General features: G+C 37.2%; 2 protein-coding genes and 1 pseudogene across 2 annotated transcripts; 2 read left to right on the top strand and 1 right to left on the bottom strand.

The window, feature by feature from the left end:
- Positions 1-6,768: 6,768 nt before the first annotated feature.
- On the bottom strand, positions 6,769-100,078 carry SETDB2 (SET domain bifurcated histone lysine methyltransferase 2). Its single transcript, XM_044668944.1, has 21 exons — positions 99,971-100,078; positions 99,682-99,851; positions 83,655-83,715; positions 83,182-83,365; positions 78,292-78,904; positions 74,611-74,733; positions 72,572-72,741; positions 70,532-70,778; positions 69,916-70,015; positions 65,303-65,399; positions 62,387-62,721; positions 60,122-60,210; positions 59,289-59,386; positions 56,267-56,539; positions 31,237-31,352; positions 20,044-20,157; positions 16,208-16,341; positions 12,772-12,809; positions 11,157-11,273; positions 8,816-8,887; positions 6,769-7,185 (listed from the first exon to the last, which is right to left on the bottom strand). The coding sequence occupies exons 1-21, from the start codon at positions 100,076-100,078 to the stop codon at positions 7,061-7,063; spliced, it is 3,384 nt and encodes a 1,127-aa protein (XP_044524879.1). The 3' UTR covers positions 6,769-7,060.
- Positions 25,582-29,605, top strand: LOC123240559 (C2 calcium-dependent domain-containing protein 6-like). Its single transcript, XM_044668238.1, has one exon. It carries the CDS (start codon positions 25,938-25,940, stop codon positions 27,897-27,899), a length of 1,962 nt encoding a protein of 653 aa, XP_044524173.1. The 5' UTR covers positions 25,582-25,937; the 3' UTR covers positions 27,900-29,605.
- On the top strand, positions 49,798-50,410 carry LOC123240560 (annotated as a pseudogene).
- Positions 100,079-128,269: the final 28,191 nt, after the last annotated feature.

The raw sequence follows: 128,269 nt of genomic DNA, 5'->3' as shown, positions 1-128,269 counted from the left end.
TTTCTGATTGTATTTTAATAGTTGGTTTTCATTGTAATCTATGTGTATTATATATATATATATATATATATATATATAATTTTTTTTAAACCCTTGTACTTCGGTGTATTGTCTCATAGGTGGAAGATTGGTAAGGGTAGGCAATGAGGGTCAAGTGACTTGCCCAGGGTAACACAGCTGTGAAGTGTCTGAGACCAGATTTGAACCTAGGACCTCCTGTCTCTAAGCCTGGCTCTCAATCCACTGAGCTACCCAGCTGCCCTTATATATTTTTAATTATTCTGAGAATGGGTCTAGAGGCTTCTCAAGATGCACAAAAGGGTCCAAGACACAAAAAAAGTTAAGAGCCCTTGCTTTAAAGCATCTCTTTATGATCTTATTAACTCCCTTGGATTCAGCTATCATCTCTAGACAAATGACTCCCAGATCCAGATATCTAGTCTTCTCCTGAGCACCACCAGTCACACCTGCATCACTAGCTGCCTCCTGGGTATCTCTACTTGAATACCTCATAGGCACCTCAAACTCAATATTCCTAAAGTAGAATCCATCATCTTTCCTACTAAACCCAGCCTTCCTAACTTCCTTATTTCTGTCATTCTTTAGTTTCTCGGGTTCACAATCTAGGAATCCTCTTTGATGCTTCACTCTCACTTTCCATAGCCAGTCATGTGAGGTCTTGATTTTACATCTTCAGCATCTCTTACCTCTATCTTCACATCACAACTCCCCATCATTCAGCCCTTCCACTTCTCTGACTTTTTGCAGTCATCTCCTAATTGGCCTGCCTACCTCTGGGCTTTTCCCCTCTTTAGGCCATCCTGCATACAGCTGCCAGTTGTTAGTCCTAAAGCATTCCCTCTTGCCTCTAGGATAAAATACAGACTTCTCTTTGGGGGCATTTAAAAACTATCATCTGTTACCTGTCTTACTACATAATTTCCTCCTCACACTTTATTCTAGCCACTCTCCATACATGACATTCCATCTCCTACCACAGCATGGTTGGACAAATTGTTCCTCGTGCTTAGAATGCATGCCTTTCAGACTTCTGCCTCTCAGGAACCCCCAACTCACTTCAAAGCTCCTCAAATACAACCTCCTACAAGAAATCTTGCTTGGTTTTCCCATTATTTGGTGTGATTTTATATATTCTTGCAGATATTGCATATTTACTTACTGTGTGTATCTACCATATTCTTACATGAGACCGAGCCTCTGAGAATATAAGTGCTCTTCCATTTTAATCTTTGTCTCCCCAGTACACATAGCACAGGACCTGGTCTTTAGTGTAGATACTTTTAATAAGTGAAAACTAAGGGGGCAACAAGGTGGCTCAATAGCTAGGGTGCCAGACCTGGAGATGGTAAGTCCTGGATTCAGATTCAGCTTCAGATACTTCCTAGCTTTGTGACCCTGGGCAAGTCACTTAACCCCCATTTGCCTAGCCCTTGCCTTTCTGACTTACTAAGATATAAAGTAAGGGTTTTAAAAACAAGTGAAGGCTAAATTGAGTGGAAGCCTAGTGGGGAGGAAGGTGTTTCAAAAAAGGTTCTGCTACATCAGAGACTTGGTTTCACATCTATTCTTAGACTTAATATTGTGTGACCCTAGACAAGTTACTTAACTTTTGCCTGCCTCGGTTTCCCTTTCTATAAGATAGGACCAACAAAAAATGTGGTATTTTTACAGTGCTTTTCAACCCTTGAAGAGCTATACACAGTAGCCATTATTATTAGGAGTAGCAGAAAGACCATTGGGCCGCTAGAAGTTGGAAAATCTGGATTCTTGTCTTGGTTCTGCTAATTGAAGTACCTCATACAAGTCACTATTCTTTCTGGACCTCTATTTCTTCATAAAATAGTGGGCTGGACTATATGGGATCCACTGACAGATTTGAGGGGGCTTATGAACTTGGATAATGAAAAAAGTTACATCTTGATTTCAGTATACTTTTAATACTGTATGTTTTACTTGATGCATTTAAAACCATTTAGCTGTTCTACCATAGAAGCAATTTTCAGAATCTAAAACAATGCATTAATAAACTTTACACACTCCTCTCCTATTCTATTCTGATATATATAGGTTTATCACTCAGCCCAGTCTGTCTTTAAAAAACAAGCTTCTTATGAACTTGACAATCATAAAGAAATATAAACACTTCTCTATAGAAAAGGCCAAAAATGGGATTATAGGTGAAACTTTCTGCTAACATTGTTTTTTGTATATGTTAATGACAGTAATAATAAAACCATAACACCTTCTAAGCTTATTGATCCCTTTTTCAGCATCCTTATCTACTACCTGTAAACTAAATAGTCAAGCAAGATAAAGAACACATTGCGCGCGGGGGGGGGGGGGGGGGGGGAATTTGCTGGGTGACTCAGTGGATAGAGAGCCAAGTCTGGAGAAAGGAGTTCCTGGACTCAAATATGGCTTCAGATACTTCCTAGCTGTGACCCTGGCCAAGTCGCTTAACCTCCATTGCCTAGTCCTTACCACTCTTATGCCTTGGGAACCCATACTTAACATTAATTCTAAAACAGAAGGTAAGGGTTTTTAAAAAATAAAAACATCAGTCATGTCTGAAAATAAATATCTTACTCCCCAAATACCATGATGAAGGAAATTAATAGCCTGGACATTATTTTTCAAGAAATCAAATAATGAGATAAGCCTGCTTTACCTGTAGTGGACAAAGGAACACATACAATTTTTTTGTAGAAATAAATCAAGCTCAACAAGGAAATAAGTAGGGATAAAGAAGGGCAGGCAGGGACTGGGGAAAGAATAGTTAGAAGCAAACCGAATTTCTTGATCCTGAATTGGGAGGTGTTGGAGAAGGTTAAGAAGGAATAATAAAAGCATTGAGGAATGGCTGAACAAATGATGATATGTAAATATAATAGAATAGTGTTATACCATAATTCAGACATTTTCAGGGAATCCTAGGTAGTAAGAATTGATGCAAAGTGAACGACCCAATCAGAATAATTTAAATAAGGACACTTTATAAAGAAAAACAGCTTGGGAAAACTTAACTGATCAATCTCATAACCAGTCATATCTCTAAGAGGCTTATGGATGAAGCTTGCTCTCCACATCCTAAGAGAGAGAAGAGAGAAGGTACAGAAAAGAACTACATTTTTGGACACGATCACTGCGTGAATTTTCCTTGGCTGCTTGTTACGACTTTCGTTTCATTTTCATTAATGGGATGGGGGGACAGATGAATAATACTACAAAAGAGGAAGAGAGCTATTGAAACTTTTTTTCATGCACAGAGGATAACCAAAGGATGCACAGGGCCAGGCAAAACAATTTTGAGAGTAACTTGTGAAATTTAATTTACTTGTTTTTAAAAAGCATGCTGTATGAAGTATAAGTTTGCTATTTCATCTAGTCTTTGTGTATCCTGCTGTGTATATGGAAATGTGTTTTTTTTGTTTAATTTCCAAATTAAAAAACGAATTTGTGGCTTTTATTGTATCTCCTTTGTCAAGTGGAAGGTAACATGTTCCATCATGAGTCTTCTGAAGAGTCACAATTAGTCACAATGTTGAACGAGATCTATAACTTTTTTAAGTACCTCTATTTCCTATTTTGGTCATCAGGTAAGTCGTTTTCATGATTTTATTGACTAATTCTATTAATCTCACTCTGTTAACTTCAAACAGATCTTGAGTTTCTCTGAATCAATCAAATCCTAAAGCATATAAATATTCCTTTACTTTCATATACCATGATTTGTTCAACAGTTGCTCAATCAATGGACACTCATTTTGTTTCCAGGTTTTTGCCACTACAAAAAATGTTCTATAAACAGTTTCATACATGAATCTCTATTTGTTGAGGTTCAAATGAGTTAACATGTAAAGTACTTTGTGAATCTTATAGTGCTATATAAATGCAAGCATATATCAGCCATATACCCCATGATACCAGTACCAGACAAATATCCCAAAGAGGGCAATCCCATCTTTCAACCTTTCTGGTTGACCTCAAGCAGCTGTCTAGTCCAACTTACAACATGGGGCAGGGGGAGAGATATATTATTATTCATGGGGATGGGGATAGGGAGATTAATTCACCCACCCTTTACTGTTCACCTTGTGTTCGTTCCTTTGCCTTCTTGAGCCTTATATATCTATAGACTATAACCAAGACTTCCAATGTCTTTCTTTCAAAGTTTCCTGTTAGTTTCAATCTGTAACTATACTACACCATTCCCTAGAAACTCAGAACCCTATTATTTCTTAATGGCATAGAATTTTAAAGTTTCAAAATATCTTGGAAAACAAGTTTTTCTGTCCACCTACTTCTATTCCCTCCAAACAAAAAATTTAACAAAATCTATCACGTGCAGATTAAAAATGAGAATGATATTGAGATATATATATATATATATATATATATATATATATATGCTACCCAACTGAAAGGGAAAGCGCAAACAAATCTATGCACATTTGATTGTTATGGAACAACTTCAAGTAAAATGTTTTGCTAAAATATGTGCAAACATTAAACAAAACATTTGATACTTCTAGCACCTATCATGTGCTAGGAACTAAACCTGGGGATCAGGCATGTAGAGATCTAAAACATCACTGAAGGAGAGTCCAAGGACTTGGGGTGGGGTGAGGGGAGTGGGTATGGAATTATAAGCGGAAAATCATAAATATCAAATTGGGCTTTGAAATTGCTAGCAATCTACCAACAAAAATGGGTAGGAAATAGTTTAAGCTACCAAAGAAATTTGGTTTACTAGCGATGTACAAATTTATCAATAAATAGGACCTCTGCTTCCCCAGCAAAGCTAAGACCTCAAATGAGGAGGATAGGTTTCTTTTACAGTTTGGGGTGAGTATATAAAATAAGGTGGCTGGCATCATAGATGGAAGAAATATGATTGGATGGAAGTTAGGGAATGGAAGCTAGCAACAACCCTCTCCATCCTGTGACAAGGAAGTTTGAGTCCAGCTGCATCTGCAAGGCCAGAGCAAATTAAGTATCTTTGAAGGGTAACTGATGGTGTAAAGATGCTAGAATAGACTCTTAGGGGTTCTGTTTCCTTCAAGGGTAACAGATTTCCTTGACTTTATAAAGAACACTGATTAACAAAAGAACCGGATTTCTAAATATTACTCATTACAGTCCAACTGAATTTGGAGACAACCACAACAAAATTAAGTGGGATTAATTAAAGGCAGCTAGGTGGTATAGTATATAGAGTGCTGGTCTAAAGTGTGGTCAATAAAGTTGTGGTGCTCTCTTAATCCTTGCTAATAAGGAGGGGTAGGTGGTGAATGAGGTGAGTAGGAGAGGAATGAAGGGGATGGCTGAGTTTAGGGAAGGAATGGACGAGGTGGTAAATTGGATGGTTAGGGAATAGGTGGGGTATTCAGGAGAGGCAGCTTGAACAGGCTCCACACCCAGGCTGGAGACAGAGGATACTGAGGGAATAGGCTGAACCCTTCCAGGCAGGAAAGATATCTCTATAGACACAAGGAGTTGGGTCAGTCAGAAATGATTTAAATCTGCCTTGAGGGCTTTTCTTGTCAGTTTCTCTGGACTTCCTAGGGAGGAGTGGAAGGGCTCCTCCCAGTCAGTGAAACTGATGAGTTCAGGAAGAAGTCTCAGATAAGGGCTTCCTCCCAAGGTGAATGCCTCCAGTTCCCTGGGAGTAAAAAGAAAATTCCTTCCCTCTTCAACCCTTGCCTAATCTTTGACACAATGATTCACCAGAGGGTTTGAATAGGTACAAGGGGATTTATTATTTTTCAGGGTCAGTCAGAAGGAGAGAAGGGTCTGGGGTTTTCTGACAGCCTCTAGAGAGAAACTCAAGATTAGGGAGGGTCACAGAAGTGGGTTGGACAGAGAACCTGCTCTCCCAGCCAAGAAAGATTTGGTTACTTTTAAAGTAAAGTGTAAATAAAATAAGGGATAGTTTGATTCAAGGATGTCCTACTTGCCTACAGGGAAACTAAACCCACAAAGTCTAATCACTAAAATACAAAAGCCACCCTTCCTCCCAGAGCCCACAAGGAAAACATAGGAAAGGTAATGGGAATAATATGGAGAAGGCCAGGGAGAGGTCCAGAGAAATTAGCTAAGTTCAAATTGTCCAGAGACAAAAGCACAGGCCAAAAGCAAAGCCGAAACCCCAATTCAGAGCTTCAGTTGGACCTTCTGCTCTCTTCAAGCCTCAGGTTCCAACTGCACTTCTGTTGGGATTCTAAGGCTTCTAACTGCCAGAAGTTTTCAGTTAACTTTTGCAAGGGCAAAGCTTCTGTTGCATCTTTGCATTACAAAAGTCAGGAAGATACATCTTTGTGAGTTCAAATCTGTCCTCAGACACTTAATAGCTATCACCCGTTTGCCTCAGTTTCTCATCTGTAAAATGAGCTGGAGAAGGAAATGGCAAACTAGTATCTGCCAAGAAAACTCCAAAAGGGGTCACAAAAAGTTGGATGCAACTGAAACCACTGTGCAACAACAAAGGATCATTTTGTTTTTTTTAATCTGATTATTTCACAATGAATGTTAAGACTCACACGAGCTCATGTAAAATGTATTGGCTTGACTTTTTATTGATTTGTTATCAATAAACATTAAGTGGGGGTAGCTGGGTAGCTCAGTGGATTGAGAGCCAGGCCTAGAGGAGGGAGGTCCTAGGTTCAAATCTGACCTCAGACACTTCCCAGCTGTGTGACCCTGAGCAAGTCACTTGACTCCCATTGCTTACCCTTACCACTCTTCTGCCTTGGCGCCAATACTCAGTATTGACTGCAAGACAGAAAGTAAGAGTTAAAAAAAAAATAAACATGAAGTGCCTACAATATGCTAGGCATTGAGCTAAATGTAGAGAATATGAAAGGCAGAAGATCCTTGCCTTTGACAAGTTCATGATCTAATGGGGAAAGAATTACAAGGGAGGGTTGTACTTGAGATAGAGGGAAAAATCATTTGGAAGTCATTGCATTGATAAAACATTTTTTAAAAATAATATGTCCTCAATTTAAGAAACAGTAGTACTGTAATTTAAAAAGAAAGATCAAGGGCCTGCTGAATGTTTAATGCTTTCTTCCTGAGGAGGCATGATTTCTCTGATGCTTTGGAGCACTTCTATCTTCTTCTGTAGCTGTACCTGTTCCCTCTGAAGTTTCTTTATCATAGTCTCTGGTAAGAACAAATAAAGTAAAAAAAAAAAAGAACAAATAAAGTGATTTCAGGTTATTTTTCCAGTATGAAGTGTTGTATCCTTGTTCACAAGTCACCTACAGATAACCTTAAATCATCCTAAAGTTGTTATATTTCATTCAAAATATCCAAATTCTTTGTTAATTCCAAGATTTCTCAGTAAAACAAGGTACTCTGCTTGGGGAATGGAGAATAATTATTTGTACCTTAAGTGAAGTAAGGTATTTTAGGTTATATAAAAAATGGATTCATCTGTTATCCCTCTCTTGAAAACATGCTTTTTATCCAGAGCATCATTCTAGATTTGGTTTTAACCTGACCTTAAAACTAGGAAGTAAATCTTGCAAAGACTCCATTTATGACAATCAGATTACTTTATGACAGAACATCAAATTCCAGTATAAGGAGATACAGATCACTACCACCTGTGATATAATTTAATAAGAATATTTGCCCTGTGTGATCATCATGAAAATGCTTCAGACATCTTTGGTGGTCAACTGGATGCACCTTCAGTTTTATCTTTCTTGAGAGTCTGATCACCATCAATAGCCCGTGAGAATTACCCCAAAGAAGGAAACAGTTTTAGTTCAGAAATATGAGGTTGTTTTTTGCAAAGTATTGTTTTTTAGCCATCCATTCATTCATAGGTTTAGAGGCTTGTGAAAAGAAAGGCTTTTTCTGCATTAAAAAAATGAAGGATCAGCCAGCCATACCACTGCTGGGTTTGTACCCCAAAGAGATCATAGATAAAAAGACTTATACAAAAATATTTATAATCATGCTCTTTGTGGTGGCAAAAAACTGGAGAACAAGAGGATGCCCTTCAACTGGGGAATGGCTGAACAAATTATGATATTTGTTGGTGATGGAATACTATTGTGCTCAAAGGAATAATCAACTGGAGGAATTCCATGTGAACTGGAATGACCTCCAGGGATTGAGGCAGAGTGAAAAGAGCAGAACCAGAAGAACACTGTACACAGAGACAGATACTCTGTGGCACAATCGAATGTAATGGACTTCTGTACTAGCAGCAATGCAATGACCCAGGACAATTCTGAGGGATTTATGGAAAAGAAAACTACCCACATTCAGAGGAAGAACTGCAGGAGTGGAAACACAGAAGAAAAACAACTGCCTGATCACATGGGTGGTTGGGGATATAATTAGGGATACTGACTCAAAATGAGCACCCTAGTGCAAATATCAATAATAATGGAAATGGGTCTTGATCAATGACCCATGTAAAACCCAGTGGAACTGTGCGTCAGCTATGGGAGGGGAGGAATAGAACATGAATCCTATAACCATGGAAAAAATGTTTTAAATAAAAATTTTAAAATTAAAAAAAGAAAATGAAGGATCAGGACCTATGATTTCATTGATATAAGGAAATCCCAGAAAGAACTCCTGTGAGTCAGCAAATGTTCTGCAACTTAAAGGTGTCCTGGACATTGAGAAGTGAAGGGTCATATGGGCAGGATATCGTCAGAAGAATCTGAAACCAGGTTTCCTTTGGCCAGCGGCCAGTTCTCTGTTCACTCAATACTGTAAATGTTTCAGCTAAACTACTATAATGGTTATTTTATGATTCAAAATTACATACCTGTAGACAATTTCTTGAGTGTTTTTTTTAATATGGCACAGTCAAAGAGTGAGGTTGCAATTTCTTGTAATTCTAGGAAGGGAAAAAGGAGAAAGATACGTTTCTGTCTGCTTTCTACATGGGGATTTAGCTCTTTCATAGTCCATCAATGGGTACTTTCATTAAGCACTTACTATGTACTAGGAAAGCAAAATGCCCTTCCTCAACTCATTCAGGCAAGGAAGACAACATTACACATCAAAATATATGCAAAGAATACAAAATTATACACCTTTAGGAGATAGTCTATTACAAGAAATGTGAAATAATAGTGTGTTCCTTAATGATTCAGACAAAAAAATGAGTAAAATTAATTTGCTTTTCATAATTCTCATTCTTGGGAATAAGAAGATACATTAATTTTGCTTTTCCATTTTTCTCTGTGGAAAGCAACCCTCTGAAATGTTATTGGCTGCTTCTACCTAGAATATGAAATATCAGGAATTATTCCTTGTAAAATTTAGCCAATCCAGTACATGAGTTTTAGGGCCTTGAAGCAGGTGTTAATAAAGTTTAGTGTATATCTCCATCTGTGGCTAGGAAGAATACACAGCTTAAAGTGGGATGCTCCCCCAAACATCTTTAGCAAACAGTTATCAAATTAAACTCCGATCCAAATATCAAAAACTATAAAGCAATTCTTTTCCAACAATCTTTTTTTTTTTTAATCATTTGGGAGAACTCTGTTGTTAACAATCTAAATTCTGAAATAGGCCCACTGATTTTTAAGGAGACAGAAGTCTGCACAAATCAACTTGGAACATTTACTTAAGCTTTCCTTAAATTTCAGCAGTGATTTGGAGATTTTTGTGGTTGAATGCTGCTCTGAATTTACATAATTGTGTATTTGCTAAATAAAATGTTGATATCTTTTTCCATGGCTTATATTTCCAGATTTGATCATTCACTTCCCCCTGCCAGAGAACCATCCCTTTTAACAAAGAATAAAAAGATGATGAAAAAAAAATAGTTGTGACACTAACCAACACATCAAAAAGGTCTGATATGGAACATTTCAACGTCTTTCCCATACACCCACACAAATCTCTTTGAGTTGGGCCAGACTTATTCATTATTTCATAAGGCTCATTACTTAAAATGAGGTTTTAATGATATCAGACCCCAGTAAACTGGGCCCCTATCTGCTCTGACCAGCAGCTTCTAACTGTCCCTGTTCCTGAGCAGAAATAGTTCCAAGGACATTTCTGTGACCTTGTTTTTGTAATAATCCCTCACACCTTCAATATTCTCTTCCTGCAGTTTGGCTGTTCTGTGTATCCCAACTATATGCCCTGTTTCCCATGACTAACCCCTATGAGAAGCCCCTTTCCTCCCCAGGCATTCCTGTCTGAATAAGGCAGCAAGTTGTCCTGAATTGTGGATCCTCAACCCTGAATAAAAGTCTCATTTTATTGGTCATCTAGTTGGTCTAGGTTATTTCCAAGTTGACAGTATCTTTTTGTTTTCCTATCCCTGATTGTTCTCAACATGAACAAGATTCTCCCGGAGTGTCTAGAAAATGTAGGAGGAATTTGAGGGACATCCTCTTTGTTTCTGTATATTCTCAAGTCTTGTATTATAAAGTTTAAGAATGTTGGACTTGGAGTCGAGAGATCCGGGCTGCTGTCCCCATCCAATGCATTCAGACAAACATTTCGAAGGGACTTACTAGAAACGAGGCAACACGTTAGGGATTTGTATCAAAGACAAAGCAGCCTCTGCCCTCAAGGAGCTCCCACTCTACAAAAGATCTTTCAAACTCCCAAATGTAGCCTGAATCACATTAAAATATAACTGGGAGGGCAGCTGGGTAGCTCAGTGGATTGAGAGTCAGGCCTAGAGACAGGAGGTCCTAGGTTCAAATCTGGCCTCAGACACTTCCCAGCTGTGTGATCCTGGGCAAGTCACTTGACCCCCATTGCCTACCCTTACCACTCTTCTGTCTTGGAGCTAATACAGATAAGTTAAGGGTTTAAAAATGCAATAAATAAATAAATGAATTGTATATGTATGTGTGTGTGTGTGTGTGTGTATATATATATATATATTATATAACTGGGAAGTGTTTACAAAAATAAACAACACAGCATGGATCATATTAATTTGTAGTTTTCTAAGTTAATATGTGGCTGGCAAAGTTACTACTTGAATTTAACCCCACTCTTACTGAACCGTAAAGTTGAAAAGAATGTGAGAGAAAAGCAATAGAAATAGAGGAACAATACAGACAGAAAGTCACTGGGTCTCATTCTCTGGCCTTTAGGAAGGTTCTCCACATTTTCGCCCATACTGATTATAGTACCTTTATCTGAAGTGTTGTTGTCATTAATCTTGGAATGAATCCCATCAAGATCTTCTAAAAGTGCTTCAAATAGATTTTCAATAAGCCCAGCTTTTTTCATCTTCTTCAGCAAATCAACTTTGGTTGGAAGAACATAATTTTGGCATAGAAATTGTTTTAGTGAGTTTGGTTATGTTGTGTCTAGCACTTTATTGTGACTTACTCAGTGCTTAACTCCGTGACGGTTACGTGACCAATGGCTATTGGTATTCTTTCCCTAGACATCTTTTACTTGCAATTTCTTAATGGACCCTTTTTTTAGATGAAACGAGGAACCAGTGATCATGAAAGCCTGGGTTTGGAGCAAATATTCAGGCCTTTCAATTAAGACTATTTCTGGGTGTAATTTTCCTCTCATTGGGATGACGGGGTCAGAGAGTAAGAATTCGTAGCCTACTATTCGTGTATAGATTTCAGGGATTCTATGAAGTTGGTTGGAGGAAAAAAATGACATCTTTATTTTCCTGATCTCTAACTGAAAATTTTCATTTCCTTCCATTATGAATGTCGGGGTAAAAAAACCATTACTCTGGGTCTGTCTCATAGTAAGTATTTAATAAATGCTTGTTGACTTGAGAAGGGTTCCAGAGTCTTCACCAGCTTGCCAAAGAAATCCATGGTACAAAAAAGATTAAGAGCCCATGCCCTATTGTATAATTTTCCTTTAACACAACAGCTCTAATTTAAAATGAGTCAACAGGAGAATGTCACTTAATGAATATATCCTTTGTTCTGAGCCCAAACTACCCATTTGTAGCTGGCCCATAGGCCTGATAAAGAATTTAGATTAATCCATGTTTGCTAAAATAACAACAAGGTCACAGAAAGGGAAGGAGACCAAGTTTCAAAAGTTGTATTATCACCATTTTGAAAAAGAAACAGGGGCAGCTAGGTGGCTCAGTGGATAAAAAGCCAGATCTAGACATGAGAAATCCTGGATTCAAATCTGACAGACACTTCCTGGCTGTGTGACCCTGGGCAAGTCACTTAACCCTCATTGCCTAGCCTTTACCACTCTTCTGCCTTCTAACTGAAACTTAGTGTTGATTCTAAGACAGAAGGTAAAGGTTTAAAAAAGAGAGTCATATAAGTCAAGTGACTTTGCTATGGATGAAGGAGCAACAAGGGTGTGTTCAGTGTATCTGGAGGATACAGAGACATAACAGACAATTTGGTCAGTCTGAGAAGAACATTAAGAACATATGGTCTCCTATGGTACATTAGATACAAATTAGCCTGGCAGGCAAATTTATTATATTGGTAAAATTAAATCCTAACAAATCTAAAATGGGCATTTTAACATGCCCTATGGTTTAAAAAAAAAAAAAAAAAGAGGCAGTGCTGCATAGTAAGAGGATATTGAATTGGCTCCAAAGCCAAGACCTCTGTTCCATCCTGGCTGTGTATCTCTTAGCCTCTCTATTCTTTCCTTGCTCAGGAGCTCTCAGTGAAATCACAGGCTCAAGATTTATCCCTCCATGTTAAACATCTTCTCTTATAAAGCCTACATAATAGTTCTATACTCGGTATATGATCTAAAGACCTGAATTAAGAAATAAAGCAAAGACAAACTTACGGTTACTTGATCCAGGAGCATGTTTTTGGCATAACACTCTAAAATATATAATTTAAAAGAATCGGTCAGCATTTATTTTATATTTCCTTTGACTTAAATACTCAAAAAACACATTTTTAAAATTTTTCTCAATGACAAAAAATTGTTTTTAACATTAAAAAATGCTCTTTTGTAGCAAATGAGGACTCTCATACCTCTGTGATTCTTTGTATAGTTTTTCTGTTCGTCACTCCATAAGACATAGCTTATATATTTCTATCTTCACTCATTCTTTTTCTCCCCTTCCAAATCCTCAACTCTACTCCCAACTTCTCCAAAAAAATTAGGCTCGTATCAGAGAACTTGTTACATACTATTGCTTTTTACTCTTACCTGTCTGAACTTGGGCAAATCATTTAAACTCATTTAGCTTTAGTTTCCTCATATGTAAGGTGAGGTTGGATCAGCCGGTCTTGATCCCTTCCAGATCTCTCATCTATGTCCCTATTATATAATAAGAGGCTTTTTTTCTGTTTTGGCTTTATGACCACCATTTCCTAAAGTCACATAACTCACTGGACATTCAAGAATTTAAGAAACATCAAATTTAAGCTTTGATAATTAGCTGGTTAGTGATAAGATCATTTCTGGCTTGGTTTTATTACCTCTAGTTACAAGCTAGTTACATGGAGGACAGATCGGAGAGAAGAAAGCCTGGAGATGAGGAGACAAATGGAAAGTCTATTTCAATAATCTAGTTGAAGGGAAAGGACCTGAAATAGAGCTGTGGCTGGACACGGAGAGAAGATAGATTCTGGGAGGTATTTTAGGATACAGCATCAACAAAATTGGTTGAAGTTTGGTGGGGGATGAGATAGAGCAAAGAGTTGGGACTGGTTTTGAGGCCTTGACCATCTTGGAAAGATGGTGGTGCCCTTGAAAGAAATAAGGTGGCGAGGAAAAGGGAGAAGTATTTTTCAATCTTGTCTTGGCAATGTTGAGGGACCGTAACGTTGGAGATACCTAGCAGGCAAGTGGTGAGGCAGGACTACATCAAGTTTAGCACTTTGCCAAAGTCTGGAGATACCCAGAAAAGCGAAAAGCCTGTCCCTTTCCTTAAGGAGCTCACATTCCAATGGAAGAAGATCCTGTTTAAGTTACTGTACACATACAGGACACAAACATTCAGAGTGGAGGAAAGGCCATCTCGGAGAAGTCACTGGGAAGAGAGGGCAGGAAAGGCCTCCTGTACAACATGGGATTTGTTGGTAACCCTTACCTTCCACCACTGTGCTGCATAGTCAGGAAGGAGATCAGGGGGGCCGTGAAGGGGAGGTTAAGAGAGGAAGGCGACATCTCCGAGGTGAAGGACAGCCAATACAAAAGCATAGTCTGGAGATGGAGCGTCCCGTGCAAGGACAGCAAACGGGCCACAGGAGCTTGGATGGTGGTATCTGGAGAACTCCAAAGTTCTCCAAAGCTAACGAAGCATGATTTCTGGAAGAAGTAGCTACCGCACAGCTTCCGGCTAAATGGAAGTCCTTTTCTCCATCTGTAGTCCTCCCTAGATTCCCACAAAGCTGCCCTTCTTCAGGGGGCTCTCGGGTCCTGGCCTGCACCCTGGTCTAGGCACAAGGAGTCTGCCTGGCGAGGTACATCTGGGAGTCCACTGTCTCGGGATCATCAAACTCTTGGAGTTGGTAGAAAAAGAAGGTAACGAGGTTCAGGGAGCGGGAGATGGGATTTGTCGAGGGACGCTGAAGAAGAGTGGTCCGAGAGGGGCAGGGGATGCAGGAGGAAGGGTCTGCGTGGAAGCCAGCCCAAGCCCAGCCTGCGAACGTGCTGCCGCTCTGGGGTCTAAGCTCTAGGCGAGGGGACGCTTCCTAGTTCTTTCTGCTTAGAAAGGCACCATTCCTGAATGGTCTCCTGTAATGAGCGCTCCACACTGTCCCCCCACCTAAGCTAAAGTTCAAGAGGGAGCCAGCTGAAACAGCATCAGCGCCTGCTGAGGACACCCAAAATATTCACCCTTCCTTCTCCATTGTCCCCGTCAGCTCTGCTCTACACACACATAGCATCAATGGGAAAGAGAGAAAAGCCAGGCACATACAGAGCCAACACAGAGTCAAGGCATCTCGGGGGCTGATGCTAAAGTTTAATTTCTCTGGGAGCACGAAAGAATGAAGAAAATGTTCATGCAGATTAAATTTTAAAGCACTCCTGGACATTTTGGGGGAAGGGAGCTGGTTGTTAAATATTTACCAGCACACCCCTGCACTGATCATTAACTAGTATCTCATGACTACTGCTTTTTTGCTATATTTTCATGGGGCTCTATCACTTTTTTTTTTTTAATTCTTACTTTCTATCTTAGAGTCAATACTTTTCATTGGTTCTAGGGCAGAAGAGTGGTAAGGGCTAGACAATGTCCTGGAATTTTAAGTGACTTTCCTGGGGTCACAGAGCCAATAAGTATTTGAGGTCTGTCTCTAGGCTTGATTGTTTATCCCCTGAGCCACCAAGCTGCTCCCAGGCTCCATCATCTCTTGCATGGACAACTGCATTGGTTCCCAAACTTTTTTGGCCTACCGCCCCCTTTCCAGAAAAAATATGACTTAGCCCCCTGGAAATCAATTTTTTTTTAAAATTTTAATAGCAATTAATAGGAAAGATAAATACACCTGTGGCCATCACCGCCTCCCTGGATCACTGCAGCACCCACCAGGGGGCGGTGGTGCCCACTTTGGGAATCACTGGACTACTGCAATAAATGCCGAATTGGTTCTATTCCTTCTCTAATCAAATCTACCCCCCTCTAATCAATCTGTCACCCAGCCTCCAAATTAATATTATCATCTAAATCTTTTTTTAAATTAATTTTTCTTATCACAGAAATCTGATCATGTAGGATAAAGTAGTAACAGCTAATCCTTAAGTGGCACTTTGCAAAATTTATTTTTTTACATTTATTACACATCATATTATTTCTTTTTTTTCCCCTTACAACTCCATGAGCTACATGCTATTGTTATCTTCATTTACAGATGAAGAAACTGAGGCTAACAGAGGTTAAGTGACGTGCTTAGGCTCACAGCTATGAAGTGAAACAGGATTCAAACCCAGATCTCCATGACTCTTCACCCTCATTCTATCTACTAAGTCACCTCGCTGCTTGTCCTGGCATTGGCTTTCACAATCTGGCTTCCTTCAGACTTACCTTTTCACTATTTCCCATCACAAACTCTATGTTTCAGCCAAACTGGCCTACTTCCTGTTCCTTAAATTTAGCATTTGATTTACTCTCTCTGAGAAAGCACAAATGGTATCTGTCAGGTTCAGAATAACAAAACATAAAGATTCTTTAAAAAAAAAAAATTTGCTGTTTCATTGAACCAACAATGAACCAAACACTTTTTTCTAAATAAAAAAACATGCTTAGCAAGTTTCGATTAAATACCTGTAACTTCCAATAGAGTCATCAGCTTTCAGTGTTGCTTGGTCCTGTCTGGCACAAAAGAAATGGTAATTCTTGGAACATTTTTTAACGTCACATCCCACAGTAGCTCCTTTCTTAAGGCAAAATGAACATTTCTGAAAGAAAAAAAGAAAGAACAAAATGTGCTGAGCCAATTGTTTATTATGGCAGCTTTCATTCTCTTTTAGAATTACTGTCAAATTCCTACTAAATCCCATGACCCTTTGCAGTTCATAGGTTACTCTATCAGTTCTCCATCTCTGGTCAGACCCATCATCTTATGTCTTTGCTGCTCCTACAGGTATTTCCATCTTTGAAAATTTGTTGGACTTGAGATGAAATATTAGGGTTTGAATTTTTTCTCGCATTTTTCTTATTGATGAAATATTAGGGTTTGAATTTTTTCTCGCATTTTTCTTATTATCAGAAAAATGAAGCAGTCTTAATATAGTCATTATTGCTTTGCAATTCTTCTTTTGAGAACTGTTCATATCTTCTGACTACTTATCTACTGGAGAATGGCTCTTAGTAACAGCCTCCTGGTACACAGGTACCTTGTGGTGCTTGAGTGAAAAGTTTCTTCGTATCTACAGTCATATAAAAAATCCTCTAAGTCACTACTGATTAGATAAATGCAAATTAAGACAACTCTGAGGCAAATTGAGACACCTCAGTCTATCAGACTGGCTAATATAGACAGAAAAGGAAAATGACAAATGTTGGGAGGACGTGGAAAAATTGAGACACTAATGCACTGTTGATGGAGTTGTGAATTGATCCAGCCATGGTGGAGAGCAATGTTGAAACTATGCCCAAAGGGCTAAAAAACTCTGTATACCCTTTGACCCAGTAATATGACTACTAATTTGTATCCCAAAGAGATCAAAGGAAAAGGATCTATATGTGGAAAAATATTTATAGCAGCTCTTCTTGCGGTGGGAAAGAAGGAGAAATTAAGAGTATGCCCATTAAATGGGGAATGGCTGAACAAGTTGTGGTATGTATGACTGCGATGGAATACTACTGTGTTATAAGAAACAAGCAGCAGAATGCTTTCCCCAAAACCTGGAAATGAGCTGATACAAAGTGAAGTGAGCAAAACCAGGAGAACACGATACATAGTCATAGCAATATTATATGATGATCAACTACGAATGCCCTACCTATTCTAAGCAATACAACGATCCAGGACAATTCCAAAGGATTTATGAAGGAAAAATGCTATCTATTTCTAGAGAAAGAACTGAAAGTAGATTGAAGCATATTTTTTCACTTTATTTTTCCTGCCTTTTTTTTTTTTTTTTTTTTTTGCAGCATGGCTAAAATGAAAATAGGTTTTACATGATTTCACATTTATAATTGATATTACATTTCTTGCCTTCTCCAGAAATGGGGAGAGGAGAGCGGGAGGAAGTGAAAATTTAGGACTCAAAATGTTTTTTAAAAGAATATGTTAAAAATAAATAATAAATTTGAAAAAGTTAAATTTATTCACTGTAACTCTTTATGTACTATGCTGGATGACATGATTAGATCAGATAATCATGTGATTGCAAGAAACAGCATGGCGTAATGGGTAAAAAGCTGGTCTTGGATCCAGGAAGATCTGAATTCAAGTCCTTGCAATGACAGAAATAGGAGAGAAATTAAACAAATCGGGTTCAAGGAATTCACATTCAAAATTTTTCTTTTGGTATCTTTTTTTGTTTATATATTTTAATTTTGTTCATATATGTGTGTGTATAGGTAAATATAAGTGTAATATATATAGCATTTCTTCAAGCAAGTCACTTAATCTCCTAGTGCTCTCTGCAACTCTCTAAAACTATAAATTATAGTGAATAAGCCAATCTGCCTTGGTAGAGAGAGGGAGATTCCTCATCTACGAGTTCCTAATAAAAATAATTATTAGAATATCACACATCCAATCTCTGTCCCTATCTCTAGCCAATCAGACATAGTTAACAAAAAGACTTTTCCTAATTAAATTAGAATTCCTTCCTTATCTTACTTCTACCGATTTTATTTATGCAAAAGCTTTCCAATTTCTTATAATAAAAATTACATAATTTATTTTTGTGATCACTTCTTTCCTTTGATTAAGAATTCTCCCCATAACCATAATTATGAAAGGTATCTGAACTTGTTCTCTTTTAATTTTTTGTATGGTATGACCTTAATATTTAGGCTCCAACTCCATTTTGAGCTTGCTGTGATTATACAGTATAAGATATTGCCTTAAACATAATTTCTGCCAAACTGCTTTCCAATTTTTCTGACATCTCTTATCAAATTGGGAGTCCTTTCCACAAACAAGTTATATTATTTATCTTATCAGCTATTGCTTCTTTCCTATTTTTTTAAAAAAAACTAGTTCCAAACAGTTTTGAAGATAACTACTTTGGCACTAATTTAAAGCCTGGAAATTTTATTCTCCCTTCATGCCAAAGTTTTTCATTATTTCTCTTAAGATTCTAGGCATCTTCTTACTTTAAATGCATTCTTTAATTATTTTGTTTAGCTCCATATAGTACCCCTTTGGTACTCTGATGGATATATCACTAAATCTATAGATTAATACAGGCAATATCATTATTTTTATTATATTATTACAAAGTTACAATGAGCACTGATTGTTCCTCTAGTAATTTAGTTTTTTCTTTAATGTGTTTTGTATGTATATATGCATATATACACACATATGTCTGTATAGTATTTACATGGATTATGAATATATAAACACATAACATCTGTATGATGTATAACATAATACTTTAATATGTAACATACATAATATGTTCATCTTTTTTTTTCCAAAGAGAACCAATGTAGCTTGTGCATGAATTTGAATTTAAGTAAGGCAGGGTAGTGTGAAGCTATTGACTTCATTCTCTCTTCTGGAGTCATTAAAGTCTGGTGGCAGGACAAAAATCAGAATGGCTGGCAATGGTCCAGGATGCAGTAGATGACCTTGGCTTCTTCCATGTCTGACCAAGCTCTAAGTGTTCTAAGTTTAGCCACCTTCTTGGCCACTGGAACAAACTGTTCTCATCTGTCCATGCCACATGGGGAAGTTTTCACATACTTGGGGTAGACACCCCCCAAATCACCAATGGGCCTGAGGCCTGTTAGTTACCCCCAACCTGGTCTGCCCTGCCTATCAAGATGGTTTTGCCAGAGTGTGGCTGCTGGACAGGCTGCCATTTCTTGGCACCATGGGTCAGATATGGGTAAAAGGTGGATGCTAGAGGTGGGTAAGCAATCGTGAAAAGGGCTCAGCAAGTCCTCATACAGGAAAGTATATAAGTTTATATATTTGCATTATGTGTCATATAATATAGAATGACAGATTATAGTATATATATTATATGTGTATCTAATAGATAGACATATGCATATGCATATTTTTAACAAAATACTCTTTAGAGAAAACTATTTAAATAACTAAGAATTATCAGAGGTCATGACTAGATTGTGGCAATATAATGAATGTGTGTATATACATGTGTACATATATGTATGCACACACATATATGGAGATGACACACATATATGCATGTTTTTACACATATATAATACACATAGACATATACAGATCTTAGGTATGCCTGAATAGATGAACTCCTTCCCAGATTTATTACCTTTTTGTAGATATTTTGAATGGGAGAAGATAAGGGAATTCTATTGTGCCCTAAGGAATGAAAAATATGAAGAATTTTAATAAAGGGTTTATTTTTTTTATTTGGTCCATTCAGTCTTCCGGATGCTCCTCCTTTTCACTGGCTTCTATTATATAGAAGGAAATCATTTACACTTACCAGTCTCTTTCCTCGATTGATTTCTTCATTCACTAGCGTCACACTGAAATTTCTGTCTTCCTCATTTAAGCAAGGATGATCATCCTCAGATTCTACAAGTCCAGAAGCATATAACTATAGATGGAAAAAAAATTGGTGTGTATATAAAAGGGTATTGAAAACAATGAATTAGAGACAGAGACAAGATAGTGGAGAAAAGGTAGAGACTCACTTGATATTTTCCAAATTCTCCTCCACACAACTTTAAAATAAGTCCTCAAAATAAATTCTGGAGCAGCAAAACTCACCAGAGGACTAGATGAAATAATTTCCCTGCCCAAGACAACTTAGAAAGTTGGCAGAAAAGGTCTGTCTCATTGGAGTGTGAGTGGAGCACAGTCCAGAGCAGCTTTACCCAGCTGTGACAATAGCAGGCATTGGGGGCAACTAAATTGGCAGCAATGACTTCAAGAGTTCTTAGTCCACAGCTGGTGACAGGGTCAGACTACTGGTGAGGAGATTATAGGGGTCCCTTTCCTGGCTTTTGGTGCAGGGCTTTGTTGCACTGTCCATACCCAATTCTATATTATAGCCCCAGGGTAAGAAGGAGCACTCTAATGCACAAGAACTTGTTTGCACAAGGGAGTGGAGATCCTACTCACAGTTCCACGGCAAAAAAAGGCTGTGGTCACTCACAGATGAGAACACAGGCCATGAGGGTTGTAAATACAACTCTCCTTAGATCAAAATCATCTTGGAAGAACTAAATACTTAAACACCCCCACAATTAGCTCTGAAAATAAGTACACAAAAAAGTTAAGGAATAGGTTCAAAAAATGAACAAACAACAAAAAGAATCTGATCACAGAAAGTTACCATGTTGACAGGGAAAACTAAAACACAAACACAGAAGGAAACAACCAACTCAAAACTGATATATCAAAGACTACATGCACAAAAATGTGAATTAGCCCAAAAAGAATTCCTTGAAGACCTCAAAAAGTATTTTAAAAATCGAAAGAGAAGAAAAATTGTGAAAATAAATGAAAGTGATATGAGAAATTCATGAAAAAAGAGTCAACAGTTTGATAAAGGAGGCCCAAAGAAACCACTGAAGAAGATAACACCTTAAAAAATAGACTATGCCAAATGGTAAAAGAAGCACAAAGATTCACTGAAGAGAAGAATTCTTTAAAAAGAACTGGCTAAGAGAAAAAGGAGGTACAAAATCTCATTGAAGAAAATAATTTCTTAAAAATTAGAATTCGGCAAGTGGAGGCTAATGTTTCCATGAGCCATCATGGAAAAAAAAAATCAAAATCAAAACAATGGAAAAATAGAAGAGAATCAGAAATATCTCAATGAAAAAAACAACTGACCTGGAAAACACATCCAGGAGAAATAATTTAAGAATTTTCGGACTATTTGAAAGTCATGATCAAAAAATTGCCTAGAAATATTTCAAGATATCAAGGAAAACTGCCCTGATATTCTAGAACCAGAAGGCAATACAGAAATTGAAATAATCCACTGATCACCTCCTGAAAGAATCCCTAAATGAAGCCTCACAGGAATAGTATAGTCAAATTTCAGAGCTCCCAGGTCAAGAAGAAAATCTTACAGGTAGCCAGAGGGAAACAATTCAAATATCATGGATCCATAGTCAGGATAAGACAAAATTTAGCAGCTTCTACATTAAAGGATATGAAGGCTTGGAATGTGATAATCTAGAGGGAAAAGGATCTAGGATTATACTAAGAATCACCTACCCACAGAAACTAAGTATAATCCTTCAGGGGGAAAAATGGAAATGGATATTCAATGAAATAGAGGACTTTCACACATTCCATATTAAAAAAAAAACAGGGCTAAATAGAAAAACTGACTTTCAAATATAAGACTCAAGTGAAGCATAAAAAGATAAACAAGAAAGAGATAAAAGGGATTCAAACTGCTTACATTCCTTGAAGGGAAGATGCTATTTGTAACTCTTAAGAACTTTATCATTATTATAAATAGGGCAGCTAGAAGGAGTATACATAGACACAGAAGGCAAGGATGTGAGTTGAATATGATGAGAAGATATCTTTTTTTTTTAAACCCTTAACTTCTATGTATTGGCTCCTAGGTAGAAGAGTGGTAAGGGTGGGCAATGGGGGTCAAGTGACTTGCCCAGGGTCACACAGCTGGGAAGTGTCTGAGGCCGGATTTGAACCTAGGACCTCCTGTCTCTAGGCCTGACTCTCAATCCACTGAGCTACCCAGATGCCCTGAGAAGATATCTTAAAAAATAAAATTAAGGGGTGATAAAGAGGAATACACTGGGATAAGGGGGGAGAGGTAGAAAGGGGTAAATTATCTCACATCAAAGAGTTGCAAAAGAGCTTTTACAAAGGAGGGGAAGTTGGGAGAAACAAGGGGGGGCAGTCCTTGAACCTTGCTCTTATTGAAATTGGCTCAAAGAGGGAATAATATACACATGCAGTTGGGTACAGAAATCTATCTTACCCTACAGAAAAGTGAGAAGGGAATGGGATAAGAAAAAGGTGAAGGGGTGCTGATAGAAGTGTATTGGGGGAGGCAGTAGTGAGAAGCAAAACACTTTCAAGGATGGACAGGGTAAAAAGAGAAAAAGAATAGGATAAACAGAGAGGAAATAGGATGGAGGGAAATACACAGTAATCAAACTTAAAATTTCACAGCAAGTGTCTCTAATAAAAGTCACATTTCTCAAATTTATAGAGAACGGTGTCAAATTTGTAAGATTATAAATCATTCACCAATTGCTAAATGGCCAAAGGATGTGAACAGGCAGTTTTCAGATGAAGTAATCAAATCAACTGATAGTTATCAGAAAAAATGCTCTAAATAATAACTGATTTAGAAAAAAAAACCAATTAAAACAACTCTAAGAAATCACTTCACATCTACTGGATTGGCTAACATGACAGAAAATGATGAATATTAGAGATAATGTGTGAATATTGGGACAATAATGCATTTTTTAAAAAGTCCTTTACCTTCTGTCTTGAACCAATACTATATATTGGTTCTAAAGTTGAAAAGCAGTAAAGGCTAGGCAATGGAAGTTAAGTAAGCTGCCCAGGGTCTGGCTTTCAATTCACTGAGCCACCTAGCTACCCCCATACTGATGCATTGTTGGTGGAGTTGCGAACTGATTCAAGCATTCTGGAGAGCAATGTGGAACTATGCTCAAAGGGCTATAAAACTGTGCATACTCTTTGACTTAGCAATACCACTATTAGATCCATATCCTAAAGAGTTTTTTTCCATGGGAATGGACCTATATGTACAAAAATATTTATAGCAGCTCTTTTTCGTGGTGACAAAGAATTGGAAATTGAAGAGATGCCCATGGAATGGTTGAACAAGTGGTGTATAATTGTGATGGAATACTACTGAACTATAAGAAATGATGAACAGGATGCTTTCAGAAAAACCTGGGTAGACTTACATGAACTGATGTAAAGTGAAGTGAATATTGTAACAGCAACACTGTATGATGATCAACTGTGAATGACAGATATTTTCAATAATATAATGATTCAAGACAATTCCAAAGAACTCATGATAAAAAATGCTGCTGGAATCTGAATGCAGTACATAATGGATTGAGGAATTAGTTTTGTTTATTTTTAACAAAAATCTTATATTTCTTTTCCCTTTTCTATGTTGGAGTTGGATGGAAGAAAAAAATCATTTTAAAATTAATTTTAAAAACACATTTTAAAAATGAAGCTTAGAAAATAGGGCAGGGGCTGCTGAAGGACAAGTTACTTGAACTTGAACCCTCAAAAGAGCCAGATATGGCTCGAGAGACATACGTTGCTGACCCCTATCCTAAACAATGAGAAGCTTGATGTCCCATTTATGAAAATAGACCTTCTTTGTCAAAAATGAGGTACATTTCTTGCTTCCTAAAACAGAAAAGGTTAAAAGAAAATTTCATACATATTAGTGCTTCCAAACATTAGAAACAAATTAAGATACCTTTTATATATGAATTCTGGCAGTATTTGCTCAATATTAAAGAGCTTTTCCCCCTGAAAGAACACATTTAGTATGTCCCTTGGGTCTTTTTTTCTCCAATTTTTTCATATATCTCTACCTGCCACCTCACTTTTCTTTGTGTCTATGTATTTCCATCTCTTTCTCTTTTATTTAACATATCTATTCTTCTCTATTTCCATATTTGATTCCTTTTAAGTCTTTCTCTTTCTCTGGATGTCCATCTCAGTTTTTTCCTTCCTTAGCTGGCTATAGTTGAACACAAGTATATTTTTATTTTAAGCCTAGATGAATACATTTTACATTTTCCTCTTTTTGAAAAAAAAGATGCTAAAAAACCAATTAATTTCCATTTATTTATGCATCACCATTAAAAAAAAATCTCCAGCCTGTTTCACAGACTCCTTATTCATAGCCATTCTGTGTCTGAAAGTTTTTTCATCAAAGCTTACATGCAAAGTGAAGTGAACAGAAGGAGGAAAACATCATACACAGAAACAGCAATATTGTACGATGACCAACTGTGAATGACTTAGTTATTCTCGGCAAGACAATGATTTAAGACAATTTTAAAAGACTCATGATGAAAAATACTATCCACTCTAGAGATGGAGTCTGTATACAGATTGAAGCTTTTTTAAATAAACTTTATTTTTCTTGTTGAGGTTTGGGAGGATTGGGTTTTTTTTTTTTTATCTTTGTTTTCTTTCACATGACTAATATGAAAATGTTTTTTGCATGACCACACATGTATAATCTATATCAAACTGCTTGTCTTCTAAAATAAGGGGATGGGGAGAGAGTATTTGGAACACCAAATTTTAAAAAATGAATGCTAAAATTTATATATGTATATATATATATATATATTTCTTCATCATAATTCTTTCCCTGTGTATTAACAGGTTATAAGATTAAAAATTAAGTAGCCAGGTGATTCCCAGGGGACCTATATTGAAAACATAAAATATGTTAAGAAAATAGAGGCAGTAAACCTCCTCAAAGACATACAGTAAGAGATGTCAAAGGAACTCTGCTCCTCATCATACTCCTGAAAATAATAATGAGGATTTTAAAAATAATAGAAAAACCAAGGAGAAACAAAACTACTTGAAATCATCATAAGGAAGTTAAAGTCACCAAAAGGGCAATAAGCAAACTGTAGAAGAGCTCCAATACGACCAAAAAAATAAAAAAATAAAATAAAATTATATATATATATATATATATATATAACTTTTGGAGTAAGACAAGAAATATGTAACAAAATATATAACAAATATATGAGGTTAAAAAAATATGGGCTCCCCAATAGCAGAATTAGTTATGCAAACGTAAAAAAACAACTCATGGCATCCCGGGGATTAGGCTCAAGCAGATCACACGAGATTATCAAGGAATTATAAGAAAAACTAGGGGCAGCTCTAGGTTCAAATCTGACCTCAGACACTTCCCAGCTGTGTGACCCTGGGCAAGTCACTTGACCCCTTACCACTCTTCTGCCTTGGAACCAATACACAATATTGACGCCAAGACGGAAGGTAAGGGTTAAAAGAAAAACTGATTTTTGCAGCAGTAGTAAAAAAGTTGAACACATACCTTGAAAGAATTGAATCCTAATTTGAATGTCTTGAGACAAGTCTTGGGAGAAAATAACGGCTAAATTTACCAAAATGGAAAGTAGCACAGGCAGTTTGAAGATAGTAACGAATGAGCCTAAAACCAAGAGGAAGAAGTGCAGTGCGGAATGATCGATACCGCAGTTGAAAAGAAAATGAAGGCGCGATGCGAACTCCTCGCTCTCCCATAATCCCTAGCGCGAGCTCAGTACTATAGGGTGGCCCGAGCTACGGCAGTCGGTTGAAGGTCCCGGGTTGGGGGACGGGATGGACCCAAGCCAGATGGAAAAAAAGGTTTCGGAGCTTAGTCAATCTCAGCGAACCAACGTCCATTCGGTACTCAAGGCCCCTTTATTTCCCAAGAGCCACATTAGAGTTGACGACAGTGAGGATGAAGCAACAGGCTTAGACAACCCGTCTCAGACTTCCACCTTTCCGCAATTGTCGCCATCGGCGGGGACCCAGTCAACTAGGGAAGGGAACAAGGAGGGGACTGGTCGAAAGCTGCTGAACATGCTGAGAAAAATTCTTAAAGGTAGTGAGAATAATGAAGTGAATGAAGTACAAGACATGCCACCTTTGGTTCCATTTGGAGACGTGGTTGGCTGCCTGGGGGTTCATATAAAAAAGTGCAGACATTTTTCACCCAGGATCAACTTAAAATATCACTCAAATTTGTTTATTCGAATCACTGTAAACAAGATCATGAAATGTACTAAAGCTCATTCCTTGAATTTAAAGAACAGTGAGAGGAAACCGGGAATTAGGTTTGAAGAGGTAAAATATTTTTCTATACAGGTTCCAAGACGTCAAGATGATGAACGGAATATGATTTATTTGGAGCTAATGGAGTTTGATGATTTGGAAGCATACCCTGTGCTGTTGGGAAGTTTTAGCTTACATCTTTATGAAGTCATTCAGAAAGGATGCTTCACAGAAGAAGTTTTTATGAAGATTAGAAATCTGGTTGTCTGCAAACTTGAAGTGGAGTTTATGTTTTCCTATGGAAACTTTGGTTTTGGCTTCTCACATCAGTTAAAACCACTTCAGAAGTTGATTCAGCCATCTATGTTTATGCACGTTCCCCCACCCTTAGAAAGAACAGACCCTCTGACAAATGTTATCACACCACAACGAATAGAATATCCGGCATTCCTGTCTCCAGATTTGAACGTTACTGTTGGGACGCCACAAAATCAAATCCCATCTTTTCCAGTGCGACTTGAAAAACTTCAGAAACAACCTCGGGACAGACTTGACAGAATGAAAAAAGAATATAGAAATCTGAAAACGTGGGAAGAAAAATCTGAATATTTAGATCAGATTCTTCGCATGAAAGCGTCACCAAAAGACTTTCCTGGCTTAAGAGATAGTAACAGCAATAATGACGTGCTTCTAAAGCAGCGGGAGTCTCAGTTCCTAGCAAATCTTTTTCAGCCACCAGAATACTCGGTTCAAAAGCAGGAGGACATATCGTTTCCATCTGAATTGCCTGTCAAAACACCCGAAGTTAAGAAGAGCCTCCGAATGGGAGAAATGAGAACAGATTCTCCAGATTCGAGTTTGCTTGTTCAAGACAATGCTGAAACCAAAAGTGGAAGCCATCCTCCTGGGGAAAGTTTCCCTTTACCTCTAGTTTCATTAAAAGGGAAAGATGTTTGTGTAGAATCTATAGAAAGAAGTGACGAACTAATAGGTGAAAACAATGAGCCTGAAGGAGAAACATCAGGAAGACAGATCCCAGACTCATCTTCATCAGAAGTAAAGCCAAAACAGAGCCAGGCAAGCCCAGAAAAAATGGCTTCAATTCAATCAGAAACAAAGTTGAAAAGTAGCAGCTTGAACCGAGATAGAAGAAAGAGGAGCACAGATGAATTTGGATTAGAAACCAAAAGGCAAAGTGTAAAGCAAGAAAGCAAAAAAGGCTCCGAATTTCTGCAGATTCTAAAAGAAGACACTGAAACAATCTCAAAGGTGCCTCTTCCTCGACATGTTTCCTTTAATATTTTGAATGAAACTACGGTATTACTTTCAAGTCCAGCCTTAAACAAAGATGAGATTGAAGAAAACACTAGCTTGAATGAAGTTAAAGACCGGAATGGGGGAGAGGAAAAGCACAAACAAGGGGTAGGTGAGAAGAATGAAGATGAAGAAGAGAGTGAGCAAGCCCCAGAGGGCACCAAGTATCCCAGAGCCCAGGGAATTGAGACTTGGAGGAGCAACCAGTAGACACCAGTCAGGACTCTTCAGATAATTAAAAAAAGAAGACTTACATTTGACCTTATTGAAGCATCTCCAAAAAAGCAAAAGCAAGAGCAAGGTTTGATTTGGGAAGAAGCCCAGGAGATAACCAATACCCATTTAAAAAACCTTGCAAGACTAAATACTGTTCCAGAGTTTAACAAACTATTGAAAGAAAACTTTGGGATATTTACAGGCCCTGGATGGTTTCAACAGATTTATTTCATGTAAAGGTTACAAACCCAGGTCTAGAGGAATATAATCAGAAAAAAGACCTAAAAGATCTAGAAAAAAAAAAAAAAGGCTTAAATCATTTGTGATATTCAACATTTGTGATATTCTACAGTTGTTAAATAGTTCATATGTGAAATGCAAGTATAAGGATGATTATTAAATACATCATGAATCTCCTATTAATAAATGTGTATAGATCAGTCCTTTTTTTATTTAGCTGCTTACTACAAAATGTCACCTTGTTGGAGTCATCATTTCACTGAAATAGGAAATAAACATTTATAATGCATTAAAAAAAGGAAAAACAAGCTCAGAAAATAATTGGGAAACAATGCAATGTAAATGAAAGTGAATGATTTAGAGGACACACAGAAAAAAAAAGGAAGCATAAGAATTATTGGGATCCTGGGGGGTAAATGGAGTTTAAAAATCTGATAACTACAATGAAATCAACTATTTTTTTAAAAGTCTAAATTAGTTTTAAAAAGTGAAAAGTGTTAAATAGAAATAATCTGGAGATTCCAACAATGAGAAATAAGGTACATCATCATTAAACTTTAAAAAAAGGAGGCCAAAGGAACAATCCTTAGTAATGAGATATACAAGTAGATTTACAAATCAAAGTTTCATGAGATTGGTTCTCTAAAAACCAGAAATAATTGAAAAAATCAGAGTAAGAGTATATCATATATTACCTATATAAGCATATTTTCAAAGAAAATGGACATTGAATACCAGAATCAGTTTAACAAATACAAGAATTTTGTTTGAAAGATAGAGAATATTAAAGAGCAAATTGACTTCAATTAATTTTTATAAAAAGACTAGGATCTCTAAAGAATCTTTGGAAATGACTAGAAAACATACTGAGAGTTAAATATTTATTTGGAATATATTTACCAGATATTACTATTGTACACTAAGCATGTCCATGAATAAGTAAAAATACACTGTTGGCTAAATTACTTGGAAAGTTGATAATTTTCAAGAAAAGGAAAAGGAAAAGCAAGAGAAAAAATAGATCCCAAAAAAGTAATCTTTGCCAGGAGGACTAGCATGTCTAATTTTAGAGAAATATATTAGCATAAAACATAGTGACTGCTTAGTGTTTGAGTTTAAGAATTTAAATAGTAAATAAGGTTCTTTACTTCCTTATAACAATTTAACAAATGGTTACATTGAGGAAATTTTTTCAGTTTCAATGTTTAATTATCAGTGGTCCCTTTGAAAAACTTCAAAAAGTACAAATGCCAGTAGCAAGGGAGTATAATGGAAAGACTACAGACTTGAAATTGGGAAATGCCTGGGTTCAGATTCTGGTTTTGACACTACCTATCAAAAGCTAGTTATCAGAAGCAAATTAATTATGCTCTATAAGTCTCAGCTTTTTCATCTGTAAGATGAGAAAATGAATAGCTCCTACCGCAATGTCATGGGGGCCCAGGCAGTTAGGTGGCTCAGTGGATTGAGAGCCAGGCCTAGAGATGAGAGGTTCAAATCGCCCTCAGACACTTCCTAGCAGGGCGACCCTAGGCAAGTCACTTAACCCCCACTGCCTAGCCCTTGCCACTCTTCTGCCTTGGAGCCAATACCTAAGGGTTTAAAAAAAAGTTATTGTGGGGGACAAATGAAATAATGACATTTACATAGTACTTTAAGGTGTGTAAAGTGCTTTATGTACATTATCTCACTTGATGTAAGACTTGTTGATTTTTAAAGGCATTTTTCCCATTTGACAGATAATGAAGCTGAAGCCCTTTGAAAACCTTAAAGCTCTTTGTAAATATTAGCTATTAATGTTATTATTACAACTTTGAAGTATTCACATTCCTGGTAGAATTAAAAATTGGAAAAGTCTTTTTGGAAAACAGGATGAAAAGATAGAGTTGAAAAGGATTTTTCAGAAAAACTAGTCAAACCCTTCATTTTACAGAAGATAAATAAGACCCCAAGAGGGTAAATGACTCATTCAAGGTCAGATAACTCACAAACTGGACAACTTGGATACAAGCCTAGCCAGTTGCTCTTTCCACAATACCACAGCAGTCTGATCAGAGAAAGTCCTACACAAATCATATCCTGCAGATGGTGGTAAAGGAACAAAAAGAACTCTCTGTACCCCCAAAAAATCAGTTTTATCTGAAATAGGAAAAAGTCGGAAACAACCACGATGTCCAATGATTGAGGAGTTAAGTAATCTGTGTCAAGGAATATTATTATAGTACTGCACACTATGACAAAAGTATTGAAAGCCTACGATGAAATTACTCAAAGCAAAGAGAGCAGAATTGGAACGATTTTCAGGCTACGCTAAAAAACAGTAACAGCAGCAAAATTCTGTAAGCATGCAAAAAAAATCGTTGGAAAAGGGGGAGGAATGGAATGGAATAACTATTGTGCCAGCTGCGTGCTGGCTAAGCTTTTTTTTTTTACAAATATCTGACTTGATACAATAAGCTTCTGCTGCTATCATCTCCATTGCACAGTGGAAGAAATTTGAGTCAAACAGATGTTAAATGACTTGTCAGTGGTTACACAGCAAGTGTCTCAGGCCACATTTGAACTGAATTTTTCCTAATTCCAGGTCCAGCATTCTGTCCATTGTTATCAGATAAACCAGTTTTGTGAGCAAGTTTATTAAAGTTTCTATTTTTTTCTCATATCAAAATGTATCCTCTGAAGAATCAAGGCAATGGAAAGATGTGCTTTCTCTTGTAGGTAGGCAAATGCCAGTGTATTGCCAAGTAAGACAAGAAGTTGGACATCATGGTTGTTTCATGTTAGAAATGTAGAATTGGGAAAGGGACATGAGAAGGCTTGATATGTGAGATGAATGTATAAAAGGGCTATTAAAAAAGATAAACAGGTTCAAATCTAGCTTCAAACACTTCCTACCTGTGTGACCCTGGGCAAGTCACTTCACCCCAGTTGCTTAGCCCTTCAATTCTAAGACAGAAGGTAAGTGTTATCAAAAATGGCAGGCTATTAGGATAAAGCATCTAAAGTATTTTCTTAGTAACTAAAGTGGCATTCAACCATTTTAGTGTTGTCTCTCCCCCTAAAATTATTAGTACTCATTCAGAAAACTTACCAAACAATTTTGATGTGCTACACATTCAAGATCCTGTGAGACGTACAGTACACCACGTTCATCATCTTGTGGACAGAGATCACAAGTTATTTTTACCATCCTTTCCTGGAAGATCCCTGTAATTAACATAACTGGTTAGGAAAGTTAAGCCAGTCAACCAGCATTTATTAACTGCTTCCTCTGGAAAAGCAGAAATCCATTTAAGCAAGAAGTCGTGTGTAAAGGGAACCCCTTCCTCCCAGGGTCATAAACTTTCTGCTGCTCAGAGCCAGCCGGTTAGTGTGGCTGGAACCCTCCAAACAGAGACTTTGGTTCCTGAGATGAGTTAGATCAGCACACAGGGAAAGGAAGTGAGGTGGAGAAAGAGGACTATAAAAAAATGAGACTGTAGAGGAGATTGGGCTCTTCTCTGGAGTTCTTTAACTCCGGAGATCTTTGGCTGAGGGTCTTTCTGCGATTTGGCGTTGGTGGTTCAGGTGAAAGACACTCTTGTGGGCTAGTAAGATTAGGGTGGTAGGCTAGGAGGAAATATTTTTCCATTTCCTTCCCTCATTTCTTTTATAATAAAATTAAATTGTTAAAAGCTACTATCATCCTTGTGACTTAAGGGTTAATTATTTTATAAATGGCAACCACAACAATTTTTTATTAACTAATATATTTTGAAACCAATTTCTAAATATTACAGTAGGCTAGGAGGAAATATTTTTCCATTTCCTTCCCTCCTTATTTCTTTTATAATAAAATTAAACTGTTAAAAGCTACTATCATCCTTGTGACTTAAGGATTAATTATTTTATAAGCAACAACCACAATTTTTTATTAACTAATATATTTCCAAACTAATTTCTAAGTATTACAGTAGGAAATTATTTTCTTTTAAAATTTTTCTTGTAACTATATCATCATTTCTTCCTCTTTCCCAAAGTAAACTGTCCCTTCTGCCAAAATACTCCTGCATTTCAGTCAAGAATCCTACAAAGGAGAAAATAAACTGGGTAAATTATTTGATTTTTAAAAATATGTGAAAACTAGAAAATGTTCAATGCATCCCTGCTTCAAAAAATTAAGAATAAAATTTCATTTAATAAATATTTTAATGCTAAATGATAACTTAGAGAAGAAAGTAGAAAGAGTAAAGGATAAGAGGAGGGAAAAAAACAAAGGGAATGGAAAAGAAGGGAAGGGAGAGAGAGATCAGATAAAAAGGAAAGAAAGAATAAAAAAAAAGAGGGGACAGAAATTCTAAATATCCTGAGGTTAGAGTGTCAGAGCAAGGTAAACTTCTCAAGTCACAAAGCCTCTCTCCCTTACCATTCCCTGAGCCTGTGGACATCTGTGTTAAGCAAAATTATGTCCTCTCTGTCGGGTAAAATAATATTTTCTCAATCTCCATTAAGCCAGAGGAATGTGGTTTATACTAGGAAATAGTTTTGATTTTTAATTTTCAAGGTTGTTTTTGAAATAAGTATTTTTTATACTATGTAATTATAAAGGCTTTATGCTTAAGAAATGGTTTAGGTCAGTTTGTTGATTGTGGCCTTAAAATCCTTTTTGACACTAAAAACTTGACATTTTCTTTTAAATTATTGGGGATCTTGTTATATAACTCTCAAAAGTTACATTTAGAACTAGCAATTATTTCCTTGTCCTGAGCTTTGCTATTTTTTAAAATCAATTCTACTTTATTAGACTATTTAAACCCTACTGGGAATAATTAGTAGGAAGCAAAAAAATAGTGAAAAAACTTTCAGGAATAAATAAGCCCCAATTCAATCAGAGAGACAAAAAAAAAAGTCCTCACAGAGAGCTAACATCCTATTGGAGTTTACATTCTATTTCTCATTCATTTCAGTCAATTAATATCTAATAAATCAATGAACAAGTCTTTAATGTGCTGAAAAATTAAGCAAGTACACCAAGTTCTCTGAGCCTCAATTTTCGTGGTAGGATCTGGAGGTGCACATACAATGAATGAATGAATGACTTCTGCATAGAAGCACCTGTGCTATCTGAGGGCATAGATCTTGTCCTGAAGGAAATTAAATGAATAGAAAATGTAAGGGTATATCAGAGTTTAGTGATGCGGAAAAAAAAATGTGATAGGGCAATAAGTACAAGATTACTTTCCAAATCATTATCACATATATAGAAAGGATTCTATATTTGGAAGAAAAGATCACTGTGTCCTGGGGTGATCGGAGGAAGATCTTCTTAGCTCTACAAAAGACTAGTGGATCAATGGAGAGAAGGTGGGAAGGTACATGAGGAACAGCAGAAACAGGAACTGTGAGTATTAGATCAATCTAGGTGAGGCAGAGTTCTTGGATTTGGTGTAAGAGACAAGTAGAATGGTCCCAGATTTTTTTTTTTTATTATTTTTTTGTAAGGGGAAAAAATGTTTTTGTACATAGGGCATGACAACATTATAAACTTTTTTTAAATTTTTCTAATTTAATTATTTTTTAAATTTAGAATATTTTTCCATGGTTACATGATTCATGTTCTTTCCCTCTCCCCCAAACCCCCCCTTCTCCTCCCCGTAGCCCATGAGCAATTCCACTGGGTTTCACATGTATCATTGATCAAGATCTATTTCCAGATTATTGATAGTTGCACTGGGGTGATTGTTTAGTGTCTATATCCCCAATAATATCTCCACAAACCCATGTATTCAAGTTTTTCTTCTGTGTTTCTACTCCCACAGTTCTTCTGAATGTGGATAGCGTTCTTTCTCATAAGTATGACATTATAAACTTAAGATAACTCATAGACAAAAACCCATCTTTGCAAAAAGTTTATGTGCAAGGCCCATCCATCCAAAACCAACATGCTTTCTCCTTGAAACGTCAACTGGGTTTTTCCTCTTCCAGATAGCATGTTTGTCTTGGAACGTCCTCTGAAGGTTCTGCCGATGATTAGATGATAAGATAAAACTCCCGGAGTCCATTCAACTGGCCAGGGAAAAGAGAATGGGGAGAAGCTATTCAAATTTGGTCTTCCTGGCTTGTCCTCTCTTCCTCAGAAACCACCCCAACCTTCAAAGTTTCCTCCTTGGCTTCTACCCACAAAGCTCCTCTGGCACCTCCTGAGCTCCCCAAAGCCTCCACAGCGTGGCCCAGCTCAGAGTGGCTTTGTCATTGTCAATCTCCCCTTCCTCCATGGCCTTTTGAAGTCCACAAAACTGAACCCTTTTGCTAACCCCATCTCCCTGTCTGTGACTATTCTGGCTCCCACTGAGCCATGAAATGTATCTTCCTTCGTCTCTTCTGTCTTGTCCTTTGACAAATAAGTTTTTGTAGGACTGGTTCCTCGGGGCTACATTCACTGTCTTCTGCCCCTTCAGCTCCTTCTGGATGGTTCTGCCTTCAATTTCCATTTTGTTATAAGATTTCAAAGGTTTTTTGCATCTTTCACAATGAACTCAACTTGAGGTTGGCCTTGGTGTTCTGGGGCAGACTGATGGATACGGCCTTCTTGATGGGCCCAGATTTTGATGAGGCTAAAGAATTTGATCCTGTAGGCTAGCGTTTCCTAAACTATGAGATGCACCCCCTGAAAGATAATGGCTACAAATATGGGAGTCTGTTTGAGTCTAACTTCTGTTCAATACATCTCCTTTTTTTTTTTTTAAATAAAAACAAGGCCACAAAAACAAGTCTTACAGTGCCTTCCAATTGATCATTAATGCAGCAACAAGTGGTTATTTAATATAGTATGTGTAAATGAGAATTGTTTTGGACTCTACTTGAAGGAATTTAGCCAATGCCAAGAAGAAATGAAGATCTAGGAACATTAGTTTAAAATATGGTCCCCTACTTCAGGAGTCAAGTTCTGCCATTTACTAGCTATCTATCACTAGAAGTAACTTCATGACTTCTTCATTATGATATCATGATCCCCAGGAACCTCAGCACCCTGAAAAGAGCACCCTAGCCCTGGTGCTTACGGCTCCTCGGTGCCCTTTGTCCCTCAGGCTCCTCTACCTAGATGGGAAAGTGGAGAGAACCTCCATTTAAGTAGGGTGCCCAGACAAGGCATCTGTTCATTCCTCAATCAGCTACTCTTATTTGGACTTCTCCAGTAGGTCCCCATGCCAAGTATTTCCCCTCCAATCACATTCTGTATAAAATTTTTTGGTTTTCACATTCTTTTTACAGATTTTAACTTTTTATTTAATTTAACTTAAAAAAAAGAAATTGTGTATATTTATTATATATTAAATATATAATTTATATTATTATTTATTACTATCAATTATAATCAATTAATTAATTATCTAACAATCAAATTAAGTAATTAACTGTTGGATTAATTATCTATTAATTAATTAACTATTAAAAGATAAACTATATTGATATTATATAATATTATTACTTAGATTTTAGGCATTTCTGAGTTTCTAAGCTTTTTTCTGACCTCCGCATATCATCTACAGCTTCTTCAAACTCCCCCAAAATTCCCATTTAATTTCTTAGACTGACTTGAGATATATTTAAAATTCAGTGAAGAAAGTCACAAAGTGGAAGGAATGCCAGTGTGTGTGTGTATTTATATATATATATGTATATTTTTAATTTGTGTGTGTGTGTGTGTGTGTGTGTGTGTATGTGTGTGTGTACATAGTGCAATGTTCCCTGCCTCACTGGATTATGAAATGAAATCACCTACACAGAATGCTTTGTAAGCCACTCATGTTACATCCCTTACATATGAGTTGTAACAACTATTCCAGTCTAGAATAGTTCTTTCTAGCCTAGTCTCATCTTTTTTTCTACTAAGGCTTATTGGGATTAGAATTTGGTTTAACAAAAGAATATCCACTCAGAATAAATCCAGATTCCTGAAATATGTAGATACATATAATATTTAATATATTATATCATAATATATAACAAACATAAACAATATAATCATAAATCAATATTTAATATACTAAATAATAATACAATTATATTATGCTATGTTCAATTTTATTATATATTGAATGTTATAAAAATTGGTATCATAGTGTCATCCACAAACAGCAGCATCCAGAAAACTCCACCCTTAAGAGGGAATCCTCTTTCCTTTTGGATTTGGTTACGGACATCCTTATAACAATGGTAAATGCTTCTCTGAGCGTTCACATCTTCATTTTAAACCATGGTTGGCGACAATCGGTTGATCATCCAACATCATTTCCCTTCATGGTGGAAGGAATCCTCTTTGACTTCGATACTTGTGTAGAAAACAGCTTGTTGGAAGCGAGGGAACCCTTTCAGGGGACATTTTGTCTCACTGAATCAAATAATCTTCTTCATAGTTAGCAAACAGTAAGTACAATGAGATCTTATATTCTTTATACGTTTCAGTCAACCAAGTGACCATAAAATTGTGAACTGCTATGAAAAATAGTTTATAAAAGTCTGCTTGTGTTTTAAAAAAAAATGTGGTCCTTGTACAATTTGGACACATGGCATCCCTCCCAGATAGTGACATTTTGAGAAATGAGTCTAAAATGACTATCAGTTGGTTTTTTTTTTTAACTTGTTCTAAAAACAATCAACTTTAGGGAAAAAATAACACATTCAAGGGAAGATTGTTTTCAATACTGTGTGACGAAATGGGAGCAGAACGGGAAGGCATTTCTATAAGGCTGAGAAACAGCTGCTCTTTCATGCTTAAAGAGCTGGAAAAATAGTTAAGCTAAAAGTAGAGACTGACATTTTTCTTAATGATAATAAAAATGAAGCAATTATGCTTGATAACAAAAATTAAGTGGATATTTTTGAAAATAAAAAAATCTGTATGCTGCATAAATGAATCAAATTGATATAAAATCCATTAAAATAATGTAATTAGATTTATTTAAAAGTTAGAACTATGATAATGGATTTGCAAAATAATATTTTTATATATTTTCCAGTTTAAAAACTACTTGCCTTAAAAATGAAATAGAAGAAAATAAATACCTGTTTATTAGGAAGGAAGGATTTATTATGTATCTACTGTGTGCCAGACACTGGGTTAAGTGTTTTACAAGTATCACATTTGATCTGCACAATGCTAGAAGAGAAGTGCTTTTCTCATCCCCATCTTACAGTTGAGGAAACGGAGGTAGCTATCAATTAAGCAACTTGCCCAGGGGCACACAGGCCATAAATGTTTAAGGTAGCCTTTGAACTGAGATCTTCCTGACTCCAGCTCTAACATTCTATCCACAGTACCATCTAGCTGTTTCGGGGGCCACTCTTCAATCATTTGGCTGAATTACAGAAGCAATTCTCATTTTATAGACCTCTATATTTCTAAATAGGAATGGATTAGGGACCAGTTTGATATGGACAAAATATTTTGTTTTACTGCATCTGAAAAAGAATGGTCTGGTGACAGCATATTGAAAGGAGAAAATAAACCTGTACATTTCATTTTGCTTTGACTACAGGTGAATAATGAGCTCTGAGATTTATCCAACAAAGTAAAATAAAGATTACAGTCATTTGTAGCAACTTATTTATGTGGGAATAGGACTTTCTGCTGTGGTAGTTAGACCAAATTGCAAGCTTGATTAGTGATTGAAAAAGATTTATACGAAGCAAAATCATTAGTGATACTACATTTTGGGGAACGTTGCCCCCCCCAAACAAGTCAACCTATTACATTATTCTTATGAAAATTTGAAAGGATTATATCAATAAATATCTATGCAGCTAGGTGGTGCAGTGGATAACTTGCCAGTCCTAGAATCAGAAAGACTTCTTCCTGAGTTCAAATCTGGTCTCAAACACTTATTAGTTGTATGACTCTGGGAAAATCTCTTCACTCTGTTTGACTCAGTTTCCTAATGTGTAAAATGAGCTGGAGAAGGAAATGGCAAATCACTCCTGTATCTTTGTCAAGAAAACCCCAAATGGGGACACAAAGAACTAGACCCAACTAAAAGATGACTGAAAAACTAGACATTTAATAAATGCTTGTTTCCTTTTCTTCTCTCCATCTTCCAAGAAGTGTTAAACTCTTTTAATAAAACAATAATATTACGTTCTTTCAATGAAACAGCAGCCGGAAGTCCAGAGTCTGCAGTTTCCAGATCTGGGTCTTTGGTTGGGAGGTTGAACCAGTTTTTAGCTATTTCCATGACAAGCAGTTCTCTCAAGCTTGAGAACTGCAGAGAACCTCAGCCTGTGTCTCTGGGGTTCTGAGGAGTTTCTCCTGATCAAGTCTGAGAGAGCTTTAGAAAGCAATGCACCCCCCATTATCTAGCCCTTCCTTCTCTTCTGCCTTGGAACCAATATACAGTATCGATTCTAAGACAGATGGCAAGAATTAATTTTTTTTTAAAGAAAAAAAAAAAAAAAGCAATGCAGTTAATGCCCTCAGGGCTGTTCCCAAGGGCTCAGGCTACAATCTGCAGGCACTAAAAATCAGTAACCCCAGCCAGCTCCTGCTTTCCTCCAATCAACTCCTGGAGCATCTGCAAGAGTTTTCTGTCTTCCTTCCATCAGCCCTCAAATCCTGAAGAATGCTAAATTACGGTGGTTAGCACCTAGTAGCTGTTAAATAAATGACTGTAGACTCCATTTGACTTGATGTCAAACAGTAAGAGGGTGCAGCTTCTTCCAAAAAATGTCCAGGCTTCATTCAGTCCACTCTCTAAGGCAATCCCCCACCAAGCAGCTGCCTTTTTCATCTTATGATCCTGGCCCACTTGGTTTCTTTGAGGCACCGAGGGGTAATCTGTGCTGCGAGATTTCCTCTTCACACAGAAGCTGTATTTTCTCCTTTTTCTGATCTTTCTGGCTTCTCATCTTAGTAGTGACCCATCTCTAACTCAAGTTGAAAAATCCAAAATCCACCGTTCTATGAGGCATCATAAAAAGAATATGGAATTCTCCACAGCCCCTGAACAGTTTTTTGATTTAGTTTCTCAGTGATCTTCTTCAGAACTCTGATGGACCACAATGCCTTTCAGCCAGTTTTGCCTTTACTCAGGACTTTCTTTTGCTCCAGTCTTCTCAGAACACTGTGTCTTCCCCTCAAATCTCTCTTATCTGATGAGCTGTTTTTCTTCTCAAGCTTATTTTATCTGTGTTCCAAAGACATTTTTTTTCCTGCTTTTGACCTAGATTAAGCATTTAATGTCTGCTTTGTTCCCTTTCAGAAGCCAAAATGTTCACATAACCAAGGCACAGTACCTTATACTTTAATTGAGAAAACAGAGACCGTTCTCCACAAGCTCCTTCCTTTTTCATTATCTTCATCTCAAAACCCCCTGACATCATCTCTCTTTATTCACCTGTTTCTGATAAAGAGGTGGCTCTTCTCCTTGCCAAAGATGATACCTTTTACACATTTACTTGATCCTTTGGCTGGCCATTTCCTCCAGCAGAATGCATCTTCAAACATCTCCTTCTTTCTCAAATCTTGGACATTTTCCTGTCAATTTGGTTCCTTCTTTCTTGCTTTTATATATTCCCAACTTTTTCCCAATCTTTAAAAAAAACCTTCACTGTGTCTCCACGCCCCCTCAAGATATCATTCTATTATCTCTCTTTCTCAGCCAAGTTCCTTTTAATAATTAGTTTCATGGACTCTCCATTTTCTCTCCATTCACTCATCAACCCTTCACAATTTGGCTTCTGATATCATCAATCACTTAACTGAAACTGCTTCCTCCAGAGTTACCAGGGATGCCTTAATTCCCCAATCTATGGACTTTTCTCAGTCTACATCTTTCTTGACTTATCATTTGACACCCGGCCACCCTTTATTGCTCTCTAAGTTTTAATGCCACATCATTCTGTCCTGGTCCGACTCTGACTAATCTATCTCAGTCTCCTTTTCTGGCTCATCTTCTGCATCATGCCCTCATCTATGTTCTTTCTCTCTCTCGGTCATCTTATCCATGCCCGTGGGTTTAACTATCATCTCTAGGTGACTCCCTGATCTATATATGCAGCCCTAGTCTTTCCCCTGTGCTTCTGTTCTGCATCTCCACTTGCCTGCTGGACATTTCAAACTGGAAGTATACTGGAGACACGTCTAAAACAGAATTCATCATCTTCTCCCCAAGTCTTCCTCTTTTCCAGATTTTTCTATTTTTGTCAGAAGCCCCACTAGTGTCTCAGGTGTACAATCTAGGCATTATCCTGGATCCCTCACTTTCTCTCACCCCACGGAGCCATTCGGTTTCCAGATCTTGCTGATTCTACCTTCGTGATATTGTTGCTGTGTGACCTGTTTTCTCTGCTCCTACAGCTACCATTTTAAATCTGGCCCACATCATCATTCACTTGGACTATTGTGACAGCCTTCTAACTAGCCTCCCTGACTCAAATCTCTCAGCACTACGAACCTACCTATACTTGCTGCCAATATAATTTTCCTTAAATACAAATCTGACCTTGTGACTTCTTTTTTCAACCAAATTCAGTGTCTTCCTATTGTCTATAACAATGATTCCAAAAGTGGGCGCTACCGCCCCCTGGTGGGTGCTGCAGCGATCCAGGGAAGCAGTGATGGCCACAGGTGCATTTATCTTTCCTATTAATTGCTATTAAAATTTTTTTTAAATTAATTTCCAGGGGGCTAAGTAATATTTTTTTCTGGAAAGGGGGCGGTAGGCCAAAAAAGTTTGGAAACCACTGGTCTATACAGTATAATATAAGCTTTTAATTTTTTTTAAACCCATACCTCCCACCTCAGAATCAATACTATGTATTGATTCCAAGGCAAAAGAGTAGTAAGGGATAGGCAATGGGGGTTAAGTGACATGCCCAGGGTCACACAGCTGGGAAGTGTCTGAGGCCAGATTTGAACCCAGGGACTCCCATCTTGAGACCTGATCTCAATCCACTGAGGTACCCAGCTGCCTCCTGAGCTTTTAATTTTTAAAGCTTTGCACAATCCAGTCCCAATCTGCCTTTTCATCTTCATCAGACCTCATTCCCTCTCTTACACTCGAAATCCAGTCAAATGGATCTCTCTGTTCCATATATCAGATATCCATCTCCCACTTTCATTCCTTTGCAGTAACTCTCATGTTTGGAATGTACTTCCTCCTTTTCTCCTTCTAGGGTTGTCTTTTAAAGATGCAGCTTGGGCACCATTTTGGACATGATGCCTTTTCTGGTTCCCCCAATGGCTCCTGCCCTCCTTCTAAAACTATCTTGTATTTAATCACCTAGTCAATTATTGTATTTATTAACTTTATGTTTATGCTATACATGTTTTTATTATAAACTTCTCTAGACCGGTTCGAGCATCGCCTTCTACAGAAAGCTCTTCCTGATCCCTGAAGCTGCTGCCACCTTCCCTTCCCTCCATAACCTACTTGTATTTATTCTGGACACACTGACATTATATGCATAAAGCAACAACAGAGGGACAAAGACAGCAGGGCCATTCAGCTGTTTTTGTTTCTCATTCTTGTTCTGTTTCCTCCCAACCCCACCTCAATGATTCATGACTTTGGTAAATTTCCTGGGGTAAATAGGTTCTGTTCTGGGAAGTTATAAAACAAGAATCTATAGTTCTTTTGATGTCCCAGCCCCACCCCCATGGTTAGCAGTGTTTGTAAAGACAAACTTAAAAAAAAAAGAAAAGAAAAGAAAAGAAAAACCCTTACTTTCTGTCTTAGAATCAATACTATATATATTGGTTCCATGGCAGAAAAGTCATAAGGGCTAAGCAATATGACTTGCCCAGGGTCACACAGTTAGGGCATATCTGTGGCCACATTTGAAGCCAGGACCTCTCCAGTGTTCTGGGTCTGGCTCTCAATCCACTGAACCACCTAGCTGCCCTTCAAAGAACACTTTTTAAAGAAAGAAAAGTTATCAGATTGTCATCATGGGGGGGCAGCTGGGTAGCTCAGTGGATTGAGAGCCAAGCCTAGAGACGGGAGGTCCTAGGTTCAAATCCGGCCTCAGACACTTCCCAGCTGTGTGACCCTGGGCAAGTCACTTGACCCCCATTGCCTACCCTTACCACTCTTCCATTCCACCTATAAGTCAATACACAGAAGTTAAGGGTTTAAAGTAAAAAAAAAAAAAAAAAAAAAAAAAAAAAAAAAAAAAAAGAAAAAGATTGTCATCATGAACAGTGTGAGTTTCAAAATTAATATCCAATATTCTAAGTATTCTATTTAATAAGATTTATTAATAATAATTAACATAAAAAGCCACCTTCCTCAACCCCACACACGGGGTTGGGGGGAGGGGAGCAAGAGGAAGCGCTTACAGCAAACTATATACAAAAATGAGACCCTGCAACATGGTGGAGAGATTAAAAAGACATTCTGGGAAATATTAAGGAATTCTGGGGTACATAGTTCAAAGGTACAAAATCTCCATTTATACAACAGAAAGAAAAATCTCATGTTTTTAAGGTAGCCTGAAAAGAAAACCAAGGGGAGAGAAGGAATACAAAATTACCTCTTTGGGGTCTATAATAAAGGGAAAGTGTGTTAAGGAGGGAATGAAGAGGAAAAGGAGAGAGAAGGGGAGATACAGAAAGACAGATAGAGGGAGGGAGAAGGAGACAGAGAGAGAAAGAGATGGAGAAGGAGAGTTAGAGAAGGAGACAGAAAGACATAGAGACTCAGAGACAGGGACAGAAAGGGAGAGAGAGAGATAGACAGAGAGAGAAATGGGAGAGACAGAGAGTCAGAGAGATAGAGGAGAGAGACAGAGACAGAGAGAGGAGAAAGACAGAGACAGAAAGACAGTGAGAGAGAGAGAGAGAGAGAGAGAGAGAGAGAGAGAGAGAGAGAGAGAGAGAGAGAGAGAGAGAAGGAGAGAAGCATGGAAGATAGGAGAAAAGAAAAAGAAAGGAGAAACTGGTGACTAGAAAGAAGGGAGACAAGTCAGAAGGTGATTATGGGAGCACAAGGAAGAGGTGACAAGGGCCCCCGTCTGGCTGTGACAGTGTCAGTAGAGATGCCACTTTCAGACTCTCTTTGACACCATAGTACATAGCCTCTATCCCAAAGGACCACACAGCATCTTTCCCAGTCCTGGCCCTGATCTTCATGGTGGCTGCTTGACTCATGCTTGGGCTCTCCCAGCTCCACGTGGCCTTCTCTCCTCTCGCTCAGTAGGATGCATTCCCCTGGGAGCTAGCTTCCACCACCTCCAGCTTTAGGCTTAACTGTGATCCTCCCTTGGGGTATTGCTGAGTTCTTTCAGAAACAGTATGGCCCCTTCCCCTAGAAATGGCAGAAGCCTCCCCAATTCTGCTCCTTTGGGACTTCAGTTCTGAGGCCTCTCAGGCAGGTGCTGGGAGACCAGGTCATCCCAGCAAGCTAATGCCCTCAAGGCTTGACCTTTTGTTGACTTTTCTTAGAATAGCCCTGGGTCCCTTTGGTGAGAGATCTCCCCTAACTTAGGGAAGTTATCATTCTCCAAAAAGTCACCTCTACAAGTGAAACCATTTGCCTAATTGTCACCAAATGGCTCTCGAGATCTGGGTTGCATCTCCTCTTTTTCTTTAAGGCTCAGTTCAGATGTCATGTGCTCCATGACATTTTCTCTAATTCCTTCAACTCTTAACATTTTATTATTTTATTTTATTTTATTTTATTTTATTTTATTTTATTTTATTTTATTTCTTAAACCCTTACCTTCTGTCTTGGAGTCAATACCGTGGTAAGAGTAGGCAATGAGGGTTAAGTGACTTACCCAGGGTCACACAGCTGAGGCCAGACTTGAACCTAGGACCTCCCATCTCTAGGCCTGGCTCTCAATCCACTGAGCTACCCAGCTGCCCCCTACTCTTAACTTTTTACCACTAGGTTCACATATAAATTCTGTTTTTTAAAGATCTTTATACTTAAACTCTTCCTATTTTAAAAACATGTATATGTGCATATATATTTAAACCTCTACCTTTTATCCTAGAATCAATACCGTGTGTTGGTTCTAAGGCAGAAGACTGGCAGAGGCTAAGCAATAGGGGTTTAGTGATTCGTCCAGGCTACACAGCTAGGAAGTGTCTGAGGTGTAATGGGGATAATTTGAGGAAAGGTGTGTGGTAAAAGAGGATTTTGAAAGGAGGTTGTCAAGGACTTGCTAGGTAGGTAATCTAGATTACAGGTAGACTGAAATAAGGAGATTCAGGATATAATATGGGCTGAAGTCAGGGAGTATAGCACTGAAGGGAAACAAAGATCTTCAGGGAGAGGGAGAATTAATCTAAACAGGCAAAGACAGCAGGGCTTATAGACCAGGACTCAGACTTAAACACAGGCTGAGGGAAATAGACTGAACTGAAATTAACAAACAGGCTTTAGTTAATTTCACAGGAAGGGACTTGTTTTGAAGTTACACCTTCCTTCAAGATGGATACCCGGCTTCCCTTCAAACTCAGAGTATGTTAGTTCTTTCCCTCTTCTTCCCTCTCTTAATAACTAACTGACAAATTATACTAATAGGTCTGTTGAAACACAAAAGGGTTTATTATCTTTAAAGGATGATTTGTCAGGAAAGTGGATTTAGGAAGCCCTAACAGCTGTCTCAGGAACCTCAGGTGGGGGAAGGGAGGCAGAGATGGAGTCTGAGCAAGGACCTGCCTTAACTCAGCTTACAAGGTGTTCTTGATATCTAAAGGGAATAAATGATTGACTAATTTCTTTATATATAATACTGTCAAATTATAGTTAAACCCTTCACAGATTTGAACTCCTCTCTAATTTATTCTCCTTATTAACTCCACAGACATATAAGGGAAGGGAAGGAAGGTAGGAAATAATAAAGGAAATGAAGATACAAAAGGTTTATCTAAAATAACAATTCTTAAATAAATATTTCAAAGCTAGGCTAAATTTCAATTCTACAGATAGGTAAGGAAGCAGCTCAGCCGGTCTGAAACTCTCTCCACGAGATTCACAAACCAACTCACTCTTCTCCCTCAAGATTCCAAACCCCTAACTGATTACAGAACTCAGCCAAAGCTTGAAAAAACTATCATGACCCCCTCTCTCTATACTACAGAGGTCAAATTTGAACCCAGAACCTTCCATTCCCTGGGTACCTAGCTGTCCCCTCTCTTCCTCTATTTTTAAGTTTCTTCTTCTTCTTTTTTTTAAACCCTTAACTTCTGTGTATTGGCTCCTTGGTAGAAGAGTGGTAAGGGTGGGCAATGGGGGTCAAGTGACTTGCCCAGGGTCACACAGCTGGGAAGTGTCTGAGGCCGGCTTTGAACCCAGGACCTCCCGTCTCTAGGCCTGACTCTCAATCCACTGAGCTACCCAGCTGCCCCTTTCTTCTTCTTTTTTTTTTTTAACTAATAAACATTTACTGAGAGTCTCCTATTTGCCTGACACTGTACTAAGAACTGGGGATACACAGAAACACACAACGGTCCCTGTTCTCAGTGAGTTCAGTCTTAATAGAGGAGAGCAAAGGCAAACAACTAGATACAGAATGTTGTTGTTCAGTTGTTTTTTAATCATGCCCAACTCTTCATGACCTCATTTGGGATTTTCATGGCAAAGACACTAGAGTGCTTTACCATTTTCTTCTCTAACTCATTTTACAGATGAGAAAATTGAGGCAAAAACAGAGTTAAGTGACTTGTCCAGGGTCATACAGCTAACAGGTATCTCTAAGGGCAGATCCGAATTCACAAAGATGAGTTTTCCTGACTTTGGGCCCAGTGCTCTATTCATTGTACCACCTAACTGCCCACTACGATAAAGACACAGGATAAATTGGGAATAATCAACAGTAGGAAGCACTAGAATTAAAGGGGATTGGGAGAGGCTTCCTATAGAAGGTAGAATTTTAGGTGACACTTGAAGGAAAACAGGAAATCCAGGAGGTGATGAGGAGGGAGAGAATTTCAAGCTTGGGAGTGTCAACTGGTTTTTTTTTGCAAATTTCACGTTTGCCCCCATCCCCTGAGAAATCACCCTGAGGGAAGCCCCACACTCACCTGTTTCAGACCGAATAATAGACCATGAAGTGTTCGGTGACCCCAGTTTGGGGTGGGACTAGTGGATCTAGTGCAATGTTAAGTTCCCTTTTTTTTAATCTTAGTAGCTTCTCCCATTGTATTAAATCCCTCTCTTGGGTAGCCCAGCCCTTGGCTTGACCCTTTCCTTTTGGATTCATTGTAGTAGAGCACTCCCTCTACTCCCTGATAGCCCAGCTGCTGGCTGCAGCCTCTTTCCTAAGCCTGCTTGCAACTTGTCAATGTACGTTTGCAGTACCAAGTTCCCTAAAAGGTATAAAAGATCCCCAAGTTCTATTATCCTTTGGAGAATCATCTCGCGGTGATCCTCCCAGAGGTACTGTCCCCAGAGCCCCAGGGTTCCGACTCTGTGTAGTATCTTGGTGCCTGGCTCTGGGATAGCAGCCAATTTGGACCTCTCTCTTTCCTAATTAAAGCCTTGGGTTTTGCTGATTCCTTTATTAGTTCTGTGTTGTTTCCAAGTCAACAGGAGATAGCCACTGAAAATGCCCAGTTGAGAAATGGAGCCTATTTTTTGAGGAACTGCAAGGAGGCCACGATCACTAGATCAGAGTCCACGGGGAGTGTGTGTGTGTGTGTGTGTGTGTGTGTGTGTGTGTGTGTGTGTTGGGGGCTGGGGGTTAAGGGTGTAAGAAGACTGGAAAGCTGGAGAGTAGATTATGAAAGACTTTGAATGCCAAAGAGGTTTTATAGTTGATTCTAGACAGGAAAGGGAGCCACTGGAGTTTACTGATTACGTGGGTGACATGATTAGTCTTGTGTTTTAGGAAGATGACTACACCAGCTGAGTGGAGAATGGACTGGAATAGGGGCTACTGCAAAAGCCCAGGAATGAGGTGTGGTGGCCCATACCAGGGTGGTAGCAGTATTCTTGTTATTCATCCTTTGTTTATTCAAAGAGGATCAGTGACATCATAGAATGATGTCTTGGCTTGTTAGTAAATTAGATTTTTTTTTTTTTACATTTTTTTAAACCCTTACTTTCTATCTTAGAATGGGTAGGGTGCATTGGTTCCAAAGCAGAAGAGTGGTAAGGGCTAGGCAATGGGGGTCAAGTGACTTTTCCCCAGTGTCACACAGAGCTAGGAAGTGACTGAGGCCAGATTTGAACCCAGGACCTCCTATCTCAGGACCTGGCTCTCAAATCACTGAGCCACCCAGCTGCCCCTCCCTAGAGAACTGGATTTCAGTGAGTCGGAGTTGCATAAAGTCATTCTCTCTTCCAGTGTCATCAAAGTCCAGGAGCAAGACAAAAGTCCAGACTTGCTGGTGATGGCCTAGAGTGCAGGGTAACCTTGACATCTTCAAAGTCTGCCCAAGCATTAAATGTTCCATAGTGCCTGCTTCAACCGTTTTCATGGATATTGCAGCAAATTGTTCTCGCCCACCGTTCCCACCAAGGGAAGTTTTCCCATGCATGGGGTAGACATTCCTCTAACTCACACCCAGGTTTGAGGTCTGTCCGCTACCATCAACCTGGTTTAGCTTGTCTGCCAAGCTGGTTTCAGCATGGTGTGGCTTCTTGGAGCCACAGGTGAGAGATGGGTAAGAGGCTGACACCAAAGATGAATGGGCAGCCCTTTAAAGGGGTGGCACACTCTCACAACAAAGGGGCTCGTCCTCTCTGAACACTCCGTGCACCTTGGAAGCTGCCTTAGAAGAGGGAAGGCAGTATAGCCAGGAAAGGCCATGAAGGTCAAATCGACAGTTTTGCAAACCAACTGTAGCAGCCCTGACAGTTGGAAGGATTAGAATGTTGACCCTGGGCTCAGGGCAAAAACCTTTGGAGCCTGAGACTATAAATAGTCCTGCAGAACCAACTGAGGGGCCTTTTTGCCTTTGGCTTTGGGGCTTTTGGGCTTTGCCTGATTTCCCTGGACCTCTCCCTTGACCTCTCCTGGACATCCTGCTATTCCCTGGATTTCCCCATTGGGCCCTGGGAGGAAGGGTGATTCGGCGGGTGGAAATTGTGGGAATTAGCTTTTATAGACAGGCAGGAATTACCTAAACAAAATCATCACTTCATCTAACAATCTGCTGAACCTTTACATCAGGGCAGGGAAATTATTCTTGGCTGAGGGAGCTGCCTGATCCCTCTGCCTGATCCCCTCTTCAGCGACCCCTTCCCCAGCACCAGCTTCTCCCTTAGCAGCAGTTACCGGACCCTAATCCCCTTTCCCCTCAGCTTACTCTTGGCAATAATAAATCCCTTTTGACTTTTATACAAAGAGTTTCTGGTGAATCCTTGTACCCACTAGTAGGGCAAAGGCTGAAGAAGAAAGAGAATAACTTTTCTTTATTTCTTGAGGGCAAACCCAGGCATCCATCTTGGGCAGGAAGTAGTCAGCTGTCACTTCCTGTACATTTCAGTTTTCACCAGCAGGGAGGGGCCTCTTGACTCCTTCCCTCAAGGGAGTTTAGAAGTAACAGCAGGAGCCAGACCCATACCATCTCTGGCTGACCCAATTCATCTTATATTGTAGAAATAGCCTCCCTGCCTGAAGGACCCAGCTTATTCCTCCCAGAACCCTCAAGTACCCAGCCTCTGTGATTAGCAGCCCTTCCTATCATATTCCTCATTTATTCCATAACACCTAGAAAGGAGGAGGGTATCAAAGAAAAGAGGGTGATGGGCAATGCCAAAAGCTGCAGAGAGGTCAAGAAGAAGGAGGCCTGAGAAAAGGCCTTTGGATTTGGAGGGGGGAGGAGATCACAGGTAACTTCAGACAACAGTTTCAGTGGAAGGAGGAGGTTGGAAGCCAGGCTTTCCAGAGTCAAGAAGAGAATGAGAACAAAGAAAATGGAAGCATTTATTGTAGTCTTTCCAAAGAGTCTCTTCTCTCCATTCTACACTTAGTTAATCAAATGCCATTCTCCTGCTTCATGAATTTTCATCACTCCCAACCCATACTGCACTTCAAGCAAGGATTTATGAGAAGAGCCAGTGGGAATGAAGAAAATACATTTACATGATAAAAGGAGAGCCCTTCAACAGATCAAATTTGAGTCAGCCAAATAGTTCATTGCAAAAGGTATACATTTTTCCACCAGGCAATTTAAGCTACCTTTATCTCCTTTTCTCCACTCTCTCCCCTCTCTGGCTTCAACCTACATTTTCAGATTTATTTCTTATTATTGTTTTTTGACACTGTCCAACTGTCCAAATGTTCCACTCCAACATTTCCTCCAAATTACCTTCATTTCCTTTTTACTTTGCCTTTGCCTTTGGACTCTGTTCCTTCCCCTTTCTTTTGGAATTCTTAATTTCCTTCTAAGGTGCTGGTCAGGTGCCAGCTTGTAAGGGAACCTTTTGCCAATCTTCTCAGCATTCCTGACCTTTTCTGCCTTAAATTACTTTGTATTTACGTTAAGGGTCATTGACCTTAGTGGGAGCTTATGGGGACCTCAGAATCATCTATTCCAGAGGTGTCAAACTTCTCCCGAGTGCCACAAGAAATCAAATGAAAATGTAATTGGGAAATGTTTAACAAAATTAAAAAAAAAAAACAACCTAAACAACCTTATTTTGTATTTTTCTAAGTCAATATGTGGCTGTAGACATCCTTTTTTTTTTTTAATTTTAAGACATCCATTTTTGTTGGCTTTTGACACCACTGATTTATTTTAACCTAATTTATTGATGAGAAGAAAAAGAGGCACGTTGCCTCATGAGATCTTAGAAATGGTCAATAAATTCATGACTGATCCAATTCGCATCCTGCTTAAACGTGATGAATTGACTTTTGAAGGAATCATTTTTTTGTGGCAGGAGAAAGAAAAGAGTGGAAAAATGACACTTTGTGTGACCTTTATGATACTTTGACTATCACTCAAGCAGTCATCTTTTGTAATACCAAGAGGAAGGTAGACTGGCTGACTAAGAAAATGGGAAATGAGAATCATCAATGCATGGAGACATGCCCCCAAAAGAACGAGTCTATCATGAAAGAGTTTAGATCTGGTGCAAGCCGAGTACTTATTTCTACAGACGTCTGGGCCAGAGGATTAGACGTTCCTCAAGTCTCTCTTAACATTAACTACTACTTGCCCAATAACAGAATTATACATACACAGAATTGGGAGATCAGGTCCATATGGCCAAAAGGGTGTTGTGATTAATTTTGTAAAGAATGATGATATCTGTATTCTCAGGGATATTGAACAGTACGACTCAAATCAAATTGATGAAATGCCCATGAAGGTTGCTGAGCTTATCTGATGAAACAACTTTGAAGACCAGTTGGAGACTATTTCCTTAATTTTATACTACATTTGGAAGTTAGAAAGCTTACTGTATGCTGTTTAAGTATAACTTTTATTTAATAAAAGGGTTTATTTGTGTTAAACTCTCTTCATCCAGCTCCTGCCCCATAAGTAGCTCTTTGTGGAATTTCTGCCATTTCCTATTACATGTGTGTCAATTATGCATTGCTACAAGTCCTGTTTTTCCAATAAAAATTGAGAAATTTTCACACGAACTTAAAAAAAAAATCCTATCCCTCTCACTCCATTCCCTCAGTAGGTCAGATCCTTGTGGACAAGAGGTTTTGTTTTTAAACTAGTATCCCTAGTCTCTGAAGAATAAATGCTTGCCAAATTATGCAGGAAAAACACCACAAGCAACTCAAGAAAACTAAATATTGTTCACTAAACCAGAATTCTCTCCTATAGTTTGGAGAACCTTGGGTCAATAAGCTTGTTTTATCTACTTGCAAGATTGCTCTTATTAGAAATAAATGGTCCTAGAAGGAATACAAAATGTAGGTGATGTAAAAACAAAAGAATCATTGAAATTTGCTTTTTTAAAAGAATAACAAAAAATGGAAAATGAATAGTTCTGCATACTATTTCATATTACCATGGCATAGCCCAACAAAGAAAGGATCATAAAACTTAAAGCTTAAAACTTAAAGGAGGACTTAAAAATATTTAATCTAGGAAAAGCCAAGATGGTGGTCCACTGGGAAGAAATAGTGAGTTTTCCATTCCCTCCTCACCCCCCCCCCCAAAAAAAACACAAAAAAACCCATCCTCCCTCAAACTGATCTAGAAAATACACTGGACTGAATTCTCATGGGGAAATTCAAGAAAAAAAATCACAGTGAATAATTTTTCCAGTCCAGCAAGAGAAATAGAGGTACAAGGTCACTGGGCCTGGCCAAAAGCTCATGGTTAAGCAGAGAGACCCTGAACCTATACAAGAAGAATGATCCATATTGAAGGAATCACATTAACTTCCTTTCATAATTATATTCCATTTTGGGAAGTAGGCCTTGTTATGTTATAAACTATAAGATTATGGGAAAATTTAAGATGCTGACATGATTCTGAGATATTGGGGCAATGGGTATTAATCATAATATGTTTGGAACGTCTTGTAGTGGTTTTCCCCACAATTTTTACAATTATATATTTAGTAACCATCACCAAAAACCATTTAAATAAACAAATGCAAAAAAAAGTATGTACAAAACAACACTCTACATTGTTTACAATTTGGTTAAAATATGAAAATTATATATGTGTCCTAATATAAACATCCTCTGCTTTTGAGTTCCCTTTGGATTTGTTTTAGTTGGATACTTTTTTCTCTTATTTTGTGGCTATTATTTTTTTAAAGCAATCAAAGTATGTATTATTCTTATCCTTTTTTCTTCTCTTTCATCTCTTCATATATTTCCCTTATTTTCTTTATATTTCTAATATTTGTCATTTTTATAACATAATACAATTTATTACATTCAAATATCACAATTTATTCAGCCATTTCTCCAAATCATTGTATTTATGATATTTCTAGTTATTTTGCCACTACAAACAAAGCTTCAATGAATACTTACATAAATGGCACAGCTTTTTATCCTCTCATTAATCATCTTAGGGCTTAATCCTAATAATGAGATCCCTCATTTAATGCATACAAACAACTTTATAGCTCTCAGTGTATATTTCCATCTTGTTTTCTAAAAAAAAAAAAAAAAAATCACAGCTGCTCTAGCTTTGTAATATTAAGCCTGTTTCTACTTGTTTCTACCAGCATTTAATTTGATCAACTTAACCATTCTGGGTCTCAGTTAACATACATTACCAGGACCATATTTAGCTAGATTGTTCCTTGGCAGCAGACACAATCTGTTGCCAGGAACATACTTTTCCCCAAACTAAGTCTTTCCAGCTTGGTCATATCCAGGGGAACTTTCATTCCAATGCTTCAACCCTTCAGGATGCAGGATTATCTCCACAGTACGATGAGTGTTAAAGTAACACTTTTACAGAATACTTATGGAACGCTGAGGTACCACCTCAAACCTAGCAGATTGGCCAATATGATGGTAAAGGAAAATAATAAATGTTGTAGTGGCAAAATTGGGACACTAATGCATTGCCGGTGGAGTTGTGAATTGCTCTAACCATTCTGGAAGGCAATTTGGAATCATGCCCAAAGGGCTTAAAAAGATTGCCTGCCCTTTGATCCAGCTATACCACTACTGGGTTTGTACCCCAAAAAGTTTTTTTAAAAGTATTTGTACAAAAATATTTGTAACTGTGCTTTTTTGTGGTGGCAAAAAGTTGGAAAATGAGGAGGTGTCCATCGATTGGGAAATGGCTGAATAAATTGTGGTAATTGATGGTGATGGAATATTATTGTGCTTTAAGGAATAATGAACTGCTTAATTTCTATATGAACTGGAAAGACCTCCATGAACTGAGATGGAGTGAAATGAACAGAACCAGGAGAATTTTGTACACAGAAAGTGAAACATTGTGGGATGAATGTAGTAGTTTGCTACTAAAAGCAATGCAACGATCAAGAACAATTCTGTGGAACTTAATGAAAAACAAAGCTATCCACATGTAGAGAAAGAATTATGGGAGTAGAAACACATCAGAAAAACATATGATTTATCAGTCAGTTATACAGTTTTTACAGTCCAGGGTTGGATGTACTCCCACATCCTCCACTCAAGTCCTAGTCTGTGTTTGACCTCAGGTGTTCCAACTGCAGGCAATCTAGATCTGCCTTTCTCGGTGGTAGCAACCAGGGACTCGGCTCTCCTGGAAGTGACCACAGCAGATGGGGCTCCAGCCCCTTAGCAACCCCACTCACTGGTGCTCACTCCTTCCTTCCTCTTCCCTGCCCCCCAGTTAAGTGGAGGTCCCGGGATCCAAAGCTGGGGCCCTTCCACTGTAGATTCTAGCTGTATCCTAGGGGATGAAAGCTCTGGGATTTAGCAAATTGTGAATCTTGCCCCAGGGGCTGCCTTGTTGATTCCATTCTATTTGCTTTGTTCCCCTCCCCAGGGCATGTGGCCATGGAAATGAGGCTGGGGAAGTCTAAAACCTTTTCCCCTTCTTATCCCTGGCTGTTCAGTTTTCTGCCTGACTTCTGTCTATTTTTGCTGCTTTTAGCATTGATTCTGTAGTTATTTTTGGTTATGGGGGTTGATATTAGGAGGATGAGGAAGCTTCATGCCGCAGGCCACCACCTTCCCACAGAGCAACTCCAACCCCTTCTTTGTTGTATTTTGTTTGGTCATTTTCAGATGTGTTTGACTCTTTCTGTCCCCATTTGGGGTTTTCTTGGTAAAGATTCTGGAATGATGTGCCATTTTGTCTTTGGCTCATTTTACAGATGAGGGACTGAGACAAACAAGATTAAGTGACTTGCCCAGGGTCACACAGCTAGTAAGCATCTGAAGGCAATTTTGAACTCAGGAAGATAAGTAGTTTTCTGACTCCAAGCCTGGCACATCCACTATGCCACCTAGTTGCCCTCAGATGTTCTTGAAATAGCCACAAGATTTGGAAAACTCTGGCTAAGCGAAAAGAGAGAACATCCATATGACTCAAAATTGTGTAAGCTGACCTGTTCTTCATTATCAATTATAAGAAAGCCTTATTAACCTTTGAATGATGTCCTTGTATCCAACAATCAGTGATCACTAGCTTTGCTAAAAAACAGATTTTCTTGGAAATTGGAACCTTGGTTTCCTCAGTTTCTAACACACAGTACCAGGGAACTACAAGTACAGAAAAACAGCTTTGAAAGTCTTTCCTAATGTGGAACCTGGAACGAGTCAGAATTAAAAATCCTGCCCCCTGTATGACATTATGGGCCTGACCCTTATGTGAGACACTATGGTGAAATAGAATTATTCACTGGAATCCCAACCTCGCAGACCCCCAGTCTCCCAGGACTGACCTTATCTACCCTGAAGACCTTCCCCTTCTCCCTTAGATCTCTTCCCCTCAGGAAATCACCTTATCTACCTTAGGACATCCCCCTTATCTACAAGATGTCCTAACCTAAGGACATTCCTCTACCCTGTCCCCTTCTGACTACTGCTCCATAAAAACTCTAGCCCAGGCGCAGCTCGGGGTCACTCACCAACTTGAGGTGGGAGACCCTAGCTCGAGCTAGACCATAAAGTCCCTTTGCATCTTGCATTGTTGGTTCAAGACTCATTGGGATACTTCTCCGGGCATAAATAACACTAGATCTTTTTTTAGATGATATCTTCCCTAATGTTAGGAAGGGGAAGAAGAGATATCTGTGAGCTTCAATATAGCAAAAAAAAAAAAAAAAAAAAAAAAAAAAAAAAACCAAATGAACACATTTTAAAAAAGAAAAAAAAACATAGATTGGAAAAATGTGTAAAAACATAATAATGCACTGATAAGTAATTAAATAATGTAATAATAAAATTTATAACACATTCCCTAGATCTTTTAAAAATTCTTAAAGGAATAAAATGAAAAAAGTTCTGGAGCAACCTAAAATGGATGCTAGGTGCAGAATGCTATATATATTTTCAGACATAACTACTACGTGGATTTTTTGGTTTGAATATTCTTCTCTGATATATGGTAAGGTTCATTTTTTTTTTTATGGGCAGAGGAAAGAGAGTTTGGAATAATGGTGTTTGTCAAGTACAGAATAATAAGCAATTTAAAATATTTTCTTAAAATGCCAAGTCTCCCTCTATTCCCCACTCCCCAAATACTAATCAACCACTTCATTTTATAGATGAGGAACCTAAAATCCATGGACGTTTAATGACTTGCTGAAAGACAGTGGAGTGGCAGATAGGAATTTGAACCCCCATCCAGTGTTTTTTCACATCGAAGTGAACGCCACAGGCTTAGCTTCCTCTTCAGCTACCGCTCTCAGTGAGCGCTAGGGGGCAGCAGATACGTCTCCTGGTAACAGGATGTCACCCCCTGCAAGCGGGTGCCTGGCCTTCCAGGTGAACTCCCCCCTAAGAAGGCAGCCATGGTATGCTGGAACGTGCCCTGGATCGGATTGGAAGTCAGATGACCTGGCTTTGAATTTTCGCTCCACCACTTTCTAAGTGACCTTGGAGGAGTCCTTTCATCTCTCATTTTCTATTTCCTCATCTTTAAAAAGATGGGGTTGATTACATCATATTGGTTATTTTTTTTTTTTTTTTGGTAGTTGCAAAGAACTAGAACGCAAGAGGGTACATGGCTGCCCAAATTGTGGTATATTGAGGTAATAGAATATTATCGTGCAGTAAGAAAAGAGAAACCAGTTTGGGACGGCAACATCCACCGGAATGAACTGAGGCAGAGTGAAGTGAGCCGGGACCACTTTATGACAACATTGTAAAGGCGAATAAGTAGACAAACAACTTTGAAAGGTTCAAGAAAACTTTAAAACTCCTCGAAAAAGTCAATCACAGTTCCAGGGAGGGTCATCACAGTGCCTGGTACACAGCAGGCGCTTAATAAATGCTTATTGGCTGCTGCTCCCCACTGGACTCCGAGTGCAGAATGAGACACAGGTTTTTGGACACGGACTCTTGTTTATTTGTTTTGCTTGCCTCTTGCCCATTTGTTACAAGGTTTCTCCACCCCCTCTAAAAAGATGGGTGGGGGAGCCTATGGAAGGGTCATAGGGACTAAGCTCAGTCCCAAGGTTTAACTCCGGAAGGCAGGACGGGGCGGCTCCCCGCCCCTCTGTGGAGGTCCGGGCAGAAGCCCGCCGAGGGGGGAGGGGAGGAGAGCTGGGGAAAACTCTTCCGGTCCGTTTGGGGGAAGCAGTGGTACTTACCTGCGGGGTCTCTTAAGGCCTCGTCCGTCCTCAGGATTGACGGGGACAGATCGGACTGCTCCAGAGAGAGCTCACTTGGGGTTGGGGACGCCATGCCTGAGAAGGGGAAGAACCGGGCTCCGCGTCCCGGAGGCTGCCAAGTCCCGCCCCCCCAGAGCCGGCCAGACCTAGGCCTCTCCCGGAAGATACCGAGGGGCTGGTCCAAATCAGTTTCGTTTCCACATTCTGCCAGGATGTTGCATTTTTTTTTTTGAGAGCTGGTCGCCCTGGAGAATGTTCATATCCTGGCGGCTCGGCCTCTTTCTCTTCCCTGCAGTACTAGCCCTGCGGGAGTCCGGGACGCTCACAACCCCGGGGGTCCGATCCTCCCCACTCCGAGCAGGGCCGTGGTTTTATTTTTGTTATTTTTATTTCTATCTCCTGCATCCTTCCCTTCTCTCTTCCCTCCCAGAGAGCCATCCCCTACTTGGAACAAAAAAAGATTTTTAAAAATCCCTGTTAATATAACGCCAGCAACCACATCCTTTTTTTTTTTTTAACCCTTGTACTTCGGTGTATTGTCTCATAGGTGGCAGAGTGGTAAGGGTGGGCAATGGGGGTCAAGTGACTTGCCCAGGGTCACACAGCTGGGAAGTGTCTGAGGCCAGATTTGAACCTAGGACCTCCTGTCTCTAGGCCTGACTCTCACTCCACTGAGCTACCCAGCTGCCCTAACCATATCCTTTTTCGTTGTTGCTATTAAGGCAATGTAAACCAAGTGGAAAGCACATTGGATTGTGGGTGGGGGTCTGGGTCAAAGGCCATTTTCTGTCCCGGGTGACCATCGATGTGGCCTCAACTTCCTTGTCTTTAAAATGGATATGGACTTCTAAGATCCGCCCCCCACTCAAACCCATGGTACTTTGTTTCCCTTTGGGGTTAACAGTTGGGGAATGATGGCTTACATTATCCCAACATGTGCTAACAACAAAGCATTTTAGTGGCTTTGGGTGACCAGGCCTAGAGCTAATGAGTGTGCTTGCAGGGATAGTCTCCCCAGGCCAAACTCCAGAGCTCTGGGGGACAGTTGGGTGGGATACCGCCTCATAGACATTCGAAGCAGAAATGATTACAAGAGTTCATCAACTGGTAACAAGTTTTTTATTGAGCACCCATAGGGTGCACACACAGCACCATACAATTTAGGTGTGGGGGAACATAGTAAGGTTAGACACCATCCTTGCCCTCAAAGAGGCAGAGTTTAAGAGAACAGATGAGACAAAACATAATCAACAAAATACATACAAATTACATCAATAATTTAAAAAATTTATCCAGAAGTAAGGGATTATGGGTGGTTTATACAAAGGCTGGATCTCAAATACTGCCTCACTTACTAGTTGTGCAACCCTGGGCAAGTCACTTGATTTTTAGAACAGGTCTCAGTATCCTCATCTGTAAAATGAGGCAAATTATAGCTACAACACTTAGCTTAACAGGGTTGTGAAAACCAAATTAAATAATACATGTAAAGTGCTTTGCAAACCTTAAAGCATTACATAAATATCAGTTGTTATAATTTTCAAAACCTAGGATCAGAGGACAGATGTGCCTTAAGCTTGAGTTTTAAAGGAAGGAGTACATGCATGAAGGTTAATGAGGCAAGATCTTAAAGATAGGGAGATTAGCATATTTGAAGCAAATGCTACAGGCCTTACTATATACTAGAAGATGAATAGTGAGCTATGACTAGGGTTTGTTTGTTTTATACCACTTTTATTTTTTTAAGGAAAAAGGCTGGGAATAGTAATTTGATTAGTAATGGGTCATTTAGATCCTCTGCTCAAGAATCTTCAATGGCTCCCTTCTAACTCCTGAGTCAAATTCAAATTCTGCTGCCTCTCCAAGGCCCTTCACAAACCTCTTCAGGATTTCTATCACCCTTTTACAGTCTACACTCTAGTCAAACCAGGCAATTGTCCCCCCCTCGCCCCCACAAACATATACTGCTCTGACTGCATATCACTGCTGAGCCTGTGCCCTGGAATTACTTCCTTTCCTTCTCTATGGAATCCTTACTATACCTTTAAAGCCTGACCGAAATGACACCTCTATCATGAGTCTCTTTCTAAAATGGCTCCCTCCTTCCCTCCCTCCCTCCACTCAACAGGTATCTGTATGAGGGCAGTGCGTAAATCTTACCTATATTATACCTCCCTTGTATCCTGCACAACTGCAAACAATAGGCTTCCATCCAATATCTGTTATATTATAATGTACTAAGGAAAATGTGAAGCTTTTAGAGAATCTATGGGTTCAGATAGGAGAGAAGTTAAAAAAGAAAAAAAGTGGTTCAAGGCCCTCAACCAGGCAAGAGTTTATTAGTCAGTGCTCAGTTGATGAATATACAGAGCAGTAACAGAAATATTTCTTTAAGCCTACTGTACAATTCAGATAATTTCTACACAGCCAGAATTAGTGAGGTCTTATTTTACTTTTGTTCTATCATATGGTTTCTTTTCTCCTACAACTAAAGCTTTTATGTCATGTCCAGACAGATCTGTCATAATTTAAGTTATAAAGGTCAGGGAAAAATGTGAGGTTTGGCACCTCTGGGGCATGAACCAAAAACAAATATTCCTAAAAAATAGGAATAAGAGACAAAAGAATCCTTCTGTGACATATGCCTCCTTAAACATACTCATGTTAAAACAAAGAACAAATTTCATGTTAATATTCCTCCCATACAAAACAATTACTTCCACCCTACTTATTGAAAAGCTGAATGGAAATAAAGTAAGAGCCTACATCTACATCTATTTGTCCAGTTCCTGTTGTTTTCTATGTCATTCTTACCTTGGGATTCCTAAATTACACTTAAGAAATCAGAAAAAATCTTAATACCCCGAACCCTACCTCAGAGGATTTATGAGAAATTTCTTGATGGTGCATGCATTATTAATTAGGGGTATTTTGTATAGTTCTTAGCTTGCACTAAATGACAGCATACACAAATTGCTTGTTTATAATATTCTTTTTCTACAAGTGTGAAAGCCACATTGACAAGGAATCTCTTTTTCAGGTATACTCCCAGCTTCATAACCATAATCCCACGTGAGTTCCGTTCCTGCCTTCACATGCCTAAAAAGCAAATAAATAAATAAATAAATAAATAAACAACACTATACACACAAATGTGTTGATGAACAGCAGTCATACAAATGGAATTTTGTTCTTTATTAAATTTAAAAAATGTAATTTTTTGTTTAGGGCTTTATGCTAGATGCTAGTGATACAAACAGAAAATTGACAGTCCCTGCCCTCAAGGAATTACTAAAAGCTTTGTATAATAAGTCATGATGTAGGGATACATATATCCCATGAACCCTTTTCACATTTTCCACATGCTTTCTGGTGTTTAAAATAAGTCTAATAGGAAGGGCCAGTTACTTTTAGATTCAAATTTAAAAAAAAAAAATCAATTATGATATAATTTCTGCTTAAAAAAGAAAAAAGGAAGAAACAGGTTTTGAGAAATGAAGACCTGGCTATGCAGCCAGAGCAAGCAGGTCAGGAAAGAGTTATTATTAAAGGAGACCGTGTGATTTCTATAATATTTAACTTTGTAGGTTAGATTTTATCTGAACCAGGAGTTCACACTTGTGACCTGTGACACTTGTGTGTAGCAACACAACGGAAATGTCAAAAATTCAAAATTATATTTAATAGGAATAATTTTAGTTACTAAAAAATAGACAAGGGTGTCAAGTAGTTGTTCTAAGGACATCAAAAAAGTGTGTGTGTGTGTGTGTGTGTGTTTCAAGGTCACGCCTTTTATGTTTTCCCTATACACAACAAGCAAAATTAAATCCAAACCTTTTTGTGAAGAATGCCACCCACGGAAAGTTTCTGTCATGTGTCTCCACAAAAACATTCTGTACGAAGAGATTTGGGTTACAACTATGCTGTAAAATAAGAAAAGAAATGATCTGAAATATAATACAGGTTAAACAGAATTAGAAGGCTCAATGTTGTTTTTTTTTCTTTAAAAGAATTACAGCATAATTTGGTTTTCATTCCCCCCACCACCTTTCTTTTTACTGTGGACCAAGTATTCTAATTTCACTGTTTTCTGTTGATGACTTAGAGCAACAGTAGACGGAAAAGTCATTTTCTTTGGATGATACATTCCTGTTTCATCCTTCTCAAGAAGCTAAGAAGCCCAGAGTAATCTTGTAGCACATTACTGGTCCTGGGTGTTCTTATAATGTTAATGTAAACTGTGGGCAGGATGGAAACCCTATTCTTGCTCCTTTTCAAGCATCCAGACCCTTGGCTGTCTTAATCCTCAAGTACTCTTTTGCTACAGTGAGGCTACCTGGTGGCTGGGAGAAGCTTTGCTCAGATCACGTGAGTTACAATTATTACTTCATCAGCATTTAACCAACCTGATACATAACAGCTGGTAGCAAGATCATGGAATTTTGCAGCTTGGTTGCCTTGTATGGCCATATTTTGACAAGTAGCATGGTGTAATAGATAGGGAATCAAATGTGATGTGAAGGAGTCTTGTGTTCAAGTCCTACCTGTGACATTTACTCTGGGACACCACAACGCACAAATCATTTACCTCCCCATAGTCTCAATTTCCTCTTCTATGAAATGGGGAGACTAAGGCATCTTCCTCACGGGGTTGTGGTGAAGGTCAAATGAGACACTGGATAATAAAGTGGTTTGCAAAACTTATAGTGTTATGTAAAATCCAGATATTATTATTATTATTATTATTACAACTAAGGTGAAGGGGAAAGTGGGTAGGAAGATTCTATTCATCTTGCTAAGTACCCTTTTGATCAAGGCTGGTAGAACTGAACCTGGTAAATACATATTCATTCCTTTCACAATGAAGGGAAAAAGTCAGTTTATGTTATTCTATAAAATTATTCTGCACATACAGTCCAAGATAATCAAAGTTCAAATTTAAAGTGGAGGTGACAAACATCCTTTATGACTTCCAAAGGAGAAATTCTACTAAGACAAGGATTCCGTAGTTGAAGGGTCAGCAAAACTAATGCCTGAAGGCTGAATCTGGCCCACTGGCCTCAAGCTAAGAATGATTTTTACATTCAAAAAAAATTTATTTTAAAATGTAAATGCCTATTCTTAACTCACAGGTCATAAGAAGTCAGGCAAAAGATTTCATGTCTTTCACTCTACAATGCTAAGTGATAAAGTTTCAAAACAATTTATCTCTATATTACAGGGTGGCTATAAGGAAACAGTCTGTAAACTATAAAGTACTATATGACCCTGAGAGTAGCTACTTTTTATTATGACAATGAGGAGGAATTCTATACCCATAACCCAGCTACAGACATAATTCAAACTGGCTATGGTTTATATATAAAGGGATGTTATATGTCAGCATTGGTGAACCTTTTTCAGTTTGAGTGCCTAGAGGGCAAACTCAAGCTGTCTGTGAGCCCCACATTACCAGAGAGAGCTGAGGAAGAAAGTGCTTGCTTTGGGCAGCTAGACAGAGGGGTGAGGCATGCAAAAAATGTCCTATGGCACTGGGAAGAGGAGGAATGGAGCAACTCCAAGTGCCTACAGAGCGGGCACTGCATGCGTGCCACGTCTTTGCCAGTGCTGTTATATGTGAATATCACCCTTATAACAACTTGTTGCTTCTAGTAAGCCAATCACTAAAAGAAAGTTACAAGTAGGAAATCACATGATTCAGTCCTTCTCCTACCCCCATGTAAGACATATTCCTTAATAAATTCAGAATGTTATTCATTATGAAAAATCACTGCCCATGACCCTGGGCAAGTCACTTGACCCCCATTGCCTACCCTTACCACTCTTCCACCTATAAGTCAATACACAGAAGTTAAGGGTTTAAAATAAAAAAAAAAAATTTAAAAAAGAAAAAAAAAAGAAAAATCACTGCCCAAAGCATAAGTCAGCTTTCTGTTGAAGTTGTTTGTTGGGAATCATAGCCCAAAGCACTGAAAGAACTTCAAGGGCCACCTAGTACAGCCCACAGCTGAACAAGAGTCCCCATAGGTTAGCCAAGCCTTTACCTGGAGATGTCTAGTGAGGACAAGCCTAGTACCCCACCTCAGTGTGTATACTTACATTCAGGAAGCGACCCACATTTCCTTCTTTAGTAGCATCCAATAAGTAAATGCCATCTTCACAAAACTTCTTTATGGATTCTGAAACACCTATTTGTACTTCAGATAGTGACTCTTCATCACAAAAGATTTCTTGATTTTGCCTTTCCCGTGTTCTTTCCTCATGGGACACTTGCTCCCGATCCTTACATTCTTTTATTCCACTCATATCACACATTGAGGCCAATGGATCACCTATATTCTCTACTAGCCTTTCTTTACAATGATGGTTATCCAGCATGGTAGATGTGGTCAACAGCTTCTCTTTGGAATTTTCACCAGAGCGGCTAGACTCCACTAAAAAAAAGTAGTCAGAAGAACTTTTAAGATTTGGCTAAAGAAGAGCACTGAAATGAGTATAGTAATCATAAAACTGCACATATCCTAGGTTATGGTCTCAAAATAATTTCCTCAGAAAATTGTCCTTTTTTCTTCAAATATGGAATCAGCTTCTGGCATATATGGGCAATTTTTTTAAATAGCTATAGCAATCAATTCATTTTAATCTTTAAAACATTACTAAGTGCCTACTACACGCTAGCCATTGGTGATAGAGACAAAAATGAAATATTTCCTGCCCTTGAGGAGTTTATATTCTATTGAGTAGCAATACCACGCATAGTTTTTAGTAGTAACTGTTTGTATGAAATTCTGTAGGCTTCTAAACAGCCCCTAAGGTAAGCACTGTGAAGCATGAGAAGTCTAATAGGGTTGTTGTCAGTGGCAGCAGTTATCTGCATTTTTATGAATTATGTGATTATTCTTTCATTTATGTCCTTTTCTAATGCCTCATGATGGTGTTCCAGGGACTCTGGGATCCTTAAGACTATGCCAATGAAGTGTAAGCTTTGGCAGGTTCTCCTAAGCCAGCAAAACCTCCAAGTACAGGCCCGCTGATGGATGGATTTTGTGTCAGACTGTATTTCTGTCCTCTGAACAAATTCATTAAGGTCTGAGAGACCACATCTGTCACCCTGTTAAACTATTCTGGTATAGCAACTTGTAAAGACCATCTATTAAGGTAAAGAGAGGCTGTAAACAGTTTCAGTGCTCATATTACTAAGGCTGGTGAAACCACCTATCTTTATAGTATGCGATTTATTGTTGTTCCGGGTCTCAGTTGGCAAATTAATCATCATACCTTTTAAAGGAAAATAAAAGTAGCAGTGGGATGCTGCCTCAATAACCAACTGAAACAAACCTTCTAGGGCAGTGATGGCAAACCAATGGCACACAAGAGTGCTCTCTATAGGCACATGGCCACAAGCCAACACCCTGCCCCCATCCAATTTGTTACTAGAAAGGCAGAGGGACTTGTTCAGAGCTGCTCCCCTCCCTCTCCACCATGCCTGATGACATCTTTTCATATCACCTGCCCCTCTGCCCAGCAGCTAATGGAAGCATATAGCAGGTAAAGTGGGCAGTTCACAGGTGGCAGAGCTGGAAGGGAGTAGAGTTCTTGGGTCACCTTCCCTTCTCTTCTCTACACTTGCTGAGGACATTCCTCATTTCACTCACCCCTGCAAGCTTTCTCTCTCCCCTGTGTGGGGTAAGGGAGGGGAGGGGGGTCAGGGCATGCCCAGCACTCAGGGGTGTAGGGTGGGCATAGCACTCCATCTCTAAAAAGTTCACCATTCAAGGGAATGTCAAAAGGCTCAGGGTAAGGCCTCCAGTGCATGTGGCCGACTCTATGTGCAGGAATGGACAAGAATCACACAGGATGACAAGAAGTAGATGGGAGGGAGTGCCTGTATTGAGATCATCATGGGTCCATTGAGGGAAAAATTCTTGCATAGTAGGAGAGCAGCAAAATCAAACAATACTTTTCAGGGAAAGGAAAAAAAATCTCTTTTGCAATTTAAATGACAAAAAGTGTTAATAATTTTTTTTTTATAAAAAAAGTCTCATTTTATCTCTTTTAAGTTGATTTTTTCTCTTCAGTTATGGTTACACTTCAATCACTGTTGCTGCTGCCTGTTGCTGAATATATTAATATTTAAATCATGGACTGTCCATGAAGTTCAACAGTAGTTCAAAGGAAAAAAAAAATCTTGAAAATGTAGGGTATGAATGAACTTAATGGTGAAATAAATGGTTAAAGATAAAGAACAGGCTTAGAAATAATATTTGCTTTTCCAGTACTTTCTCTTTCAACATACTATAGCCTCAAGAGCTGCCTCCCAAACCAAAGTCTTTAGGGGAAAAGAGGGCAGCAATGATTGTTCACTTCAGTAGTGGGTTCCTGGGGAATCCTATAGGACAGTGATAGCCAGCTTGTTCCTAAAATAAAAATCAGTTTTTCATGTGGCTCCAACTGTATGAATAGTAATTTGAAAAAGAAGCCAAGTACTTGCACAATGAATGGTGCCTATCAGCTACTGGCTCTAAAGTATATACCTTCTCAAATATAATATCCTATTTCTTCATCTGTAAAATTAGAGTTGCACTGGTTGGCCACCAAGGTCCTTTGAAATTTAGAGCTGTGACCCTATCACCTAAGGCCAAAGACACAATAAGCACAGCTTGGCAATTTTTAGGTATGACTAAAAAGAAGAGATAGAGCACAGTCCTTGCAGCAGCACTGCTGGCCCTCAAGAACCATGCTAATTCTACTATTGCACCAAGAGGGACTCTTCTATCGCATGATTTCTAGGTCCAAGCAAAAAATTGGAAAAGGAAGGTTTTACTGTCAAACCTCCTCTAGCAATTCTGATGGAGGAGCCGGCCTCATCAAGCATCTACCGCTTCTAGATTAATTTTAACTCCGAGAACTTGATAGCATGTTTGTTTCAGTGTTCAAGGACCAATAAAAAAAGGGAAGCATGATTCAAAGTTAGAAAAAACCAGGCAAGAGACCAGGAACAAAAGAAAACCCTACTTTTCTCTTCCCTTGTATTGTGAGTTGTTTGGACTTCAGGTGGTTGAACTTCATCATCCTCATCTGAGCTTATACCAGATTCCAGGGTAACAATTCCCTTTAAGGGAAAAAAAAAAAAAAAAAGATCAATATATTTACTTTCCTGTTCAAGGAGAAACAGTTAGCATTTAAAACTTTTCCAAATGAATTTTGAGATTAGTTTTGATCAGATTAGTTTTTCATTTCACTTCTAAGGTGGTATTAATGGAGTAGAATGATTTCTTAATCAAAGTTTGAAGACATATCTACAAAAATAGCACCCAAACTCCAGCTTTCCTGCCCCACCCTTACCTTCCATCTTGGAGTCAATACTGTGTATTGGCTCCAAGGCAGAAGAGTGGTAAAGGTAGGCAATGGGGGTTAAGTGACTTGCGCAGGGTCACACAGCTGGGAAGTGTCTGAGGCCAGATTTGAACCGAGGACCTCTCATCTCTAGTCCTGGCTCTCAAACCACTGAGCTACCCAGCTGCCCCCTGCAAAAAAGACTTCTATCCACATTAACGATATTCCAATTATCCTCAGATGAAAAGTTCTTAACCTTAAATCACTATACTTTGGCTCCCAATTTGAGGAGTTCGGTTAAAGGGTGTGCTTCCTCCAATTTTAGACACTGTACAACTACCCACCTTACATAACAATAACATAATATATGTTCATAAGAGAGCATCTTGAACAGATAATATTCAAAAAGGTACATTTTAATATATTTGGGCATTGTAAAAGTCCAAATCAAGTCAATAAACATTTATTAAATGACTAACGTAACTCCTACTGTCTATAAAAATGTAAACCAAGGAGTTACATGGTATTCATATTGAGAATGAAGAATCAAAATGCTAAGTAAGGGTTAATTCAATTGAACAAGCAACTAATAAGCACTTATTATGTGCTAGATACTAAAGATACAAACACCAAAACAAAACATTTCTTAACACTGTCTTGTCTCCCAGGAGTTTAGATTCTACTGGGGGTTGGGGAGAACATTAACAACTAGGTTAAGGAGGTGATGGTAGTACCCAAGTTAGGCATTAGAGATACCTTGGGCTCCAAGTCAGAGGTGAGGAGGGTGAGCATTCTCAGCATGAGACACAACAATCTCCTATGTGGGGAAGAGTTAATAATACATGTGCATGGCTAGAACAGACTAAGGAGTAATCACATGAAATTATTCTACAAAGATGGCTCCAGCCAGATTGTGAAGGATGTTAAATGCTAAAGAGAGGGTTCTGGTTTTTATCTGGAGAGGCTATAGGGAGCCCATTAATGATTCTTGAGCAAGGTAGTGACATGATCAGATTTATGTATTAGGTCTATCAATTTGGCAAATGTGGGGAGAATAGAATGAAAGTGACTGGATGCTAGGAAACCAATTAGGAAATAAGTACAATAGTCCAGTCAAAAGATAACGAAAACCTGAACTAGAATGGAAGCTGTGTGAATGAAGAAAAAGAGAATGATGCAAGAGATGTTGGGGAGGGGTGGGGTAGAATTGCCAAGACTTGGGAAATGACTAGGGGTGGAAGAAGGGAAAGTCAAGCATGATTCAGAAGTTGAAAACCTGGATGGCTGAAAGGATTACGATACCTTTGACTGAAACAGGAGGGGACTTGAGGGTAAAATATTGAGTTTTTTCACTGAGTCTGAGATGTTTATGGGACATTTACGTGGAGATTTCCAAGAGCAGGTCAATCAATAAGTATTTATTTAGAACCTAAAACAAACTAGCCACTGGGCTAAGCACTGGTGATATCAAGAAAGGCAAAAGAAAGTTCCTGCTCTTGAGTAGCTCACACAGTCTAATAGGGAAGACAATACACAAATAATGATACATGAACAGGATAAGGAAACAATCAACAGAGGGAAGGCAGTAGAATTAAGAACAGGCTTTCTATAAAAAAATGGGATTTTAGCTGGGACTTGAAGAAAGCCTGGAAGTTGGGAAGAGAAGAGGAGGGAGAACATTCTAGTCATGGAGGATAAATAGTGAAAATGCCCAGTATCAGGAAATGGAGTGTCTTGTTTGAGGAGCAGCAAAGAGGCCAATATAATGGGATCAAAGATTACATGGGGAATGGAGAGGTATTGTAAGGTGTTAGAATACTGGAAAAGTTGGAAGAAGAGTGAAAAACGGGTTATGAAGGGGTTTGAGTGCTAAACAAAGTAAAAGTGATAGGGAGCCACTGGAGTTTACTCAGTATGAGGGTGCAGAGTGTTGATGTGGTTGGACTTGCACTTTAGGAAAATCACTTTGGTGGCTAATTGGAGGATGGACTGGAGTGGAAAGAATACCTATGACAGGCACACGATTGTAACAGAACAGGCATGAGGTGATAAGGGATTGCACCAAGTTAGTGGCAGTGTCAGGAGAGGAGGCGGCACGTTCAAGAAATGTTTCCAAGGGGAAATTGACAGGTCTTGGCACCAGCTTAGATATGGAGGAGAGTGAGGAATCCAGGGTTGAGCCTTAGGTACTACTGGGAAGATGCTATTGTCCTTGTCAGAAAAAGGTAATTTTGAAAGAGGGGAAGGTTTTGGGGAAAAGATGAGTTCAAATGAATTCAGTTTGGACATGTTGAGCTTAAGAGACTACTGGACACCCAGTTTAAGATTTCTAAAAGGCAAAAGGAGATTAGAGGTCTAATCAGAGATCAGAAGAGAAGTTAGTTAGGGCTGAACAGGTAGGTTGGAGTAGCACTGTAACAGAGATGATAACTAAATCCAGGGAAGCTGATGAGATCTCCAAATGAAATCATATAGATGGAGAAGGAAATCCTAAGACAGATCCCCATGGAACACTAATAGTTGATGGAAGAATTAGGAAGAATCTAAATGAAGATTTAGCAAAAGACAATGAGAAGTAGTTGGTAAGGAGGAGAATCAGGAGAGCACAGTATCACAAAAGCCAAGTGAGAGAAGAGCATCAAGGAGAAGAGTATGCTTGATAGGTCAAAGGCTACAGAGAGAAGAATGAGGACTGAGAAAAGGTATTAGATCTGTCTATTGAGAGGTCATTAGTAACTTTGTAGATAGTAGTGGAATGATGAAGTCTTAAACCAGGAATTTCTGGAAATTCTCCCTACTCCTACCTTGTCACCGATCTCCCTAATTCTAGTCTCTTCACCAATCTGTCCTCCATAAAAAGCTGCCAAATAATCAGAGAAACATCTGATTACATCACTACAAAGTTCCAGTGGTTCCCTACTGCCTTTAGGAAAAAATAAATCATCATCAGTTTATTAATGAAAAGCCCTTCAGCATGTGGTTCCTGCCACGCTTTCTGGACCTAATTTCTCATCATGACACTTCCTATACTGTTTTTGTTTTTTTTTAAACTTCAAAATCTTTATTTAATTTAGAATATTTTTCTATGTTTACATGATTCATGTTCTTTCCCTCCCCTCCTCCTACCCCCCTCCTGTAGCCAACAAGTGATTCCACTGGGTTTTACATGTGTCACTGATTAAGACCTATTTCCATATTATTAATATTTGCACAAGGGTGATTGCTTAGAGTCTATATCCCCAATCATATCCCCATTGACCCATGTGATCAAGCAGTTGTTTTTCTTCTATGTTTCTACTCCCACAGTTCTTCCTCTGAGTGTGGAGAGCATTCTTTCTCGTAAGTCCCTCAGAATTGTCCTGGATTATTGCATTGCTGCTAGTAGAGAAGTCCATTACTTTTGATTGCTACACTATGTTTTCTGATCTTGACATACAATGCCTCCATGTCTCTGTAGAGGCTGACTCCCAAATCTGGAATGCGCTCCTCCTCCACATCTACTTAGAATTCTGAGCTTCCCTTAAGGTTTGACTCAGGTGCCACCTTCTGCATGAAGCCCTTCCTGATCCCCTACATCCCCCGAGTTGTTAAGTGCTTTCTCCCTCCCGATACCACTTTGCATTTATTTATCTCTGTCAGTATAATATAACTCCTTGAGGGCAGAGATTATTTTCTCTGTATCTATCTATAGACATAATATATAGTGCTTTACAGAGTAGGCACTTAACAAATACTGGTTAAAGTGAATTATTTCTACTTGCTTTATGCTTTGTCTCCTCTCAGTACCTTCTAGACCTGTGCTTGGGAGACTTGTGGTTGACTTATGGTCAGCACACAAGTAGGTTTGGAGGTACATTTTGCTCGGAATACTTATCCTCATCTTTGGAGGAGTGGTTTCATTCTTTCATTTTTCATGAGGGAGAGATGGAATGGATATTGTGAAGTGGTATATCTATATGGGAAAACATGTCCAAAAGCCCATAAAACATCCCAAACAGCTACTTCTTCTAAAGTCCTGAGGTCATCTATAATGGCCCAATTTCAAGGAACCTTTCTTATTTTTGCCCCTTCCTTTATAACCCTACTGTGTACCTTGTCTACAATGGGCACTTAGTAAATATGGATTACATGTATATTGTTCTGCTTCTTGTAACTCTATCTCATGATAGAAATCCTATACCCAAATAAAAAACATTTTGTGAAATAGTGGGGATGGGTAAGGAGAGTTGATAATGTTGTTTCACAGGGAGACAACTATGTTTTTATAACCTGCTACTTTTTATAGTTCTTACCCTTTTTTTCCGATAATTTTGAAGAAGGGCTGTTTTAGTTTTAGGTCTTCTAGTGGCTGGTTGGTTTTCAGTTCTTAGATCATATTCATACTTCTCACCCCTGGGGCAAAGGACACATTGTTGTGACTACATACACAACATGTAGATCTATACTGTGGCTCTCTCTCCTGGGCTTTGAAGTTTCTACAGAACAGAAGGTGTTAATTTCCAAAAAATTTAACCAGCAAAGCAAATAATTACTCTTCCTCAGAAATGCATCATTATTACAAAGTACATATGTGTTCCCAATATGGGAAAAATAAAATAACATACCAAAAACAAGAAAGGAAGAAAACTCAAAAAGTTAAATTTGGATTAGATGAAGAATAAAAATGGAAAATATTAAGCATCTAAGTAAAACTAATCAAGACTATAACTCCACAAATGGTCTGTCTGAGAGAAATAGAACGCCACTGGAAAGGTCTTTAGAATATAATGCCCTATTCAAAGCATTCTACTTTCAAGTTTTCAAGGTAGAGGAAATCAAAATACAGCATTTAGAGATTGGAGGAAGATATGGAATACTCTTTGATCAGCAATCAGATCCTTCGAGTGGAGGGATGAGGTTGGAGCTTACTGAATAGATGGATTTGCATCACTGCTGAGCTGAATCAGGTACTCCTGAGTCTCTGTGTCTCCAGGAATTGCTCCCACTTCAACCTGGACAAACTCAATTTCAGGATCAGAATAAGCAGCTTCTGTTCTCCTCTTCTTTGAAAGTGCTGGGGGGCCATTGTCATTGGTAGCAGCATCATCCTCCTCTTCTTCCTCTTTTCCATCAACAGAGCCAATTTCTTCTAGGCCAACTCTGCTTAGTAATCTCCCTGAAAGAAAAACAGAACCTTCGTGCTGTCAGAAAATATGATGATTGAACTAAGTAAGAAAAGGACATAGAAAATGAGTGCTTGGTAACTGAGGACAAACCAGTTGGTCTCATTGTGCTAAAATGAGAATAAAAGTATTACTCTGATTCACAAAACTGAGATGCTGGCAATGAGATATGTTCTAAAATGTACTAGACTTCAACCCCTGGAATCCTGGTTACAAATCCCACCTCTGACTCTTATTCTAGGTCTATTCTTATTCTTATTCTAGGCCTAAAAATGTTCCTTTATAAAACAAAAATGACTTCTAATTACTCTTGATCTCAAGTAATCCAAATAGATGAAGTCATACAATAATTGCTGTACTTAAATTTGCAAATACTAGTAGGAGATGAGCATATTTCCATAGTTCAGGTCTTATCAATTCTCCAAAAAGAAAGAGCATTAATTTCCTGTGGTACCTACTTCACAGGGTGGTTGTGAAGTTTAAATGATATAATATGTATAAAATATTTTGTAAACTTTAGAAAGTCATATAAATTTATTAAAATGATAATTATGTTGTTATATTTCTACCTACAATATAAAAAAGAAAATGTACAAATATATAGTAATATTAAAGGTTGGTACAGAAAGCAATACTGAGAAGCAAGTCCAGTTTTTAAAATGCAGTTTTTGTACTTTAATAAAAATCTCCAAAACCCAAACTCTTTCTAGAAATATACTTGTCTGAAGTGGCAGTTTATTTTTTACCCCATGTGATAATGCCCAAATAAAATCCTCGATTATGAATTTTATGTTGATTTATTTTACATGATTAAAAACTGATAGCTACCATATCATGGCTCGTTTGGCTGGTCATGAGGTAAGGAGAAAGGGTGAAGGTTCACTGTTTATGCTTTGCTCTGATAACACAGAAATTGCCAGTGAAAACTCCGAGTCACCATTTAGTTAGCCCTTAGCCACTAGCTGAGGTTCTGTCCATCTGAGAACCCTTGAGAGGTAAAAAAGTACAAATGCCCATGTGCTGGGAAGCAGGGAAGGAGAGGGTAGAGGAATAAAAAGACAAGGAAGGGCAATGGGTAAAAAGGGATTGACTATTTTCACTATGACCCAGGTTCCAACTCCTCTGTTCCTTGAATGGAAAGTTTATAGAATTTAGGGATCATTAGAGATCTAGGTCATTTTATACAGCTATATATAGCAAGTAGCAGAGTCAGAACTCAAACTCATGTCCTATGACAAAAATGTTCTTTCTATAACAGATCACTATATTATGTTACCCTTCCTTCACAAAGTTGAATTAAAAGCCCATTCAGAATAAAATAAATGCCAAACAACAGAAGCAGGATCAAGTGAATTCACTGCTATACCTAAAGAGTTGCCTTCTTTCACCCCAAAATGCTTCTGGAGTTGACAGTAACAAAGACAATAATATATGGAAGCATACTATATAGACTCAAGAAATATTTGCCAATTCAGATGACTGGATCTTTTTTCCTTTCATTTTCTCTGTGTACTTTTCTTTAAGGCCAAGAATCAGTTTTAACAGTTGCTCTGTTGCCATGTAGCCCACTTGGGATTTATGTTTACTGCTCCTCTCACCTTTAGTGAGTTACTGCTCCTCTCACCTTTAGTCATCAGGTTATAAACCACTCAAATTGTTCTCATCTCTCTTGTCTTCAATGCTGCTTCTTCTGTTATCAGCACAGCCTCAGTCTTTGAGATTATCATCAATCATCAATGCCTTATTATCTACTACATATTTCTTTCAACACAAGGCTTCATTTTACCTGAGTAAGTGCAAACAAATGTCCCTTTGTCAATGTCATCTATGCAGCGGACTCCCCATCCCTTCTTCTCAGTTTTGAACACCTGAAGGCGCACTTGGAGACCTTGCTGGACAACTCTATTCTGACATGTTCTTGGATCACATTTGCATAAGAGGCTGCATTCAAAAATTCTGCCATTGAAAAACATAACAGAAAAAAATTAATCAGATATATCCAAGAAAAACAATAATATATAACTAAGAGAAAACATCCAGGCAGGAAGAAAACCAAATATTGCTCAGAAAACCAGAAGCAATTATATTATGTCAAACAAGGCATATGTACTATAATTTCATTGTAGAACTTTCTGTGGTGGCAAGGAACTGGAAACAAAGTGGAAGAATAAATTCATGGCATACTATTATGCTATAAGAAATGAAAAATATGACCAACTCAAGAGAAACCTGGAAAGGCTTGTATGAATTGAAGGATGAAGGGAGCAACATCAAGAGAACAATTTATATGAGGATCACAGTAATGTCAAAGATAACAACTTTGAAAAATTATAGAACATTTGAATCCCTACAATGTGCCATCATGATGACAGAAATCTAGTGATGGAACATCTCCTACTCTATCTCTGCCACCTTGGCAGTGATAGGCTGGATGTAGGTGCAGAATGAGACAAGTTTTCAGGCACAGCCAATGGCTAGATTTGCTTTGAATGACTATACTTATTTGTTATGAGGGGAAGCTTCTACTGGAAGTTAGCAAGGAAGAAAATAATTTTAAAAAGAGCATCAATAAAATATTAAAAATATATAGAAAACTATAAAGTTCAGAATGGGACACAAACAGAACACTTGTCACTATATTTAAATACATGCTTTAAAAAACTGAATTTAACAAGGTAATGGTTTTATATATAATCCTGGTTTTTATGCCTTAAATAATGTGCCCATGTTTGTTAAACTGTCTCTGTTAATTCAGGTCAGCATCTTTTCTTAAACTTAGGGTCTTTAAGGAGTTCCCTAGAGAACTGCAGGTTTAAATGACTTGCTGAGGGTCACACAGATAGGATGAATCAAAGTCAGGATTTGAATCTAGGTCTTCTTGGATTTGAGGTCAGCCCTTTATTATCCAGATGACACCTTAAGTTCTTAATGAAAAAGAAAATTTAAAGGCAAATAAAATAAAATAATGAGAGAAGAAGGCAGGGTGGGAACCACAAGGAGGCTTCTAAGTGAATTCCAGACTTCTGATTACCCTTGATCTCAAGTGATCCAAGTGGATGAAATCTTACAATAATTGCTAAATTTAAATTTGCAAATGCCAGTACATATTTCCATAGTTTAGATCTTGTCAATTTTCCATATAAATTAACTAATGAGCAAAGAATTTCCAGGTGTAGGCAACTCTTGTAGCAGGGAAAAATCACCTACTTTATTAAAAAATTAAGTGCCCACTATACAAAAGGTACCATTAGGTGCTGGAAGAGTGCCAAAGATGAAGAAGCTTATGCTATGTAATAGAGGGATATAAGCCATGTACAAAGATAAGTAAAATGCAAATCAGCACAGGCTAAGTACAGAAAAGAATCATAAGGTATAAGATTAAACAAAGAAAAAATCATTTTTAGTTGTAGGGCCAAGAAAGGGAGCATCTGGGAAGAGCCTTGAAGGATGGGAACAATGGCAACAGGCATGATGAGTGTTACTGAGTATAAGTGTCTAACTTTCCATTTCAAGAACCAACTTACTACTTATATTTTTTGTTTGTTTTTTTAAAGCAGCTATTTTTAGTACTACCATCATAGACATATGAGATTTTGTTGTACCTCTATAAATCAATGAGCAATAAGCACTTAAATGCTTTCTATGTGGCAGGCACTCAGGATAGAGAGATGAAACAATCTCTGTTCTCAAGGAGATTCTCTTGGGGGAGAATAAAAATACAAAATATATACACCCGAGAAGACAATTAATGTTAGGGGATAATGTAAAAGAGGAAACCCCTCACCAGCTACAATCCCCCTTAAACAAAACACAAATACTTCTTACCCGTTGGGTACTGGCTGCTGCAGTCTTTTATAGCTATAGCCATGAGTGGGTTTAACATTCTGATCATATGCAGAACTCTCATCATAGCCCTTTGCTGTCAGCTGGAGGCATGCACATTTTGTTCTAAAAGTCGGGCAATAGGAGAAGTAAAAATATATAAGCACAAGGTTAGCAAGTGGAAAAGGAGAGCAGTGAAGTGGGGAAGGGAAAGGAGAAACATACTGTAGAGGATATTAGTAGAATTTGCAAGTTCATTTGGGGCCATTACAACATAACCCATTTCCTAAAAACCCAGGATCCTGGTAAAAAGGGAAAGACATGACTCCAATTCATGTGTATGATTCCAAGACTTTATTCTGCTTCAATTATTTCCTCACTCTGGTAGCTTAAGTTTCCTACAATTTCCAAATATATTAGAACCACATTCTCTTGAACAGGGAAGATCTGGAATCTCTTTTGTCCTTTTGATATTACAGCTTCCGTTTGCCAGGATGGAAGTATTACTTACTCTAGGAATTAGGTATTTCTTCTCAAATCTAAGTAAGATACATAACCACTAGAAAAAGAAACCGTCACTATCATATCTATACACTTATATCAACCCTTCTTGTTCTTCTATAAAATTTTCTGATGAAAGTTCCATAGTTCTCAAATTTGTTACCTACCATAAATCTGAACCAATATACCCTATAGGTTAGGCCACTATCTTCTCAAAGTACCTAAATGAAAATATGACTCAGATTACTTGGCCCTGATGAACCGACATGTTATCAATCCTGAAAAAAAAAAAAGACTTTTGTATATGCCTATAAGGTATCCTCAATGGCACATGAAAAGATTGGGCTTGCATCTAGCTACCCAAATCTTTTTTCCTTTACTTAAGTGGCTAGGCAAGGTCTGATAATCAGGCAATCAAAATTTCAATCTGTACATAAATGTTTGTATATATGAAGGTGGGTGGATAGTATCAAGAGTATTTGATAAAAAATAATTGGACCTAGATTTTAGTTCTAAATTTGCTAATAATTCATTCAGAGATTTTCAGCAAGGTAATTTAAGCTCCCTGGACCTGGTCTCCTCATCCGTAAAATGAAGAAACATGGAACTACAGTCAAGGAGTCCTCCTCCTACTCAAAGAACAAATCCTATTTATATCATCCTGGACAAATGGTGATCCAATCTTCATTTATAAACCTACAGCAACAAAATAACTCATTTTTCCTTTTTATTCTACTTTTCGACAGCTACAATTGTTAATAAAATTTTCTTTAAGGGGCAGCTAGGTGGCTCAGTGGATTGAGAGCCAGGCCTAGAGATGGGAGGTCCTAGGTTTAAATCTGACAGCACACTTCCTAGCTGTGTGACCCTGGGCAAGTCACTTAACCCCCACTGCATAGCCTTTACTGCTTTTCTGCCTTAGAACCAATACACTGTATTGATTCTAAGACGAAAGGCATGGGTTTTGTGTAATTAGGATCTGCTCCCCAGAACTCTAAAGCCCAGCATCCCACTTTCATTCTCATTTTAAAAGTTTGTGTGATCCCACCCCCACCCCCTCCTCTCTCTTTTCCCGTCTGCAGCTGCAGAAGCGGGCTTTTGGGCAGTCAGAAGAACTTACTCATCTGGTCTTATTTTTGTTAGTTAATTAGGTTTGAACTATTTCTTTTAGTTTATTTTCTTTCTACTTCGAGTAATTATGAATAAACTTTATAAAATATAATATTTGGAGTTATTGGATATTAATTTAAATCTTACAGTTTAAAAAAAATAAAAATTTTTTTTCTTTATGTTTATTTGAAATATCATTTACTATAATTTTGATCCATTGGTCTTAATTTTGCCTTTCTGGGTAAAACAGAACTAAGACTTAACCCGTTTCCACATGATGACCCTTAAAATTCTAGAAGGCAGTTATCATTCTTCCTCCTTATTCTCTTATTCATATTAAACATCTCCAAATCTTTTAGCTCATCCTTATATCCTATGTCTTCAAGTCACCTCATCATTCTCTTTCCCTGGATTTATTCTAAGCTTATTAATGTCCTTTCTAAAATATGGTGCCCAGGACCAGATGCAACACTGGAAATGTGATCTAACCTAAGCCAAATACTCCTTTGCCCCGGAGAGAATGCTTCTGGTAATGTAAAAATGCATTAACTTTTTTGGCTACCACAAGATATTGCTGTCCAATACTGAGTTCATAGCCCACAAACTCCTAGATCTTTTCTTTATCAATTAGGCAATTAAATGATAGAATGGAGAGTCCTTTCACATAGTAGGCATGAGCCCAGGCAAGTCACTTAACCTCTCTGACACTCAGATTACTTATCTATTAAAAATGGGCCAATAATAATTGTATTACATATCTGAAGAGGAGTTTGTTGTAAGGAAAGCACATTAAATTTATGAAGTGATACATAAATATTATTTAATAAAAGTTACTATTATTATATTTCTATCATCCATGCTATAAGCCATCCCTACCAGCTTCAAAGTATCCATAAATCCAATAAGCAAATTATCTATGCCTTCATTGAAGCCACTGACAAAAATGTCCAACAGAATGTGGTCAGACCCCTATCATACAACTCAATACTTACCTCTCCACAGTGATATCCATCAGCACTCATTGGGTCTGGTCAGTCACAATCAGGTCGGTAATTGTAATCCATATCTCTTCATCATATCCACAGGGAAATCATGAGAGATTTGGCTAAGTGTGTTGCTGATATCCAAGCATACTATGTCCGTGGCATTCCCTTAATCTATTTAAGTTTAGAAACCCTAGAAGAACTTCTAGAAGGATTAGACTAGAGAATCTCTAGCTAAAAGGTCACTCCAACTCGAGTCTATATTGCTGATACTTCTCTGCACAGATAAAGAGCTTAATATAGTTGTTCTGTTTTACATGAATGTTTGTGCCATTATTAAAACTAAAGCACCACTAAATGACAATATATTTTCACGTATCTTATATTTCAAAGTGGGGATCAGGATCTTCAACACTTTGGTGTACCGAGTCCTACATAAGACAAAGACACTTACAACTAGTAATTATCCTTTCCAATGGAAGTATTTGTGAACATCTTTAGACAGTGTAGGTTACAGATAATGTTCAAAAATATACTAAAATCAGACATTACTCTGAATGACTGTATAATTGTTGACCAAGAATATTAGCTGTAACCTTTGGGTATAACTATAATTAGATCAAATTCATGAGCCATACATAACAATGTTATGTATAGTTGTAGATTCATTCATAGATATATATATCTTTAGGTCAAAGTTTACTCTTCACAGTACTTTTTTGTTTCCCAATTTTATATTATTCTGTTCCTGTGATCATGAGCTTTAGAACTTCATGGCACAGGTATATATTTCTAAAGTAAAAACAAATGCACAAATGCATCATTTAAAAATACTTTGTAAATATAAAATAATCCATGATGCTAAATTAAGGGAAATCCCACTAAAATTAGTAAAATGTGAAGCGCATCCTTGGAGGTTGGAGACCTAAATGGCTTAACAAGATTGTTCTCCTTTATCAACCTTCAGAGGGCACCCTTGCACCTCAGGTCACCCAGGGCATTAGGCCACGTGGCTACCCAGCAAAAATTCCCTTGGGAAAAGGCCTTTGGAATGCTGGAGACTGATTAAAATGCCTATTTTTCTACTCACATATCCATGCATCCTTTTGAGCAGTCACATGAATTACTAAACATGCCAGAGAAATTGTTGAGGTAGTAGGCACGTGGCCACGTCCGCCTCCGGTACTTGAAGTGTGGCAGCCTTCTGTTGTCGATTTCGTTACAGAAGGTAACAGGCACAGATTCAGTTCCATGGCTGATATCAGAGTCAGAAACAAAGACTTCTTTCTTCAGTGTATTCCTATTCAACTGCACATAGGTATTGAAAGAAAAATGATGTAAAAATAAAAAGCTACTTTCTGTCTCAAGTAGGTAACGGTGAACTTCCTTAAAGTTTCTCAAACTCCTTCCACATGGGGTTTTATAATTCACATGGAATGTGGCATAATTAGAGTTTGTCTTTGCATGTCGCCTTTGGAAACGACATAAGATGGGGACCATGAGTGGGTTTTCTACTTTGGAGGAGAGAGATATTTTCGGCAGACATGCATCACAGCAGTCATGACTCTGATAAGGCAGACTGAAAGCTAGTATTTTCTCTTCATAATTTGAAACTTCATTTTCCAAAGTTAGAACTGCTATGTCCTCCACGGTTCTGTTAAAAATGACAGAATGATTAGTGACAAAAATTTGCAGAGATATACCTTTAAAAAGAAAACAGACATCATAATGGTAGTCCTGCATTCTGGTGTCCTATCATACTCTGCCACTGTCACTACAAACCCAAGTCAGAACCTGAAATAACTACATTTTGTTGCATTTAAGTCTGATACAGTTGTTCCTAACTTCAGATTATAAATCTCTAGCAATTCAGAAACATACCCGGAACTCTGTAGTTCATGACTATACATTAAGTTTATTCTAGCCAATAGGCAATTCTCAGGTAGAGAAATTAAAACTAGGGGGCAGCTGAGTAGTTCAGTGGATTGAGAGCCAGGCCTAGAGGTCCTAGGTTCAAATCTGGCCTCAGACACTTTCCAGCTGTGTGACCCTGGGCAAGTCACTTAATCCCCATTGTCTAGTCCTTACCACTCTTCTGCCTTGGAACCAATATTGGTTCCAAGACAGAAAGTAAGGGTTAAAAAAAAAAAAAGAAATTAAAACTATCATTAGTCACATTAAAAATGTTTTTAATCATTATTAAGTAGTTAATTAATTAATGCACAATTCTCAGGTACCTCCTTCACACCTATCAGTTTGGCAAATATGACTAAAAAGGAAAATAAATGTTGGGAGGGGATATGGAAAAACTGAAACACTAATACACTGTTGGTGGAGCTGTGAACTGATATAACCATCCTGGAGAGCAACGTGGAACCATGCCCAAAGGGCCATCAAATTATGTATACCCTTTGACCCAATAATACCACTACTAGAGAGATCAAAGATAGTAAGAAAGGACCTACTTGCACAAAAATATTTATAATAGCTCTTTTTGTGGTGGCAAAGAACTGGAAACTGAAAGGATGTCCATCATTTGAGAAATAGCTGAACAAGTTGTGGCATATGACTATAATGGAATACTGTTGTGCCATAAGAAATGGCAAATAATATGATCACTGAAAAACTTGGAAAGACTGATATGAAGTGATGAAAAGTGAAGTGAGCAGAACCAGGAGAGAATTGTACATAATTAAACAGTAATAATATATGATGATCAACTGTGAATAATTAACTACTTATCAGCAATGAAGGGATTGAGGACAACTCCAAGTGTCTCACAATGGAAAAGTTTATCCACTACCATAGAAGGAACTGATGGAATCTGAATGCATATTGAAGCATAGTATTATTTCATTTTATTTCCTTCATTAATTTTTCTCTAATGTAAGTGATATATTTCTTCTTTTACAACATGATGAACAAGGAAATATGTATTGTATGATAACACATGTACAACTTATATCATCTACCAAGCTTGAGGAAGGGAGAGTGGTGAGAGAGAGAAGGAGAGAACATGGAGGGCAAAATTTCAGAAAATGATTACTAAAAATTATAATGACATGTAAAAATTTTAAAAGTTTATTACATCACTTATTAAATTCCCAGTTGAAGCAATGCCTAGTTCACCCACTTACAAATTCAGAGAAAAAGCAGTCAAACTAGCAGTTTTTTATTAGAATGTGAGTTGACTGGATTTGTCCATTTTCCCTTCAGTTATTATTATCAATAGCTGACATTGAATAGCATATGTTAAGGCTTTGCAAAGAGTTTCATATAAATTATTTCTTCTACTAGCACTGTGAGGTAGTTGCTATTATTATCATCCCCATTTTAAAGATGAGGAAGCTGAGCCTTAGGTTTGCTTACAAAGCAAATCTGAGGCAAAAATCAAATTTAAGCCTTTCTGATTCTAAGTCCAACATTATCTGCTACTCTATCTTGACTATCTATCACTGGAGACCTCTAGACACAGATGAAAATGGTGAAAGGGCAATACAAAAGGTGAACACAATAGTTCCAAATAAGAAAAGGGATCCGAACTTAAAGCCTTGTACTATCATAAAATCCTATAGCTTTTCATATCTTGTGCTTTTAGTTCTGTCTCTGCCGGGAGCCACTCAGAGAAATAGGATCTTTAACAGGGTCTTTTATCTGGATCCCATCAAAATGAATACAGCTGGCAAGGCCTTGTACTGATTCTGTTGGCCTGAAAAGTCAGGCCATAGGATGGATGACTTATCTAAAAATTTGACCCCTCTCAGAGTTGGTTTAATTTGCATCTCTACTCAGTAATGATTTAGGGGGCAGCTAGGTAGCACCGTAGATAAAGCAACAGCCTAGAGTCAGGAGGACCTGGGTTCATACTCGACCTCATATACTTCCTGGCTGTGTGACCCTGGGTTAGTCACTTAACTACCTACTCCTTGTCCCTCTTTTGTCTTAGAATTGATACTGACACAGAAAGATAAGGATTTAAAAAATAGTGATTAAGAGCATTTTTTCATATGATTATAGATAGCTTTTCTTCTTTTGAAAACTACCTGTTTATGTCCTTTGATATGGTCTATTTTTTCTAAAGGCACTATCTGATGCTGAATTTTATGTACATTGTTTAATAGTCCTATTCAGAAGATATCATAAATCTTCCAGTTAAGTTTGTTTCCATATTTTCTTTTTTACTTATCTTATTAGATTTGTCCAACTCTGAAACAAGAATGCTAAAGTCTCAGAATTATTGTGTTATTCCCCAGGGCCCTTTTACAATTCAGCTAACTTTTCTTTTATGAATTTAGGTGCTATGCCATATGGCAAATTGATAGTATTATCATTGGTTCACAATTTCTAGTTTCTTTAAGGATCAAGAAATTCACTTGTCCCTGTCCCCAATCTCTAGGAACTAAGAGACATAGAGAGAAGCATGCTGAGATACACTGACAAACAGACATGGACAAAAATGAATGCCCAAGCACAAGAGTGAAGATAACGCAAAACAAAACCCAAACTAATGAGGAGTACTCAAAAGAACCAGTAGTAGCTGTTCCTGCTGCTTCTATGACTATTCTCAGCAGTACTTCTCCAGGAAAGGAGGTAGGACACTAGAAGAGTATAAAGACAGCAAGAGTTGCTGTTGAAGGAGAGCCATGGCAAGACAAAGATATCTAACATGCCTCTGTAGCTGCTGTTTCCATGGCAGGCCTTTTTCTGGCAGCAAAATCTCTTAAGACGTAGGAGCAGAGAAAGATCTCTATAGCATGAAACTGTCAATCGCCTTCTGCTCCTGGATACCTCTCTTCTGGCTTATCTTGGCACTGGTTCTCTCCTAGCTCTTTTCTTATCTCTATAACCACTTCTTAAGTTTCTGTTGCTGGTTCTTCATCCTATCACCCATATTAATTGGAGATGCCCTGCAAGGTTTAACCTTGGATCCTCTGTTTTTGCTCTATCATGTTTCACATGCAGATATCAGCTCCCATGAGTTTAACTATAATCTTTATGCAGATAATCCCAAGATTTATACATTTAGACCTAGTCTCTCTGTGGAGCCAAGTAACACATTTCCAACTGCCTCTTGTACATCTTGTACTAGATGTCCCCATACGCATATTGAACTAAACATGTCCAAAAAACTCATTATTATCTTGTCCCCCAAACCTCTTTACTTATGACCCTTGCTCTTAGTATGGCGTCCACCATTTTTTCAGCCAATGTTATCTTTACATTCTTTCTTCCTATCTCCTCTCTCCCTCTCAGATACCTCTCCTTCTCCCTACTCATATAGCCACAACTTTGGTTCAGGCCCTCATTATCTTTCACCATAACTACCATACCCTACTACCTGGGATCCTGCCTTAACTGTCTCTCAAATCCAATCCATCCTTCACTCATGTGTCAAGGTCATTTTTTTTATGGAGTCAATTTTAAATAGATTTTTATTCTCCAGGACAAGAATTGCATTTCCATTTGTTTTTATATAGTACTGATAAAGTGCAATGTTGTTCACTTCTTCCTCTGCACACATTCAAGAATTCAGAATACCCAGATTTACACAGTAGCATAAATATTACTTTTTAAACTGCTACTGCCTTGGCTACAAATTTGAGTCCTTCAATCTTTGGAAAGTTGTGTGGAATGCTTTTTCTTCTGGTATGTTTCGTGAACCTCTTCAATGGTAGGTCCAGAAGAAGCACCTCCAGATGGGGTTGCTCCATCTCCCTGGAACTCATCCTCTTGGCATGCCTCCTGCACTCTGGTACAGCTTGGTGATAATGGGGTTGCAGAACTTTTCCAATTCTTTCTGCTGATGTTCAAATGCTTCTTTTTCAGCAGTCTGGTTCTTATCCAGCCAGTTGATTATTTCATTGCATTTGTCAAGGATCTTCTATTTGTCTTCATCACCAATTTTGCCTTGTAGTTTCTTATCCTCAACAGTTGTCTTCATGTTGAAAGCATAAGATTCAAGAGAACTCTTGGAAGACACCTTGATTCTGCTTCTCATCTTCAGCCTTGTACTTCTCAGCCTCCTGAACCATGTACTCAATGTCTTCTTTGCCCAGATGACCTTTGTCATTAGTGATAGTCATTTTGTTCTCCTTGCTTGTGCTCTTATCCACAGCAGAGACATTGAGGATGCCATTAGCATCAATGTCAAATGTAACTTCAATCTAAAGGACACCCCTTGGGGTAGGGAAGATTCCCATGAGTTCAAACTTGCCAAGCAGTTGTTATCCTTTGTCATTGCTCTCTCACCTTCATAAACCTGAATAAACACAACAGGCTGATTGTAAGATTAGATAGTAAAGGTCTGAGTCTGCTTGGTGGGAATGGTGGTACTGCATTTGACCAGAACTGTCAAGACTCCACCAGCAATTTCAAGTCCAAGGGAAAGAGGAGTGACATCTAGCAGCAACAAGTCCTATACATTCTCAGATTTATTTCCAGACAAGATGGCACCTGGATACCTGCACCATAGGCAACAGCCTCATCAGGATTGATACTCTTGTTGAACTCCTTGCTATTGAAAAAGTCCTGCAGAAGCGTCTAGATTCTTTGTGAAATGGCTTGAAATATATGGGAAAATAGGGGGGAGGAAATTGGAAATGGGTCTAAGTTGTAGCATATGATTGTAATGGAATATTACTCTGCTGTAAGAAATGATGAAATTTAAAAAACATGAAAAGACCTATATGAAGTTATTGAGAGTGAAATGAGCATAACCAAGAGAATATTATACAGAGCAAAAGAAAATAGCTTGAAGAATGTCTACCTTCAGAGAAAGAACTGATAAAAAGAAGTAAGGAATGGTTTTATATATAAATATAACTTTTCCCTGGGTATTTTAATGTAACAAATATATATTTTTTTAAAAATAGGAAAAAATGGCGGGGGAAGGAGCAGGGAATAGGAGGGTAAAATCTTATTTACTTCTTGTATAACCTCACACCTTGTGTTGCACCTACTTGAGTGATGCCAAGACCTTATTTTACAAAAGAACAAGTCTTTTAGTCTTGTTTTGTTCTTTTTGAGTCTGGACAACCTTTATAATTCCTCTATCTCCTAAAGCCACTTTGGGCCTTACTTTCTGCACAAAATATCTGAAGCTTCCTTCCTCCTCTAATCAGTTATGCTCTTTCGCATCATTTTCTTCTATTATGAAATCTTTTAGCATGTACTAAAGCCTCAGAACTCCCCTCTGTCTATCCAGGATCATCCCCCTTGTTAGTCTCATTCTGTATACATATCCCTCCACACTCAGCTTATAAAAAGCTTTGTATGATTTTGTTCTTTGTTTTGGCTCAGGCTATTACTGTCAAATGACTTGTACATTTGGGTGCTATGTAAATAATGAATACAGTTTTCATTGCCATTTTCATTTTGCCTGGACACAATAACTTATGTTCCAAAACTAGTTTCTCTGGCATCTCTTCCAGTGTCATTATTTGTCTCCCTTCTCTTCAACTGGTATTTTTTTAGGTTTTGATCTGTTTTCCAAGAGGGTAAGGGAATGGAGTATTAATACTGCTGAAATACAGCTTTTCATCTCTAGGGACAAAGGATGATTTTCAAGGAAATGCTACAGAAAGAAGGAATTCTGATTGCCTTAGGTCTCAAACAAGTATTATCTGGAAGCTACCTGAACAGTTTTGAGTTCAAAAATCATTACGGTTTAAGTATCTTAACATTTAAGTAGAAGTGAAATTCACTTAGTAGGAAATTAGAATACCAAAGATTTATATTTACAGTTATCTACCTAGCTTAATTTTTATAATTACAAGTAGAGTACTATGAAAAGTGGTCAGGTAAGAGTTACTAATCATAGAGTAAAAAATGTAGTCTTTCCTATGTTATCTAATAAGTAGATTCTAGAAAGAGAAATCTTAGTCCATCCATTTTGGTTTTCTTACCAAGTCTACAACCCCACATCACTTCTGTTATCTCCTTTGCTCTAGTCTCTGATGAGGAGACAGTTTTGTTTTTGTTTTTTTCCTGCCAAGGTCAATCCCTCAACTTGTGCCTTTGAAACAATGCTCTGTCTTTCTTGGTAGCCTAACCCTATGATAATCTCTTCTCTTTATAATCTTCAATATCTTTTTATCTACTGGCTCCTTTCTTGCTCTTTAAAAAGAAATGCCTGGATCTTCCATATTCTTGAAAAAAATCCAGCATGATTGTGTTATTTCTTCAAGAAACATGCTGTAGTTCTCGTCCTCTTCATGGTTAAATTTCACTTAGTAAAAGCTGTCTGACGATTATTTTAGCTTCAAAGAAATCATGGTACACTTCCACTATCATTATCCAGTTCTTATAATTTCTATTATTTCTTTGACTTACTGATTTATTCATATGTCACTACTGTCTCCATTTATCTCTTTCTTGTTAAAGGATGTGTTTAGTATTTCTACTTTTTTACATTTATAGCTTCTCTATGCCCTAGTAATTTTAGCTCCTTCTAATCTCTCATCCTCAAGAAGGCAATTTGCTATAGATTATACATGTGCGGTCATGCAAAATATATTTCCATATTAACCATGTTGTAAAAGAAAACTAACCAAAACCATGCCTTCAAGAAAAATAAAGAATGTAAACGAAGTATGCTTCATGGAAGGGAATAGTATTTTTTTCATCATAAATTCTTCAGAACAGTCTTGGATCACTGTATTGATCAGATAGTTAATTCATTCGTAGCTGATCATCATACAATACTGCTATTATCTCATACAATGTTCTCCTACTTCTGCTCATTTCACTTCTCTTCATCAGTTCATATAAATCTTCCTAGGTTTTTCTAGAGCCATCCTGCTAGTCATTTCTTACAGCATTCTATTACAATCATATATCACTACTTGTTCAGCCATTCCCCAACTGATAAGCATCCCTTCAATTCTTTGCTACCACAAAAAAAAGTTGCGTTAAATATTTTTGCACAAATAGGTCCTTTTCTTTTTATCTTTTTGAGATACAGACCTTGTAGTGATATTGCTGGGTGAAAGGGTATGCATAATTTTCTAGTCCTTTTCAGTTTCAAATTGCTCTTCAGAATGGCTGGATCAGTTCACAATTCCAATTATAGTGCATTAGTGTCCCAAATTTTCCACATCCCTCTCAACATTTGCTATTTTTCTTTTCTGTCATATTCTGTCAATCCAATAGGTGCGAGATGGTATCTCAGAGTTGGTTTAATTTGCATCTCTACTCAGTAATGATTTAGGGGGCAGCTAGATAGCACCGTAGATAAAGCAACAGCCTAGAGTCAGGAGGACCTGGGTTCATACTCGACCTCATATACTTCCTGGCTGTGTGTCACTTAACTACCTACTCCTTGTCCCTCTTTTGTCTTAGAATTGATACTGACACAGAAAGATAAGGATTTAAAAAATAGTGATTAAGATCATTTTTTTATATGATTATAGATAGCTTTTCTTCTTTTGAAAACTACCTGTTTATGTCCTTTGATATGGTCTATTTTTTCTAAAGGCACTATCTGATGCTGAATTTTATGTACATTGTTTAATAGTCCTATTCAGAAGATGTCATAAATCTTCCAGTTAAGTTTGTTTCCATATTTTCTTTTTTACTTATCTTATTAGATTTGTCCAACTCTGAAACAAGAATGCTAAAGTCTCAGAATTATTGTTATTCCCCAGGGCCCTTTTACAATTCAGCTAACTTTTCTTTTATGAATTTAGGTGCTATGCCATATGGCAAATTGATAGTTAGTATTATCATTGGTTCACAATTTCTAGTTTCTTTAAGGATCAAGAAATTCAATTAGAGTCAATAAAATTTTTTTGAATGCCTATCATTGGCCTAGGAGTATGGAAATACCTGGAATTCTAGTCAGAAAGTTTTTTCAGCTTGACCTCTGTTTTTTATCATCAGTATAAATAGGGGATGGACATCAAATTCTTACCCTGATAAGAAGAATAAAAATGAGAAATAATTTAGTCTACCCTTTATTTGAGACACAGAGCCCAGAAATGGGATAGATCATGGATGTAAAGCTGGAAAGGACCTTAGTGGCCATCAAATACAACCCTCTCATTTTAGAGATGAAGGAAATGAGGCATAGATAAGCTAATTCACTGTTTTAAGGTTATAATGCTACTAAGTGTCTGATGCAGTATATGAACCCAGGCTTTCCTGATTCTAAGTCCAATCCTCCAGGCATGAACTCTCCTACATCTAAGCCATCATTTTGCTGTTTAGACAGAGACCTGACCAAAGTGACACGGGTAGTATGGAGGAGAGACAAGTCTTGAATCTAAGTCCTCTGCATCCAACCCTTGTGTTTTCTCCACTACACTCTACTGTCTCTTGTCAGTAGAGGTGAATGTACTTGAAAATAAGTTGAAAGCTTATTTTTAAAACTGTTAAAGTGCCACTCAGAGGCAAGAATAGCTATGGGTGAAGTCACAAATTAATAAACAAAGGCGACATTTTGCCCCTTTTTTTAATCGGAGAAAAATCAACAATGTAGTTTTAGTAATGACCCTAATGCTGACATTCAAACAATGAATGCAACTATTACAGACAATCCGGTTACTTTGCTAAAGATTCCATAAGATAGCATAAAACCACCAAAATTCTGTCTTCCAAAATGTTTTTTTCTACCCATAGGTTTCTGTCAGAATGATATCTATAACAACTGGGGAAAATTAATAACATTTCATCAAACTGAAGCTTAATATTCTTTTTTCCCTTTAATCTTGCAGTATCTGTACTAATTTCATACATTAAAAAATATTTAATTTCTAAAAATGCCATTTCATGAAAAACATTACCTCAGGAAAGTTTTTCTTTTAAAAAATGGAAGTCACTTCTCACTCTGTGGCTATTCTCTACTCAGAGGAAAGAAAGCACTAACAGATATTTTGGAGAAGCAGATAATTATGCCAAGGCCAGTAACCTTCAAGTTACAGACACAGATTGACAGGCTTCAGTGAGAAAGGAGGGGGTTACTGAGGTACTTCTGGTAAGTTTCTGTTAAGGCTGAACTCTAATGATGTTCCCCTTTTCTTTAACTTATATTCCTCACAGGTCTGATAGAGGAATAAGTAGAAGCTAGTTATCTAAATGTTGAAGGACTGAGAAAGGTGATCTTCTTAAATCTGGCAGTTGACAGGATTTCCAGCTAGATGACCAGACTTGAGCAGTGAGTATCCCCCAAATAATTTCCAGACACAGATATTGTAGGTAAAACTTATATTAAGAAGTAAAAAGAAAAACTAGAGGGGGTAATTAGGGTTTTGGATAAGGAAAGGGTGACCCTGATCTGCTAGGTTGAAGCTGCCCTTCCCCCCCACAGGAGGGGGAGAAGGGCACTTAACTACACTGGCTCTCTTGTTAATCTAGGTTAATAAGAAAACCTTCGAACACTTGGTTTTTCTTAGAAATTATTTTTATAGGCTTTGTATTTCTTTTCAAATAAAGTTGAGATATTTCAATGCTTGTTTATATTTTTAAAATGCTCAAAATGACCCTCACAAATTTATAGGGAGAATTTTCATCTTTCAATATTCAAATAGAAAAAATAAGGCAACATTATAGCTTTCTTGCCCATTGCTGCTGTAAACCAATGACCTGGAGCTAAATTCTTGCCTTCCACTCTTTCCTCTTCTTACTTAAGGAATTCTCACTAACACTAGAGACACAGTAGGAAGAAGCAGTCAGCACAGCAGTGTTTCCTAAAGTAACTTCTTTATCCTGTCCTGAGGCCACTAACCTTATGCCTTTCTGGTCTCTCTTCTACACTCTCATTTTTATAAGAAAGACACAGGGAAAAATTATCTTAACCAAAATCCAAAGGTGGCCATTTTAACACTTTTCACTGTGCCATCAAAATAAATTTGAGAATAAATGGAGATATTATTCTTAAGGATATAGAAATTAGATAACTTTTACCAGAATAATGTGACTAGCACTTTTTAACATTTAATGAATTCAAGTGTTATCTTTTAAAGTCACTGACGGCAAAGAATCTGCTATGTCAAAAAGACCCCAATTTCAATTTATGACAAAATTTCCTTTATGAGACATAAAATGTTAATTAACTCTATAAATAAATTTAATTTGTATACATACAAAATCAAGGAGTCTTCTGAATTGGAGTCTTCCTGTGATGTTGGAGGTAAAATACTTGATTTGCTTTCTTGTTCACTGTCCCTGTCAGTTATATCATCATCTGTATAAAGAATTTAAATGTGAACAAAAATCATATCAACATAAAAACCACTTCACCAGAGTGACTAAAGGTTTCCTGAGATGTACAAGCCAAGAGAAAGACCTTAAGATTAGGCCCAAAAACTTAACCGCTACACAAAAAAGGCATAAAATGGAAAAAATTTAGTATAGGCTTAAATTTGTCTTTATGCTTAATTTTCAATCCACCTACATTATGGAACAAATACTGGGGGCAAGTAAATATCCCATTTGAGCTTACAATTGTAAAATCACAACATTTTTTTTTAAAGCAAATTTCAATTGCTTTAGCTATAACACCATAAAAAATGCCACATCATGGACTGATATTTCAGAAGTGATTATATTGCTCTTTGGGTATCTTTTTCTGAAACTTTTTCTCTCCTAAAATGTGTTTATCTTTCATGTACCCATATCTGTATCTCCTTATATGCACTCTTTTCTTTTTCTGTATCTTCCACCTTTGCATCTGTGACTTCATTTTTTACTCCCCCTTCTCTCCCTCAGCTTTTCTAATACATAAATGAAATATATTCATGTTCATTAGATGTTGCATTTATTCTTTATATATTGTGTTAATTTTGAAAAGAAATGTGTCATATTTTATGTGGTATATTCTCATACCATTTAAGTAATGGAAGTAATCTTATTCAATTCCTTTGTATGTATGTGGATTAAATTGGATTTTTCTTTTATGGTCCTTTAAAATAAGATTATCTTCAACCCAACATATATACAATTACGTTATATTGATGCTCTGGTACAGATTAATCATATAGAAAGGTCAAGCAGATAAAAGAGCATTTGGAAATACATGTCTATCCCCATTATACCATGATGCCTCATGTAGGAGGCAATATAGTATAGTGGACAGAATGGTGACCTTGGAATCAAGATGAACTGGAACTATGTTCTGCCCATGACATCTTGGATGTGTGATCTTACATGTTGATTAACCTGCCATTGACCCAGGCAACTTTCTTATACTCATAAATTGCAGAGCAGGTGCCAAATATATTGGTAGAGGCAGTTTTTTTTAATACCAATAAAGTCAATGATCTGGTTACATGCTCCTCCAATTGTATGCGTATATGTGCACATGTTGCACATATAAGGAAATTTAAGTAATAATTTGAAATTTATAAAGCACTTAAACACAGATTATCCCATTTGATCCTCACAGTAATTCTATGAGATAGGCACTACAGGTACTGTCCTTACTTTACAGATGAGAAAACTGGGGCTCACAGAAGTTAACAGCATTTGCCCATGCCCCAGGACCATTAAGGTTCTTCTGATTCCAACACCAGCATTCCTTCCTCTATACCAGATTGCCTTTTCAGTAACCTTGTGGGCAAAGAAAATGCTTTGTAAACCTAAAAAGCCCTATACCAAATTCTAATTATCATCAAGTTTATTAATAAATTTAGAATGAAGGAATCCCATGAGAGATAAGAAATCTGATATAATTAAGCATAAGAAGCCAAATATGAAACATGAGAACTGCAAAGGTACTAGAAAATAATTAAAACAGCCAGAATTACCTATCTGTAAACAAGAATCTCTTTTTTTCACATTAATTTTTCTGCGGGATATATGTAAATATATTTTTAATACATATGAATAAAATAAGATTTCCAGGTAGATTGTCAGAAATGGAAATACTTTCTGGCTTTTAATTTTAGAATTAAATTGCATGGTGGAGGGTGCAATGATTTCTTTTAAAAAATAATGTCTTCTATTTTGCTTTCATAGTTTAGGGCACAGATTACATTTACATAATTATAGACTAGTGAACTGTATCTTAAGGAGTAATCAGTGCTTTAGGCCCAGCTTGGGGAGCCCCGAGTTCTATTCCTGCCTCTCAGATGGCTTATTATAACCTCAAGGTCATAAAAAGTCATTACACCCTCTGGGCCTCAGAAAAGCAATATTTACTAATAGAGAAATAAATTAAGAGGGATTCGAATTTATTTGTTAAACCTTTTAAAACTAAAAAATATACATCTCTTAGATGACAATAATAGTTTAGTGACACATTCATACTCAATTTAAAAAGTAAATTTCAATATTTTCACCTTTCAAAAAAAATTGTGCAATTTATTTTTTTAAAGAAACAAATTTTCTCTTTCCATCAACGAGATTGCACCTACTACCCCTTGTCTTCTACATTTCAGAGACAGCATTTGTCTAACGGCACCAAAACAAACAAACTAATAAATAAATAAATAAATAAATAAACAGTCATTTTCCTTTAGGGTTATGGATGATACTTGATTGCAGCAGCCTGCTATAAAAGGCAATTGGTACCTAACCTTACAGTGGTACTAAGCTTGGAAATGCTTTTTAAAAATTTCTCCAGCTAAACTAGTTTATAGTCATCTGCATTTTATAAAGGTAGTTATAATTTATAAGAACTTAGTAGATATCAAAATTTTAGTGAAGCTTGATCATATATTCATAATAATTTGAAATAGGGATTACAAAGGAAAACAATTCAAGTCGGTGTATTCTAAGGCAGAAAAAATTTCATTCTGTCTCTATAACCCAGTGTCTTGCAAAATCCCTTGCAGATGGTTGGTGCTAAATAAGCTTTTGCTAAATTGAATTTAAAATTGTCTGGAATTATTATGGTAACTTGCAATTCTAATTAAAATCTGTTCAATATTTTATATTTTCCTTTACATCTAATTAACACTTGAACAAAGCTGCTATAGAAGAAAAAACTTTATGGATATATTTATTTGGTCATATAGAGCTTTCATATCATCCTCATCTAAACTCACTTTAACATGGCCAAGTCTCTTAGAAGTCAAGTTAATTAGGAATAATGAAACTTTATTATAACCTCGAATCTCTCTTTTGTTATTTTATTGGGTAAAGGAGGAAGAGACAGTTCCTGGTGGGAACTGAATTTGTGGGAATCTTCATTTTAGAAAACAAACCATCATCTGGAATAAAATTTTTAAAAAGAACCCTTACCTTCCATTTAGAATCAATACTCTGTATTGGTGCTAAGGCAGAAGAGTGGTAAAAGATAGGAAATGGGGGGTTAAATGACTTGCCCAGGGTCATAAAGCTAGTAAGTGTCCAAGGTCACATTTGAACCCAGGACCCCTTAATCTCCAGGCCTAGCTCTCTATCCACTATGTCACCTACCTGCCCCTGCAAATCAGGATTTATGTGAACTCAGTAAAGTGGATATTTCACTGTATCTCTTGTTGTCTTAAGTTAGCAAATACCACATTAAGGTTGGATAGCCTGCCACATGCAGAAAAAATACCTAGATCACACAAGAATGGATGTTAAAATGTACATATCGGGGGCAGCTGGGTGACCCTGGGCAAGTCACTTGACCCCCATTGCTTACCCTTACCACTCTTCTGCCTTGGAGCCAATACGTAGTATTGACTCCAAGACGGAAGGTAAGGGTTTAAAAAAAAAAAAAAAGAAAGAAAGAAAGAAAAAAAAATGTACATACCTTTCGTCATGAGTAAAGTGTTACTTGTAACTGCTTCATTCACTAGGGTCATGGCTTGGATGTATTCTGTGTTGAAAAAAAAGAAGAGGATGGAGGCATGGGGAAGGAATGTGAAGGGTTGTTCAGTTCCCGATAAATATAACAAAAGGTAAAAAACATCAAGAAAATCTCTAATTTATAAAACAAAACATTTAGGAAGAAACTAAGTTTTAGAACTATATCTGTTCTGCTAGACTGAAAGAACGCTGTTTGGGCCAAACCCAGATAGTTTTAAAGATAATCTGTACATTGTTACAAAATTGTTTTGTACCCTGTAAATATTGTTATATAAATCACAACCCTCATCCCCTTAACAACCTCTCCAAACCTGTCTTAGAATAGGAATAGATAGATAATTAATATAGTGATAAGACAAGATAAGGATTTATTATTTTGGTGGAAAGGGGAACATAAGATAGGAATAGGAAATAGTGATGCATGAATTAAGTGGGACTTTTAGAAAAAGTCCCACCACACAAAACCAGGATACTGTAAGGGTGGGGTATAGGACAAAAAAAGAGCCAGAAGAAGGCCGTTGGTGACAGTTACTGACAGTTGGGACCAGAGAGGATTCTGGGAGGCTCCGGAGGAGGAAGAAGTAGAAGGAAGACTTCTGGCAGAGGACTAAGAGAAGGAGAGGAGAACATCTCAGCTCAAATCCAGTCTTGAGGGCTTCCTGAGGATCTTTCTTTGGACACTGATACCCCGATTCCCTGGTCAAAGGCATCCCAATGCTTCCCACCCAGCAAGATGTCAGCTAAGCTTTGAGACTCCATTTTGGGAGCGATCTCTTAGGCTCCTTCCCCCCATNTGGCAGCTGTGCTCATTGCACATAGCCCTAGGACACAATGATGCATATATGTGCTATGCATAGCCTAATATAAAAATCAAGAGTTTGGTGTGACCATGCACATAGGAAAAAACCCCAAAACTAGACTATAATAAAGAGCTGGACTAAAAACCTACATAGGATATGGGTTCTTAACCTGGGGTTTATGAACTTCTTGGTCTGTGGATATCAGGGGGTCCATTAACTTTGATGGTGAAAATATATTACATCTTTATTTTCACTAATCTCTGAGTGAATTTAACATTTGTTCTAAATATGAAGGCAGATAACAAAACATTCTGAGGTGAGAGCCATGAGGCTCAGTGGATACAGAGTTAAGAGCTGGAGAAGTCAGGAGGTCCTGGGTTCAAATTTGTCTGTACACTTCCTAGTTGTCTGACCCTGGGCAAGTCACTTAACCCCATTGCCTAGCCCTTGCCATTTTTCTGTCTTAGAATCGGTATTAAGCCAGCAGGCAAGGATTTTTTTTTTTTAATCTAGAAAAATATACAGTTCAGATGAGGAAATGGAAACAAACAGATTTTGTTACTACTGTATTAATGTTAATAAATCTTAAATAATGGATTTTAAATTACTTTATCTGAAGAGCTGTTTTTTTGCTAAAGATTACTAAGTATAAAAAGTCTTTAAAAAAGTAAATGATTAAAAAAAAAACCCATAGGTCTCAAAGAGCTCATTCTGAGGTAAGAGATTGTTCTAGAGCAGTGATGGGCAAACTTTTTAAAGAGGGGGCCAAAGGAAAGGAAATGCTCATGTCAGTCTGTTTCTAAGGGAACTCTTTCAAAGTTTCATTGTATTGTATCCTACTCACTGTATTCGTCAGATTAGGAATAATGTCCTGCAGCTGGATAGAACATTTCAGGGGGCCACATCTGGCCCACGTGGCTGTAGTTTGCCCATCACTGTTCTGGGGTATTTTATTAGTCCCAAACCTGTTTTCTCCTTTACTGATGCTCTTAGGAATTGCAGCCTCACATCTCTAGCCAACAAACTCTAAAAACATTTTCTGAGGGTTCTCTTTATTTGTGGCAGACATTTGTGTGAAGGATTAAAAAATTATTTTTGAACAGCTGTCAATCCTGTTGGAATTGTTTGTTGAAGAATTTCCCATAATCTGACAGCATAATTTATCACCCTCTTCTTCTGGCTTGAGGGAAAAAGTGGCAGATGTTGAAAAAAGTAATTTAGACAGAAGTCAAATCTTATTTAAGATTTCTAATCATCAGTTCAGTGACTTTCATTTGAAACCTTCCCTTGGAAATGTCAATTTATCAGTAAGATATTCTGAAAGGAAAAACTTATATTTATGCTTATGCTATGCACTATACTATAAAAAAGCCAATTACCAAAAAAAGGTTATCTAAGAAACTGTTATAGTCACTAATCAATATAGCTTTATTTGTGAAAGTTATTGCAACTTCTCTTAACACTCTTCTGAACAATATTATTTTGGCTTAATTCTCAAAATTTTGATAGTATTGTTATCCCACAATGGGGTTTTGGGGTTTTTTGTCTCTTCTTCCTTTCCCCTTTCTTTCCATAATGCTCTGGCCAAGCCTTCTTTTACCGTTTTCCTTCTCTGAAAATTTGTGACAGATAAGTATAGAATATTCCATCATGTTTTGATCTAAAAGGCCAAAGTCAGAAAAAGACACAAAACCATGAATGAAAGAATCCTGAAAGTTGGTCTGATACCTTTTGTCTTAAGAAATGGTTTGTTTTGTTGGAAAAATTGTTTTCAATTGTGCCTTACTCTTTGTGACTCCTTTTTCTGTTTTTCTGGCAAAGATGCTAAGAGTGTTTTGCCAGTTTTTCCCCTTTAAAGGCTCATTTTAAAGATGAGCAAACTGAGGTAAATAGGATGAAATGATTTGCCCGTGGTCAAATAGCTAGTAAGGATCTGAGACCAGATTTGAATCCAAGGCTTCCTGATTTCAGGCCCAGCTCTCTATCTACTATGCAACCTAGAAGTGGTACCAGATTATTAAACTGGCATGTGGTTTATTACTTTATTTCAGTCTATTTTCTACTTCTATTTGCCCAAATTTAGAGGGAAGAGAAACTGATAAAAGAGCAGGACCAGATATTTCATAATGTTATTCTTAAGACTGCAGGATTGAAACTAGAAATTAAGTGGTCATCCAGTATAACAATTTTATTTTTCAGATGAGGAAACAAAGAGAGGTTATAGCAGGTAATAGAGAAAAGTTATAGAAAACTTAAAGAAAGAAGCAGAAGAGAATAGAAAAGATATAGAAACTTGCTCAAAGTCCCAATGACAGTAACTGATAGGGAAAGATCAAGGGGGTGACTCCAAATGGGGTGCTCTAAATCCTCCATAGCACATTGCCCATTTAAAAAATGTCATTTGGAAAAAGCCTTCAAGTATTGTATCCCTCACCTTTGGAGCAGTTCTTTACAGTGAAGGCAGGGCAGTACTTAAGTCATTTCACTGACCTAATCTTAGCTGAGATCTTTATTCTTGTCTCTAATGGGTCAGATTCAAGAGCTGGGTTGTTTTGTTTTACAACCTTTATAAAAGCTAAAGATAAATAAATGGGTTCAGCATTCTTCTAAAGCTTTCTGCAACACAAAAAAGAATCTTCCTATCCCACCAAAAAAGTATTGGGGTAGAAGGAAGCCACATAAGATGTCCTGGTACCTGAATACTATTAGGATTAATTAGGCTAATGAGGACTATTTGGAGTAACTGGGATCTTAGCAGCTAAGGACAGGGCAAAGAATAGTGGATAAGGTTTCTTTAAAGCCAGACAGAATCTTGGGAAGGTGGCCTGTTGGAATTCTGGGTAGCCAGAGTCAGTTGGGTTTTCTAACTGCTGACCTGCGCAGCAGGGTGTGTCCACGTGTCCCCTGTCCTCCCCCCCCCCCCATGTTTCTGTTTCCTGGAACACTGAAAAAACCCAGTGGCAGGTGAAGGAGGAGAACTGGAGAGTCTCTGGAATAAGTTTATGGGGGAAAATCAACAGGAAAGAGAAAGCAAGAGGCAGTTTTTCCTGTGTGGTGGCTGAGAGGGCCAAGAGCCATTTTGAGGCCTGCTTAGGCCGAAAACCCTAGCGAGGCCGGGAAGGGCTAGCAGTGGACAGAGTGAATAACCGAACTGACTTAAAGCTGAAAGAGACCTGAGACAGAAAGAGGCTGTGTTTTTCCTCTGTGTGGCTGAAGACAGAGGCAGCCAATTTTTGAGGCCTGTATAGGCCCAGAAGCCTGCTTAGGCCAAAAAGCCTAGTTAGGCCTGGAAGGGCTGGCAGTTGGCAGACACTGATTCAAAGCTGAGAGAAATGAACAAGGACAGTAAACTTTATTATAAATAAGAGGATTATAATTTAGCATATTTAGAATAGATCTGGGAATTTGTATAGATTAAGGAGTGATAAGAAGGCTCAGGGTAACCTAAGCAAGAAGCAACTTCTCACAAACTAGAAGGAAGTGGGTAAAAGTGTAGCCCCTCTTAGATTTAGAGATCCTAATCCTCAACCTTCTTTACCTTTCCTCAAACTTTTCCTTAATACTTATTAAATAGAGTTTTTGGTCATCAGCAATATTCCATCTCCTATCTCCATGTTTTTGTACATGCTCTTTCTTCACCTCTACCTCAAAAACCTGAAATTTCCTTCAAAGCTCAGAGTTCAAGTACTAACTCCTTTGACATCTTTCAGATTCCACAGTTTCAAGACCTTCTTGTTCCCTCCATTTCCTTGAATATATTTTATCCATCTTTATGTTTACATCTTGTTTCCCCTGATACAACATAAGTTCCTTGCAGTCAAAGACTGTTTCATTTTTGTTTTTATATTCCTGGCACCAGCAAATGATTAGCACCTAGTAATACATGTTGATTAAAACAAGCATTATGATCACACTAAGGCCCTTCTGGTGAGAGAGAAGGAATGAGTCTACTATGAGCTAAGACCTCTACTAAGCACTTTACAATATTATTTAATTAGATTCTCACAAAAATCCTAAGCGATATATCCTATTAATAATAAATAATCATGATAGTTAGCATTTATTAAGCATTTAAATACTAGCACTGTGCCTTAAGCACTTTACAAGTATATCATCTGATCTTCACAACAACTCTGAGAGTATATCCTATTTTTAATCCCCACTTTACAGCTGAGGAAACCAAGGCAGACCGAAGTTAAGTGATTTTTCCAGGGTCACATAGCTAGAAGTTATGTGAGGCTGAAATCGAATTCAGGTCTTCTTGAGTCTGGTGACTATATGAGTGCTTAACGGTCATTTAATTTAGAAAAGTCATTTTCACCCAAGAAAGACCGGATGTTTGGCACACTGTAGACACTTAATAAACTTAATATAGTATTATATTGTAACTAAAGGTACCAAGACATTAAGATTTCCCCAAGCTGAAATCACACTGCTTTCAAAAACATTCTTTAGTTTTCTTTCTAATGAGTAAGTTAATAATTTTGTTCAACTTACCATTTCTTTCTTCCATCTTTTGCAGTAGTTGTTGTAGTCAAACTCTTCAGAATGAGATTTACAGGTATATCAAAGGAAGCACTGACTATAGTTGGAAAACATTACTTGCATCCAACTTTGACTTCCATATTCCCTCCTCCAAAGCACTGGCAGTCATGAGATAACATTTATTTCTTATTTGATAAACTCTGTCTGATGAATTTTCAGACTGGAAATCATGATATAAAAAACCATAAGATGTGATTAATGTTCAAACCTCATGTGGAGTTTAATCTTCAAATTTTACTTCAAAGGCTTGATCAGAATTGTAGGCAAATTAAATAGGAATTTTCTTCACAATGAAAACATTTTCATTCTTTGCATCCATGAATCGGTAAAACACTATATGGAAAACAATGAAAAAGAGTGCACATTTGAAAATATTAATTTTTTGCCATCTTAATTTTTCAAAATAGCCATTCAACTTGAACACTAAGAGGTTTTTTCCCACCAAAAATAAATGATATACTTAAATCTAGACTTCTAAGAAATGGCAGGCAGATTACTATAGTGGATAATGCAACCAACTTGAAATAAGAAGACCTGAGTTAAAATTCCATTTATACTAACTAGCTATGTGACTACAGGTCACATACTCAAACTTTCATCAGACTTCTCAAAGCAACAGTTTCATCTGCAAGAAGAGTATAAGGATACTTGCAATAATGCCATTACAGGTGTTATCCTAAGGTCAATACCATAAGGCATTATGAGCATTATTATCATTTAACCTGTAGTTCCAGGTTAACCAGAAAAGTGCTATTTAATTTATAAAATACAATTAAAGACCAAAACAATTTTATTTTAATTTTTTATGAGCTTCCAACTTGTAGCCAATAACTTTAAAGTACAACTTTTTTTTCTCTTAAAAACACCAAAGCAGTTAAATATATGAGAATAACTACTGTTTCCCCTTCAAAAAATAAAACTTGACAATTTTCTGATCAGGTCCCCACTGCTATACTTAATGGCAGAAATATACCTGTGAGAAAAAGTAACTTCCAGGTTTTACTAGTGGGTCATCCTTTCCATAGGTAAGATTTCTTTATTATGTCAAACCAGATGCACTGACAAAAAAGACGAAGCAAATTCTTCTATCAATCCATGCATCTTGTTGAGTCACCAACACCAGACTTGAATTGATCATGCCTTTTTCACCACTGTCTGTCCTTTGACTAATACTGGGGCACAAAGACTGTTATCCCTTTCCCAGAGACTCCTCTTTGTCAACAATTAAATGGAGAATGTATTCGTTTTGCTCTACACCTTTTTGAAGGGGAGTGAAGCTGGGCTACAGGTTTCAGTTGCTGAATCAAGGCCTACAAATAATACCTTCACAGATTTGACTTTTTTAGTTATAAAGCCTGGGTTGGTGAAAGGAGGCCTTGGCTGAGAAGGCAGGAGTTCACCTAGTCCCTGTGGGATCATAGCTATAGATCCCAAAGCTCCTATTTTGTTTCAACACTCCTAGACTTCGTTCCCACGCCCCAGGGGTTTTGGGTGCCGGCGGCCCTGGCTCTTGGAGCAGGACTTCAGTCGGCCGAGGCGCAGCCTCCACCACACGTGGGCTCAACCCAGACTGTAGAGAGGGAAGACAGGGAGAGGTAGGGTGTCAGTGGGGCCCACGCGCCTCGGGACAGGGCAGCGCAGGCGCTGGGTGCTCCTGCTGCAGACTCACACAGGAGCACCCCACCCCACCCCACCCCCATCTGGCCCACGCCCCCAAGGGCCGGCTGCTCCTGCTTTTTCCCCAGCTGCCCCAGGCCGACCTCCTCCCTCTTCCCCAATAACGGCCACAAGCATCATGGTCCCAGGGACAGGCGGCGCTGGAGGAAGGACGACTCCGCAATTCGGTAGCGGGGGAGTCTTTCCGCCGCCGGGTCGATCAAGGTGCCTAGTCTGGCCACCTCCATCAGACCTGCGGCCTGGCTCCCTGCCCAGCTTAGGGGTTACTGGCTCAGGCCTTCCCTCCACCCCTCCGGCACACCAGGAGATTTCCTCAACCTTTTTTTTTTTCTCAAATACCTGCCGGATACCTACAATCGCTAGATTCCCGCCTCACCGGGAACGGAACACGCGCTTCCGAGCGTCCCCGGGTATCCCTAAGGCTAAACCCGAAGTGGGCGGAGTCTGGGTCTTCTAGCCCGCGCAGCCGAGAGAAGCAACCATTGGCTATTCTTCCCTTTGCCACACCCCTCGGCCGGTTACGTAGCGACTTCAGAAGGTAGCGGAAGGCTACTGTCAACTGTCGATCTGGATCCCTGTCGTGTGCGCGCTCTCCGGCGCCTCATTGGCTGCGCTCAGTCTCATATTGTCTCGCGTTCCAGGGTTAAGCCAATGGCATCGGCCGCAGTCGGATAGCCGGCATCCTTGCAGCGGTGGCGCCTTCGCTCCCTCCGGTAGGTGTGCGCTGCCATCTTGTGTGTGGCATTGCCCCGGGGGTAAGGGGGTGGGGTATTTGAGAGTCTGAGCTGACTGAGGAAAGGTCTCCTTGGCTACCGTGCCCTCCTTCCTGTTGGAAGGGGAATGGCACCGTTACCCCGGGTTTCTCATCTTGGGAGGGAGTTTGGCAATGATGGAGATCCATCCTAGCCTTTAGTTTCCCCGTCTTGTTTTGTTTTGGGTAGGGGGTAGAATCTCCATCCTGGGCCTTGACCCAGCTGATGGGCGTCCATATCAGAGAGACGTTTGCATACCTAGTCTACTGGCCGGCCAGCCTACCTTCCCGTGGCCTTCCAGAGTTCCATCGTCATGGTAATGCGAGAATGAGAACGAGGGAGAGTTTTTTCCCCTCAGTAAGACACCTCTGCTTGCATTGTTATTTTTAGGGCAATTACGTTGGCTTTTGTTAACGGTCTTGCTTGACCTCTTCTTAAGTGGATACTGGATTCTAACCTCAAGTTGTATCTTAATCACTCGCCCTTCTTAACGACACAGGCATCCATCCAGCAAATGTTCTTCCAGGCTTTTTTTTTTTTTTTTTAAATCAAACTACTCTTGCTCTTTACAGGGGGATGAATGTCCAGGAGGTTGAGATGTATTGAATCACCCACTTCTGTGGGATTGCTGTGGTTTCTGCCCTGATAGCCAGTAAATCTCCAGGCTAGGGGAATTAATGCATCATGGGCTTTGACTCTGATATCTGTGACATACTTTCAAACCATCAGTACATATAGAGTCTAGGGGAAGTTGGTCTCAACCTTAGAGTACACATGAGGCAAAGGGGTAACATTGATCCTGGAAGTCCTTTTTGTTAGAGTCCTCAAGATATGCCCCTTAAGTTTACTATAGCTTTTCTGTTGGGCCTAAAGCTTGAAACTTGCCTTCCCTCTTTGACTTTGTACTTTGTATACAGTGACAAGGGATGTATAATGGGTTAGATTTTATGTCATTTGACTTAGCTTTTAAGATCTAAGGTGTTTTTTTTTTTTCCTTAGAAACCTCTCACACTTCTGAGCTCTTTTCTCAAAGCACCATTAGAAATTTTTGAGATTGATTTACTTTAAGAATACATATGCAAAACCTGGCCTCAGCCACTTCCCAGCTGTGTGACCCTGGGCAAGTCACTTGACCCCCATTGCCCACCCTTACCAATCTTCCACCTATGAGACAATACACCGAAGTACAAGGGTTTAAAAAAATAAATAAATAAATACTAACTTATTCATATATATATATATATATATATAAAAAAGAATACATATGCACATTGTCGGCTATGAAGGAGTGGGGAGGTTTGGGGAGAGGGAAAGAACATGAAACATGTAACTGTGGGAAAAGATTAAAAATTTTAAAAAATTTAAAAAAAGTACATATGCATAAATATAACTGTGGAGTCATCAGATCTGACAACTAGACTGATGAAAAACTTCATTGTGCTGTTCTTAGTTTTGGCATGCAGGTGGAGGTGAAGATAACTATCTTATTACATTGAGTTTCTGTTTCAATTATTCAAGGCTAGCCAATGATCCAGCTGTCTGATGGTTTTTGGTGACAAGGACATCAAAGAAAGCAAACAGCTGTAATAATAATAAAGAAAAATATAAATTCTATCTCTTGGGCTAAAAGGCTTCACTTTCAAGAATTCTTTGTTCAGATTTGAATAATATGCAGGAATGTAATGATGAATTTGGGGAGTATTGAAAGAACCTTGAGTTTATATGCGATGATGTATCAGTGGTGGGTATTGCTGAGTAACAGGATTCTGGAGTATAATGCTCTAAGTTATGGAGAAAATTTTTAACTGAAAATATAATGCTTTTAATGTTGAAATTGTGACTACTTGCATGTATTTGCTTATGATGCATTCATGTAACTCAAGTAGTTTTCACAGTTGCTATACCTTTGGATGGTTATTTTATAAGTAAAATTGATACCACTAAGATGCTAACTAGGATTTTATAATTTACTTACCTCACTCCTTTCCCAGAACACTCCCCAAGCAAATTTTGAATCTTGGTACTACTTGAAAAATCTGTAAACTAGAACTTATATAAGTTATTATACTTATTAAAACTTCTTGAAACAACATTAAATTAGGAGTCTGGAGACAGAGACACAGCTCACTATGCCTTGTCACCTTTTGGGACTTATTTCCTAATATGTAAAATTATTTGAATTATTGTGATCAATAAAATATCTCTTAGACTCTTATAGCATGCTATGGAGCTACTCTCCTAACCCTCCACTGAAATTGGCAGAGAGAGAGAGATCTTAAGGGTTGTCTTTCTAATGTTATATAGAGTTTATCAACTCCCAACAGTATATCTCCTTTCTTCTATAAGGAGCCATTGATAATATTAGTCAGTCAGACTTAATTATCCATTTGAAACATATTTGCTAAAGTAGTATATTTGGTACAGCTATTGCAAAATATCCCTCTACCAAAGCTGTGACATACTTTCAAACCATCAGTACATATAGAGTCTAGGGGAAGTTGGTCTCAACCTTAGAGTACACATGAGGCAAAGGGGTAACACTGATCCTGGAAGTCCTTTTTGTTAGAATCCTCAAGATATGCCCCTTAAGTTTACTATAGCTTTTCTGTTGGGCCTTTTCAGAGCTTGAAACTTGCCTTCCCTCTTATCTTTGACTCCCAAAAGACAGAACTGCTGTCAACTCTAGCTGGAAACAGTTGAAAAGTCCAAAGCCTCTATTCTTCCAAAGTCCTTAACATCCTTCTCAGGCTACAATCAGAAAGGAGGAGACTAAGGCAGTTCCTTCTAAGGGGCATAACTAAATCCTTCAACTAGTTAGAATTGCTTTTTACTATACCTTAGGAAATATCTAGGCCTTCTTCACACCTAGTTAATAATCAAGATATTTCTTAACTAACTGTAGATTCCAGGCACAGTACCCTGTCATTTACTTTAAGTGGGTTGAAAGCCTAGGCTGGTGATAGTGAACCTTTTAGAGACAGAATGCTGGGCCCCTCACCCCCACCACTGGGTATGCCTCACCCTTACCCCACACAGGGGAGGGAGGAAGTGCTTCCATTGGGCTACTGGGTGGCTGAAGTGAGGAATGTCCTCAGCAAGCATAGAGAGGGATAGGGGAGTGGCTTGAGTGTTCCACTCCCCTCCAGCTCTGCTGCCTATGAGTAGCCCACCTTACCCCTATGCACTCCAGTTGGGCTGCTGGGCAGAAGGGTGGGGGATATGAAAAAATGTCATCAGGCACAGTGGAGAGGGGGAAGAGAGCAGCTCCACCACAGTCCCTCTGCCTTTCTAGTAAAGAACTCTGGGGATGGGAGGTGGTGAATGTTCTGTGTGCCATCTTTGACACCCATGTCATAGCTTTGTCATCACTGCCTATTCTTACCTAGTTATAACATCCCATGATTATGTGCCTTGAGTTCATTTATAGCATTTTTTGTTAATATCACCTAAAGGCAAAGGAGGGAAACTAGGTTTTGCAGTAGATCAAGCACCAGGCTTGGAGTTAGGAAGACTCATCTTCTTGAGCTCAAATTTGGCTTCAGACACTTATTAGCTATGTGACGCAAGTCATTTATCACTGTCAATTTGTCCATTTTAACTTTTTGTTTCTCCAGAGTAGCATTACCCTTAAATTAGATGGAATAAAAAAATTTTGTACTAAATATGTGATTTTATTGAGGCAAAGAACTAATTTCCCATTAAAGAAACTTCACCAATGCAGATATGTAATTTTCCTGCAATTTATGTTAATTAAGCATCTTTAGATATTTACAAAATCCTAAGACTAGCAGCATTCCTATTCTCTCTTCCCCTACCCCCAAGTCATTGTCCAGGGGAGGAACTCATGAAAAGTATACTACCAAGGAACACTAAACATCAGCCCCCAAAAGTCAATTAAGTCCATAAGCTCCAGGAATAAGCAGCCCTCTGTAGGCTACTAGTCCTGCTTCCAAACCAGATCTTCCCTAGCTTTTGGGGTGAAGCCAATGGAAGGTAGGAAAACAGTTTCATTGAAAGTGCTTCAATTTCCACTTCCTCAGTAGCTACAACTAATGAAAACCTAGAGAAGAAAATTGTGACAACAATTTTTGGTATCATTGTGTGATTCAGCACCAGAAAGAAGGGTTTTATTCATGGAAATGACAGTATAAAAGATGCATTACCTTTGACTTTTCTTTCATAAATTAAGGCTGGGAGATCTTTCCATTGGACATGATACTAAAACTCTTATATTATTTCCTTCTATTAAAATGTAAACTTTTTGAGAGTAGATACTGTCTGACTTTTCTATTTGTATTTGTAGCTCTTAGCAAAGTGCTTTAGATATAGTAAGCACTTAATAAATGGTTTTGTTTTTGTTTTTACCAGATATTGTTCTAGGGATACAAAGAAAAAAAAAGTCTGTTCTCAAGGAGCTTACATTCTATCATTTTAGAATTGTCTGGAGTCATTGAAAGGTTAAGTGTCTTGCTTAAAGTACACAGCCAATCTCTGCCATAAGAGGGACTTGAACCTGTGAATTCCTGACTCAGAGTCTTTATCCACTAGTTGATTGGATTATTCTACTTATTTTGTATGACTTTCAAAGTCTTGGTGAAACTCATTGGACCCAAAGATGAATCTGAAAGTTAATAGGGCAATAAGTTTATAATCATCAAACCCTATCATAATATGTCTTGTGTGAAGTATTTGTAAATATCGTGCATATGCTTGAAGCTTTTGCCTTCATCAATATTATGTTGTATTTGAACCAAGAATCAGTGATTCCCAAAGTGGGCACCACCGCCCCCTGGTGGGTGCTGCAGCAATCCAGGGGAGCGGTGATGGCCACAGGTGCATTTATCTTTCCTATTAATTGCTATTAAAATTTGAAAAAAATTAATTTCCAGGGGCGCTAAGTAATTTTTTTCTGGAAAGGGGGCAGTAGGCCAAAAAAGTTTGGGAACTAGTGCATTATATTATTATATTATATTATAGTTATATATTAGTAAGCAAAAGATCTGCTAAAAGCAAACTACTTTTTTCATTGCCAGTTTAAGCTAAACGGTCAGGTTTGGCAGGAAGACATCATCAAGGTATTGCTAATAGTAGCCTAGTACAGGTCAGCCTTATTTAGAACAAATGTTAAAGATAAACAGATTATCCTGTGAATAGGCTTATTTTACAGATAACTCAATAGTATCCTTGAAATAATACATTCACCTTACCATGTTTCTTGCTTAAGTAACCTTCTTTTCCTGGATCTATCTTCTCTTTTCTTTTCCTAATGTTTTTCTTTGATCTTCTAAAAAATTCTCTCTTTCTTTAATATTATTTTTGTTCTTGTGGTCCTGTTGAATAGAAAAGCAAACCGTTAGCCTATTTATATCATCTTATATTCATTTAGAAGACAAAAACACACACAAACACAAAACAAACTTGTAGCTGTCAAATCTTTTGGAAGCAGAATTAGTGCTGACATTTATATAAAAGGAAGGGAAACTGGGAAGGGAATAAGCATTTATTAAATTCCTACTATGTCTCAGATACTGCGGTGAAGCACTTTACAAATATTTGAGTGGATATCTATAAATAACATTTATGCATAGCTATAAAATGCTATATCTATAAACTCTATGGTTTCAAAGCACTCTATATCTCATTTGGTTTTCACTGTGACCCAATGAGGTTTATAAATATTGTCTTGATTTTACTAATGAGGAAACAGATTCAAAGAGTGATTTGGCTACATATCTAGTAAGTGACAAAAGCAAGAATTGAACCAGGTACTTTCTGACTCCACATCTTTTACATTCTCTATGCCCTGCTGTTAAATCTTAGTAAAGCTGTTACTATAAGAAGATTGCCCTATAACTATTGTAGAAATGAGAAAATTTCTAACAAATTATATTTTAAAATTTTTTTCTAATAATAATAGCTAACACTTATATAATACTATATAAGTACAGCTTTCAGTGCTTAAAATTATTTTTAAAATGGTAACTTTAAAAATAAAAAGTTCTAAATTCTTTCCTACCCTCACTCCTTCCCACCCCTCCCCCCTCAGATGGTAGCAATCTTATGTAGATTTTACATGTAAAATCATGTAAAACACTTTTCCATATTAATCATTTTATTGATGAGATCTCAAATAAAAAAAAAGAAAGTGACATATAGTATGTTTTGGTCTGCATTCAGACTTCATCAGTTCTTTATCTGCAGACCAATAGCATTTTTCATTATGAGTCTCTGGAGTTGTCTTGAATCACTGAATTGCTGAAAATAACTAAGTCATTCAAAATTATTTATCAAAAAATATTGCTGTTCCTGTGTACAATGTTCTTCTGATTCTGCTCATTTCATTTTGTGCCAGTTTATGTAAGTCTTTCTGTGTTTTTCTAAAGTCATCCTGCTTGTCATTTCTTATAGCACAATAGTATTCCATTGCAATCATATACATAACCTGTTCAGTCATTCCCCAGTTGATGGAGAATCCCTCAATTTCCAATTCTTTGCTACCACAAAAAGCTGTCAGTGCTTACAAATTATTATATGATTCTTATAACAACCCTGGTAGGTAAGGGCTATTATCCCCATTTTACATATGAAAAAACTAAGGCAAACAGAGGTTAAATAATTTGCTCAGGGGCATAGAACTAATGTCTGACACAAGATTTTGACTCAGATTTTCCTGCCCCCATCATCTTTATCCCCTACCTAGATCTGCATATTTTAAGTTTGATTCTGTTATAATTCTTTAAGTCAGATTTTTTTTCCTGTTAGAACAAATTCTAAAATTATTCAAGTAAGCATTTAACAAATTTGCTTTGGCTCCAGGAGCTGGACTCAAAATTTAGTAGTAAAATTAATTTTTCATCTTACAAGTATAAAAGGAGAAGTGGGAGGAAAGGAAATAAAGACTCCTTGTTGTCATAGACCATTCTGTAACCAAGATTGAGATTCAAATGAAAAGTTACTCAGGTTCCACAGAAAGGTCTCAATGGAGCTTCTGTAAAGATTCCAAGAAGAAGCTGAGCACATCTGCTGGGGCGTTTTCTTGTACTTTCTGGATCATAGATGACCATTTCCCTTATCTAATTTGAATCTTTCCTTCCCCCAGAGTATTATAGGCAGGAAAATCCAAGCTGAAAGAGATGCAGTAACAGTCTTTGGGGCAGAAGAGGTCCACTGCAATCTTCATTGCTCCTGATAGTGAATGATGTTCTCTTGTGAATTTTACCTTTTCAGATTTTCTTAATAATAAAAATTGTGTGTGTATGAATGAGAATTACCATATACAGTTTTTACCTAGAACTGTGGCATCAAAAATACTAAACCATAAAATGAAATTTCTTAAAGTTTAGAATTCACTGAGTTCTGATAAGTCAGTGGGAAATAAGATTTTATTTATACACAACCTTTTGGTCATACATGTATTACATAAAGTGAAATATACCTTTATTAGATTAAATTTCAGACATAAACCATTTCTGAACAAAAATAAATCTTTTTAAAATTATGCTCCTAGAAAACATCTATTATAGCAAAAACTCGCTTTGCTAAATTGCTCTGATATTGAGTCTTATGTTTTTGGTTGAAAAAAATGGTATAAGCACTATTCATCAACCAACAAAAATTTATTAAAATGCTTAACTAGGTGATACAATGCATAGCGCACCAGGCCTGGAGTCAGGAAGATATGAGTTAAAATGGGACCTCAGACACTAGCTGTGTGACCCTGGACAAGTCACCCTCCCATTTGTTTTCTTTTTTTCTTTTTTTTTTTAATTAATTTTAAACCCTTAACTTCTATGTATTGACTTATAGGTGGAAGAGTGGTAAGGGTAGGCAATGGGGGTCAAGTGACTTGCCCAGGGTCACACAGCTGGGAAGTGTCTGAGGCTGGATTTGAACCTAGGACCTCCCGTCTCTAGGCCTGGCTCTCAATCCACTGAGCTACCCAGCTGCCCCCTCCCATTTGCTTTCATTCCCCTTCTGTAAAATGGAGACACACTGGAAAAAGAAATAGCAAAGCAGCCATTCCAGTATCTGCCAAGAAAACTTCCTAGACTTGTCCATGGAGTCATGAAGTGTTGAATCCAACTAAACAAGTGCCTTGCAGGTAGAATCCAGGTTTAACAGCTTTCTAACGTTTGGGGGGAAGGATCATTGTTTCTCCTATTCAGTCAAATTTCATTTTATAATCAGATTCCAGAGGTTTAAGTCTGAAATGAAATGAAACATACATAGATACACACATATTAATAGAAATTTTGGTGGGAAAGTTGCACTGGGAGCTTGGTGGATCAAGAGAGGTCTCGTGCAGGAGATGATACTTGGACTTTGAAGCTATAGTTCTAAAAGGTAGAAGTGAGAAATGAAAGGTATTTCAGGCATGGGAATAAAAGGTAAAATGTCCTGTGAGGAATAGCAATTAACATGGGAATTTGTTTTATTTGACTATATGTATTTCTAATTGGTTTTGGGGGGTTTTTTGGTTGTTTTTTTGACTTTCTCTGTGCAGAGAGAGGATGGTGGGAAGGAGAGAATTTGGAACTGAAAATTAAAAAAAATTGGCCAATAATTTAGTTTGGCTATTTCATGAGGTGGTAGGAATGTGAGATACTTTTTATTAGGAGTTCCTTTTGGGTATGGGTTGTACTAAGTGGCCAATGAGATCCCTTCCAATTTAAAATTCTTTCTATGATGTGACCTGGGGTTTAGAAGAGAAACTAGGCCTGGCTACATAGATAGATATGGAAGCCATCTGCATAGATAGAGTATTTGAATCCATGGGAGTTGAAGAAAGTGAGAAGAAATAATGTATTTGAGTGAGGAAAGCAAGATGCAATGGGGTATAATCTTAGCAGGTAGGATGATCCAGCTGAGAAGATTGTGATGAAGCAGTTAAATTAGGAGAGAACCTAAAAGCATATAAAGTAAGAAAATTCCTTCATGGCATAGGCAGGTCAGATTACAATATGAAATACAAAATCACACATATATATTTTCCAGAGCACTAAGCTGGAGTTTTTCCTCCTTTAATAATCAAAGTGGATAAAAGATAGTATTATTTAAAAACCCAAAATAGTGTCTAGTTTTTATATAAATGTTGGCAATAGATACTTTTTTTTTCATTTCTGTTTCCCTCCCTTCTTATTCCCCCAGCCCCAAGACAAGACTAGGAAATGAAATCCATAGAGTAATTGTCATTGCAAAACATCTAAATTATCAATTCTTGCACTGGATTCACATACCTCATTGGAGAAGAGCATTTAAAGCTTCATTTTACTCCAGAGAGTTGTGCGTGTAGTGTGTGTGTGTTTGTGTGTGTGTGTGTGTGTGTGTTTTTAATAAGAAACCAATACACATATTGGGACCTTGTGTTTTCTGCAACTTTCCAAATTGTGTGATTATACATAGGTGGTTTGCTCTAGAATATTTATGATAAGATATATGATGCTTTCTCAAATTTCCAACATAGAAGTCCTCAATATATGTGTAGTGAATTATCATAATGTTTTTATAGAGATGAGAAAGCATGCATATAGGTTAACAGTTATCGATTTCCATTCAGTTACCTTGTTTAGATAATAACACTAACTCTGCCTTTTAAAAATCATTTTGTATAAAACTCTTCTTTCAGGTATCTTGAATCCCTCAATATCCTTAAAATTGTGTTGCTTATAGCACAGGTCTCTTTCATATATTCCTTGTCTGGTCTGGCCAACCTTAAGCTTATAGAATTAGATTTAGAGCTGGCAGGGATAGTCGTCTACTTTAGCCCCCCACCTCACCCCCATTTTACTGGAATATGGAAACTGAGACCCAAAGAAGTTTTTAAAAACTCTTTCCCAAAGGGTGCCTTTTTTGTTTGTTTTAAAAAACCTTACTTTCCATCTTAGAATCAAAACTAGGTATTAGTTCTGTGGCAGAAGAGTAGTAAGGGCTAGGCAGTGGGGGTCAAGTGACTTTCCCAGTGTCACACAGTTAGGAAGTGACTTAGGTCAGATTTGAACCCAGGACCTCCAATCTCTGGGCCTGGCTCTCAATCCTCTGAGTCACCCAGCTGCCCCCCTCCCCTAAAAGTGAGTCTTAAACACAGGTCATCTGACATCAAATCCAATAGGAAATATATGTAGCTCAGTATCAGGGCAGTCAGTCAAGCATTCAGCACAAACTATGATGTTCATCATCCAACATCAAAGGTACTCTGGGATGACTGCCAAGATTCCTATGCTTCTCTTTGACCCAGAAATCTGATTGCCACTTTTTCTCTTGAGTCCTTCTCTTTGAGGGTTTTATTGCTTTATTCCCTCATCTAAATTTGGTGTGGACACCCACCAATTAGATAAATAGGCTGTAACCTTCTCTCTCCTCTTCCATCCTATTTAGAGAAGCTCCTCTCCTACATTCTCTTCCCATTGTGTTTCTGTTAATATTCTTACAAAAGCATGCTTGCCCACACATTCCGTTTTTAAAATCAATTTAGTAGTAAGTAGTGAACCAGGTTGAGTTAATATCAATATATTCAGTACATGGGATCATTGTCTAGACCCTGAATAAACGCCACAGCATAAAGAGCTATATTGTTCAGTTACTCCCAATCACTCTTTAAAATTTAATTTCATAATTTTTCTCCTTCATACTCTTTCGCCCCCCCCATTAAGCAAAAAATAAAGAGAAAAAAACACCTCATAACATACATGCATAATCAAGTAAAGTAAATTCTCTCATTGGCTATGCACAAAAAATATCTCATTCTGCATCTTGAATTAGTCATCTTTGTCAAAAGGTGGGAAGCATGCTTCATCACTCCTTCTCTGAATGATGGTTTGACCAGATTTCTTAAGTTTTTCAAATTTGCTTTTCTTTTTAATGTTACTGTACAAATTGTTCTATTGGTTCTGCTCATTTCACTCTGAATCAGTTCATGCAGGTCTTTTCAATTTTCTCTTAAATCCGTTTCACATCTTAGGGCGTAATAATATTCCAATATATTCATAAGCCATAACTTGCATAGTCATTCCTTAATAGATGAACATATCTTTAGTTTTCAGGGTTTTTTGCTACTACAAAAAGAACTGCTATAAATATTTTTGTACATGAGTCCTTTTCCTTTTTCTTTTGACCCCTTTGGCCTATAGATATACTTACTAGTGCTGTTTCTGGGTCAAAGGATAAAAAAAGTTTAATGATTTTAGGTTATAGTTCTAAATTGCTTTCCAGAATGGTAACTAGGTAACAAAGTAGATTGTGCTGAATTTGTAATCAGGAAGACAAGCATTCAAATATTTCCCCAGATACTAACTCCTAAAAACAAAAACAAACTTATTCCTAAATATCTTTTACTGCAGTATACAGTATATTCCATCCTAAAATTTTGTGTAGGCTAGGTATGAGTGTTATTTGTTAATGTCATTTAATGATAAAACTGAATGAAATAAATGTAAACTTATTTCTGAATTTAGATATATATTGCTTAAATATGTTGCATAAGATTATTGTATGTCTAGAAGTTTTAGTTGACCATAAGCTGAGATGGAGTAATAAAGGTGCTTTAAAAAAATGCTAACATTTTTAGGCTGAATTAATAGTAGTATATTTGTCTAGGATCTATCTCACTGTACTCTACATAGATTAGATCATATCAGGACCATCAAGTTCATTTGGGGTTATTACATTTTAAGAGAACCTTCAGTCAAGTCCTGATTTGATGTTTCATTGTATCATTCAGGTGATTTTTTAAAAACAATCTTCCTGGAATTTAGGACTGGCAGATTCTACAGTACAGAAAGCTTTTAATGACCTTGTCCCAGAACCTGCCTGGCTAACTTTAGAGAGTAACATCACTATTTTTTCATAATTATATTAGCATTTTCTTTGGTCAAAACTTATCTTACACTTCATTTTTTATTCTGAATTTAATACCAAACAAAATGTGCATTTCCACATACAAAAATACATCAGAAAAAGAAGTGTATCAGAAATTGTAAGTTTCTCTTATATACAGCTTGTTTTTCTTTTAAGTACATAACAATCCGTCTTGAAAATTTTCTACTGTGTTTTGAGTTGGTGAAAGAAGTACCCACAATGAAATCACAGATGCTAGAAGTATTTTAAGAAGTATACTAACATATGAGAGGTCATTTAAAGGAAAATGTCTGGGATTATATGGTTTTTTGGCCAAGTGATGGTTAAAAGAACTGGAGTAGTTTAGCATCAAGAGTAAAGAATTAGGTGTGGGGAAACCTAAAAATTGTCTTCTACCATATGAAAGATTGCAACATGGAAGCAGTAAAGCAACATTCATTTGGACTCAGGAAGATCTAATACTATAAATTATTACATAAATGTCGGTTGTTATGAAGGAGACTTAACTTTGCTCAGCACTGAAGGGCACTACTAGAATCATTGGGTAGAAGGCTTACAGGATACATTTAATAAGCTCATTAACAATAACAGCTGCTTTAATTGTTCAGTTGTTTTTCAATCTTGTCTAACTCTTTGCCACTGGCCACCATTTGTGGTGTTTTGGGCAGAGATGCTGAAGAGGTTTTCCATTTCCTTCTCCAGCTCATTTTACAAATGAGGAAAGTGAACAAACAAGGTTAAGTGACTTTTCCAGAGTCACTAGATTTGAACTCAAAAAGGATGTCTTTGTGATTTCATGCTGAGCACTCTATCCACTTTCCTCCTAGCTGCTCTACTTTACTATTAGAATGAGGAAATGAGTTACCTTGGGAATGAATCTGATCCTTATTACTGAAGATATTTAAGGAGAATCACAAATGTGAGACACTATGATATAGAAGCAAGCCCTCAGAAGTACTGGGTTTAAAACCATTTTTTCTGTTACTTGTTATTTAAAAAGACAATAATTAAAGGCTTAATCCCTATGCTATAACTCTTCACTAAGGACATCTTAAAGAAAATATTTTTAGTGTCAACTTCTTAAAAATTCTTAGTTGGTAACATTTATCAGTGGAATTGATACTACCAACACTGCACTTTGTTGTGTTTTTTTTTTAATTAAATTTTTTTGGTAAATTTCATTGTAATTTCATGTTTATTTTTGATTAAACCTCTCTCATTAGTAATCTATTGAGCCATTCCTTGTAACCAAGATTTTAAAAATGAAGAGAAAAAACAATATTTAAACAAAATCATCTAGTATACCAACCATTTTTGATAGTATATGGAATACAGTCCCTCCTTACTTCTGTCTCATACAGACCTTCCTTTAAAATGCAGCTCAAGCACTAACTTCTCCATGAAACTTTTCATGATCTCTCTAAGGCTAGTGCTCTCCCTTCCAAACTACCTTATATTTAACTATTGTGAATATATTTGTATTTATTAACTTTCTACCTATGCATATGCCTTTTTATATGTATTTCTTGACTCCCCATTAACATATAAGTTTGTTGCAAGTAGGAATTGTTTCATTCTTAGTATAATTGTATTCTCATTTTAACACAGAGTAAGCACTAGATAAATACTTGTTGATTGATTGCATCATTAAATATTTTACAACCATAATCTCTTACCTTCTGCAAAGATGGAAGGGAGGCACATCTCAGCTTTTGGTCATTATAATCACATAGCATCATATTTCATTTTATTCTTACATTGTTTTATTCAGTGTGTTTATTATTTCCCAGTATGGCTCATTTTACCCTAAGTTATTTCACCTTATTCTTTAAATTCTTTTTATTTGTTACATCTTACAAAAGAATCATCTTCCATACTCACGTGGTCATCATGTTTAGTCATTCCTCATTGGCAACAAGGCATTTTCATAGTTTGTTTTACTAAAAGGACAATTTGGGGAAATGAATATTTTTCTTTTATATATATATTAATGATATGACTGAAAGAAAGACTTTATCAACATGTAAGATAATAGAAACTCAATGTAATTCACTTTTTTAACTTGGAGAATTTCTTAGAAAATAACTTGGAGAAATTCTCATTTTTGCCCCATGTAGTCATATATTTTAACATATTTAAGCCAATGTACTTTTAAGAGTGATGTTGTTCCTTAATAGTCTCATTTTTCTCTATTTTTTTATTTTTACTTTTTTAACCCTTAACTTCTGTGTATTGGCTCCTAGGTGGAAGAGTGGTAAGGGTGTGCAGTGGGGGTCAAGTGACTTGCCCAGGGTCACACAGCTGGGAAGTGTCTGAGGCCAGATTTGAACCTAGGACCTCCCGTCTCTAGGCCTGACTCTCAATCCACTGAGCTACCCAGATGCCCCCTTAATAGTCTCATTTTGATTAGGTTTTCTGGGCTGTTGAAACTCAGAGTACTTTGTGTATATGTGCATATGTATGTGGTTTTGAAGTTACAAAATTGAGAAGATACAGCATGTACTAAGTAGACTAACTTCAATTTGAAATTGCAAAAGAAATGTTTGATTTAGGCATAATGTTCTCATTTACTAAATAAATGCACTGGTCCAGAGAATGGAGTGTTTACATAAGCTGGAGGACATTACAGAATTTCATGGCAGAATGTAATATTTGTATGCTTAAATATATGCTAAGCGTTATACAGAATATATATATATATGCAAATATATACTCAACATATTCTCTTAAAGAACTTTAAATTCTTTAAAATTTTGTTTTATTTGTATTAGTTTTACTTAATACAAATATTTTACATAATATAAAATACTTGTATTATGTAAAATTATGTAATATAATTTAAATTCTTTAAAAATAGTAAAATAATAAATACAAAGATTCTTGGACATTAGGAAAAAATGTCACCTTGTGAATAAGGAATTTTTCATGAAATTTTAAATGGTGATTGTTGATAATTAAATAGCATTAATATTATAGGTTACTGCCAGAAAATGCCAGAACAATGCAATGTAATGTAGCAAAACGGATTTTAAACATTTGCTTATACCCCTGGAACTGAACTGTAAACCAGAAGTCCTTGGATGAGAGCTATAGCTTTCATTTGTTCCACTTTCTTATCATTTCATTTTTATTTATTTTAAAGCTACCTATAAAATCTTAATTTGAATTTTGATCTCTGAAAGAGAGATAAGTAGTATGAGTATATGGAAATGCGAAGTGTGCCCATGAGCACTGACACACACACACACACACACACACACACACATTCTTTATCTTTATCTATAGTTAAGTAATATAGTTACTTTATAAGTTTTTAGGGAATAAAGTTTAAAATAAATGAGCAATATAGGGAAGTATATTAATGTTGTATTTGTGTGAAGCAGATGCAGATTACAGGTTTCTTGAAATTGTATAAGTGCTATTGGGCCTAGGGAATCTGGGGTATTTGCTTTCTCCTTTTCCAATAAGGGGCTCCTTTTAGTTCAGGGCCTAAGCTGGGTTACTTCCTGGGAAACCTTGGGCTCAAAAGAGAAAGCTTAGTTTCTTCTTCTTTTTCTATGTTCTTTAGCTCTTTTTACCTCTACCCAGGGAGAATTGTTCAAAGATTAGGTTTGGCTGGGATCTGGGATCTCTTCAAAAATGAGGAGCAGAAAGGTACTCGATGTATACTGAAAATCAGATATATTGTTGTTCAGTCATCTCAGTCATGTTTAACTCTTTCTAACCCCATTTGGGAGACTTTGGCAAAAATACTGGAGTGGTTTGCCATTTCCTTTTCCAGCTTATTTTTGCAGTTGAAGAAACTAAGGTAAATAGAGTTAAGTGACTTGCCAAAGGTCAAACACAGTAAGTGTTTAAGGTCAGATTTGAACACAAGTATTCCTGAGTCAAGACCTTGCACTCTATACATTGCACCACCTAGCTGCCCTTAAATGAGGTAGAGGTTTAGAAACTTGGACCTATGCTTATAGTGATTGGTACAAGGAAGTAACTTCCTGGTGATAAAATTACATCTATCAGGTAGATCTACACATTTTTTGCAACTTAGCCTTAGAGCAGGGATTCTTAACATTTTTTATATCATAGATTACTACTTTGGCAGTCTGGTGAAGACTATGAATCCCTTCTTAGAATAATGTTTTTAAAAATGTATAAATTATATAGGATTATAGTGGAAATAAATTATATTAAAATATAATTATCAAAATAATAAAAACAAGTTTTTGGAACCTAGGTTAATCCTTGTCTTATAGAATTAGAAGACTGAGAGGTTAAACGACTTTTCTAGAGACACCCAGCTAATATGTAAGATAGGGAGGGTTTAGACCCAGTTCTCCCTGACTTCAAGGTGAGCTATCCACTATGCCACAATGCTGTAGCTATAGGACAACAATTTATTTCATTCACACACAAAAGAAATGCTAAATACAAAAGACAAGTGTATTCAGACAGAAAAGCTTAAATAAGCAGTAATAACCTGTAACCGCTATTTTACTTCCTGGGAAGTTGACAACAATAGAACATGAAGCAATTTGTGTAACTGATGAATTGACATTTTAAACTGTCCAAACACTTTTTTCTAGGTCCAGGTCTTTCCAAAAACTAAGCCAAGGGTTGGGCTTATTTTCTCATTGATGTTCATCTTCTCCAATCCAGAAATTTTTCTTGTTAGCAGTCTGTGCTGACATAGGGACTACCCAGGGTCTCTGACTTTTCAAATTTATGAGTCTACCTGCAGACTAGGAAATGACTCTCAGGATCACCATTCAGTCACTTATGCTTGAGAAAGAAACAAAGCAAAAAAGTTGGTCAGGGTCCCAGGGCTCCCTAGCCCCTGCTCTAGCTATCATGTTCCTGTAGGTGCCATGCAGCTGAAGGGGGGAGAGGGCAGTGTGTGACACTCTTTCCCTAAGTCATCACAAGAAGTCTATTGAGGCAAAGCCACTTGCCACAAGAAAGCATTAGTGGAAGAGAGTTAACTGTAAGTTCTCTTTCTTTTTTAACTGAGAACCTCTCAGTCCGCCTTTAACTCTGTCCTCCTGCTTCTTTCAGAGGGTAAGGGAAAATATCAAAGGACCTATAAGAGGTAAGTTATACGAAAGCACTAAGTCCTTTAGTTCTGAACCACATATTTCCCCAGATATGGCCATGAAACAAGCTCAGCACCCAATGAAGTATGCTCTAGATTAGATCAAGAGAGCTTGTATTTATCCCCCTTTATGAAAATGTGAGGTAAGATAGTGTTTGGAGGTCAGAGGGTAAAAATGGTCTTGTAATTTGCATCTTGTATTGTCACTTAGTGATATATATATATTTTTAAATTTTATGATGAAGTTAGGCTACAATATATGAGGAACATTTTTGCAAAACAATTTTGGGACAAGAATTTGTGCAATATGCCAGAATGGAATCCTTAATGCAGAAGAAACAATGTACAGAATAAGATATGGTCTCATAATTTAATGATTAACATAATGAGTAATTTTCAAGCATAAAGAATTTATTTTAATTTGTAGGAGGCTAAGAATTTCTTTTGACACAAATAATTACAAAGTTTACTTTTTGAAATAATATTCATGCCCAACATTCTTGATATTTCCTTGATAGTGGGGGTTGACAAAATATGAATCAAAACTATTCATAAATCCATCTATTCAGAAATTCTTTTGTGGTACACATCTTCTCAAAAGCATGATATTTTCCAAAGAATGGCTTATTCTGAGGGGAAAAAAATAACCCAAATTAAAGAAGCATAAAGACATTTTTTAAATATAACATTAAGATATACTTAAGATATGTAAATAAAAAATATATTGAAAATTGAGGCAGAAAGTATAGAAATGGGAGCTGAAATCCAATTGACTAATGGAGTAAAGAGGCTGCAAAAGTTGAATGTGTTGCCCTTAATCAGGCTAATTTGGTCAGAGAAAAATATAATGCTTCTAGTAATTCATAGATTATAGGATCAATCATAGAGTATTTTGGTTATGTAGTGTTACTTATTTTATGTGATTTTTTTCAATTAAGAAGTGTTTATTTTTGTTCCCCCCATCTTCCTTCTCTCATTTAAAAAAAGAGTAAAAAAAAGAAAAAATCCTTATAACAAATATGTAAAATATGTATAGTCAAGGAAAACAAATTCCCATATAGGTTTTGTCTAAAAACACATCTCATTCTGCATCTTGAATGCATTACCTTTCTGTCAAGCAGGTAGATAATATCTTCATAATTGGCCCTCTAGAATCATGGTAGATACTTGTGTTGATCAGAGTTCTTACGTCTTTAATTTTTTTCAATAAACATATTTCTTTTTTCTCCCTCCCACTACTACCTCTCACTATCCCTCCTCTCCCCTCAACAAAAGAAAAACAGAAGTCCAGATTGGGAAATTCAAGAAAAAAAAATTCACTGTATCATATTTCCAGTCCAGGTCAGCATAGAGAGACAAGAAGAGGTGACTATATAGATTAGCAGATCAATCTCATTTAAAGAATTATGTATCTCATTAAGGATGCCCATTATGTATATTAATACAGTCATTACAATATAAATTGTAAATAAATGTATCTAAAGAATACATTTTGTTTATATACAAACACATATGTATGTGTATATTTATATATATTTTAAACCTTATTATCTAAAGGAAATCCCTTTTTCATATTTTTTGCCCAAATAGTTTCTTTTCCCTTACCAATCAAATTACTCAAAGATTATTTTATGGAACTAGGAAAAGTTATAGCAAAATTCTCATGGAAGAACAAAAGATCTCAAGATGTCAAGGGAATCAATGAAACAAAATGTAAAAGAATGTGGCCTAGGAGTACCAGATCTCAAATTGGATTATAAAACTATATTTGTCAATCAATTAACAATCTGGTACTGGCTAAGAAATAGAGCAATAGATCAGTGGAATAGATTAGGTATACAATATATTGTAGCAAATGACCATAGTTATTTAGTGTTTGATAAACCCAAAGAACAAAGCTTTGGGGACAAAAAAATAACTATTTCACAAAAACTCCTGGCATGGCAGAGACTGAGTATAGATCAATATCTCACTTCCTATACCAAGATCAAGTCAAATGATTTAGACATAAAGAGTAAATTAGAGGAACATAGGATCACCTCTCTGTCAAAACCATGGATAAAGGAAGAATTTATAACTAAGTAAGAGATAGGAAAGCATGATAGGATATAAAATGATTAAATTTGATTATGTTAAACCAAAAAGGTTTTGCACAAAGAAAACCAATGCAACAAAGATGAGAAGAAAAGGAGAAAGTTGGGGAAATATTTTTATAACAAGTATCTCTGATAAAGACTTTTTTTCTCATATGTTAGGAACTGAGTCAAATATATAATAATACAAATCATTTCCTAATTGATAAATGGTCAAAGGATATGCATAGGTAGTTTTCAGATGAAGAAATCAAAGCCAAACAGGATTTTATATTTTATGACAAAAGTAATACCACTAAAGATTATTTAGTAAGGAGGGGACATGCACTTAAGGAAGATCATTAATGAAGGATATCTTGTAGTGAGGAGAAACTCAAGAGAGGCAACCCTCTCTTATTATTGCATAAGTCCAGGCATAAGTGCCGAGGAGAACCAGGGTGGTATCTATCATGAAATAAAGGGGTCATAATCAAGAGTTGTTATAACTGAGTATCGGAGAATATAATTTTTAGGATCCTGTGGAGTTATACTATTCCTCTCCATCTTCAATCTTTACAACAGTTGATTGGGACAGTTGTAACAGCCAGGTGTTCAAAAAAGATTAAAAAAATTTTTTTTGCTTGCAATGAGGACATCAATGTGAGATAATGAAATGACTTAAGAAATTGTATTTCTTGTTGCCTTTGGTTTCACATTTCTTTTGCTTGCCCCATTAGGCAGAATTTCTGAGCCATATTCCAATTTAGTTGTAATTTTCTTTTCTTTTTTGGCTTTGTGGCTGGTTCTTTAAATGTTCTTTAAGTTCTTTCACTGTTCTGCATTCAGTAATCTTTCAGCAGAGATTTTGTTTTACAATACTTAAGGTTATACTAATATTTGTGAATGGTCTAAAAATGGTTATTCCTAGAAGCCTCCCTTTTCTTCTTCTTTCTACTACTTTGCCATTGTCATTATGAATTCAGCCTGTACAGAACTGAGTCATTTTATATTTTTCTTTGTTTCTTGGGTTGCCATGGTCAAAGAATTCATCCCTACTTGGCAAGCCTTCCTGTACATAACTACACAGATTCTCAGAAAGCAAACAGTTTCTTGCCAGGACCATAATAAAAACATTTACAGCAAGGTAGAAAGTGTTTGAGAATAGCCTTCCAGAACCTAGGCTAACCTTCATGCTACAGTGAAATATCAAAGTAGGACTTTGTGGAAGCTACAGTTTAAAACTTGTCATTTTGAAACTATATAAGAATTGATATGAATCTTGTAATAATTCTTAAGAATACTACCTTATAGGGGGCAGCTGGGTAGCTCAGTGGATTGAGAGCCAGGGCTAGAGACAGGAGGTCCTAGGTTCAAATCCGGCCTCAGACACTTCCCAGCTGTGTGACCCTGGGCAAGTCACTTGACCCCCATTGCCTACCCTTACCAATCTTCTACCTATAAGTCAATACACAGAAGTTAAGGGTTTAAAAATTAAAAAAAAAAAAATACTACCTTATAACTAACTTGACAATTGACAAAAAAAGGGCAAAACTCAGTGCTACTAAATGGGCAAAAATTGATAAATTCTTTCATTACTGATAGGTGAATTAGTGGATTTGGTGAGGAAACAAATGTAGCAGTCTACTAAGTGTTAAAAATAATTCTTTAACTTGACCTAATAATCCAATTATTGAGAATTTATCCCAAGAACATAATAAAAAATAGTCATTTGTTTAAAGTTATTCAAATCACATTTTAACTTGCATTTTCAAAAGAAGTTCATTTAAATATTGTGTAGTGAATATCAGTTGTGAATGATTGAATAAAAATAATAAAATATTTTCTTGTAAATAAGAATAATATAATAAATTACTATAGTCAAAAAAACAATAAGCATGGTAATATAAATATATTTTTCTTGTTCAATTGTTTCCTTTGTATCTGACTTCATAATTTGATTTGGAATTTTCTCATCAAAGATACTAGAGTGCTTTGCTTCTCCAGTTCATTTTGCAGATGAGGAAACTGAGTGGAAAACAAGATTAAGTGACTTGGCCAGGATCACACAGTAAGTGTGATACTGGATTTGAACTCAGGTCTTCCTGACTCCACAGCTAACACCAAGCCACCTAGCTGTCATAAATAAATATATTATAGCTATATTAAAATAATACATATATAAATATTGGTATGTATGCAATCCAAAGTCAGTGAAGGGTATAAAAACAGAGATAGGGGCAACTATATTGAAGGTTTTATTTCAAAATTTATTTATACTTTTAGTTAAGAAAAGGAGGCTTACTTTTCCCTTTTAAAAATATTTTATTTATTTCCAAAGTGTATATAAAAACAATTAACATTCTTTTTTTTATTTTTAATTTCAAATTTTCTACCTTCCTCCTTCTTTTCTTCCCTCACTGAAATGGCAAGTAATTTGATATAGGTCATACATGTACAATCATGTAAAACATTTCCATATTAATCATGTTGTGGAAGAAACAAATATAAAATTAAAAAGCATGAAAAGTAAAAAATAATATGCATCAATCTGCATTCAGATTTCATCAGTTCTTTCTCTAGAAGTGGATAGCATTTTTCATCATGAATCCTTTGGATTTGTCTTGGTTCATTGTATTGCTGAGAATAGCTAAGTTATTCATAGTTGATTGTTGTTACTATGTGAAGTGTTCTCCTGGTTCGGCTCGCTTCACTTTTCATCAGTTCATGTAATTCTTTCCATGTTTTTCTGAAAGCATCCTGCTCATTTTTTAAAACACAGTAGTATTCCAATATAATTATATACCACAACTTGTTCAGTAATTCTCCAGTTGATGGGCAACCCTTAAATTTCCAATTTTTTGCCACCACAAAAAGCTGCTATAAATATCTTTGTAAAAATAGGTCTTTTCACTTTTCTTTTAAAAAATCTCTTTTGGATATAAACCTAGTAGTGATTTATATCTTCATTTGGAAGAGGACTAATGACCTCACAGGGTAATATCTTAACTCATGTGTGAATTGAATTTAAGTGAGGTAGAGTGGCAAAGTCTCAACCTCACTCTTTCTTTCAAAGTCATCAGAGTCCACTGACAAGACAAAAGTCAGGCAATTAGAGATGGCCCAGGATCCAGTGGGTGAACTTGGTGTCTTTGATGTCTGACCAAATTCTGAACATACCTGCTTCAGCCTTCCTCATGACCATTGTAACAAATTGTTCTCCTCTGCTCATTCCACTAGGGAAAATCTTCACATGCTTGGGATAGATTTCCCCCTAACTCACCATTGGGTTTGAGGACCTTCAGTTACCCTTAATCTGGTTTAGCCTACCTGTTAAGATAATTTTTACCAAGATGTGGCCATTGGAGCATGCTACAACTTATTGGAGCCACAGGTAAAAGTTGGGTGAAAGAAGACACCAAAAGTGGTTAAGCAGCCCTGAAAAGGGCTTAGCAAGTTCTCACACCAGAAATGGTAGTCCTCCCTGAACACCCCAAAGGATATGCCCAAACTAATAGTCCTTAGGGCACAGTTCCAAATTGACTTCCAGAAAGATGAGCTCATTTCATAACTGCAAATTAGTATCCTAGTTTTCCAACATTTATCATTTTTCTTTTTAGTCATATTAGCCAATTTGACATGTATGAAGTGGTTATTTATACTCTGATAGAACTGTGATATCATCCATGTTAGTACTGAAGCCATTGATATCCATTAATGCTTCCCTATTCTGTGTAACTCTTAGATATATTTTTCCAATAATTTTCCAGAAGATCTATTTAATGGTTTTTATTCTTTCCTTTTTTATATAATTGTTTAAAAATTTTTTAAACATAATAGTTGTTTAAAGTTGTAATACTTAAAAGTTCATATTCACAGTACTCTAGAATGATATAGGAATAGAATCCTAAATCCTACATGAATTTAGCCCACTGTCTTAGACAATAAAGTATTTAGGAACAAAACTGCTAGTTTCAATTACATTTTGCAGCGTTTAAGAAATCCTATAGGGTTAAATTTTTTTTTTCTTCAGATTACATGTTGATACAATTTTCAACAATTGTTTTCTGACATTTTGTAATCCATGATCCTCGTTCTCTCCTTCCCAACCCCTACCTTTTACCTCAAGATAGCAGCCATATCATATCATATATGTGATACATTTGCTATTTATTTCCATGTCATGTTGTGAAAGAAGACAGGTATCACTTTTACTAGAGAAAAATTAATAAAGGAAATAAAGTGGAGAATGGTATGGAGTCTGCATCCATACTCCATCAGTTCCTTTTTTGGCAGTGAAAACCCTTTTTTGTCATGAGTCTGTTGGAGTTGTCCCACCTCGTTGCATTGTTGATTAACAGTTAAGTCATTCTCAGTTGATCATTGTGTACACTATTGTTACTGTTCTTCTCACTTCACTTTGCATCATTTCATATAAGTATTTTCAAGTTGTTGTTGTTTTTTGTGCTCATCTTGTTCATCATTTCTAATGGAAAGATAGTATCCATTATGAGCATATGCCATAACTTTTTCAGCCATTCCCCAATTGATGCACATCCCTTCAGCATCCATTTCTTTGGCACCACAAAAAGAGCAGGGTCCTTTCCCCCCATCTTTGATCTCTTTGGGATAGATCTAGTAGTGGTATTACTGAATCAAAGGATATGTACAGTTTGATGGCCCATTGGGAATGATTCCAGATTAGTCTTCAGAATGGTTATATCCTTTCACAGCTCTTTTGATTACTTGACAATTGGGGGAATGTTTTATATTTTAAATTTGATTCAGTTCTTTATATATTTGAGAAATGAAGTTTTGTCAGAGATACACGCTATGAAGATTTTTCCCAATTTGTTGTTTGCTTTTTAATCTTGGTTGCATTGGTTTTGGTTTTGCAAAAACTTTTTAATTTTATGTAGTCGGACTTATCTATTTTATCTCTCTTAATGTTTTCTATATCTTTTTTGGACATAAATTCTTGCCCTGAAGAATATGAAAACTTTACTGAAAGGATAAGAAATCAATAAAATATATATTAATTTTTTTAGTATTCAAAAATTTTCTTTTAGTCAATATTCTAAAGCAATATATCTCTTTAATCCATAGAAATTCTATTACTAATACTCACTATCCTCACCACACATGCAAATTTGTAAATAAATCTATAGCACAAATGTCAAATTCATGTATCAGGAACAAAGAAATGAAAAAAGTTCATTTTTTAATTAAAAAATATTTTTGTCTACTGATGAATATTTTTTTAACTTCTTTTTCTGTTGGATAAATGTGAAATGGTTTAAAAATTAAATAAAAATAAGAAATGGGATATTTCAGATAAGTTAGTTACAGTGAACAGAAAGTTGGATTGAAGTCTATTTTGCTTCAGATTCTGGCTCTAATACTTTATAGCAAGTCATTTCATCTTGCCAATTTTTACTTTTGTTCTCTTCAAAAAGCAGATACAATCATAATGGAATAGTATTGTGCCTTAAGAAATGACAAACTGCAAGAGTTCACAGAAACCAGAAAAGACTTATTGATGCAAAGTGAAGTGAGCAGAACCAGGAAAACAATGTATACAGTAACAAAAATATTACACAATGATCAACTATGAAGGTCAAAACCATTATCAGCAAAGTAAGTTACCAAGCTATCCACATAGTACACATGATGAAAAATGCTATCCACAGCCAAAGAAGAAACTGTTAAAGTCTGATTGCAGATCAGAATATACCATCTTCCACTTTATTTCCTTCATAAGTTTTTTATTATATGTGTGATATGTGTCTTCTCTCATGAGTGATATGGGAATATATGTTGCTTGAAAACACTGGTATAACCTATATCAGACTATTTTATACTCAGGAAGCAGAGGAGGAAAGGAGGGAGAATATCAGGATCCTAAAATATCAGAAAACAATAGTCTAAAGTTGTTAATACATGTAACTGAAAAATAAGTAATTTTAAAAATGAGTTTTAAAAAATGCAATGACAATTCCTTTGCCCCTACTTCACAGAGTTATGTTAAAGAAAGTGCCTTATTAACTTTAAAGTACTGCATAAGTGTGAATCATTATTTTTTTATCTTTATGTTTAATGGATTGAGCTTATATGGAAATGGTCTTGGGACAAGTAGTGTAGTATTCTGTTATTTTTCTTTTAATATTCAGCCAACTTATTGCACAAGTAGATAATATGATTGATTTTTATAATTAGGTGAAAGTATTGGGATGCAAGCTTATCTTTAGATTCACTGAAAGAATGTATTGTTCTATGCTGGGGATGATATATACTTCTTCCTCTTCCCACATGGTTTTGCTTTCTACTAGGTCTTGCTTTTTGTTCCATATAATCTGGCAGTTATATGTATTTGGTTTGGCAACATATTGAAATATTGTTCTTAAACTTGGGGCAGGGGAATGGTCAGGGCTATGTCTGAGTGATTGCTAATGATAGTTTTTTAAATCATAATGCTCTAATTCCATTAATTCTAGCAACTTTATTCCCTGTCCTTCATGATTTGCCTAACTTTAGATATACCCATGCCTGATATATCAAATGCAAAATTGAGACAACATTCTTTTCAAATAGATTTTTGGCTTTGCCTTTTCAAAGTATAATGCCAAGAAGGATAGTTTCCTTCTTCACTTGTATTTGTAAGGAATGATTTGATTTCCAAATACTTGGTCTTCTTGACAGGCTGTACTTTTTTGTAGTATTGTGTGATTTAGTCAACTAGCCAGTGCCAATAAGCCAGCATGAATCAGAGACTGATTTTACTGCAATTTATTCTCTCAGTGTGACGCACTCCACCAGCAGTTGTTGGAAACCTATGTCATTCATGCTTCAAATAGTAATATTTATATATTCCATGAGAAAGAAAAAACAATGGCTGCTCATTATAGTGCATCTGGTTATACAAAGAAAAAGAAGAATGTGTGCCCAATAAGGAAAATGGACATTACCTGCTACAGAAGATAGAGAAAAGATCCAGTTAAATTTAATCATAAGTTATATATAATGGTTATATAATCACCTGTTAGGTCACATGAAGGAAGAGGACTTTCCTTAGTTTATTGAAGTCCTTTCTTCATAGCAATTAAATCTTTTTGTACCTGTTGGAGAAAGAAAGAAGACACAAGGGAACCAGCTTTTTTTTTTTTTTTGCAGGTGGTCCTGAAGCAAAATGGCAAATACAGAACAAAGTGAAGTCACTTATATTTTACCAAAAAATCCCCTTTCAACAGTAGGTTATTACAATAGGAAATTCTTCATGTTATCTAGTCAGTATTTCCCATGTTGTCATTTCTATGCTACTTTTCTCTCTTAAGCTATTATTGCACTTTGCCAAATGCCTATTAGACGTTTCAAATTGAATATTCTGGAGGCATCTTATATTCAATATGTCTAAAACTGAATTCATTATCTTTCCCCCTAAAATTCAAAGTTTTATATTTCTTTAGAAGGTACAATCTTCTATTTTCTTAGAATCATAATCTGCATTATCCTGGACTCCTCATGTTCTCTCACCCTACGTAACTAACCATATCCAAAATAGCATTTCTACCCCATCTATAACATCCCCCTTTCCTCACCTTTGCCTCATTTCAACCCTTCATCACTATTTGCATAGAATATTGCAACAACTTCTTAATTTGATATCACTGCCTCAAGTCTCCCTCCAGCTCTAGCCATCATATGAATTACTGCTAAAGAGGTCAAAACTGACCATTTTACTTACTATTCAACCAACTGCAGGGGCTCTTTTTTGCCTCTAGGAAAAAAATATAAATCCCATGTTTAGCATCTAAAGCTCTACCCAACTTGGCAGAAAACTATCTTTCTAACCTTATTAGATATTATTCCCTCTCATAATATTCTGTCTCCTATTTTCATGCCTTTATATCTTTGCACTCATCATTTCCTATGCCTTTAATATACTTATCTTTACTCCCTCATAAAATTCCTCTCCTCTTTTAATATGCAGCCCAGTACCATCTTCCGCATGAAACTTTTCCTGATTCCCCAGATTGCTAGTGTCCTCTCTCCCAAACTGTTTTATAGTTAATTGTTCTATGTGTGTCCTGGTCTCTCTTTTCTTTTCCCTTTGCACTATTATACTTGGTGATATTGTCCATTATTTGTGAGCATTTCTATGCTGATGATTACCATATCTACTTATCTAGCCCTAATCTCTCTCCTAACATCCCTATTTGCATCTCTGTCTGCCTACTAGACATCTCCCAATGGTTATCTTCTAGGCATCTTAAAATTAACATGTCCAAATTGGATTACCTTTACCCCTTTCCCTCCAAGCCCTCCCTCCTTCCAAACTTTTCTGTTATTATTGAAGGCATCACCATCCTCCCAATTACATTACTCACAACCTAGATATCATCCTTGTTTCCTCATTCTCATTCCACATATCCAGTCCATTGCCAATTCCTATAGATTTACAGTTGTAATATTTCTTATAGATGTTCTCTATTCTCCTGTGATAATATCAAGAGCACTCTAGCATAGCTCCTCACCACCTTTACCTTTGGAG

Source organism: Gracilinanus agilis, chromosome 3, assembly GCF_016433145.1.
Source record: "Gracilinanus agilis isolate LMUSP501 chromosome 3, AgileGrace, whole genome shotgun sequence".
Taxonomy (NCBI): Eukaryota; Metazoa; Chordata; class Mammalia; order Didelphimorphia; family Didelphidae; genus Gracilinanus; species Gracilinanus agilis.
This window is presented reverse-complemented; position numbering and strand designations above follow the sequence as displayed.

Coding starts and splice junctions, on each gene's coding strand:
- LOC123240559 (XM_044668238.1), top strand. CDS start 25,938: ATGGACCCAAGCCAGATGGAAAAAAAGGTTTCGGAGCTTAGTCAATCT.
- SETDB2 (XM_044668944.1), bottom strand. CDS start 100,078: ATGATGCTTGTGGCCGTTATTGGGGAAGAGGGAGGAGGTCGGCCTGGG. Junction 78,905..83,181: donor AGATGAGAAGCAGAATCAAG/GTGTCTTCCAAG, acceptor TTCTTTTTAAAG/GTATATCTCTGCAAATTTTT. Junction 8,888..11,156: donor CAACAACACTTCAGATAAAG/GTACTATAATCA, acceptor TTCCCTTCCTAG/AATTACAAGAAATTGCAACC.